We start from the raw sequence: 144,179 nt of genomic DNA on the forward strand, positions 1-144,179 counted from the left end.
TCAGGAATAAATAAGTAAACTTTAAAAAATTATCTCCTCTTAAAAATGCTAATTCCCCAGGAAATGGAATGTTGTTAATTTACTTATTTACAGTTAGTAAGAGTAAGCTTGTCAGGTGCTCTTTCATGAGGAAAGCTTTTGATGAGAAATTCTGAGTTAGAGTCTAGTAACTAGATAGTGAGATCCTTAAATATAGTTGTATCTGGTTGATATTTGAGATGTCCACCTAGTACGAACCTTCCATATAGCAAGTTCTCGCTACAGGTTTTTTCTATGACTAATCTTCAAGTTACCTTCAAATTCCCAGTAAAGCTGGGAATATACACAACTAAAAGTGGTAATATCTTGGGTGGGAGGAAGAACCAAGGAGGGGTAATCATGTCCGATATTTGGGCTGGGCTTAACCTAGGGTTTCAGTGAAGAAGTCTAGGATGGAATAGAAACTCCAAATTCAGGAGATTCTGGAAATTGGAATAGGAGACCACGGGAACAAATTTTATGATCCAAGTTACTAAAAATCCTGATGAGGGCATCAACCTTCCAATAGGTTGGGGCATGGAGTCCTTTGAGCTGGCATTAGCTGACTTTGGGGGGCACGTGACACGGATGGCATCTGGGCTACACCCAGCTGGCATAGAGCTCATTCATTTTCCTTCAATGCCACTCAAATCAGGATAAACCTTTTAATTTTTTTTTAATGTTTATTTATTTTTGAGAGACAGAGAGTGAGCAGGGGAGAAGCAGAGAGAAAGGGAGACATGGACTCCAAAGCAGGCTCCAGGCTCTGATCTGTCAGCACAGGGCCCAATGCAGGGCTCGAACTCACGAACCGTGAGATCATGACCTGAGCCAAATTCAGACGCTCACCCGACTGAGCCACCCAGGCACCCCAACCTTTTAAATTTGTTGAAGTTTATTTATTTTTGAAAGAGAGAGAAAGACAGAGACAGAGTGTGAGCAGGGGAGGGGTAGACACCGAATCTAAAGCAGGCTCCAAGGTCTGAGCTGTCAGCACAGAGCCTGATGCGGCGCTCGAACTCACGAACCGCGAGATCATGACCTGAGCTGAAGTCGGATGCTTAACCGACTGAGACACCCAGGCGCCCCCAGATAAACCCTTAAAATGCATTTCCTGAGAGGCAGTATAATGTGGTGATTAGCAGCCCAAAGCACGGCACCAGACTGCTGAGGTATAAATTCCAGTGTGGCTGTGTATGGCTACATGACCTTGGGCAATGCACTGAACTTCTCTGTGCCTCAGTTTTCTCACCTGAAAAATGGGTGTAATAGCAGTTCTCAATGTGTAGGGTGGTTTTGAGGAATTAAATTAGTTAATATACATAAAAAGTTGAAGATGAGTCTTGACATATGGAAAGTACTACATGTTTAGCTCCTTTTCCTATTTCCCCAAAGTGATTGGGGGAAAAGGACAGTATTATCATAAGCAGAACCCAAGTATCTGCTCCCTTATTTAACAGATCCAGAAGCAGATGATTCCCTCTGCATCAGAGAGGACCCCCCACCCCGAGGAGCATGAACACCCTGGGGGTGCCATGCTGCTAACTGTCCCAGGTCCCATGCCTTTCCTTGCCAGCAGGGCCTCATGTGGACACAGCACCAGACTTGGACCAGCACATTGATGGTGCCGTATTTTCAGGACTTTCCGCTCTCAAATGAAGACATCATGAGCACAGGGTAGACGTGCTTTTCTTTCCTTCCAGAAACTCCCTGACCATGGCTCCTCCTCTTCCCTGATTATCTACTGATACTTTGGGAAAAAATTGAGTGTGACAGGGAGGTGTTTTGGTACTTAATTACAGGTCACCTATTTCAAGAGAAGGGCCTGTCCCAGTGACCAGTGGCCAGGGGCAGGGAGAGTACTGAGGGCTGCAGTTCTCATTGGGTTGGGGCTTGGACAGGAAGAAAGCCTTCACCCCGGAGTCTCTTATTCCCATGGTGGGCTGGGTGAGGAGTAGATGATAGGAGATACTGAGGAAGAAGAGGCCACATGAAGAAGGACCTGTGGTTCACTGTGGTACCACCAGTGCTTAGCTAACCAGCTGGCCACCAATCCAGTGCAGCCCACACTCTGAACCCACATTACTTAAAGTCATCTTGGAGTGTCATCCAATTTCCACAGCTCCCCAAGCACCTCCCAGTTCCCACGTGCCATTATGCCAATAAGGGTAGATGGAGATGGGGCGAGGGGAGGTTTTAGGACCATTGCATCACTGCTATAATAGCATCAGACCCTTAGAGGTAAAAATCACCCTTGATTGCTTCTTACTAGGGAATAGGGTAATTGAGAAAAGGTGACCAGGAATAATGCAAAATGTGTTTCTCCCCTGCCTCCTAGGCTTCTCACATCCACAATATAATGAATTCTGCTTATAAAGCACATCATTACTCTTAGGAATTGGTTATTGTTGTAGGCAAGCCATGCCCCTACCCTCTGCTAGGAGTCCTTGGATCTAGTGGGCAAAACATCAAAATAGCAGCAAATTATCTCCTAGAGGCTAAAAAATTCTGTGATTTTCTGTGCTCTAAGATAGTGACAGATTTGATTTTTGACAGACAGGGACAAGGCCTCATAATTGTGGGGTCCTTCTAAATTTTGTGACTATGATTAGAGCCCCCAATCTGTCACTTTGCACCACTCATTTGAAACCAGAACCAAAAGCCTAGTCCCCAGATAGGATAATTTTTTACTTTTTTTTTTTTTCTTTCCTAGAAAGAGAGTACTCTGTGATCTTTTTTTGGCTCTTTGTCCATAAAATTGTGGTTGAATTATGTCCACTGTCCTTTCAGAATTTCCCAGCATCCAGATATGGCCAACTTTCTATTACGCAGGCTTCCATGCAGCCAGGATATTATCTGGACAACATCAAATATCGATTGTTACTTACACTCAGGTTTATCAGGTTTTGTTTGGTTGGTTGGCTTTTGATAGGGAACAGAAATAGTTTATATTTATTTATGCCCAGTTTCCCCAACCTCCAAATTTTTTTTATATACCTCCACCATGATCACCTCCCTGCACTGGGCTGAACCAGATTTCCCTTAAATTGGTGGCAGCTGTCCTGCAGGAGTAGCATAAAGTGGATTGCCTGGGACTGGATTCTGTCTAATCACGGCCTAGTTACTTAACCTCATTTCCTCAGTGTCCACATCTGTAAAATGAAGAGAATAATGGCATCTACTTTGTCAGTTGCTGGAGTACTAAGTATGTTGATACATACACAGCAGTTAATTTGGTGCCTGTCACATACTGAGAACATTAGGCATTAGCTAGTATCTTGTCCCATGCATGGGGCCATACTTGCAGATGACATGCAAGTGAATTCTCTGAAATCTAGACATTTGTCTGGTGGTATGAAGGATGGTTTGCACATTGGAAAGGGGACAATGGTCACTGGTTATCAGGGTGCACTTCTTCTCACTCCCCAAGGATGCATATGAAAAATAAAAGCCCAATTCGTTCATTTTTGTACCCATAAGTACAGGCACAGGGAATTCCAAGGCACAGGGAATTTACCACCCCATTGGGAAGAGAAGTCAGAAGTTGAGATTTCTTTTCTGCTCTGTGACTGACCTTGCCATGTAAGCTGACGGAGTAGGAGGCTGGTCTCCTGCATGCCGAAGACACTCCCATACTCTTTCAAGAGTGTTTTACTCATTCGGAATATTTATTAAACACCTACTGTGTGCCAGGTACTACTGTAGGTCCTGGATGTGAGGCAGTAAACAAGACAGACAAGGTCTTTGCTCTTTTGAAGCTTGTAGCGTCAAGACCCAACAAACTCCAGAATGCTATTAGAACTCCAGTAATCACCTCTTATTCAGTACAGCAGATTCTGAATGACCCCGAATGACCATAAGATTCTGAAGTGTCCTGTCAATCACCCAAAAAGGATGATATGACAGCCACTATAGTTTTGATGATATGCCTATTTTGTTGCATTCTAGTATTTTTGGGAAATAATCTAACACATCTACATTTTCCATAAATACTGAATTAAACTGAATGGCCCATTCCTAGAACCCATAGAAAAATAGACACCTTTACTTGTACCATTTTGTCAGTTTTCACTTGTTTTCTTTTAAATTTTGTAAATGGTTTTTTTTTTTTATTTTTGAGAGAGAGTGAGACAGAGTGTGAGTGGGGGAGGGGCAGAGAGAGAGGAAGACACAGAATTGGAAGCAGGCTCCAGGCTCCGAGCTGTCAGCCCAGAGCCCGACATGGGGCTCGAACTCACAAACTGTGAGATCATGACCTGAGCCAAAGTCAGACACTTAACTGACTGAGCCACCCAGGCGCCCTGGTTTCACTTGTTTTGTATGTTTTCCTTGTATGTGGGCTTTGGCCTCTCACCAATTATTATTTCCTTTCTGAGCTGCTGGACTGTAAGCTCCACCAGGGGAGGAACCTTCCTAAGCCTGTGCATTTCCCACTGAGGAAGGACATTGCCTGGCCTGTTGCTGACCAGAAGGGCCTGGGAAAATTGAAGGGAGGAAGGGTCTTATCTGCTGCCTGGTGATATATGCAAGCCCTCTCTCAGAGCCCTGCCCCGGGAGCTTTTTTTCTGATGTTCAACAGAAAACTTTCATGGGAATGAGGTCCTAACACATTCCTTGTCCTGTGTTTCTCTCAGCTTCTCTGAAATGACCCGATGGGGTAAAATTTCTCCACATTTCTTCCAGCACTAATGATCTCTGCTTCTAGGAGTCCTGGGCAGAAATTTAAAGAGAGTTTGTGAGTTGTTCCTCTTTTTAATCTTGAAGGAATCCATCTTGTAGGAAGCCAGAAAGAAGACACTAGGGATGGAACAGACAAAAGAGAGAGAGAGAGAGAGAGAGAGAGAGAGAGAAGGGAAGGCAAGATTATGCCACAGAGGGAGAGCTGGGCAGAAGAAGGGAAAACTCACATATAGAAAAGGACACTAATGATAGGGAAAGAAATTTTATTTTCAAGCTTTTAAGAGAATAATACAAACAACAGAGAGTTTTAAAAAACCCTAAAAACTAGTTTAAAAAAGTACTTGACAGTGTCCCTTTAATACCCATGGATGGCGCGGCCATTGTGCATTGACAATGAGAAACTGTGCAGGTGACCACCCCAGTGGCCTTGCTGGCAAGGCCCCAGGAACCAGCAGTCTGGACGGGAGGGACAGTGCTCCCTGACAGGGTCCCCGGGCCCTGCCTCGCTGCATGGGAGGGACCGGGGAGTATGTAGCACTGAGGGATTACACCCTCGGGTGAGGGTCCCAAGTTGCAAGGAATACTTAGATTGGTCTCCACTCCACTCCTTGGGACACACCCAGCCAATTTCTTCCCATCTGCTACAACAGCTATCCTGGGGGGCCCCTGGGTGGGAGGTGCTCTGCCCTAGGGGGCCCTGGGTCTCTGCATGCGCCAAAGCAGGAGAAGGCATGACATTGAGCATGTCCTGGCCATGGGCAGGGTTGGGTAGTTGGGAAAGTCGCTCCTGGATTGACAGCTTTGAAGGCTGAAGCCACAGCAGCAGGACTGTGTTTGAGATACCCACAGGAAATCTGTACTTTTCTCTAGTTGTGTGTGTGTGTGTTTCTTGTAAACATCTTTGAGCCAAACCACCAGAAAATAAAGTAACAAGGGCACAAAAAGACACCCATCTCCAAACCTAAACCCTCTTTGAGCCCATCTGAAACTGGGAGTTCCCAGTTTGGAAGGAAGCCGAAATCTCCCTCCCTCTGGGGGCTCACACCAATATCTCCCTCCCTGCACCTTGCCCCAGAGCCCCTAAAGCCATCTGAGTCAGGAATCCTGCCCACCCAGACGAGCCCAGGAGCCACAAATGCCATCTGTCATCCTTGCCAGCCCACACCCATCCCTCTCCCTCCCCACCACTGCCCCAAAAACAGCCCAGGGAGAAACAAACAAACTCAAGGGGAAAACAAGGCAGGCTACAGTGCTTTTCCTTTGCACACTCTTTGCCCCTTTGCATTTTTTCTCCCACCACTTGTGCACACAGGGACGCCACCGCCGCCACCTCACCGTCGCCCTTCCCAAGCCTCCTTTTCTCCCAGGTGCCCTCACCCGAGGGCAGTAATCCCAGGTGGATGGGCACATCTGGGATTTTTGTCCTTGTGTTTTGTTACGTTCAAGCTGTATTGCGCTTCCTTGTTGAGTTTGTACTGGTTCTTCTTGCTCTTGTTGGAGGATGGGGGTTGACCGATTAGAATCACGAAAAGCGCCCTGGACACCCGACTCACTCACTCCAGCTCTGACCCTGCCTCCAGGGCCCTCACGAGGCCCACCGCCTTCTGCCTGCCCTCTGCTCCGGCCCCTGGGATGCCACTTTGCCTCCCCACACCTGCTCCCCAGACTGTGGCCTGCCAGGCCTTGGCCCCTTCCTGGCCCAGCCTCCCCGTCTCTGTGCATGGTCACGGCCTCCTTTCCAGGTCTCTCCCCTCACACTGTCGTGACCCTCATGACAAGCTCCCGGCTCCCGCCCTGGGGGCCCCGCTGTTCATGAGGTCGTAAGTGACTCAAGATGTGCAGGATGGTGTAAGCACAGTGGTGATCGGACAGAGGGCCTGAGGGGTGGCTGGCCGCCCTGGCAGGGCCTTCCTCAGGGCCGGGGGCACCCACAGCCTCCTCTTCGGAGGAGGGGACATCGGCCTGGGTGGATGAGGAGGTCCGGGGGTTTGTCCTGCCTCCTGACTTTTGATCTTCCAGGTCTTTCGTCCTGTCATAGTTCAGCACTTTCCACTGCTGGTTGACAGCCTGCCACCGTTTAAAGATGCGGTACACAGAGGGTCCCTCGTGCACGATGAGACCTGGAGGGGCAGGGAGGGAGAGAGAAAAGGACAAGAGAGAGACAGGACGTCACTGCTGGAAAAATGGTCTCCCTATGCTTACACACAGATGTACACATTGGGGCAAGCTGGATTTGTATCGGTTTGATTTGTTCTTTTCAAACCTCCCTTTCAGATCTGAGCCCCTGTATGCCTAGGCTTCACGAGTCTTCAGAAATAGAAGGTGGAAGGCTACCACACGAGTTCAGGAAATGGTCCAGTGCCTACATGCAACGCGTTTGCCCACCTCTCCTCCACCCCTCCCACTTCTTGGCTTGACAAAACCCCAAATCATCATCTGTTGAGGCATAATATAAATATATTTTCCTCCCTCTACCATGTAGCCATGGCACCAGGCATTGAGCAGATGTTGAATGAACCGTGTGCTTTCAAAGGCACCATGAAAGATACCAAGGGTCATTCCATACCTGCTAGATGATGTCTGGAATTACATTGGTTAACTCTTCGCTATTTAACAAATAGTCGAATTCTCTTGAAACACACCCCTGGGAAGGAGAGCTTTGATACAGTTCTACTGGCCAGAAGCAGTGTAGAGTCAGAAAGAAGCCATACCAGACAACCGGAAGATAAATATTATGTGCCTACAATGTGCCAAGCACTAGGTGTAGTGCAGTGAGCAGGACAGGCAGAGTCCTGCCCTCCAAGAGCTTATATTCTAGCAGAGAGACAATAGCAGGCACACAACCAAACTGATAAGACTATTTCAGGTGATGGCAAATGCTATGAGGAAGATGAAATAGGGTTAAATAGCCACTGGCTGCAGATACTGAGGGTCCTGCTTTATGGAAAGGATGGTGAATAAGGAGGTGGTGTTTACATTGAGACATAAATGATGAGAAGCGGGGGACCATGCAAAGATCTGGAGAGAGAGCATGTTGGTGGCAGGAAGTGCTAGTGCAAAGGCCAGGAGGTGGGTATGGAATGCACATGCATCAGAAAGAAGGTCAACGTGGCCGGGGTGCAGTGATGAGCGGGAAGTACAAGGAGATAAGGGGGCACAGAGGGGCACAATATGATGAGGCCTTATAAGCCATGGCAAGGGATTTCTGTTTTGTCCTGAGTATAATGGGAAGCCATTGAAGGGTTTTAAGGGAGGGGTGAGGGGTGATGTGATCTAGTTTACCCTGCAGAAAGTTCATTCTGGCTCCTGTGAAACAATAAACTGATAAGGGAGAACAGTAGGAGCAGGCGACCAAGCAGGAAGTGATGTAGTGATTCAAGCAGGAACGGATGGTGGTCTCTACCAGGGTTATAGCAGTGGGTTGCATGAAAAATTGTGTGGTCAGGACGTATGTAGAGGCAGAGCTCACAGGCTTGCTGACAGATAAGTTGTGAGTCACGTGAAAAATCTGGACAGCCCAGGAGCTTTTGGCCAACAATACCCTAGTGGTGTGCCATTTACTGAGATGTGGATAGCATGAGGGCGGGGGGCGGGGGGGGGGGGAGGATTTATGTGGTGGTGGCCATGACTATATTAGTTTCCTACTGTTGTTGTAACAAATGACCACACACTCAGTGGCTTAAAACACACAAGTGTTCTCTTATAGTTCTGGAGACAGAAGTCTATAGTGAAGGTATCAGAGGGCTGGTTCTTTCTGGTGGCTTTGAGAGGAGAATCCATCTTCTTGCCTTTAAGCTTCTAGAAGACACCTGCATTCTCTGTCTCTTTCCTACATCACTCCACCTCTTTGTTCCAATGTCACATCTCCTACCCTCTGTCATTGTCTCTTTCTGCATCTCTCTTATAAGAACCTTGTGATTACAAGTCCACCCAGATGACCCAGAATACCCTCCCCATTTCAAGAGTCTTAAATTAGTCATGTCTGCAAGTCCCTTTGCCATAAAAGGTAACATTAACAGGCTCCAGGGATTAGGACCTGGATCTTTGGGGAGTCATTATTCAGCCTACCACAGTGATTAATAGTTATATTTTGATTATGGTAAATTTAAGATGTCTGTTAGAAATGTCACTGGAAGGGCCAGGTATACAGTTGAACATATGAGTCTGAAGGTTAGAGAGAGGTCTGGCCTGGAGGTAGAAGTCATCAGTGTAGAGGTAGAATCTGAAGTCTCAGGAATAGCCCAGGAAGGCAGACAGATTAGAAAAGAGGGACAATGACAGATTCCTGGGCCTTTTGATATATAGAATTTTGGCGGAGGTAGAGCCAGCAAAGGAGGTCCTGAATGAGCAATAAATGGCATAGAAGCAATACCAGCAAGTGTAAAGACCCAGAAATCTAGAGAAGGACACATTTCAATAAAAAGAGAGTGATAACTCTTAAATTCTGTTGAGAAAACAGCTCATGTGGAATGAGGGGTGACCACTGCCTTGGTGGGCACAGGTGGAAGGAGGTTGGTAGAAAATCAAGTAGTTCTCATCCAAGTGTCTTTTTCTTCTATGATTCATCAGTTAAGATGGAAGGGATACAGGAGGAAGTGTTGAAGATTATTGGAGAGAAGAAAAAGGGGGAAATGATTATCTTGGAAAAGTGGGAGACTGAATTTACAAAGGAGATATGGCAGAATTGTCTGACAGTGCTCAGCAACCATTTGAGGTTTGTGGCCACAAATTTGAAGTGAGTTGTATAGTTTTTCTCCATAACTTCAACTGCTGGCTAGGTGCACCTATGGAGTAAGAAAGTTGGGTTTCATTAGTGTAGACTTTTTCTGTGAAAGAAAGACAAGTAAGAGAAGACATAAGATTTACGGATGTTGGCAAGGGAGGGATTATTAAACTGACCCATGGAGTCTGAGCTGGAGAGGAGGAAAGGGATACACAAAAGTGATAAAGAATAATGAAAAAAGGAAAAATGGAAAGTAATAGGGTCAATGCCAAGAGTTCTCTTTGAAGTTATAGAACTGCTAGAGTCAGTGAGCTACAAGGATAGGGGTGTGGAGTGATGGGCAGAGTGGGATGTTTAAATCCAGATTTTGGAGGTGGTATTGTTCTTGGTGATGATGAGGTCTAGGGAATGTCCACTTGAGCAGAGGCTGAGGTGGGCTAGAGGAAAAGGCTTGTGGAGTAAAGAGATAACCAAAGAGTTGGACAGGTTATCTGTATCAGCCATCCTCAGTGCTATTAGGCCAAATGTCCCCTTTTTATAATAGGTATAGTTTAATATTCCCTTTCCTATCCTGAAGTGAAATTCATAAGGTAATATAAGCTACTATGGTTTCTTTTTTAAAAATAAATTAATATAATGCACTGACAAATAATGTAAAAAAGAACAAAGGAGATGTCATTTAGACCAGACAATATAAGTTTCAGCATAAATTCTAGGGCACAACTACATTAGAAAACAAACAAAAACCTCAAACATTTCTGAAATGCCCCCCCTAGGAGATGGTACCACCTCCGCTGAGAGGCACTGATCATAGAGATGCTGAAGACAAGAATAGTGGGAGGGAGTGCATGAACCAGCTGCACCCAGGAATGGGAGGAGTGAGTAGGCAGCCAACAGCCAACAGCATCAACAAGGGGAAAGGGACAATCAAATATGATGATATGCACTTCAAAGGGGCTGGGGCTTCTGAAGGATAAAGGAAGAGAGGTGGTTTGGAAGGGGTGATGGAGAACAAGAAGGATGCGGACCTCACCTCCACTCCCCGTATAATACAGCATATGGGAAAAAAAGCAGCTACCACTTGAGAAAGCAAGAAACAGTGTCCTCAGAAGAAGCTGTTTCCATGAAAGGAACACTCAGAGAAGTTGCTGGTGACAGGCCATGACATCCAGAGGAAGGGCTGGGAAGATGAAGCCAGCTAAGGGATGGGCAGAATAGGAAAGTGATGATTGTCCATATTGTGAGAGTGGTGCAGGAAGCTGGGCCCTGTGATGGGGAGTGAGATGACTCGGGATTCACCCTGCAGCAACAGTCAGTGTAGGGATGGCTGCTGGCCTGGCCTCTGGAGGGAAGAGCTGACTCACAGGAGCAAACAGTGATGAGTCACTCCAGCATCCTCAATGTCAAGCAAAGAGACCAGATGGAAACCTCTCAGTGCTCCTCCAACCTTGAACACACTGTGATTCTAGGAGACAAGATAGCCACCCACCACCACTCCTTCTGGTATGACAATAGTTCCTGAGATTGCACTCTGGCCACATGTTTTCAAAAGTTTGTTGGAGAGACCATCTCCCTGTGACCCAGTTGTTCCTAATCTTTTGGGTCACATGCCCCTTTGAGGATCTGATGAAGGCTAAGGACCATCTCCCTGGAACACAAACCAGACATAAGAATTTAGGATTCATATATCTTCTGAAGACCATCTATGGATCCCTATTTGTGGCCTGATTCTAGACAAGGAGACCTCCTCTCTGCCCCTTGTCTCATCACTCTCTCCCAGTGTACCGACCCTCATCACTTCCTTCAACCTTGTGAATATGAGTCCTGTGGCACTGCTTCATTCATATGTTGATTAGTTCCACAAGCTCTTTTCCCTGTGCGGTAAGCCCCTCGAGGACTGAGTCCAGGAATGGTTGAGGCCTGGGCAGTCAACACAGTAACAGGAGTTTAATGAAGCCTTGGTGATGATGGAGGAGATAGGGGCCTCAGGGAGAGAGAAGCAGAATCTTTTGAAGCCCCAAACTAACTCTTTCCAATAAGAGCCATACACTTGATTCTTAATTAGCTTCTTGATCACACAATTTTACCCTGATTGAAGAGGGTGGCTTAAATTTTTGGTCTGAATGCTGCCTTCTAATTATCTAACTGTCTAGTGATCAGGAAGTAATTAAACCACTTTAATGGATAGGAGGCTGAAGGGGAGAAAGTGCACCTGTTTTTGTAGATAATGCTTGTTTGGCAAAAGTGGGAAAAGCACAAACTACCTTATTTGCATCCACTCCCCTTAGTTCTTCCTCTGCTTCCCGCTCTACAAATTACTTATTGATTCCTTGGCTTGTGGAATAAAAAAAAAAAAAAAAAAAAAAAAAGGACGAAGATGGGTGGGGCTCATCTAATTGGGACAGGTGAAAATAGGCAAGTTGAAGAGTTGGGAGAGAAGGAAGATGAGTTGGAAATGGCAGTGGATAGAGAGAGAGGATGAAATTAGAATAGGAGGGAAAGAAGTTATTGGTGAAGGGAGGCAGAGAAATAGAAGAGGATGGAACATTATAATGCATGGCAATACCAGCAACTCAGTAAGTTTTGATTCACTGGGTGCTTCTCTCAAATTGTTTTCTTTTTTTTTTTTTTTTAAGTTTATTTATTTATTTAGAGAGAGAGCTTAGGTGGGGCAGAGAGAGAGGGAGAGTGAGAATCCCAAGCAGGCTCCGAGTTGTCAGTGCAGGGTCCGACGTGGGGCTTGATCTCACAAACTGTGAGATCATGACCTGAGCCAAAATCAAGAGTCAGATGCTTAACCAATTGAGCCACTTAGGCGCCCCTCTGGGGTTGTTTTCTATTTAATTTAATAGTTACCTTGTAACCACCCACAAGGTGCCCCACCCTGGGCTGTATTGTTGGGACATCCAGTCCTAGAAGAATTGCCACCTTCATCTCCCTAATGTCTCTCCACCTTTGGGGGCAACTCTTCCTCATAGAGCTGGAGGATCCTTAAGTGTCAGAACCCTTTGCTTGTCATATCTCTCCCCTGAGCCTCCAGCTGAAGCGGCCCTTTGGTTAGCCCATGAGGAGCGAAGGAAGGTGGCCATTGTGAGTGGGTGGTCCTGTCTGCTTGGCTCCCTCTGCCCCTAAGTCGCTGATGACACAGCTTTGTCAGGGAGTACTCAATCCTTGGTTGGGATTGGCCTTCCAATCATGGCCTGCTGAATTTTGGCCATTGGCTCTTGCTGTATCCCAAGCAGTGAGATACAATTTAATTCTATTTAGGTGATATTTCCTGAGTACCTACTATGTGCTTCTTTGAACACCTGTGATAGGACAAAAAAACTTGTTCTTATTATATACGGAGGTAACAGGCCAAGGTTAACTGAGAAGCCTGCAGAGAAGCCTCTGGCCCCTCAGCAATGCCAAAATCCCTTCTTCCCACCCCCTATTTCCTGTTACTATCCTGATCTAAGTGGAAAAAAAGTTGCAGACAATTCTACAACAGTGCTTCTCAAACTTTAGCATGCATCAAAATCAGCCAGGGACCTTGTTAGAACCCAGATTTCTGGGCTCTGGCCCAAGAGTCTGAATCAGTAGGTCTTGGTTGAGGCCTACGAATTTGCATTTCTAAGATGCTCTTGAGTGACACTGATCCTGCCTGTGTGTAGAGCACACTTGAGTAACACTGCCTAGAACATGATCCTTGTCGTGGCTTACTGCCTCATGGAAGGCTCGAGATTTTGATCAAATAAAGAGCTGTGGGTAATTTTTAAAAAATCTCTGGTTCCCGATGCAGTAGACATGAAGATGTGAGGCAACTAAAGAAATGGATGCTTCTTCTTCTGGACCCAAAGAACTTTGGGTCCCATGTTTTAGAGGCAACTTGCCAGTGAACGTGCATCGGACATGCAGAGTATCTACCACTTTCTAGCCTTGTGGATTTAGGTAAGTCACTTCCTCTTCTGAGCCTCAGTATTTCTGTCAGTAAACTGGGACTGATACCACCTTTCTTATAGGGTTGTTATGAGATTAGATGAGGTAATGAGTCGTATGTGCTGATGCCTGGCACTGTGCCTGGCCACATGATATTGAGTATTGGGGGGTGGGGTGGGGATGGAGATGACAAAAGAGGAAAAGCTCACTCATATCTTTTCCTCCTTCGCCAACCCTGTTCCCACGCACAAGCACCTGTTCTTCGTCTCCTAATTGTCCTTCCCAATCCTCAGTCTGAGTCATTGTTTACAGATGAACAAGATGATGGAGCCAAAAGGAGCTCTGGAGGCCAGCTGATTCTGCAGATGTGGTGACAAGCCTCCACTCCTGCCTCCTCTCCCCCTGCCAGGAGCCTTCAGCAGTGCCAGTGGGGGAATGCTCCCCGCCTGCAGGGCTGTCCACTGTCACACAGCTGTGGGGCAGGACTTACACAGAAGGCCACCACTGCCAAACTCCTCTTCTGGACATTACCCCTCAAGAGCCCAGCCCTGTCAGAATCTGCACTAAAGAACCTGTCGGGCAAGTGTGGGAAAGATCAGTCTAACCAGCTAGGGTTTTGTTTTGTTTTGTTTTGGTTTTTTTGCAGGGGAGTGGGGTGGTTAGGAAGTGGCGTTGTGAGGTGACATTGGCAGCGCCTCTATCTCCCCAGTATTCATGGTGACAGCTTTGTGCTTCTCAGGAGTGTAACCAGAATGTTCTTCTGGGAGTCTCCCTATGGATGATGAGATGTGGATCCAGGGGCCTCATTTGGGTAGGCTCCCCTTGACTCAAATGCTTTGGGTCCTGGTTTGGCCTACTCTTTCAGCAATAAAGACCCAAAGGACAGAAGATACTGAAAGCCTTCGATGAGGGTGAAGCAAAATCACCTTCCCCTTCCATTTCCATCCCGTTGATGCCTTGTCAGTGTCCAGGGAGAGGCTGTCCCCTTGGCAGTGACTTCTATTACAATTCCCTTCCTAGCAGGGTCCTTGCTGGACTGGTTGACCTTGGTCACGCCATACAGAATGTGTCTAAACCCATCAGGGCCAGAACCTTGCTGGTCCCTCTGCCCGCCCAGGGCATTGCAGAGACCTGTGAGAAGACCTCAGCTAGAAAATCATGAAGAGCACTGATGCTCCTTGAAAGGAATGTGCTTAACTCGGTAAGACTGGACAGGGAAGAGAGATGTCCTCGGAGCCCCAAATATCCCTGCATTGGTATATGTGAGGGGTCCATGCCTGCAACTGTGTGTGTGAAGCTGATTCCCAAGATACTGTAGCTTTTGCCTATGAGACTTCTCTACAAAGCTCAGGGCTCTCACTATCTGGACTGAAACTGCCAGAATTGCATTGCTCAGTCACTCTAGGTGATGGTGATGAAGGTCACAGTGACGATGCTGATGATGGCAATGGTGACAATAGCAAGTACTTATGGAATGCTTGCTATGTTCTGTCACTCCAGCAGGGCTTTGCAAAAAATACAAATAAATAAATAAATAAATAAATAAATAGGCTTTGCAAATCTAGTGTACCTCTCACAGAAAGCCCATAACGTAGGTGGTATTATCTGCACTTGACAGAAGAGGAAACTGAGCTTGGAGAGGCTTAGCATCCTGCCCACAGACACACAGCTTGTCCATGTTGGGGGAACGTACACTCAGGTTCATCTGAAACAGAACAGTGCGGTGTGCCTGGGCTGCTGCTGCCTCCATGCTGCAAGTCATGTGCTCCCCCAGAGACAGCAGTTATGGAGATCTTTTTTTATAATAATCTGTAGGTATGAGTATACAATTTCTACTTGAATTTCTAATAAGCTGTCTTTTGTACTTTGTGTTTTGATGTATATGTGTTACATTGTTATAATAGAGTAGTTAAGGATATGGGCTTTGAAATCAGATGAAACCAGGTTCTACTTGTATGGCCTTGGGTGATTTACCTCTTAGTCTCAATTTTTCTTATCAGGAAAATGGGCATTTTAATAGTAACTACATCATAAGGCTATAGGGAATAAATAAGATAATGCACGTAAAGTACTTTTTAGTGTTTGGTACATAATGAAGAATAAATTTTGGTTCTTATTTTATAAGCATTATTACGAAGTAAGTTTCACACAGCTTCATCTCAAAGGAGTTATGTTAAAGTTACAAAAGTAGTTTATTTAAGCAAATATGCCCAAATTCTAAAAAGTGTTGTCTTTTAAAATCCTGGGATTTTAGGGGCGCTTGGGTGGCTCAGTCCGTTGAGTGTCTGACTTTGGCTCAGGTCATGATCTCACGGTTCATGAGTTCAAACCTCACATTGGGCTTGCTGCTCACAGCATGGAGCCTGCTCTGTATTCTCTCTCTCTCTCTCTCTCTCTCTCTCTCTCTCTCTCTCTCAAAAATAATAATTAAACATTAAAAAATGTTAAAATAAAATAAAATAAAATAAAATAAAATAAAATAGAATAAAATAAAATAGAATAAAATAGAATCCTGGGATTTTAATTTTTGTTTTACAACTTTTTTTAGTAGAGTCACACCGAATGTGGGGCTTGAACTCATACTCATGACCCTGAGATCAAGAGTCACAGGCTCTACCGACTGAGCCAGCCAGGTGCACCTAAAATCCTGGCATTTTAAAAGATTACCCTGGCAAACTGGGACACTCTCTCTTAGGCTATTCTAGTTCAGAGCATTTCTGGAAATTTCTCAATGACATAGCCTGTGACAAACATGACTAACTGTCCACCAAAAACCCACTCTTCTCTTTCTCAGAGAGCCGCCACTGAGAAGGAATTACATTTTTAGCACTTTGCATCCACGGGGAGCCAGGTGACCAGCATTTCATGTGAACATGAATCAGGCCAAGGTTAAAGAATGGGTATGAGGGGGAAAGTGTGTGTGTGTGTGTGTGTGTGTGCCTTATCTGTGTTCACTTTTATTTTCTATTAGCTGGAGATAAAAGACTCAAGAGCCTAGGGGACTGTGGCCACAAAATGGAAGAAGCCTATGTCCCTGAATCTGTGTGAAGGAGAATCTCCCACTGATCAGGAGCTTCCTACTGCATTAAATCACTGAAATTATATACACTTATTATATGTGTAATTTGCTGGGGTTACACTAACTAAGATACCTTCAGCGCCAGGGTGGGGGCCATAAGAGAAAAGCAGATTTTGGCTCAGTGGCATATTTCATGTCACCCCTAAAATCTATAATTGGCTCAAGCAGCTACCTGATTTACCAGATTGGGGCTTTTTCTAGCCATAGACCCACTGTCAATGGACAGACACGCCATTGCCTGCAGACATGGCTGCAGGCATTTAAGACAGTTCCCAAGAGGTGTTCCTAAAATATTTTGAGCGCTGTCAGCACACTGCAATAAATGAATTGCCTCCCCAGGGGTCTCCTTTGAGGGGGACAGTGCTCACTTAGCGTGTCTGCTTCTAAATTCGTCATCTTCATTTTCGGAGCATCTAACAGCTCAGCGGTGGAGAGAGGTAGCCTTGCATAGGATGCCCTGGGTGGGGGGAGGCAGAGAGTGGGTAGACTAGGAGCTAACAGTTAATCTGGAAAGTTGGAGAAGCCACATGCATTTAATGGAACACGGATTGAAACATCATCTTGCCCATTTATGTGGCTGGCACTTATCAGTCGTTTGGTCTGGCCAAACATTATTGGGAATCCCCCCCCACCAAAGCCACAGTTGTCAACCTCTGAGAATTATGACATCTTCTCACAATGGAAGGGACTTCAGAATCCTAGAATGTCAAATCTAGAAGGACTTGCAAGTTATCCGGCTCAACCCTCTCATTTTATAAATGAGTTAACCGAGCTATAAAAAAAAAAAACATGAAGTAACTTACCCAAGGTCATCAAGGTTGTTAGTGGCTAATCTAGTCTTCAGACCTAAATTTCCTATTTCCCAGTCTCTCTGGGGCACCAGGCTGCCTTCTCCATATTTTCAGTTTCCTAATCAGGGAATTAAAAGGTTTGACAGATGGGGTCATTTCTAGCCTGAGGGAAGGAAGTCAGGAAGGAATTTTTGTGCCATGTATGTGTTTTTAGTTAATGTGAATTAAAATTAAGTTTGAAAAATAATGTTTATCTTCTCCTGCTGCTCCCCACCTTTGCCCACTTCCTATAAATCAGAATTTGAGTTCCTTTATCTCAGAGGGCAGGCACCAGTTATCTCTAAATTATAGGAAAAGACCTCAAGGAACAGCACACAGAGGAAGCTTTAACAAAAGATTTCCTATAATTTTGTTGATTACCATAGTCCACTGTTTTAAAGGTTTGGAACAATCTCAGAAATGTTGTTTTCCTTCCTTTCCTTGACCACATCCTACTCACAAGTAAAAAAAAAAAACAAACAAACATGATAAGCGTGAGGTCCGCATTTTTGCAGATTTGACTTTTGGGTGGTCAATCTCTTGAGTCTGTAGAGTGAAAAACAAATGTTTTTGGTGCCAAAGACCTTAATTAATTTGCTCTTGTTAAATCCTAATAACTTGACCTACTGGAGCAGAGACTGGCCCATTTGTTTGCTGCGAGATTCTGTCAAGCTTCTCTGCTGGGGCAGACAGCGTCATTAGAGATGACGGAAGAGGAGGCAGGTGTCATGAAGACATTCAATGTAATCAGATCTTCTCATTGAGAGGACACGGGTGAGGAAACCAAAACCCTTCCAGAAGAGGCACTGCTCCAAATAACAGCAGACTCTCAATTATATGAGGACATGAGGTCTGGCTCTCTAGGCTGTGACGGGCTTCTGGTTTTAACAGTACCAGCAAACCTTTACAGAGTGAGGAATAAACCTTTATTCCTAGGGGAATCTACCTGACCAAGTTCTACCCAGCCAGGTCACTGATTTTTATGAACTCCTGCTCCTTTATGTATGCCATCTTTTCAACACTCTCAACAACCCTTGGAGGGTGGTATTACTATCCCATTTCTCAGATGAGAAAAGGAAAGCAGAGAGTGGTTATGCAAATCGCTTGAGGTCCCAAGGTTAGTAAGAAACTGAGCGATATGTTGCCTGACCATGGTGCAGCATGCTCCCACTGCTCCTTCCAGAAACTTGCCACTCTGGGTTTTACGACTCATTCCCTCCTGTTTTCCTCATTCTCTGTCTTCATCCATCTTTTAAGTGTTTAATACTCCCCAGGTCTCCATCCTTAGCCACCCACTCTTTGAAAGCTCCTCCTAAGTTATCTTGTCAAAACCCACAGCTTTACCCACCTTCTTGTTGACCCCCAAACCCATGCTCAAGTTTTATTATCCAACTACCTGTAGAAATCTTTCTTTACCTCTGCCCTTCTCTTTAGTCACCAATCCTCATCAGAACTGGTCCAGCGCCCTCAAATCCTTCCTCTATGAACAAGAGGCCATAAAAGGCCCTTTCCTTCTTTCTACCCCTGCAAGGAGACTCTTTCCTGGCATAGCCTTCTCTTTGCAGCCCAAAATGCACTCCATGTGTCTTGCTTCTCTTCTACTGCAAACTCTTCACCTAGGAATTACCTCTTACCGCCTAGGTTTTAGGCTCACAGTGGTCCTTTTGTTTGGTGCTTTTGCCAGAGATACACCTTTCGTTCACCTTGGCTTCACCCAATTGCCAGCCCCACTCTCATGCTCAGCTATGGCATCCAGTCTCCACTCAAACCAGAGCCCTGGGGTTTCTGCTTGCTTCAAAGTTCATACAGCCCTATCTCATCCACATCCTTAGTGCTTCCCAAAGTCATCCCATACACTTCTTCCCCACTGCACTTTTTCACATTTCTTTTCTTTTTGTTCAGACTATGACAAGCATTTTCCAACTGGCCCCTTCCTGCCTCTCTAGTCTGTCCAGCTCTTGGCCATCCTCCCCATAGTTGCCAAAGTTATGTCTTTAAAACACACATACATCTGACCATACTTCTTTCCTATATAAAAGATTGAAAAGAAAGATTTCTTATCAATGCCGTTCTATCACCAACAGGGTAAAGTCTGAACTCCTTAGCACATGATTCCTGACACTGTGGGATTTGGCTCCACCAACCTCCATATCCTTATGGTCCATCATCCACCTTCCTACTCTGGCTCTTGACACTGAGCCATCCATACAAGCATGCTCCAAGTTTCCCAAGTGTACCTGGTTCTCTCAAGTCTCTGTGCTTCTACACATGCTAGTCCCTCTGCCTAGAATGTTCTTTCCCACTCTTCTGGACACACTTCAACCTATCTTTCAAAACTAGCTGAAGGATAAGGTTCCTTCCTTCATAAAGCTTTCCTGGACTCCTCCAAGAGAGAGGTAATTGCTCTCTGTTTTGTTCCCCCTTTCTCTACATCTTATCCCGGCTCCCACTGTGCTATGATTTATTTGTAGAGTATGAGCTCCTTGAGGGCAAAGATTCTTGTCTCATTCATTATTTTATTAAATTTCCCTAGTTTCAGGAACAAAACCAGACAGCCAGGAGATGCTACTGAATGAACAGATATGACCCTTCTGAGCCCCTTCTACTTAGTCATCTTCTGTGTTCACTTATCTCTGTGTCCCAGCTCTTATTATTGACATAAATGATTAACTTGTCTACTACCCCAGTGAAATGTAAGATCCTTGAGAGCAAGTGACTCTCTTATTGGGAGTGCCCTTTCAATAAATATTTTTTCATCAATGAATGGATTCCCTAAGTTCATGTTGACCAGGGGATTTAGCTTCCCCTGCCCAAATTCCCTTCACCAGAGGAGAGATAAACCACCCAAATTTCATCTCAACTTCTTAAGCCACTCTCTCAGTTGGTATCAGAATAGCACTGATCAAAAGGGAAGTGTAACAATGGCTAACTCCCAAGACCCTGAATACAGGACAGGAGCAGCTAGGGCTCACTAAATTTCTTATTGCTCAGCTATTACCCTATGGGTGAAGGTATTACTGGACCAATTTCCCCTCAAGCTGCCTCCCCATCTGAGCTCTGCATTTGCAATTCCACAGAGCAATCAGAGATAAAAAATAGGCAGTAGAAGTCACCCTGGAATTGGAGCCCAAGGTTCTTGGTCCAATTCTCAGCTCTGCTATTTGTTTAGCTCTGTGTCCTGGAGCACAATTACTTTAAAGCTTTTCTCGCTTATTAAATATGGATCATAATACTTACCCTGCTTATCTTTTAGGGTTATTGTGCCCTTTCTCAGTTCTTCTCTGCCTTTTAGGGATTTGGTGCTTTGCTCTGTCCACAGCAACTTAGTTTTGGTTTTTCACAGTGGCATGGATTGGTCTAGGAAGTTAGGACTCTAAGCCAAGAGATGTTTAATCTGTAGGGGTGGTTTGTATCCAAGAATGTACAACCTTTTCATATAACTAAGTCTAGAGCTATTGTCCACAACCCTGGGTCCATGCTGCATCCAACAGAGAATGCAGACCTTCCTGGCACCCATTTCAGGCAAAATCCTTTGGTGAAAACCAAAGACTTTTCCCTGGAGGCCAACCAGGTGGACATAGGCATGGATGGGGCTGATGTGGCTTCGTGGCAACAAGATGACCATGTCCCAGACTCTGCATCTTCTTAGCTTCATGGCAGAGAATATCTGCTGAGCTGGTGTTGGTGACCAATGGGGTGTCTCTTTGTGTCCTTCCCACCCTTAGGAGTTTTACCTCAGAGTGCTGCTCTGATAACAAAAGTAAATCTATTTTTAAGTATTAATTAAAGCTATATATTTTATGTATACTCAGATTCTTTACTATCTGAGGCCATTTAACAGTCTTACAGAATAGAAAATTTTTTCTTGGTGTCTGAAAACTAGCAAAAGTCCAAAGACTCATCTTAACAGATGGTCTTATTCCTTTCTTACTCAGCCTTTTGAGCTAACACATGGATAGACTCATTTTCCTTCTTCTGATGATAGATTTTTATCAGGGACTGGGTTGCTCCATCCATCCAAGGAGCTTGGGTCTATGGATATGGATACTTTTATGTGACATCTTTTTTCAGCCAACATTTCTTGAGAACACTCACATTTCCCATTATCACTTCTACCTACTTTCCAGTAAGGAATCATCTCTTCCTCTGCCCACTCTTTCTGATCATTTTCTTCCACTTTCTTAGGACTTTTGGAAGGGAAACTTCCCCTTTCCCATGGAAATAAGTGACCAAGTTTTGAAACAGATGACCACCTTAATAGTAATATAGGTGTCACCCTGTAGCTCTCTTATCCATGCTGTCCATTTTTGTGCAGTAAGAAGATCACATATGTCTCATTCTGGCTCACCTAGCCAGGTCTCTGTTCCCTTTTCCAGCTCCTCTTCCTCTCATTGGTTCAGTGAAACAGGTTTGTGTGGCCAGGAGTCCAGATTCATGGATAGAGATAGGAGGTGGGAGGACAGAGGTGATGGCATACTTCCTCCTTCTCTCAAAACAAACTAGACCCCGGGTTGGCATTCTGTCTTGATTGCCCTGGAAGTCTGATAAGGTTAGTGTCAGCTGTGTTACAACATTCCTTGGGTTAGAAGTAACCCCTGACTGGTGGGTGCTTCACTGTGAATATCTGGTGGGAGTCTGTAGCTTTAGGCTTCCCAGAGTACAGTGACACTTGTAACTGTGCATGACTTGTGGGGAAACTATGTCAAGGTGGACCCCGCACCCCTCGTTGTGCGTCTCCTCTCCTTCTTTCTAAGCTATTATATTGGGGCTGAGAGACTAGCCCTACACTAGGATATGGAATGCAGCAAGGACCCACCTGCAGAGAGGGTAAGCTGGACCTGCCTTGTGGAGGCTGTGGTTCCTGTCCTAAATTCCTCTAAGTGAGTCTAGTGCTAGCTGTGCTGTCTGGTAGTTCTGTGAGTCTAAATGCCTAGTTGAGGCTAAAAATAAATATACCCCTAGAGACACTGCAGGCTCCACCTGATTGCCTCTTTCAGAAAGTCCCTAAAAGGCTGATACTTTACAACCACTTATGCAGTACTGGGTGCTTTCCCTCAACTGGCCAGAACACTACAGAAGAGAAGTGACCAGTACCTGAACTTCACCCTTAAAACCACCATCATCACCACTGATTATCATCACCATCATCAAAATCACCATCATTTCAACCACCACAAGAATTTGTGCATTTCAACTACTATCCATTACCTTCCACTCTCTTGTTTAGGTCACATATTACTCTCTTTCTGATTTTGTCTCCTAGCATTTTCTTCTATGGACAACCTATCTTAGAAAAAAAAATGCTGAACTGAGAGTCCTCCTCTGCTGCCTGAGTCAGCCTAAGACAAATCCTTCAGTATAAGTTTCACCATCTGAAAAATGGAAAAAAAGTTACTGGCCCTGGGAAAATGCACTCAAATGGAATTAGCTCCTGTTATAATCAACAAAATGATAGAACAGTCTAAACTCTTTAAAGGTGAGCTAGTCTAAATATAAATATATCTGACCACTTTTGGACAGCACCAAAAGCAATTACAGTTCCTATGCATCCCCCTCTTGTCCGATGGCTGTCTCCAAGCAGTCACTGGCTTGTCAGAGCAGAATGGATAGATCATGGTGTGGCTTTGCACTCTGGGAAATTATATTCCTAAAAGCTTAGAACGAATGAAAGCAATATTAAAACTCTCAATATTTAGCTTGTTGTGCTGCTTCCAGAAATTGGGTGACTGATGTATGTATGTACATAAGAGAGAGAATTTCAGAGATAGAAGTGGGCTGGGGGGAGGCAGATGGAGAGGAGCCAAGAAAGAGACAGAGGACATGACGGTTCTGTGGAGGCCTACTCAGTGGGAGACACTATGACAGGAGAAACCAGAGTGCCAGGAGGGCCCAAGCAGGAAGGGGTGCTGGGTGCTGGGTGGCTCAGAGCCACAAGGAGCAGGACTGTTTGTGATGGCTCTTCCTACACCTGAGTCCAGGTGCACTCAAAGTCAGAGGTGGCATCTGCAGATGTCCCATAAGAGATACTGAAGACTCCTGCTGTCTGATGCAAGAGGATAATGGAAAGAGCACTGGACCACTAATCAAGAGATCTTGCTTCAAATCACAGTTCAGCAATCTTGAGCATATCACTTCCCTTCTCTGGGCCCCACTTCTCTCAACTTCAAAGCAGGAGTTGTACAGGTTGATCACATGTTCTCTTCTATGTTCACGTCTCTTGGTCTTCAAGTCTGTGGTCCCCTGAATGGTAGGTGGTATCTATGCTCCTCTTTGACTCCCATGCTCCCTCCGGGGGAGGTGCAGTATGCTTCCATGGCCCACCCCCAACCCCCCACCTCTGATCTTGGGTTCGTTGATGACTTGCATTGGACCATGGGTTGTGGGCAGAAGACACAGTGTGCCAGTCCTCTTGTGCTTCTGCACCTGCCTAGAAGAGCACACTCAGCAGTTCCTACCTCTCCAGCCTGGGCCCCAGCATGAAGAGACACTCAGAGCAGGCTGGAACCCAATGCACAGTCAGAAGCTAAGCCGCGCCAAGCCCAGCTGAGCCACAGGCACCATGCAGACCCATGAATGGGAAATCAATGCTTGTTGTTGTGAGGCACTGCAATTCTGGAGTTGCTTGTTACCATAGCCAAAGCTGACTAATACACCACGTGTTGGGCAAGCATGTCTCACAGAAGCTCACATCAGGGACCAGTCAAAAGCCTGCCTGAAGGAGAATGAAGGGCAGCTGGAGAAGCTCCTACAGGCTCTCCACTGCTGCCCCCCTCATGCCAGAGCCATACACCTCCATATGGAGACACCCCTGGCTTCTGGCAGCAACAACCCACGCCTCAGCAGGGTGGGAAGGGATTTCGGTGGAGGGGGAACTAAATTAAAATGCTCAAAGTCAAATTCCTCCTTATTCACAGTCCTCTTTCTTCCACAGTCCTCCAAAACTGGGCAGTCTGTTTCTTTCACTGTCTAGGTGCCATAAAAGGCCGCCTTAAAAAAGGCTCTGGAACTTAGGGTTGATGTATTGGTTTAGTGAGCAGGGAGAGGCAGCAAAAAGCTTAGACAAGTATCCAAGCACCAGCATCACTAGTCTCTGGCTGCTGTAATCAGCATGCAAGTCTCCAGGCCTCTCTGATTCCTAATTTAAAGAACTCCAAAGAAATCCACATAGCATCCTCCTAGCCAAATCCTAGCTAATAGATGTTTTCTTGCCAAACAGAGCAGTGTAGCATAATTGATATAATATACAAAGTAAAGCACAGAGAAGACCACTGTGGAACTTAAGTGCTGTCAGCATCATGGCCTAGGGGACAACCTGAGAGTTCCAAGTAGGATGTATGACTAGGGCTTAACCATGCTTCATGTCGTTCAGAGAAAACCAGGACCTCAGTCATTTGAATGAAGACTCCATAGTTGAAAACCGTAAGCATTTTGGGGGGAAACAGAAAGACTCAGCCCTCCACCAACCAACCTAACATACTAGAAGAGGAAGGAACATAGATCTGGGGATGGTGTGAAGGAACAGGCAGGAATTAGAGTGGTGGGTTTCCAACTTTTTTCTGAAACATCGAAGACTTTAAAACAAAGTCTTACCTAGAAGGGAAACATATGTAAATGGATAAAAGTGTAAAAACTAAGGGTGAAGCAAGGGTGAAGATTCAGAGCCTCTCTGTGTTGCATTCCACTGCCCACTCCCAAAACTGGTTTCCTTGAAGCTGTGAGTGGAACACCAGGACTACACACAGTTTGAAAAACACTAGACTAGAGAAATCTTGGGTATTGTGATAGGCTCATGGAAAGCTGAGAAGGGGGACAAGGGGCGGGTATCATCATGGCTGTTTCTGGGCATTTTTCTGTGAAGAGGATGGAATTAAATGTATAATCATCCCTTGTTATGGCTTGGCAGCTATGGAGTACGCAACAGAGAAGAGGGCTTGCACATCCTGTCTGAGGCAGATAGTCTGACCAACTGACCTCTCTCAAGTCTTCTTAGAGGCGAGCCTCCTTATCCTTATCTTCAACTAGGCAAGAACAGATTTGCTCAGGAAAGATTTAGACCTTCCTTCTCTGGCCTACTTCCTCCCCCAACCCATCTACCCCTCAAGTCTAAGATGTTGGCTCCTCCTGAGCTTGCAAGTCTCAAGCCTGGTGCTTTGGCCTTTAAGAGGGAGGGATCCTGAGAGATTGGTCTAACTCACCGCCACGTGGCTCTCCACTTCCCATAGAGACAAGCCCCAGACCCACCTATGCACACCACGTCCATGAATCCGTACATCCCATAGCAGATCTGGAAGAGGAGGTCTTGGCGCTGCCATTTTGCCGAGGGACTGAAGGTCGACCAGATGAGCCAAGAGATACTGGCAATGAGGAAGAGGGAACCCAAGATGGCGGCTGCAATCTGCACCTTCTCAATGACTGTCAGAGAGATGGCCTGCCACTGCAAAGAAGAGAAGGGCAGGTTAGCTGTTGCTGGGACACCCTTACTCCATTTCCATTCCATCCCCATGCTTCTTGCTTCTGCTGCCTCGACCTCTCACCTCTGGTTCAGGATTTAATACAGGGCTTTTTAATTTGTAACACAATGGCTATTTTTACAAGTTTCTGAGTTTTATACTGCACTTTTAATATGGAGGAAACCTATAGCACACCAAATGATCAGAAATTATTGTAGGGAGTGAGTTCTGGGCAGCCATCACAGAGAAGGAAGGCCTATATAACTGATTATGATACAGACAGAGAAATGGGAAGCAGAAAGTAAAAATGCAAAGCCAGTGTGGGTGGTATTCTAGGGCCCAGAATATTCTTTCCGGAGCAACATTGTTTATTTTCACACTAATAGGTGCTTTTCACACTAATAGGACACAGGCCTTTCTTTTGCTTATTTTCTACAACAACACCTGGCGTGTCATTTAATATAAGTGCTAGGGATTACCAATTTAACAGACAAGCCGAAGACATGGGATGTGGGGGAGAGATAAGAAAAACAGTATAATTTACTGACTATATATAAACACTGAGATTTCATTTTTTTAACAGAAAAAGCACCATGCTAATAGCAGTATTGATGGATGGATTGAAAACTGGGGTGTGGGTGGGCTTCAACTCTGAAATTCTGTGATTCTATGGCTGGCCTAGGTAGCACAGGCGTAAGTGGACCTGGAGTTGGATTTTAGTTTGGGATTTATTCATGCTGTCACTCAACAAATATGCACTCTGCTAGGTGCTGGAGATAAAGCAGTAAGCAAAAACACGTAAGATTTCCATCCTCGTGGAATTTAAAGTCTAGAGAACACAGATGATCAAATAAATTTATTTACAGCTGCAATTTATCAGGCATAAGAGAAGAAGGTACACGAAACTGTGAGAGCCTTTGATGGGGGATTTGACTTGTCAGAAGAAGCAATGCTTGAGTTGGTGGGAGTTTAGGCAAAGGGAGGAGGGAAGAGTGCTCTAGGCACAGGAGAAGGCATGTGCAAAGGTCCTGTGGCAGAAAAAGCATAGTGAACATGAAAACCTGGAAGAAGGCCAGAGTGGGCGGAACAGAGAAAGCAAAAGGGAGTGTGGGGTGAGACAGCTGGGAAAATAAGAGAAGATCATGTGGAATCTTGAAGAATATGCACAGAATTTTGGCTTTGTCCTAAGAGTAAACATGCTGCTATTGAACACTTTTAACCAGGGAAGTGACAGGATCAGATGTGGGAAGGTAGAGGGCGGGACAGTCTTCTGATTGTAAGGATTTGTGTAAAGCCCTGCAGAGGACACCCCCAGCAGGCTTTTCAGCCTGAACGCCCCAGGAAAAGCAGACAACCTTCCATCAGCCAGTAGTGAGTCCTCGCTATGCATTAAATGGCCTCGATGGAAGCACTGATTCTGGCTCAGGAGGACTGACCAGTGGCCCCGAAGGAATTGTAACCATTGGAATACATTTCACTTGCTAGTCTAGATGTAGGACATCAGCCTTTACATTTAATTGTGCAGATAGCATTCCATTACAGGTAATTGGGCCTTTAAATTTTCCACTGCTTCCCCTAGCCTAGGGTTACACAAAACAAGGGAATTTTCCAGAAGATGGCCTGATCCTACAGACTCCTCTCAAACCCTCTACCACAAATGTTTTTTCCAGTGCCTGCCTCTCTGTGAAGAGGGTCCTTAACTGAGCTTTTTGTTTTGACCACTGGGTCATCATCAACCTTCACTTTCTCCTGCTCCAGACTTTAAACCCCCCCAAATGTAGTGGCGTAGAAAGGTCCCCTTAATCCCAAGAGTCACCCTAACCCCTGATCCCCCAAGCTGGCTATAGAACGTAAGCAGGGCCCCTGACTACTGTTTGAAACATGATGCACAAGGAACAGGGTGGGGTGCTGTGGCTGGGCTCTTCTGTCTGTCCCATGTGAGCCCCCACGAGAGGTGTGGGGAACAGAGCAGCAAAGAGCGAGCAGAGAACAAGAGAGCTCTGAACTCTCAAAGGGAAAATTGGTGAAGGGAGAAGGGTTCCAAACGAGGTTCTGATCATGGGATCAGGAGACCCTCCACGTCCTGGCCTCCTGTGCCACAGCACCAGTGAACGGAAGAGCCTGAGGACTGGATGTTTCCTTTCGCACCAGGAAGGGTCCCTGAGCAAGGAGTCGGGACCCAGTTCTGGCAGAGTTCTGCCCCAGCCTGTGCAGTGTGGCCTCACAGAAGTCAGTAAGTCACGAGGACTGTCAGTTTTCCCTTTCATAAAAAATGGAAATAATTGGTCCTGCCCATGTCCTAGAGTATTGTGAGGGCTGAGTGAAATAGCTCTTCAATCAGAGCTTTGAACGGGACGAGCTGCCATCATCTCCACTCTTCGTTATGTTTCAGCAAAAACACAGTGATGCACGTCAAGGTGGGGGACTCCTAAACGCACCCAGCCAAGTCTTCGCCTGCACACTGGAGGTGAGAGGAGCCAGACCCCTGTATGCAAGCCTGCCCCATCAGGGCAACCCTGGGTAAATTGTGCCTCCACTGTTTCATCTGTAAATTGGGAATAACAATGCCCACTGCACTGGGTTGGTTTCAGTTTTAAATGAGATAATATGTGTGAATACTTAGTGTGACTGCCCCCCCTCCCGCCCCACAAGCACTAACTAAACATTTATTAATGTAACTGCAGTTCAGGTGGCTCCCTCAGTTAAGCACTGACCCTTGATCTTGGCTCAGGTCACGGTCTCATGGTTCATGAGATCAAGCCTCATGTCAGGCTCTATGCTCAGAGTGTGGAGCCTGCTTGGGATTGTCTCTCTCTCTCTCTCTCTCTCTCTCTCTCTCTCTCTCTCTCTCCCTCTCTGCCCCTTCCCTGCTTATGCTCTGTCTCTCTCTCTCTAAATAAATAAATAAACTTTTAAAAAAATGTTTAAAATTTTAAAAATATATAACTGCAGTTCAGTTGTAGCAGAGAGGGCCTGGGGACCACCCTAAAAATCCTTTCTCAGTGCTGCTTCTGCCACAAACAGAATCTTGCAGAGTATCTCTGGGATAATGTGCCGTCACAACCACTGTCTCTCACAACTTTGGATGGGGCATGGACCGTGAGGTGCGTACCCCGAGACCTGGGAGAAATCTCCCCACTCTGACCGCAGAGGTATCCTGCCTGCTCCGTCCTGTCCTGCAGGTGGCTCAGCTGGGCTGTGGGAGCAGAAGTCAGCCCCACTGTGGCTATCTCACTCCTGGCTGGATCCGAGAAGCCCAGGGACACAAGCAGGACAATCTGGGCCACAGCCACACAACACTGCCGCTAGGCCAAACTACTTCCTCTTTCTGGTGCAATCTGGGAAAGTGCAGTGGCATTTACTGAGCACACACCATGTATTTCCAGGAGCAACAGAATCCAAGGGAGTCAGTCCCCAGTGTTCAAAAACTCACAGTTAAAGACATATTAGTAACTTAAATTAATACATCAGTATCGTCAATGCTGCCATTTGCTCACCATACTTAAAAAGATTAGAATAACCTTTTCTTTCTTTCTTTTTTCCTCCCAGGAAAAAATTATCCCTGAATGGTTTTTCATTCTATGAGTCAAGCTCCAGTGCCTGTTTATGAGCCAAGGGGACACTTTGGGGTAGTCCCGTGGATCTGGACTCTGACCCTTTTCTAAGGCTTGAGTGAGCTGAGAAGGAAGAAGAGAGTTAATACACCCCAGAGGGCATGGAATCAGCAGTCTCATGACACTGCTATTTTAAGACACTTCAAGATTTGAAATGAATGATTAAAGATGGAACCAGCACAGCGAGAGGCAGCTCTTATTCTGACCCCTCCATATACCATCAGGATGGCTGAGGTGCCTGGGAGTCTTAGGGCCTCCTTCCAGAAACGGTGCCCCCTGCTGGCCCACATGCATGCAGTAGCTCACACGCAGGCACGCGCACACACGCACGCACGCACACACACTCATTCCTGACAGTGCCTCATGTACGACTACGTTGTGTTTAAAATAAAACGCGCCAGACACTGCAGCTCCAGGTTGCTGGCTCACCCTCCCTGCAAAGACCCCACCCCCACAGTCACCCCGAACCACCGCCCTCCTGGGCTCGCAGAATCGACTCTGCCCCCTCCCCCAGAGAAAGGAGAAAGGAAACAGCTAGGTCGGGCCCCTGGAGCTCCCTTCCTCACTGGCATGCTGGCTGATTGTGTGGCAGCTCCATTGGCTGACCATGCACATGTAGAGGTATTTCCAGAAGCAAAGTGCTCTCTGTGCGTGTGGGTGCGCCTCGCAGGGACCGCTGTTGGGTTTGGAGGATTTTCGCGGCAGGGCAGGGCCCGCCAGCAGCTCCGGACAGGGCAGGAGGATGGGAGACAACAGGGTGCGGGTGCGGCCCTGTCCGAATCCCTGCGGCGGGCCCCACCCGGCTTGGCCCTCTCTGCCCCTCAGGGTCGCCCCTTCCCAGTCCTCCCTTTTCCTTCTTCCTTCCATTCTGTTTCTCGCCACCTCCCTCTCCTGTCTCTTCTCCATTTCCCCCTGTCCCTTGTCACTAGGAGTGTGGTGGTCCGTGGACCAGCGGCATCAGCATCACCCCTGGGTTGTTAGACATGCAGAATCTCGGGCTCCGCCCCAGACTCCTGAGTCACAGTCTGCTTTTTTTTTTTTTTAATTTTTTTTAATATATGAAATTTGTTGTCAACAGTCTGCTTTTTAAACAAGACTCCGGATGAACTGAGTGCACATTAAAGTCTGGGCAGTGGCCCTGAGTCTCCTCCCTCCTCATTTCTTCCCCCCCCCCCCCCCCCTTAGCTTTCCCTCAGTCTTCCTCCTCACACCCCTCACCCTCTGTCCTTTTTCCATTCTGCTATCGCCTGACCTCTGGTCTGTCCCTCCTTCCTTTCTTTTCCTCCCTGCCTCCCCTCCGTCATTTCTTTCTTTCCTTTCCCCTTCCAGCCAGCCAGCCAGCCAGCCAGCCTGCCATCTCTCCCTCCTTCCCTCCCTCCCTTGGCTCACTGATCCTGTGTACCATCTCACGCCCGCACTTCTTTCTTTCTAAATCTTTCCTTTCCCTTTGCCCCATCCCTTTCCCTTCTTACTGAGGCCGAGGAGAAAACACGAGTTTTCTCATCCCCTCTGCCCACAGGCCACTGCCGTCTTGCCCACGCGGCCCGGCTCGTTCCTTTTCTCCAGACTGGCCCGGACTCTAAGGGGAGACCATCCTCGCTCCCGGTCATACCTGCAGAGGATTCTTTGTGCTTATGGCGATGACATGATACTTGTAGTAGCACAGCTCACAGCTCCAGCAGCCCCGCTCGCTGATCCACTTGATGAGGCAGGGCTGGTGCGTGCACTTGACCGAGCCATCACAGCGGCATGGGCTCAGCAGCTCCCCCTGCAGGGAGAGAGGCAGAGGGCGGTGAGGTCCCCGCCTGGCGTGTGGAGCGACGGGTGGGGCCACCCAGGGATGGCAGACCACACCACTGAAGCCAGGTCACGGGCTTTGTCGGGAAGCACCAGAGGTCCATGGGGCACAGGGGAGCCAGGCAGCCTCAGTGAATTCAACTAACAGTTCAGAGCCTCAGCACCCATTGGGTGCCGCCCAAGGCCTAGGGTGCCTGTAAAAATGAGCGGGTTGGTGTCTATGGAAGCCCCTTGCTGTCCAAAGAGGGTGCCAGCCTGGCGGACTTCTCTGTGAAGGGGGTCTCAAGCTCTAATGCCCTCAGAGCCAGGCAGACCATGCAAGTGACACAGGCAGCCAGCTGGTAGGGACACGGGCCAATCTAAGGTCCAGACCCCAAGTTAAAGAAAGGGAAAGCCACTGTCAGCGCCAGCCCATTCTGCACGTGGGAATCTAGGGAGCGATTTTTATGTAAAGTCTCCCAATAGTGAGATGTCCACAACAAAGGCAAGTCTTCTAGACATATCGTGAGCGTCATTTTGCCCGAGTTTGGAGCTCTGGTCTGAAGCCTTTGCACTCCCCCGCAGACCAGCACGTGGAGACTCAGGTCCCTCTGTGAAGCCTCCCTCCCCGGGTCCCTGAGTGACTAAACCTTGGCAGGTGGGGGCAGGCCTGAATCCCAAGGACCTAAGAGGTGTGTATCCATCCCTCCAGGCATGTCCTTTGGGCCTGGCTGGGAGTGGCCACGAAGCCTAGTCTAGGGTAGGCCTGGAAGCAGAGAGGCAGAGGGCCTGGCCCAGCGAGATGGTGGCAGGATCTGAAGACCCTTGTGAGTAGACTGCAGAGATGGGCTTAGCCTCCAGAACACCCTGTGACGACACGTCAGTGACCGTGACTGAAGCTGGCGTGTATCTGCTTCCTGCCAGGCCCGACGTGGTGGCCCCAAAGTGCCTCTGTGAGCCTCCCTGACTCTTTTTCCCTCTCTCTCCCCTCCCCGTTCCCTCCTTCCCCTTCTGGCTTGTCTTTCTCCCTCCCAGCTCAGAGTCCATGGTTTCTACTTGCTAAATCCCACCACCCCCAAGTCCCTCATTTACTTTCTTAAGGACTTGACAGTTGGGCCACCCCCCTTCCCCATCCTGTGCCTTCTTCTGACCTACCCCAGGTACTCTTTCTCCTTACTCCCTATGCCTTCCCTTCCCATTCCAACTCGTTTATTGTGGACCCAGCCCTTCCACCTCACTCCTATCAAAGGACCCAGAAGATGTCCCTGTGCCCCACACTGGTGTGTTTGCGATTTGGCCACGTAAGCCACGTCCCTGCTAACTTGGAGATCCCACCATTCAGGAAACCACATCTTGTTCCCCATTTTGAACAAGCAAGCACAGGAGCACCTGACCTGTAAGACAGACATTTAACCCATGGTCTTTGCTGTTGACTGTAGAACCAGCTGTTCCCTCCAAAGATGCACAGAATCATCTTTCCCTTCCAATTCAACCCCTATCACTCAAAGACCACACCTTGGCCTGGATGAGGTCTACAATGTTCTTTTGTACCTGGTCTACCTGTCACACTGCTTCTCTATCTTCATGATAGTTCCAATACCACCTCCTACAGGGAGTCACCCCTGACTTTTCCAGGTTGAGCTCAGTTCTTTGATCTCTGAGTGCCTTGTGCGAGCACCTTGGGCAGATCCCTGTTAGAGCACTGAGTACCTCCTTATAAGGATCTGTGAGTATGCCTGTCTACTTGTCAGAGAAGCCCTGGAAGGCAGGGATGAGGGGTTGTTCACTCCTTTCTCCCAATGCCTAGCCCTCCTCCCCAAAGGCCCTCAACAACATTTGTGTTTGAGTAAATGAAAAAGTTAATCAAGTGTCTGTTCAGGTTCCCTGCACTGTCCCGAGGAATAGGGATGAGACTGCCCAGTCCAGGAGAATAGGGACCATGTCCACTTGTGGACCTCTGGACCCCAGCACCTTGCCCAGTGCCCAGCACTCATTGTATGTATGCGCCATGAATGAACTTGGTGGTAGAGACTCTCAAAGTGCCTGGTCCCCATACAACCCTTCCTGGTTTCCCACGCTGCTCCTCCAGTATTGACGGGCCCCCTTCACTGTGGCTCCCGCCCTTCCCATCCCCTCTGTTTCAGCACTTCCCCCATTTGTCTCTAGGTTACTACACCGTGATCCCTTACAGGGACAATATCTTTTCCATCTTTGCATCCTTAACACTTAATATAGTGCCTGAAACAGACTCTCCATCCAATATTGGTGGCAAAATGCATTCATATCTGTTTGATGAACAAGTTTTGCTCCCCTCGAACATGGCCAGCTCTAGCTCCAGGTGGGCAGCTGTGGTGCCTGGGAGAGTAGAAAAGGCAGGAGACGGCCACACTGCTGGACGCTCACCACACCCTTCCAGGTCCAAGGGCCCTTGGTAGTGAGTCGTTGCTGTGTGGCTCTCAGAAAGAAGCAGGAGAGAGAGAGTGGGGAGAGGTGTTGGGGGAGGGGCAAAAGCCCTCATCATTCATGGCAGCATTTCCCAGGCTCATTAATTCTAACAGGATGAGCTGGGTTTGATTAATCGGGTTGTTAAGCAGCCACGTCAAATTGCCAGTGGAGTAAGAGACATGACTTCCGGTCCCTGGCAACGTTGCCAAGTGGCAGAGAAGTCTACACTCCTTGCTTCCAAGCAGCAGCCAGGAGACAGGGCAGGAAGAGTTGCTGGCCAGGCACAACTGGTCACAAGACCTGGACTCTCCATCGAGGCTGTAGATGTGCAACCACCAGGGCACAGGAGTCTCAGCGCCTCAATATACTTATCTGGGGAAAGGGAGAGCATGACCTGGCCTGGCTGGCCCCAGCACCTGGTTAATAGGCCAAAGGTGTGCTGTTTGCCCAGGGGCTCCTGGTCCCCCACGCTTTCCCTGGGAACCAGACAACCCCGAAAGGCAGACTACGAACTTGCTTCAGGTGCTACAAAGATTAGAAAGTAAGGACACCAAAACTGTTAGAAAGGTTTAACTTGATAAAGGAAGCAATCTAGGATTTTAGCAAAAATAATGATGATGATGATGATGATGATGATGATAATAACAACAATAATAATAATAAATCTGGAAAGATGTTATTTTAACCTTAGCATTTACATAAATTTTGTATGTGATGATTTAGTATATTTTTATGTACATTTGGGAGAAGGGCCATAATCTTTGTCATGTTTAAGGCTTCTAAGAGGCCGCTTTACCACCTTTGACTGGTCAGGCCTATGCTTCTTCAAGAGCAGAAGAGATGGAAATGAGCCGTAGCCAGACGAACTCAAGTTAGCCTTAAGATGATCTGTGCAGGAAACTCTGTTAAAAGCTGAAGTGTTGGAGCAGGAAGTGGTAAATGCCTCTGAGTGTAAGAACGACCCCTATTGAAGAGAAAGGTTAAATGACCAGCTCAGAGTCACTCAGCCAGCTGGTGGCATGGCCAGAATCTAATGCCAGGTCTTTGTGACACCAGCCTCCAAGCTTCTTAGCACCCCGCTCTGTTCATCCCTCCTGTGGACTCTGTCCCCACTGTCCCTCCCATACCTGTGCCCACAGTCTCTTCTCTGTCTCTCCTCCAGCCTCCTTGCCCAGCTGGCACCCCTCTGCCAAGTCTCTCCAGACTGCTAGCTACAGACCTGTCTCCTCTCCCCATGCTGCCACCCACAGTTGAGTGGTTCTTCTCTGTGTCTTCCAGGATTGGAGCTGTTCCTGTGTGCCCCATAGAACTCAGCACATTACAGGTGCACAGTAAGGGGCATTTGCTGAATGGATGGGCACCAGGTGTAGAAGAGGATGAGCCCCTCTGGTCCAGCTCCTGAGACACCAGCCCTCAGGCTGGGGGGATTATTATGATCTTGTCTGCAGAGCTCAGCAAACTCCACGGATCAAAGGGGCTCATTAAATGCAAAGGGCCCTAAACACTCCTTGATGTTCTACTTGAAGCTTTGGGGCCCAGGGAATGACTAAGGCAAGACAAATCAGGTCTTCTCGAAAATCCTGGCCCCAAGGGACATGGTGTCGGGGAGGCATGAAGAGCATGTTTTTCAGAGATTGGCTCCTTAGGTTTTGAATGCCTCTTCACACTTACCAGCTGTGCATACTTGGGCAGGCTGCTCAACCTCTCTGAGGCTTCTTTATCTTTCTGTTGCAAGCAACTCTTACCTCCTCCAAGGGTGGCATGATGTCATGCCCACAAAGTGCTAGATACAGTGCCTGGCACAAGTAAGTCCTCTTGTGCAAGTATTGCAATTCTAAGTCGTGTTTCCATGAGGACTTTAATTTCATAGTTTTTTTCTACTATAGCTCTAGTCTGTTCTCCTACTAGCAAATAAGGAAGGAGCCATGCCTTAGGTAAAGGGTCCGTCGAGCCCCTGGGGGAGGGTGAGATTAAAGAACTATCTAAGACAGTCTGCCCTTGTGAGATGGATGAGGGATCAGAATATAGATCCTGCCGAATTCCAGCCCAGGACTGTCCTCTGTGTTACCACGGGGATGCTGAGAGCATTTGGGGGGCTCTCCTTCCCTGGGGATGTTGCACAGAAGAGCACGACCCTCCTGGATGGGTTAAGTGGGGTCATGCTAGAGGCAAGAGGCAGGACGGGTTGATCTGCGGCCTTTGGCTGTGGCTGAGCTGGGGGGCGGGGAGGAGAACTGGGTGGGTTCTCCGCACTGCCAATGACAAGGCAAGCTGCAGGTGTGAGACTCCAGTCGTTTTTCCATTCACAGATTTCTTTCTGTTTATTTTCAGCTTTCTTCCATTCTTTCTCCTCTCCATCTGAAAGGACTTGCTTCTGGAGCCCTTAGGTTACCTGGTTGCCATGACAGTGGCAGGTAAGCCAAGACTTCCCATTCCACCCACACAGGCACCAGGCATCCCTGCCACAGAAAGACACAAATACAGTCTAGTGACGCAAAGACAGCCCCAGCCCTGCTGCAATGTGCAGCTCCAGAAGATCAGAAAAAAGGAGACAACAGAAGCCCTAGCCTTGGGGTGCAGTTTAGGTACATCATCCATTACCGACACTAATGTGGTGGTTAAGAGCTCGGACTCTAATCCTAGGAAGTCTCAGGTATATCCAGGCTCTTACAATCTGTGTGACCCTGGGAAAGTTGCTTAACCTCTCTGGGCCTCCTTCAGTCATTCCTGTATTCATCAAGCATTCATCTAGTATGTTCCAGGTTCTGTTCTAGGTGACAAGGATACAATGGCAAGTAGAACTAACCAAATTCTCTAGTAGACAGAGAAAGGCAATAAAAAATATAAACAAATAAACTATAAGTACCTAAGATGCTGTCATGTGCTATGGAGAAAAATGAGCAGGGAAAAGGAAAATAGAAGAGTAGGAGTAGGAAGGTTGGTACTCTAAATAGGGTGGCTGACAGGCTTCACCAAACAGGGACATTTGAGTGAAGACTTGGGGAAGGCCAAGAGGCACACCATGCAGATACCTGGGAGCTGAACATTTCAGGCAGCGGGAACATCATGTGCAAAGGCCCTGAGGCAGAAGCATGCCTGGCATGTTTCGGGGACACCAAAGAGACTGGTGTGTCTGGGGTAGAGTGAATGAGGGGAAGGGGAGTAGGAGATGAGGTCGGAGACATAAGGGGGAGGAAGGATGAGAGACAAATCAGGAGACAGCCACTTTAAAAACTTGGCACGCACTATGAATGAGAAAAGAGAGTTTTGAGGAGAGGAGAGTGATATGATCTGACCATGTTTGCCAGGATCACTCTGGCTGCTGTACTGGAAACAGACCAGACAGAAGTAAGGGCCAAGTAGAAAGACAAGGCTGTTGCAGTAATCCAGGCGGGTGAGGATGCTGTTTTGGACCCGTATGGAAGCCGTGGGAGTTCTGAGAAGCAGTCAGCTTCTAGATCTGTTTTGAAGACACTGATAATAAGATTTGCCGATGGCCTGGATGGGTGGATGAAAGGAGAGAAATCGAGGATGACGCTGATTCTGACCTGAGCCATGAGGTGGATGGGGAGTTGCTTTCATTTGAGATGGGAAAGACTCAGGGAACGACAGGTTTTGGAGGGCAGATTGGGAGCTCAGTTTTGGACGTGTCGATGTTGAGATGCCTATCACATAGGCACCAAACAGAGACCCTTCCCAGCCAGACCGGCCAGCTTCTCGTTTCCCGTCTCAGTGTTGCCAAGGCCAGACCTTGGCTCCTGGAGACTAACAGTGTGTCAACCCTGGCACAAAGAAATAAGGAGTTGTTGCAAGGTAATTTGATTTTAAAAAGAAAGAACTCTATTACTAAGTAGGAAAAAAAAAAAAGATTTAAGGCCTTAATGAGCTATAGTTATCCACAGTAAATCCAATTAGCCACATAATTATTTCTAGTTCTGCTCTCATACCAAGCAGCTTAATTTCACAAACACACACACAAAACACACGCGTAGAATCTCCCTCCCTCTTCATGGAAAAATCTCCAGCCTCGCTGCTCATCAGTTCAGAAAAAAAGAATACAGAAAGACACAAGGAACACCAGCACGCAGACCCAAACCCAACCCTCCAAACCATCGGCTTTCATTTTCATGATAATTATTTTATTCCTGCAATGCTTTTCCCCTTATAATTTAACCGGTATAAGACAAATGTACCTATTTCCTCTAACTGCCTCTAAATTTACTCAACTGGTACTAGAAAGAAGAACTTAACCTCACAATAATTGAATTTAAATAACATCTAATTCCATACAGTCAAACACAGCCTGCATAATAAATAAACGAAGCTATATGAGGGGCTGGAGGAAAGAAAGAAGGTCATGTCTTATGTGTATATTCATAATCATATCTGTATTTCTAATGACCTAAATGGGCAATATCCTGTCCGTTTGTCTTTCTGTGTAACTCATCATGGTCCTTGCCATCGTTACCAAAGAGCTCAAATTAAAGGTTGTTCTGCCCTCAGTCCTTTGCCTGACTCAATAGAAAAATGTAATTTCGACAAACCTCCGCTGGCCAGAATTGGGCGATGTGCGTATGGCAGAGGGCTGGGCTTGTTTCCAGGGCTCCAGGCCGCCAGGGTGAAAGTGCAGAAATTCCAGGTCACAACGTCCTCTTTCTTTCCCTCAAAGGTGGCCAAAGCAGGGGCACAAGTCAATGGCATGTTAATAAGGGGCGAATACTGAACTGCCCCCTGGGGTCGGCCCTCCGCACTCCCTGTACATTGGCAGAGGGATGCCCGGTTCCAGTTGTGCAAAACCTTTGTATTCTTTGAAGGGGTGGTGGTGCAATTCTGCAAAAATTCATTTTCAGCCACTGTAATGAGCACATCACTCGGTGTGTAGAGGGGATACAGCAGATGTTACAAGTGTAAATGAACGATGATGATGTGCCACCCTTGATGAATGTTTCAAACAACACAACCCTAGGCACTCAGAACCTTCTCTGTGGCTGACTCCTACAAAGCAGAACAGCTGGGTCTCTCCTGGGTGCCCACACCAGCGCTGCCAACCTCTGACTGGTGAGCTTGGCTTTACGCCATCTAGGCCTTGAGTCCTTGGTTCTCAGAATTCAGCATACGTAAGAACCACTTCGAAGCTTGTTACGAGGCTACCCAGGCTTTGCTCCAGAGATTCTGATTCCATGTGGACCCACTCTTCCTCTCTTTGAAGCAAGGTTGGCTGAGACTCATTTTGCAAAGCCCTGGACCAGATACTTTTCAGCAAACCTTCTGTCTCCTACATCACTCTAAGACTCTTATGCATGCAAAGATAAAAACAAATACCAATAGCTAACACATATTGAATGCTTACTATGTACTGAGCCCTGTGTGCCAGCTTTGACTGCTGAGTTCAAATCCTGGTTCTTCCACTCAGTGGTGAAGGGCACTGAGCAGATTACTTACCCACACTGAGCCACAGGCCCATCATGCCCATCTGTACGGTTTTAGAAACGCTGCCACTGCTATGGCTGACTCTTACTAGCTCACACTCCCTGAGCATGCGTTGGGGGCGGCTGTTGTTCTAAGCACTTGCCACGCGTGAGCCGGTATAGCATGGCTACTAGGGCCGGTGGATGCAGACTGGCTGGTTTGAATCCTTGCTCTATCATTTATTACCTGTGTGACTGTGGTTAAGTCTGCTCAGAGGTAAAGTGGGGCCAAAGATGCTTCCCCTGCCTCCCCAGGGTCTCCCGGAGATTCAACGAAATAATACACAACGACAAGTACTTAGAACCCAGCTGGCACATAGTGGGTGCTCGTTGTAGATCATTCCTCATTGTCTCTCATGTACCCATCAGGTCTTACGGAGTGTCTCCACATCCTAACGAAAGGAGGCAGGCAGGGGGTATGCTCTCTCGCACTGCGGCCGAGGGGTCTCTGCCGTTGGCTACCTCACCAAGGACTTCACTTGACCACCTTGTAGACGAAGCTCCTCGGTCTGAAACCAGTGACCACCTAAGCTGCCCGGGAGCCTGGATAATGAGTGTCAGGCAATAACAGTGTGTGGAAGGCCAGGGGCCTCCAGGTGCTGCTAACTACCCTGGTATTTCGGGGGAGGGAAGAACAAACCAGATACCCCAGCTCCCGTTCGCCTGCTGGCCTCGGCCTCTCCTGGGAGCCCTCCCTGAGCTTTCTCCCTCACATGCTTGTGCTCCTTCCTCCCATGACGGGGTAAACGACAAGGCATTAAGCTGTGAGTGTTTGCAGCCATCACTCCACTCTCCCCTTGCCCTTTCAGGCAAGGCTGTGAAAATGTGTCCCCAGGGCCGACCGATGACTTGGTGATGCCCTTATGAGGGGCAGTGAAAGCAGAGCAGGGAGGCTAATCTGTGTCACAAGGAGTTTAGCGAGAGAAGAGAAGTACGAGAGGGAAAAGAGATTTTTGCCCTATAATATGCCCTGCCTGCTTTACAAAGAGTAAACACCGACGTGCTTTTCAGTTCTTTCTCGTCATGGGACTTCCATTTCTTCTTCGTGACAAGCTTCGTTCAGATTATCCTCCGTTCAGAGGGCAAAGCCTGAAGCCCAGAGAGGGCGGGGGACTTCCCCAGGGTGGTATGGAGGGGTGCTCTCCCACCGTGGGCTCAGGGCTTCCTCCCCTGCCGGACTGACGCCTCTCACAGGGCCATTCCCATTCCAGACTCTGCCGCAAGCTCAGCCCAGTTCTTTTCACACCTCTCAAGGAAGCATACTATTCCTGAAGTCTTGGCTGTGCTTCCCTGTCAGGAATAAGCTCGCTAAGTAGAATTGGAATTACTATGGCGTGTGAATAGACTCCGGTCTGTTGACTCCAAGCTTCTGTTAAGCTGCTCCGAGCAGCTTCTGTCATGTTGGCAATTTTACTTTTTGTTTGAGAGAATTCTATATTCCTTACTTCTGGGGCTGGGAAGGAGGTGGTCTTCAAAGGCCCTTCTCTTTATCCCCCAAGCCTCTGGTCAGAGGGCCTGCCCCCAACCCTGAAGTACGGAGTGGTCCTGTATAGAGATTATGCCGGGAAAGGGGGTCCCAGAGGTTCCCATGTTCACCAGTGCCCTCCAGTTTTCCCTTTTGGATGCATATACGAGAAACACCATAGAACAAGTCCAAAGTTCATAGAACAGCCCAGGCTTCTGTGCTCAAGGAAGAGGGTGTGGGTATTTATGGACTGGCAGTGTTTGCCTCCAAAAGACTGAGACTATAGCCCACAGTCTCCTTCTTTAAGGAGCCATTCAGGGGCCTTGATTGAGCATTGGCTCTGGGCCCTAGTGCAGAGACCACAAGATGGTGCCTGCCCAGGACACACACACACACTGGGATGTGTTTTCTCAAACCTATCTGGATTCTCAGCTTTTGCCATGGTTTTTAGGCCTGTGCTTCATTTAATCAGTGGCTGGTAAGCATAATATCACTTCCTTTTATTTGCCTTTAACCTTTTTCAGATGGCGAGGTGGTCAGGCAGACAATCAAGACTTTTCTGGGACTTTAGTCATTTTCTGGGATTTGGTGAGCCTCATCCACACTGCTCCTCCCCTTAGATGTCGTGATTGTGTAAAACCACATTCGTCTCCCCCCTAGCAGCCATCCATCAGCAAAAAGTTTTAGCTTTAGATCCCGTTCTCATGTCATGCATCATTTCAGCCACTTTCTTCTGGTTCTTCACCAATTGCTTGGGTTTTTAAGGTAAGTTTTCCTACTACATCTCAGACAGCCAAGGATCCTCATGTCCAAAGGCTGGGACAGACAAAATCACATAAAAACATGGAGAGATTTATTATATATCAAAATTTTCCTTATAACTACGCCCCCCACACAGACACATAATTTCCCCCAAATCAGAAACATAATATTCAGTCTATTTTTAACTTGTATCTTTCCATTCACACTATGTCATGAAAAGCTTCTCATGGTGAGGGCACCTGGATGGTTCAATCAGTTAAGCATCCAACTGTTGATCTCAGCTCAGGTCTTGATCTCAGGGTTGTGAGTTCGAGCCCTGTGTTGGGCTCCACGCTCAGGGTGGAGCCTACTTAAAAAAAAAAAAAAAAGAAAATTTTCTCATGGTGACCCATGATTTCACGGTTCGTATCCATGATTATTTCCTTAAAAGACAGTCCTGGAATGGAATTCCTAATTCAAAGGGCATTAGCATTTGTAAGGCTGTTGGTGCACATTACCAAATTGTCATCTTCTGCAAGATGACCCGTTTTCCATCCCTATCATTACCGTGTGTCATTACCTCCTGTTATTGCCTCATATTCAAGATCTTGTCCTTTCTCCACATTGGCATCTGTCAGTAATACCACAGCTGTGACCCTGAGAAAAAAGGCTCAGAAAACACAGGCGGTCTATTCCTTTCTACCTTTGTTTCCACTGTGGGGGATGAGCAGGAGGTGACCACAGGATTGGGGCAGAATTAAGTCCAGAATTTTCAGCAAGATAACTAAGGCAATCTTGGGGGAGAGTCTCAGCCATAAAGGAGAAACAGGGAGTACGTAGCCCACTGGAAGCTGCAGAATCTTACCCTGGGTGCTGGGGGCAAGGGGGGGATTTTTTTCTCCAAGGACCTGATAAATGATGACAGGAATGACTCAGTGTTTTTATCAAGAGCCAGGACAGCTCAGTCTCTGGGATGGTGACCTACAAAGCTAAGACACCTGGGGCTAACGGGTTCCACATTTAAGACCCCTCACCTGGATAACTGCCCTCTAAGACAGCTGGGTATGGATACGTACACTCACTGCATGCAGCAATACTCATATGTGACTGGGCGACTTTGCTGTTAAAGGTATCATCTAGCCTTATTGTCCCTGCTACAATTTCAGTCTTTTCCTATATTTTCATGATGAATGGACAATGCTTTAAGATCAAACAACTTCTAGCCCTGCTGTTTGCTAACCATGTCAGTTAGTTTTAGCTGCCAACTATGCTCCTGCATATGCACCCCAAAATTAATGGCATAAAATTACGACCACTTATTATTTTTCACAAGTCTACAAGTTGGCTGAGTCGTACTGCTCTGGTTTGGCTGGGCTTGGCTGGGCTTGGCCGGGCTCGTTCATGCATATGTGAGTTGGCTAGAGGCTGCTGATCAGGGATGAGCCCCCCTTTGCTCACATGTCTCTTATCATCCAATAGGACTGCCTGGGCTTGTTCACATAATGCCGGAAGAGTTCCTGCCAGGAAGAGAGGGTAGGCCCAGTTGTGCAAGCTCTTTTCAAGCCTTTGCTTATATCAAGTTTGCTAATGTCCCATTGGCCAAGTCATGTGGCCTACTCCAGACTCAATGTGAGGAGGCATTACCAAAAGGAAGGGACTATAGGGAAGCATAAAGATCTAAGGCCATTAGTACAATCAATCTATCACATTAGCTCTATGACCTTGGACAATTTCCTTAACTTCTCTGAGTCTTGCTTCCGTCATCTGTAAAAATGCAGAGCTTCGTAGGATTCCTTGCTATAATATATGTACAATGTCTGCAAATGCAGTAAACACTCCATATGTGTTAATTTCCTTCTCTTCTCCTTTTCTGTCGTTTGGACTTTTCTCTTTTTTCCCTTAAATGCATTATTTCTATGCATTACCTTCTTCATTTAAAGCTTCCACATAATAACACTAAACATTATGCCTATGGCTTCTGTTGAATCCCCAACTCCTAGCCTGTGGCTAACACAGTGTGTAGGCCCTCAATTCATTCCAATGAGCTGGAATTTGGATAGTAAGGGAATCTGGGGGTTTCTCCTCCCTGTGTTCCGCGACTGCCCAGTTGAGAGATGACATCTTGGCTTTCTGATCCAGCTCCAATATCAAGAATGAAAAAGAAAGGGTTAACACAGTTGCATTAACTGATGACTCAGAATAGAGGCAACAAGATGGGGAACCTCCATTTCCCAATTTATAGGTGGCCTTGGGGTAGGATAAGTATCCTGGCCTCTCCTTAGCTAATCAGGCTCCAGAAGAGACATTAATTGCAGCCAGTCCAACCTGCTGGGGAGACCCAAGGCTGCCAGCTCCCTTGCTGGGAATGGAATAGAATTTTAATTGGCTGTGAAAGCATCATGGCAGGAGGTGCATGAAAGCGTTGATCCACTCCCCCAAAGCAGGTGAAAGAAGCTCTAGGGGAAAGGCCATGAAAAGGTGCATGGCAGCAAAGACCAGCCACATTCAGGGCTCATCCCAGCGGCCACACCACTGGTCCAGTTCCAGGGCTGGATTCCAGCCAGGGTCAAGGACTCACACATTATGCTTGGTGTGTGTGGTCAGCACAGGAGCACTAAACCTGTAAACCTGCTCAGCTCTGTCAGCACCCCACCCTGGACTTTCATGACAGAAGCACTACATACTGTCACTTGCATGGCCAAGAAAGTCAGCATCCTCTGCCTCAGAGAATTCTCCAAATATAAGCTCCATCCCCCAGTGTGTGTGTGTGGGTGTGTGTGTGCGCACACGAGGGTATATCCATTTGTCCATTCGTATAGTTGGAATTGGTGGCACAGCATTCCTGTACTGTTGTTTCACAGCAATGTTAAATTTTTTTCACTCAAGTAAATTAATGTGATAAGGTTTGGGAAAGATGTGTCCTTGTGGCAACATGTGTATTTTCTGCCAACGCATTTCCTGGCACACGTAGAACATGGGATCATGTGTAGGTCAGTGGATGTACCTATGAAAACGAGTGGAAATAAACATGTTCATGTAAGCATACAGTGATGCATGTTGTTGTGGTTTTCAGAGACTCCTGGGCAAGTTATTTAACCTCCTCGTGGCTTAGCTTCATTATCAATAAAATGAGGGCAATAGTAGTACTTATCTAATAAAACTGTTGGAAAGAATAAGATGTGAAGAGCTTAAAATAATGGAGAGACTCAGTGAATGTGTTTTCAGGATTACGTCTAGTGAAGGGGAGAGTCGGGGAGCTCACCGTGCTCTGTTGACCTAGTGGTATAATGAACCTGCAGGCAAAAAAGTAAAGCAGAAAACCAAAAAATATACAAGCAAAATCAGCGCTTTCAGAAAGCCGTTTTGTAAGATGAGAGCTTAATAAAAATTCAGAATTTTCAAGGAAACTACTTCATTAATCTTTAAAACTTAAGGCAATAAAACATCATTTATAACCACTGAACAGTTTTATTTTTATTGTGTATTTAGATTTTTATTATCAAGTTTTTATTAAAGATTTATCAAAAATTCAGTTAAGATAGAAGATATGCATTGAAGGGCACCATTAAAAATGGAATTTTATGGGGCACCTGGGTGGCTCAGTAGGTTAGGCATCCAATTCTTGATTTCAGCTCAGGTCATAATTTCATAGTTCATGAGATCCGTGTTGGGCTCTGCACTGATAGTGTGGAATCTGCTTGAGATTTTCTCTTTCCCTCTCTCTCGGCCCCTCCTTTGCTCATGCTCTCCCTCTCTCAAAATAAATAAATAAACATTTTTTAAATGGAATTTTATAATTTGTAGAGATAGGAAGACAAGCTTCTAAAACCAAAGCCTAAACCAAAACCTCATTTCCGTTTCCACTCTCACTGCACTCCTCACATTCATGCCTCTTGTCTCCTTAATGGGGAACAAGACACCTTTCTGGTTTAAGCTCAGAATATAGAAATGAAAATAGCCAGGATAAAAGAAATGACTGATAGAGAGCATCTTCTTTGAAATGGTGAGGACTTCATCTCCCAAAAAAAGCAGATGGAAGTTCTTGACCTTTGGGACAAAGAACCCAAGGAAGGTCACGTCAATTCATGCCCTTGAAGACAGAATAGCCCTCTCATACTGGAAACAGCTCTTTCCCCTCCAAACCTGGTCCCTAGATCACAGCTGGGTATACAAGCTCCTGTGCCTAACTTATTCCAATTGTACCATCAGTGTTGGGGGAGGACAGCCATGTAAAGAAGTAATTGGTTGCACAAATCAGATCACCCCTTCCGAGGATGATCTTTCTCACATTTCCTGCATCTGTAATAGATTAACAGCGTCAGTGGAGGCAGACCTTGTTGTTTCTCCACTGTTCAAGGGACTGAACAACATGGCTGGGCCACGTGATTAGGGGTGAGGCTGCAGGTGTCAAAGTTCGCCTCAGAGAGTACAGCTGCCCACAGGGGATGCATTCCTGATGGTGTAAGGGATGACTGAGCTCTGGGAGTAGATTAGATGAAAGCTTGGCTTTGAGTCCTGGCCATTCCTCTTGCCCCTTGGGTGTGTCTGTTTCTTTTTTCTTTTTCTAGGCCTCTCTCTTTTCTTTATTGAAATGGGGATGTGGGTTAAACAATCCCTCCCAGTTTCTGATAGTTTCTGACTTTTTAAGATTCTATAATTTATACAAAGGCTCTATAGATGCAAAACATGAGATTCCAGGAGTGCTTGAAGGTGAACTAGGCTGGAGGCAGAGCAGCAGGAGCTCTTTGTGACTGAGGTGAGCACACTGCATGGGCAGAGGAGAAGGTCATTTGGAGTGGCACCATCAACCACTGGAAGCCCCCTCCCAGAGCCCTGGAGCAGGGGATCCAGAGAGAGTGACTTAGGGTTGTGCATCCATGGTACAGCAGAGGGAGAAGCATGTAGCCGTGGGAGTCCTCAGGGTCCTAGAGACAGCTTTCCCTATTGCTTGCCCCAAATTATTTTTATTATTTATTTTGAGAGAAAGAGAACATGAGCAGGGGAGGGGCAGAGAGAGAGGGAGAGAGAGAATCCCAAGCAGACTCCACACCATCAGTGCAGAGTCCTACTTGGGGCTCAAACTCCTGAACTGTGAGATCATGACCAGAGCCAAAACCAAGAATCGGGCGCTCAACTGACAGGTGCCTCACCCCAAATTATTTTTAAAGAGCATATGACTCATTTCCTCATGCCCCCATGTCACCTAACAAGCTTTTTATCTTTTGTTTGGCTGCTCAGCTATATGAGATCCTAGAATGAGCTCCTTGGACATAGGCACATAATCATTCTAGGTATTGAAAAGCAGTGTCTTCCACTATAAACATAAATCAGTTTTCTGGTCTCTATCTTGGTTTCTCACATGTTTTCTTGGCCCAAATAGGTCTTTCCAAAATATGACCAGATACTGACCAAATCTTTTACCCTGACTAGAATAAAAGGTCATTAAACCAAGGTTCCAGACTTCCCTCAGCACAACCTTGCGGGGAAGTTGGGGACAAAACTCCTCTTTAAGTTGTTGTTCATTCCCATCCATTCCTCCTGCTCCCTGCACCCCCATCCAGCAAAGGAGATGAATTACTCCTGATAGGTACATGATGTAAAGTCATACTATCTATTTATGTTTTTATTCTGTTGTCTGGTCTTTGCTCTTTAAATTCCCATAAGTCAAGTCTGTCTTAAACCCTAGGACAGTGTGAAAAACATTCACAGACCCCATGGAAACCAATCAACTCAGCATGCAAGCATCCCTGTGTTATTCTTAATGATTCACCAGCTTCTCAGTGACAGGGAGCTCACTACCTTAAAGGCTACCCATTGTATTTTTAAATACTTCCAACCAGTGAATGTTTGCTGGAGAAATGATAAATACTCAATTGCAAGCTGCAGGAAGACAGGGCTTTGTGCAAGCCATGGTGAAGAGGCATTGCAAAAGATTGGACAATGATCATGATATATGGCATGTGCGTCTGGATTAGTGTGTGGAGAAGAAAAGGAGATAGGCAGGTATAAGTTCAAGGTTGTGTACTATGTGTGTGAACGTTCAGGTGGTCTTGGTACATGGCTTGAATGCCCTTTCCCATCACCTCTGCAACAGTTTCCCCCATCCTGTGTCCTACTTCCCTCATCTGGAATAAATACTTATCTCTACTCACCCAGAGCATCACCTTTTTTGTCTGGGCTCTAATCCTCAGACAAAAATGCCAGAGGCAAGAAGAATGCAAGAGAGGCAGAGAAGAGGAGGGGAACGTGAGTCAAAAGAGCCAATGTGGGGTACTTAGGAGTTGCCAAAAGACTGAAGAAGAAAAGTAGTGGAATGGATGGGCAGGGCGCTCATGGCCCCAGCGAAGCTGGCAGACATCCACGTGTAAATACTCAGACGCTATGGCAAAGAGCTCCAGTTCCATGAATTTTTGGCTTCCCGCCTCTCATCCCAGAGTTATCGTAGGCCCATGAGGGAACTGAATAACCTGTGCCAGGGTCTGTTCTGGGTGGTTTGGTCATGTGGCAGGAATCAAGGGCTGGTCTTCACCAGCCATCTCCCTATATCCATTGTTGTGCTGTTACCCGAGCCCTTCAGAGTAATAACACAGCAGAAACCTAAAGAATAAAGAGGCAAGAGACCACACACGCCCTATCCTAGCATGCCTCCTATCTAAACACTCCTTTTTGGTCAAGACATCCCAACACATCTACCTAACCACCCCACGCCCACTTTCATCTAAACATTTTTCATGATGGTTGTCATCATCATCATCATTAGGGTTGAGATTGCTTCAGTTTCACCATTTGTACTCCAAAGACATTTGATTCTGTGTTTACAAGTGCAAAGTTTTAATAGGGATTATATATGCATCAATACACTCTCCTTGAGAATGTATTTCGCAAAAAGAATCCCATCAAGTCAACTTAATTTTTGATCAACCTTTTTAATATAGAGCAGCTAAACGATTTCTATTTCTCATTTAATGTTATTGAAACTTTCCATTGGGGTAATTCATTTTATATGAAAAAAATGTGTGTTAACCACTTGATCAGTTGATCTGGTTTGGGTCCATGTTAAAATTCACTCATTATAGCTTCCATCATTGAAAGTTTTATTTTGTGGCCTTTAAAATCCTTCCAAATTTAATTTTTTCTGGATCAAAGTTTGCCAGTCTGAATTTTCTCAAGAAGCTGTGATCTTGTGCCAGATTTTAATAAATTATAAATTTCACTGAGGGCAGTTTTGGCCACTGACAGTTTTCTTGTAGTGAGTGTTTCTAAACACCATCAAGATGCCCTCCCACGGAAGAGCAAGGGTGCTTTGTTAACTGCCAAGTACATGTGGGCGTCAAATAAATATGACCTCATTTAAGCCTACAACAGTGGTGAGAGGCAAGTATTATTATCCCCATTTTATAGATCAGCGAAGTCAAAAGAAGTGAGGTCATCTGCGCAATGTTATACAGCAGTTATATGATGAAGCTGGGAATTGAAAACTAAGCTTTTGAGTCTTAAAAGTTTTCATTGTTTCTACTGTATCACACTAGCTTTGTCTTCATTTATAACTGTACTGTGTTCACTGGCTGCACATATTCTCATGGTATCTTCTGCCTTGCTCTTGCTATTTCCTGTTCTCTGTCACACACACACGCTTACACGCACCCCTTGTGCTTCTAACAAAGCACACCAGACTGCCATTGTACTCTAGGCCTCAGCCCCAGGAGCAGAAGAGAAAGACCTCCCTCTCCAGAAAAGAAAGACCTGGGAGGAGCTCCTGGTGACAGCACCTTAGGTGGGTCCTCACATGTTCACATCCATGTATGCCACCAAGTTCAAGGTCCAGCTGGAAACCTGAATGAGGTGGCCAGGTGGTGCTGGTGCTGGTGGTGGTGGTGTGTGTGAGTGTGTGAGTGTATGTGTCAGTAAATGGGCCCCACCCAGGGCAGGGGAGCAAGCTGCTGCACAGAAGCCCGGGCCCCACAGCCCTGCCACTGACAGTGACACACAGAGTCTTGACCACCAGGCTGGGGGGGGTACATCAGCCTGTTGTTTTATTTAGTCAGGAAGAGCATGTCTTTTCAGTGGAGCACATCCAGACAGTTTCCTTTTTTACAACAAATTACAGGGGGATGGGAAGGAAAGGAAATGGAGGGAGGGAGGGAGGGAGGGAGGGAGAGGGGCTTCTATTTTTAAACCCTTGCCAGGCATTAGTTCTATGGAGGTTTCTGTGAGGAAAAGAGAAGGGAAGAAAAGATGGGAAGCAGCAAGGGATAGCTGACTGGAAGGGCAAGGTCTAGGATAGTGGTCTTCAAACATACTTCTTTTCTCAAACATACTTTTTTTTTTTTAAGTAGCCGGAAACTTTTCTTCCAATGTATCCTATGAAGAATGCCAATGTTTAAAATAAATAAAAGGAGCATTGTTTTAATTGAGAGACAGTAGGACATTCCAGATCCCCACCCACTTGGTCTTGCCCCTGAGAACACATGGCTCTTGTGATAGCTCTACTGAAAGCGGGCCTCAAGGAACGTGGTATAAGAAGAGGATCACCTTTCCACGGGTTCACTCACTTGGCCACTCACGAAATTCTTGTTGATGAGTTTTATGTGCCAAGTGCCATGTTAGGTGCTAGGGCATATTGCGGCAAATAAAACACACCTGGCCCCTGCTAATGGTCTAGCACAGGAGACAAACATTTGTGAAATAACCACACAAACGAATGTAAAACTGCTGCTTTGATAAGTGCTGTGTAAAAGGACATGGCGTCACCCAGCAGGAGGCTGCCCTGAGGGAGCCATGTGCAGGCTGAGGGCGAAGACAGGCACTAACTACATGACGAGGGGAGGAAAGGGCCTTCCAGAGAGAGAGGACAGCAAATTCTGAGGTCCTGTGGCAGGAGAGAGCATGGCAAGGGTTCCTATTATGAATTCCTACCTAGGAATCCATCCCAAAACTCAGCGGCTTAGAGCAACCACAGTTTTTCCCCATCTCACAACTTTGTGGGTCAGAAATGTGGACAATGCTTGGCTGGGCACTTCTTCTGCTTCATGTGACATTGACTGAGGCCACTCAGCGATATTCAGTTGGCAAATGGGCTGGTCTGGAGGGCCCAAGATGGCTTCCCTCACACGTCTGGGACTTTGGTGAGGATGACTGGAAGCTACACTCGGTTGAGACCGTTAGCCTACATGTGGTCACTCCCAACGTGGCAGTTTCAGAGTAGTTGCACTACGTACATGGAAATCTCGGGCTCTCAGAAAGAGTATTGCAAGAGGCAGGAAGTGAAAGCCCCTGATTGCTTAAGGTCTAGACCAGACACCAAGCCCCATGTTACTTTTACTGTATTCTATTATCCAAAGCAGTTTCAAAGCCACTTCAAGAAGCGGGAACATGGACCCATCTCTCAATGAGAGACTGTAAAAGAGTTTGTGGCCATCTTTATTCCACCACAGCAAATATATGGGATTGAAAGAGAACCAGTGGAGCTAGTGTGTAGAGTGAAGAACAGTGTAGAAAGGGGGAAAGGGGAGGGGCCAGACCTCACAGGCAGGGTTGAGGCACATATTTGTGTAGGTTGTACACAGCACAATTCTGGAAGGCACCATTCCACAACCTACATGGCCACGCTGACTCCAGGAGCCAAACTGCCCCAGGAACCACTTGAGACTGTTGAAAGTCTTTGCTGATTGACTCTCAGAGCTTTTCTATCCCACAGAGATGATATACAGGCAGCTGCAACTTAAAGAGTAGTTGGCTTAAAATTTAGAGTTTGTGTCATTGCCATTTGGAAGCTGCTATATGCTGAATGTTTGTGTCCCACCCCCAAATTCATGTGTTGCAGCCTAACACCCAATGTGGTGGTATTTAGGAGGTGGCACCATTGGGAGTTGATTAGGTCATGAGAGTGGAGCCCCCAAGAATGGGATTAGTGCTCTTATGGAAAAGATCCCAGAGAGGTCCCTCACCCCTTCCACCATGTGAGGACACATCTATGCACCAGGAGGCAGGGCTTCACCAGACACTGGATCTGCTGGCCCCTTGATCATGGACTTCCCAGGCTCTAGAACCGTGAGCAATAAATGCTTATTGTTTATAGTTCACCCAGTCAATGGTATTCCCTTATAGAATCCTGAACTAAGTCTGGACTAAGACAGAAACCATACCTACATACATTATCAAAGGTTACATTAGCTTTTAAAAGCAGGCATGCCTTCCCCCAAGCTCACCCCAGGTGCTGTGGGCAAAGGGCTTGTCTTTTCTGAACCACCCTTTCAAACCAATGGCAAAGGCATCCTGCCCAGCCTACTCTGCTGTGTCCCTCAGGTGCCAAGCCCTTCCTTATCTGTCCCAATTTGCCTACTGGACTTTCACAAGGACTCTCTGGCCCTCACCAGGCTCTTCCTGGACAGCCTTCCCTTTTGGGCTCAGCAATTACATTAGTTCTTCCTGACACACTGTGGCTCAGCTTCAACCTGGTGCACTCCTGACCAAGCCCCTGAGATTGGCCTGCACCCCAGCACTGGATGGGGACTTAGCAGAACACAGTTACCAATGAGTTCAAGCTGTTACATACAGCAGTAATTTGAACACTTCATTGCAGTAGAATGTTGCACTGTGTGAATACATCATAATGATGATACAGTTTGGGATTGTTTCTAGTTTGGAATTACTGTGAACATTCTTGTACACGTCTCAGTAAGAAGGACAGCCTCATGAGGAAGGGGCACCAAAGGAGGCAAGGTCTCCCTCACTGGCCTAATGAAAGTTCCAGACCCTCCAGCAGCCATACTCTCAGCCCAGCTGACTCTCCTCTGCCAGGAGCACCCCCCACATACAGTGTGCCACATATAGCCCTTCCCATGTGGCTTCAGGCTTGATCAGAGTCAGAAGACTCACTTCCAAATATGGCCCCAACTGTTAATGGTTAACTGCAATTCTGCACCTTGCAAGTCTTGAAAATATTTGACCAGCCAAAAGATGGGATCAGAGGCTCTCCAAAGAGTTCCCACAAGGATTTCAGCCTTGCTCTCTGCCCTCGGAATTAACCTGGAATCAATATGTGTGGCCCTAGTTACTGTGCTTTGTCTTCTTGTCAACTATTCCCAGTCTTGGCTTTAAATTTGTCTCTGGACTACCAGAGCTATTTGGTAGCTATTTTGCTTGTCTAGCCCTGATTCAAACTAGTGGGAAAGAGTCTACTTTTATTTCACAGACAAAGTTTTGGCCTCTTCTCCACATCATCCTGAGACCCCAGCATATCGTCCTATAATGAATGCCATGTGATCCTGGGCAGGTCATCCAACCCCTGTAAACCTCTTAGTTCCCTTGTCTGTGGGCTGGAGGTAGCAATTAGCCCTTGTTCAGCTTTAGCATAATTGTTAAAAACCTAGGTCTTAGAGGTAGGCTCCCCAGGGTTCAAATCTGAGCTCCAGCACTTACTAGCTGCCTTAGTCTGTTCAAGCTGCTATAACAGAATGTCCTAGATTGGGTGGCTTATAAACAACAAACATTTATTTCTTATGGTTCCAGGAAGCTAAGTAGCTCCAGATTAAGGCATCAGCAGATTCAGTGTCTGGTAAGATCCTAGTTCCTGGTTTATAGAAGGGTATGTTCTCACTGTGTCCTCACATAACAGAAGGGATGAGGAAACTCCCTGGGCTCTCTTTTAAGAGCACCAATCCCAGTAATGAGGGCTCCATTCTCATGACCTAATGACCCCCAAAGGCTCCACCTCCTAATACCATCACACTGAGGTTAGGACTTAAACATATGAATTTGGGGCAGGGGGACACAGACATTCAGTTGGTAGCACTAGCAATGTGACATTCCTCTGTACAAGTCACTGAAATTCTCAGTTCCACAGTGTCCTTACCTGCAAAATGAATAGTACCTATCTCATGGGGTTGTGGTGAGGATTGCATGAGTTGATACACAGAAGGCACTAACAGCACTTGGCACACAGCCATTTATAAATAAGCATTCGCTAGTATCATTGATTCTTTGTTGTCCCACACGATGTTGATGGGATAAAAGGAGGTAACAGTTGCAGGGAGCCATCACCCATGCCATGTGGCATAGTGTTTCTATAAGTCCTAAGGAAACAGGCTGGCCCATGACCCTCCGGATGGGAGTGCATAGTCTTCAGAGTCTAAAGGACCTTGGTTTCAATCCCACTCTGCCATGGCTGGGTGCCCTTGAACAAGTTCCTTAAGTGAGAGTTTTGTTGTCTGCCTGGGGGGTTGATGATGAAAATTAAAAGAGTAGTAGGTGACCTGCCTGGCACCAGTTGGAACTGAGTTCAGGTCAGTTTTCTGCCCCACCATGTGGCGCTGCTCCGGCCTAGGCAGTGCCTGGGCATGCTGCCTAATGGAGTTCTACCTGCTCAGAGAGGTTTGCTGGCTTGCAGACAAGGCAGGACTTACAGGAAGGTTCAGCCTCGAGCGTAGATGTGAAGCATGCAGGTGCCAATGACAGTTTGGGAGCTGCTCTGCCCAGAGACATCACGGGTGCCTTGTCATGTGACCTGTCAATGTCTGTCTCCTGAGTGGAAGGCCTTTAATGCTATTTCCAGAAAAAGATGTTTGTAAGCAATTAATAAGGACTAATAATGAACTGAATAAATTGCCATTGGGGTGGAGAGCTAATACCATTCCTGGGCAGAAATGGGCCAGGATTAACAAGGAGGCAACAAAGGATGAAATGACTCTGAGCAACTGCCAACAGGAAGGCTGGGGCCACATGAGAAGGTCCTACCATCGTGGTGCCTGGAGCCCATCTTCACTGTGCCAGCCTCGCTCTTCAGAGCCTGGGGTCTCTGCAGGGGTGACCCAAGGCCCCTGAGTACTCCATCTCCTCCCTAACCTTCACCTGGAGTAGACATACTTTAATCGACTTTATGTATTGTGTTTACATGAATTTAATTTAAAAATTAAGTTTTGCCGGGGCACCTGGGTGTTGAGTGTCTGACTTCAGCTCAGGTGATGATCTTGCAGTTCGTGAGTTCGAGCCCCACATCGGGCTCTGCAATGACAGCTTGGAGCCTGGAGCCTGCTTAGGATTCTGTGTCTCCCTCTCTCTCTGCCCCTCCCCCAACTTGTGCTCTGTCTCTCAAAAATGAATAAACATTTAAAAAAACTAAAAAATAAAAATAAAATAAAAGTAAGTTTTGCTGATTAAAAAAAATCTGAGAACTATTGCATTAGTTAATCACAGAAGCTTGGTTTTTTAAAGATGCTAATTTCGTTTTAGCCCCCACTTTGAGCTTTTCTGTTACAAAAGAGAATGATTTAAAAGTATGTAAATGAAGAAAATAATAGCAATGCTTCCTTACACTTTCATATCATATTCCAGTTTGCACTGTGCAATCATATTTCTTATTGGATTGTCACAGTAGCCCAGTTAGCTATTCACCAGGGCCTCTTCCTCATTTTTAGATGAGGAGAATGGGGCTAGGGACCCTAGAATTTTCCAAGACAGATGAACACCTGTTTGGGAACAAGTCTAACACTCTCTGGATGGTGATGTGAATGATGATGCTAATCATAGAGCAAAGAGTTTTTAGGTGCTTATTTTTGTCAGTTCCTGTGCTAAGAACTTTAGATATTATCTCTCTTGGTTCTCATAACGACCCTATGAAGTATGTAATGTTATCAGTGAATTGAGACTCTGTGTCATTGAGCAACTTGCTAAAGGTCACACTGCTAAGAATTCATGGATTTAACTTGAATCTAATCAGGTGGAAATGATCAAACAAATCCAAAATGAGAAACAGTCTACAAACCAATGGGTCTGGATCCTTCACTCTCCAAAAATGTCAATGTTCTGACCATAGACAAAGTTGGGAGCTAGGTAGAAAAAAGTCAGCTTAAAGGACATTATAAGGACGATCAGGGATATTTGAAGATAAATTTTATATTATCTCTTAGCATTGTATCAATTCTAAATTCTTGGATGTAATGACTATATTGTGTTTTTATAGGAGAGTATGCTCTTAGGAGATTTATGAAGATGTATGTAGGGGTAAAGTATTATGAAGTGTGCAACTTAATCTCACATGGTTTAGGGAAAAGTTTTTGATAGATATACATACATATTCACATATGTATACATGTGCATGCATATATACATACACATACCTTATATAGATATATAGATATATGGATCTCCTACATATATATACCATATCTATCTATATCTCTTTATAGATTATCTATCATCTCTCTATCATCTCAATACCTAAATATCTATCTACCTATCTAGATATCTATATCTACCTATCTATCCACCTAGAGAGAGTGTACAATGTGTCAAAATGAATCTGGATAAAGGCTATATGAGTGTTCATTGGACTATTCTTTCAACTTTTTCTATGTATTTGAATCTTTTTAAAATTAAAATTTGGAGAAGACATTTGGTTTTGAAGAGGTAAAGCCAGACACATGGAGCTCCTATCCTGGACTCCAGACCTACTCCCTTCAACAGCAATGGACACTAGTTTCCTGTGTCAGCCACCCTGCTGGCTGATGATGGGCCCATGCAACCAGGTAAGCAGATTGTATGGGAGAGCCCTACAGTGTGCCCAGGCTTCCCTAAAGTGTGACTTGTGAGCCCAGCCTGCACTTTGCTCCCTGAAGCCTGTGTTATGACCCTCCCACTAAGCAGTGTGCTTCCCAGCATTTGTCCCTGACAGTCCTCAGAAAAAAGTGTTGCAGGTTGACAGTGGAGCCCAGACTGTGACGTCCGCACACTGCCCAGACAGTTATACATCATTCATAGCTCATTAACCTGAGCTAAAAAAGGAAAGCCACTCAACACAGCCAGCTGCTAATCCTTGGGGCATTCATCCTGGTTGGGTTTGGATTATACAACCTGTTTAGCCACTCCTGGGCCCCTGTTCTCACCCTCTATTCCTTTCAGAGAAGGGTAACATTCAAATCTATCATGATTGTTCTTTGTGTTTAACTTCTCATGAATGGCAGAGGCATAGTATTTGAAGAGGAAAAAGAATGGCTATCATGGTCACGATGAAGTCTCAGTGCTATTTGCAAACTTCAATTTCCTTGCCTTTTGATGCAGCCTCACCTCCATCCCTGATAAGCATAAAAAATAAAGAGTTGATTCCAATGGCAACATATCTTTACAAAGCATCTGGTTCTGAAGATCCTATGGCACTTTACAGATGGTTTCTGGAAAACCTAATTAATCCTCACGGTGTGTCTGTGAGGAAAGAGGTTTTGATCTAAATCTACCCTGAAGATGGGACAGAATAAGATGGGTGGAAATTATAGCAGAAGGAATTCAAGCTAGAAGAGAGGTAGAATTACCAGATGGTAAGGACAGGAAATAGATTTCTGTGGCATCTGTTACGTCTCCTTTTCCAAAATAGTTTTAAAATAAGAGAGAACTCCTCATAGTGGACATAGGACACTTGCCTTTCCATTTCCAGCTCAACCCACACGGTCCATGTAAGGCTGATTTGCCCCCACCACACCCAGGTTCCTGGTGTGTGTATGTCACCCAGACTAACCAATCAGTAGACAACTACCCTGGGACACAGCGATTGGTTCAGGAATGATTCACATGGCAAACCATCTAAGGAGGTCTTCCTAAAGAATCTACTTAAGTTTTGGAGAAAGACACTGTCTTGGTCTGAGATCCTGAGCTCTAAGTACATCTTACCTCCACATGAAGAGACCTGTATGGTGGTGATGCAAACAGATTTCACTACATGAACTGAAGAATGGAAATTCAAATTGGATTCCCCTGTCATTTAAATGATTTGCATCGGCCTCTAAATACCATGGAAATTAGAAAAAAATTACTGGTATTAAAATTTTAAAACTAATTGAAAGTGAAATTGCTAGGGATAAAAACCCTTGGCTCCAGGCACGGTTCACTCAGCTCCATTCACTTTGGCTTCCTTGGTTTGTTTGTTTTGTTTTTTTTCCTGGTAATACACTATTTTGCTTAATACAGTTTCAGTTGGTTCTCTGTCACTTACAACAGAGAGCTGATATAGCTCCATTTCCCATCTTCAAACCCCATTCCATCCCATCCCCAAGCATACACCGCTCATCTCAAATGGCTTTGATGCCTTCATACTTGGAACAGAGGAACTAGCAGAGAGAAAGGGGAATGATGTCTTCAGGACTCTCCTCCCCATTTTACAATGGGCAAAGCACAGAATCCTCAGCCTGGATGAGACCCTGAAGGGTAGCTAACCAGTACAACCACTCAAGTGATGCCAGAATTCTCTCAATGTTGCCACCACGTGGTCACCCAGCCTTGCCCCTAGCAGTGAGGCTCCCTCCTCACAAGGCTCCCCCTTTTTTTTTAATTTTTTTTTTCAACGTTTTTTATTTATTTTTGGGACAGAGAGAGACAGAGCATGAACGGGGGAGGGGCAGAGAGAGAGGGAGACACAGAATCGGAAACAGGCTCCAGGGCCCGAGCCATCAGCCCAGAGCCCGACGCGGGGCTCGAACTCACGAACCGCGAGATCGTGACCTGGCTGAAGTCGGACGCTTAACCGACTGCGCCACCCAGGCGCCCCACAAGGCTCCCTTTTTATTTTGGGAGAGTTCCAATCATTACACAGTTCTTATAGTGAACCCAAGTCTAGTTGTTTGCTATTTCCAGCCACGGATCTTGCTTTCTGAGGTGACACAGAGGCATTTACTCTCTTTGATCCATGATAACCTTCAGGTACATTTAGACAGCCAGACTGGCCTCCTGCCCCTGCCCCTGCCCCTATACCTAGCCATTTTTCATGTCACTTGGTTTTAAGACCCTTCATCATTCCGCCCTTTTATTAACCCAGTTCTATAGGTATATGCTCTTAAAGGCTGACAAGAGAGGCATATACGAGAGCTCTTACTTCTCTTTTCTAGATTGGATACGTCAGTGAATGTAGCCCAAGACCACATTGTCATCAGCAAGGAAGGGGAAGGGAGAGGAGGAGGGAAGACTCCTTTTAAATTAAAAAGTGGGACGCCTGGGTGGTTCGGTCAGATAAGCGTTGGACTCTTGATTTCAGCCCAGGTCATGCGTGATCTCACAGTCATGAGATCAAGCTCCACATCGGGTTCATGTTGGGCATGGGGCCTGCTTAAGATTCTCTCTCTCTCTCTCTCTCTCTCTCTCTCATTTACCCCTCCCCCACTCACTTGCATGCTCTCCTTCTCAAAAAAATAAATAAAAATAAAATCAATTTTTAAAAAAAGTAATATAATGGATTATAAAGAATTTGGGAAATAGTAAGAAGGAAACAAAAGATTTCCTTTAATTCTACCACCTAGAGTTAAGCACTGTCACTACTTTATTATTTCTCTTCTAATTGTTTTCCTAAAAAATATAAATTAAAAATAAAATCTGGAATTAAACTCTGGATAATTATTAGATTGAGGAATATATCCAATGTAATTAATTAACATTATTGTTAATGATTCCAGAATAGCCCATACTGTAGCTGAACCATGTTCTCACTGTCAAATATTTTGGTTTTCTCACACTTTCACTTCAATAAGTAAGCACATGATATGAGCATTTTAGTAGAAGATACCATTGTATAAGTAAGATTAGAAGCCAGTAGAGTATGGACGGTTGTAAGGCTCTTGCTTCTTTCTGAAAAATTCCATTCCAGAAACACTGTATCCAGTTATTCTCCACTCACAGTTTATGAAGCATTTGTCTTACCACATTCTGCTCAGCATTATGTATAATTTCCTGTATTGCAATGAATTTATTAGGAGCAAATGGTATCTAGCTGTGGTTCCAAGTTGTATCTTCTGATTATTTGTAAAGTTGAAAATGTCTTAAGTTTAATAAAACAATTGTTAAATGGAGTAAAATTGGTTCCTCTTTTGTGACTTCCATTTTTTCAGAGGTAAATAGTATCTGCTCCCTTGAGTTTCATTTCTTCGATTATTAGTAAAGTTGAACATTCTTAGGTTCATTACGACAGTTTTTAAATAAAGTAAAACCAGTTCTTTTGGCTTCTTCCATTATTTTATGCCTGGTGTATTACTTTCATAAATTAGATAAACTTTACTGATAACAAATTTTAAATACTAAAAGTTATGGCCTCCTTAGGCCAGATCATAGCTACTCCACTGGTCAGTTTTCTTCCTTTCCTTTCCTTTCTTTTCCTTTCCTTTCCTTTCCTTTCCTTTTTTCTTTTTTTTTTCCTTTTCCTCTTTCTTTCTTTCTTTCTTTCCTTCCTTCCTTCTTTCTTTATTTTAATTGCATGCCATTTGCTCCTTGAAAACTGCACAGGTCAGTCTTAAAGGAGCAAATGATATGTGGCATGAGATAACACTTCAAAATTTTAAAAGCACATGTGAAGGGGCACTGTCACCTTCCTCCCACTGGCTGGCTCTGACTACCTCCCTGTCTCTCTCATCTTCATTCAAAATGTTCGATGTGATCCCTAGATTTGGAAAGAATGTAGAGAAGTCTAGTTTCTGAGGGTTATGGAGGGAAAGAGATTTTTCTGGGCTCCCAAAGACTGATGTGGATATTGTGTGAAACACATCAAAGATATCTGATGCCCTGCCATTTACATTATTTGAATCAGTCATTAAGTACCATTATTTAAGGATCCACTCTGGGCTGAGCCCTGAAATAAACACTATGAGAAGCACTTAGGGACTAGGCAATAATGGAGAAATGGAAGTCATTGTAGAGAGAGGAGACAACGGGACTAGAGAGCCATGATAATGAGAGCCATTGATTCTCTCCCCCTCCTGCTTCCTAGGTTTTACTTCTGATTTCCAAGTGAAATGGGGATTATAAGAACCAATCTGCATTATAGTTGTGCGTTGTAATCACAAGATACTATTTAGGGACACTTAAATTAGATCTCTAGTCTAAACATTATACCAAAATAAATTCTAGATGAATTTAACACTCAACAACTTTTAACAAATGTCTTCCGTGTATCTAGGTTAGACACCAGGTTAGGTGCTGGGAATACAAAACAGACATTTCTGCCCTCCATAGAGTCTACAGTCTAGTTGCAAATATTGAGTAAGTAGACAAGTAAAATGTAACTGTGATTCTTGACACAGCTCATGAAAGAAAACAATAGAGTGCTAAGAGAAGGAAAAACAGGAGACCGGAAAATCTTTTTTAGATTCCATAACAAAATAAAGAAAAGCTTCTCTGAGATGGTATTTACTCTGAGTCTTGAGGAATGGGAAGGCGCCACCCAGTTGCAGAGTGGAGAAAGATCACTCCAGGCAGAGGATAGCTGCCAAAATACCGTAAGAGTTGAGAGAGCTAAAACACACAAGAAGAAAATACAGATAAATATTTTTATAACCATGGAATATAGACACCCTTTCTACACGTGGTTCCAAAAAGCTGGAAACACAGAAGTTTAACAACATCAGAATGCTCAACTTCTTCATGGCAGAAAGCACATAAAGACCAATGGTAAGTGAGGCAAAATGGCTGTAACTTATATGACGGTTACTATCTTTACTGTTTAGAAAATCCTTAAATCCAAATATGAGAAAGGTTAATGCTCCCAAGGAGGGGGCAAAGGTCAAGGGAGATCACAAAACAAGAAACACAAATGGCCAATACACAGAGGAAAAACTGTTAAACTCCTCTACTAAATAGAAAAATACACACAAAAACAATAGTCAGGTACCATTTTTTCACTCACGAAATGGGCAAAGACTGAGAGCTGTAATCCCCAGAATTAAGGGGGGTAAAAATAAGCAGTTCTCATATCCCCTGCTGGGGGATGTAAATCGCTCCAACCCTTCTAGAGGACAGGGAGCAGAAGTCTGAAAGACACGCACATGCAATTCTAGCTCTAGGAATTTATCGTAAGGAAATATCCTCAGTTCCTTAGGAAGATTTATCAATGAAGCTGTTCATTGAAACATGCTAGAAGTATGTTCTGCTATCATGTATACATGATAGAAGTATATTCTACCATACTTAAACATCAGAGGCAACCTCCAGAGATTCATTCATACAATGGATACAGTGAAATCATTAAGAATGATTTTATAATGGGGGCGCCTGGGTGGCTCAGTCGGTTGAGCGTCCGACTTCAGCTCAGGTCATGATCTCACGGTCTGTACGTTCGAGCCCCGCGTTGGGCTCTGTGCTGTCAGTTCAGAGCCTGGAGCCTGTTTCGGATTCTGTGTCTCCCTCTCTCTCTGCCCCTCCCCCACTCACACTCTGTGTCTATCAAAAAATGAATAAACGTTAAAAAATTTTTTAAAATAAATTTTAAAAATTAAAAAAAAGAATTATTTTATAATAATTTCAAAATTTATATTTTGGACATGGAACTGTGTTCAAGATGTTAAGTGAAAGATGCAAGGTTTGTGTTAAACAATATATGTGCATCGAAGTGTCCTTAAAATATTAACAATGGTTATCTCTGACTGATGGGATTCCAGCTAGTTTTTACTTTCTTTGTTATACCTTTGTATATTGTATGGTAATTTTAGAACAACCGTGCATTACTATTTGTCACAAGAAAAATAAAATAAAGCTGTTTTTATATTGGGGTGGGTAAGAAGTGAATCATCACAGCCCCTTGAACCAGAAAGGGCTGGAAGACGATCCCATTTCACTTCTTAGGAGCAGGTCTGTTTGATCAGCATTATCCGAGCCTCGGGTACAGGACTAATCCTCCGGGAAAGCAATATCCTCCTCCAATCCCTTTCTATCCCTGGTTTAGACACAGTCATCCCATCCACATAAGCCCCCTGCTCAATGTTTTCTCTTTTCCTGGGAAACAAAGCCCTTTGCGTGCTCTGATTCATTGCCCGGTTGGAAGCTAAGTCACCAGAGCCTCACACGCAGGTGTCTGGGGTGACACAGCGCGACACAACGTCTCTGGAATAAGGGCAGCCCTTCCGCCTTGGAGGCTGTGAAATGTCAGGCATGATTAGAAAGGTCACTTGTCCTGACAGCTCTCTGTGCTTCCCGGAGAGCAGCCTTCCTGCTGGGAATGTTCTTAATTGTACTCCCCGTTGTGGGGTCCCTGCCTGCTAATTCCCTTATAATAAAGGAGGCCCTAATCTCCCCAAGTCCTTTCTGAACATGAAGAAGAAAAAAAAAACGCCAAAGAGTACAAAACCTTGCAAAACAGAGCAGCATTCTGATTCAATATCTGGATGAAAGGTGAATTTCTAGGAAAAAGTGTTGCATGGTTGAAGAAGGAAACCTCATTCTTGAAAAAAGAAATATGCAGTCCTGGAGAGTGTGTAGGGAGGTGGGGGGCAAAGGGGCCAGAGGAACAGAGAAAAGAACAGACACAACCAAAAGCCATGTCTTTAGAGCAAGGAAGGAAGAAAAGTCCATGACACTACAAAGCACAGACTCCAAAGGCTGAGGCGGAAGCCCTGTTACAGCTGTGTGCTCCTGGCCCCAGCCCTGCAAGTCAGGGGTGCCCCTCAGAAATCTGCGTTTTAGAAAAGCAGCCCGTCTGTGCACCCCACTTTAGGAATCCCAGCACAGAGGCTAAGGATGGACATGTTGAGAGACTAGTTGCTCAGCACATCAGAGACATCCAAGGTGGGTAGCGAGTGAAGGATGGGATGAGGTGAGAGGAAGACTGCCTGAAAGGAAGGATAAGAATGATAGCTGCATACCCCTCTAGCAACTGGAGCCCCAACTGACCCAGGAGTGGCTTCTGACCCTGTTAAATACACACCTGATACGAGTATTCCCCGCCAACCCATAGTCTCTAACTGGTGTCCTTCTACAGGACCTGTACTCTGGTAAAGCACTGTCTGGACACTTGTCCTATAGCAGAGTTTCCAATGTATGTACAATTGGCCAGAGGATCCCATTCGAATGCAGATTCTGACTCAGTAGGTCTGGGGTGGGGTTGGCGATTCTGATTTCTAGCAAGGTCCCAGACAGTGGTTCTTGGTTCAGGCTGCCTGGAGCAATCAGCTGAGGAGCTTTGGGAAAGGCAACATCTGAGTCCCACTGCCAGAGATTTGGATGGAATTAGTCTGAGGCATCAGGATATTTAAAGCTCTCCACTAAAGCTGGCCTCCACTGCTCAGAGAACCCCAAGGAGGGTCAGGCAGAGGACTAGAGGGGGCTGTCAGGCTATATTCCTTCTTCTTCAATAAGTACTAATTAGGCAGATGAATGTGGAAACTCTGGATGTACATCCAGATGCAGACTCAGACCCCTGCGCTTAAATATGGCTTCAACCATATTTTAAATTTCAATCACCATTACAATAATTGTTGTAAATATCTTGCAAAGTTCTCTCCCATACATTATATATTAATTAATCTTCATAATACCTCTGTGAGGTAAGACATATTATGCACATTTTATAGGAGGTAAAACAGGATTCACAAGAATACTGAGCATCAGGTATCAGCTTCCACCTCAGACCTGCTGAATCAGATTCTGCATTTTAACCAGATCCATAATTTGTTTACATACACATTAACATTGGAGAAACACTGCATGCCACATGTCTCCAATCTCTGGCTGGCTCCTGAAGGGTTGAAGAAAATGCTCTTAGGTCACCTGATGGTCGTTTCAAAAATGCAGTCTTAGCTCTTTTAATATTGCCTAATTACGGGGCGCCTGGGTGGCTCCGTCGGTTAAGCGTCAGACTTCGGTTCAGGTCATGATCTCACGGTTCGAGAGTTCGAGCTGCTCCTCAGCTCTGTCCTGACAGCTCAGAGCCTGGAGCCTGTTTCAGATTCTGTGCCTTCCTCTCTCTCTGCCCCTCCCCCGCTCGTGCTCTGTCTCTCATAAATAAACATTAAAAAATTTATAAATATTGTCTAATTATCCTTAAAGAATCTTGGGATAATGTCTGAATTAGGAGATATGTTTGAGAGCATTTAGTTCAGTTTTTGGCAAAATGTGGCCTGTAGAAAACCACCTCCACTGAAATCACCTAGACCTGCCCAGACCTCCTGAAACAGTATCTTGGGGGTGGAACCAGGAATCTGCATTTTGACTGGCTCCCCAGATGGTCCTTACACTTAGGCTGAGAACTACTACCCTAGTCGTGTAAAGGGAAAGATATCACCAATATTAAACTGCTATTTTAGGAAGTGGATGACATTTTTATTCCCTGTGTTATTGGCTCTAAATTATCCATGTTAATAGGATGGCCTGGGGGTGGGGTGCAGATATGATGTATGGGGGATATTTTCCTTTCATTTCCATTTCATTTCCACCTTCTGGTTGCTTCCTCCCTACTGTGGTTGCCCCCAGAGTGTGGACAGGGCAGAAGGGACCACGCAGCCCTTGGCTCGTGACTCTGCTGAAAGATGAAAGGGGGGTTGAGACAACTAGAAAGGTGATAACATCAACCAAAATGAAGTTTCAGGGATCATCTATGGGTTTTAATATGTCTGTTTGCCCCATTGGTTGGCGGTGTTATTTTCTCATCTCTTGGGGTTTCCAGGATAATGGGAGTGTTTTGTGTGTATTTAGCTTTTATCATGTCTTGCCAAGGAAATGCAGCTGGGACGTTAGGCTCAAAACATCAAATCCAATTCTCGTGGTCATTCAACACCCCCCACCATGAGGAGCCAGTTTGGGCTCTGATGTACATCAGCTTCCTGTTCCTTTTAAAGCAAACTCTTTTTACACTCCTCCATGGGCAGAGAAAGGAGAGAAAAGATACGACCAGCTCACGTGGTGATGGTGTGGAAGATACAAATGGAAGAGGGAACAATGGACACATTGACTCTCCAGAGAATTCTGCAACTGCAAGGTAGTCAGTGGTGATGGAAGACGTGGGGAAAATCTCAGCCATTGCTCCGGCTGTCTGACACTGAGTAGGTAAAGGAAGCATGTGTTAAAATTGCCAAAAAGAACTAAAACTTACCGATGAAAGAAATTAAAGAAGGCACAAACAAGTGGAAAGCTGTACTATTAATAGATGAGAAGACTGAATAGTGTTACAATGTCCGTACTACTCAAAGCAATCTACAGATTCAGGGCAATCTCTATCCAAATCCCAATGGCATATTTTTACAGAAATAGGAAAGGTTATCTTAAATTTCATACAGAACCACAAAAGATCCTGAAAATCCGAAGAAATCTTGAGAAAGAAGAATAACTCCTTCTGATGGAGGCACCAACTTCCTGATCTCAAGATATTTTGCAAAGCCACAGTAATTAAAACAATATGGCACTGGCATAAACACATATATACAGATCAACAGAGCACAGTAGAGAGCCCAGAAATCAACTTGTGCATATATGGTCATCTTCAACAAGGATGACAAGAATACACAATGAGGAAAGGATAGTGTCTTTAACAAGTAGTGCTGGGCAGGGCGGGGGGATGCCTGGGTGTCTCAGTTGGTTAAGTGTCTGACTCTTAATTTTGGCTCGGGTCATGATCTCACAGTTTGTGAGTTCGAGGTCCATGTCAGGCTCTGCACTGACAGCATGGAGCCTGCTTGAGATTCCCTCTTTGCTCCTCCCCTGCTCATGATCTCTCTCTCTCTCAAAATAAATAAACTTAAAAAAAAAAAAGTAGTGCTGGGAAAACTGGATATCCACAATGCAAAAGAATGAAATTGAACCCTCATCTTAAACCATACACAAAAAAATCAACTTAAAATGGTTTAAAGATTTAAATAAGAACAGAAACTACAAAACATCTAGAAGAAAACATAGGGGTAAATCTTCATGAGATTGGGCTGGCAGTGATTTCTTGGATGTGACACCAAGAGCCCAGGAAAGAGAAACAAAATTAGACAAGTGGGACTACATCAAACTAAAAAGCTCTGCACAGCAAAGAAATAATCGACAGAGTGAAAAGGCAACCTATAGAATGGGAGAAAATATTTGCAAACCATATGTCTTAGAAGGGGTTAATATCCGAAATATATGAGAAACTCCCATGGCTCAACTGGGAAGAAAAACAACAACAACAACAACAACAACAACAACAACAACAACCTGATTGAAAACTGGGCAAAGCACTTGAACAGACATTTTTCCAAACAATACATACAAATGGCCAACTGGTATGTAAAAAGATGCCACACATCATTAATCATCAGGGAAGTGCAAATCAAAACCACAACAAGGGGCACCTGGGTGGCTCAGTCCGTTCAGCATCTGACTTCGGCTTAGGTCATGATCCCTCCGTTCATGAGTTTGAGTCTCACATCAGGCTCTCTGCTCTCAGAATGGAGCCCACCTCAAATACTCTATCTCTCTCTCTCTCTGCCTCACCCCCTGCGTGCTCTCTTTCTCTCAAAAATAAATAAACATTAAAAAAATTACAGAGCCACAGTGAGATACCACCTCATACCTGTTATAATGGCTATTATGAAAAAGACAAATAAGAAAAATTGGAAACTTTGTACATTGTTGGTGGGAATGTAAAATGGTGCTGCTCCTATGGAGAACAGTATGGAGTTTCCTACCATAGATTCAGCAATCCTACTTTTGGGCTTATATCCAAAAGAACTGAAACCAGGAATTCAAAAAGAGATCTGTATTCACATGTTCACTGCAGCATTATTCACAATAGCTGAGATATGGAAACAATCTAAATGGCCACCAGTGGATGATCCTACTGAGAAAGTGTGGTATATACATATGGTGAAATATTATTCAACCTTAAAAAAGAAGGAAATCTTGGCATATTACAACTGGATGAACCACAAGGACATAATTCTAAGTGAAATAAGTCAGACAAATACTGACACTGGGAAAAGAGGGAAATGGGGAGCTGCTGTTTAAATGGATATAGTCTCAGTAATGCAAGACTGTAAGTTCTAGAAGATCTGCTGTACAACATAGAACATATAGTTAAGATACTGTATTGTGCACTTAAAATTTTAAGAGGGTAGATATTATGTCTAGTGCTCTTACTACAATAATAAAGAAAAAAGGTTACCAGGGAGAAGAAGGTTTTGCCAAGCAAATACAACCAGCCCTTGTCAACCGACTTGGATGTGAGCTGCAGAAATGACAGGGTGTGGCTCATTGGATCATCTCCCCTTCTTGCAGCAGGAAGCTCACTACAAGTAGCTATAGGGAGCAGAGTAGTCTCTGTGTTTTTCATCTCCAGACTCTGCAAGTTAATGCTTACATTTGAGCAGTTCATCCCTAAAAGAATGTGACACTGAGGAAGGCGGGTAGTTCCTCCCCACCTGCATTGAACAAAATGTAAGGAGTAGGGAGCCAAAGCAGAAGCATCATTCAGAAGTCAGGTGTGTATCTGTCAGGCCAGCCACAGCTCTAGGTGTCAGGGAGACATCAGTGAAGAAACCAGGCAGTACCCTTGTTGTCTGGTGATTCAGTTCAATGGGAAGGGCGACCACAAATTAGTACTTTAAAATACATATGTCAGGTGTCATAAATGCTGTGAAGATCATTACATCAGGATAAAGGGATGGAGAGTGATAGAAGCTACTAGCAAGTAATCAAGGAAGGCCTCTGGAAGGAGATTAAATTTAAGCAGCGACAGAAACAAGTGAGGGAATGAACTATGTGAATATTGAGGGGAACTGTGCTCCAGACAGAGGAGTGCAAGTTCCCACGTGCTGAGGGAGGAGCAGTCTGGGTTGAGCAAAGAACCCCATGAAGGCCTCCATGAATAGAAGAACAGCACAAAATGACATCAGAGAGGTGGTCAGGGCCTTGTTGGTCATGGGTGGAAATTTGAATTAGCTACTGGGAAGTGCTTACAACTTAAGAGATTTTCTCCCCAAAACTTTAGTGATGTGACTAAGAAAAATCATCAAAACTACTTCTTTAGAGATTGTGAAAAACAAAGGCATTAGAAAATGAAAGTAATCATGTTAGGGCGGTGGGATTATGGAATTTTTTTTGAAATTTGTGATTGCTGCAATGCTTGCAGAATATATCATGTCTTTTCCTGGAGATGAATCAGCCACCTCAGGGGCAGAATGGTGCATCCCTAGTCTTGGAGTTGCGCGCAAATGCATGTCTCTCATAGATGCTCATGGACTCAGTGACCCTCTTGAGATGGGTTACATGTTCTGTCTGGAGCAGGAGAATAAGAAACGCCTCAGGCCTTTCCCAAATAGGTCAATATAATCTGAGCTTCTGTACTTCATCCTCAGGGTCTCAAATAGCCATGCCTGTAGAAAGCTCGATAGCTAGAAAAGTACACTATGATTTTGAGCAAAGAGGCTACAGACCTTCTACTGGCCTTCTGAGAAACACAACAAGTTTGCTGCCTGGTGCCCCCACCATCCTCATCCAGCCTGGAAGCCCCTATGATTGTGAAAGTTCCCAGTACTTTGGTTAAGTTCTTCATCTCCCTAGTGAGCTGGGCTGTGTCAAAGGGAAAGTGAAAAATCTGCTTATACCCTAGGACCATTGTGAGACATAAAGTAGATTCAGAGAACACAAAGGACTCAATGTTAAACAAATCCATGAATTATGCCAGCTATTAAGGTATTCTTCCTGTGATGTTTTCTGGAAAATAAATAATAAAGGTACATGTCACACTTTAGCTTTTTGTGGCCCAGTTCCTATAGGTGCTTAATTCTCTACCTCTCTTATGAGCATCCAATTTAGTTAATAGCAAAAATGTCCACTGATTGATTGCCTACTATGGGTCAGGTTCTCCGAAAAGCATATCACTTAACTCATTTATCCTTGTAATAACTTAACTCATTTATCCTTGTAATCCTACAAGGAAGACAGTATTACCTCATTTTGCAGATCAAAGTAACTGAGACTAAGACACATTAAACCATTTGCTCAAAATCACACAGCCAGCAAGTGTACAACCCAGGTTTAAAACCTAGCTCTACCAGATTTCCAAAGCCCATGATTTTAACCACCACACTGGATAGCCTCTTAGGGCATATAAGGGTGTATAGTGTAGCCTCCTTTCCTTTAAGTCAGGTATTGAAAAATTTGGCTGAAGTTGGGTAAGAGCAAAGAAGAATGATGATGTTAAAATGCCAGAGCTATAATACACAAATAGAAGTTCAAAATAGAAGGATGGGGTGTGACAAGAGGGTCATTTAGTCTAGGAAATAGACTTCCTAGTGTTTATATGAGGACCTTAACACCCAGTCAAAACTCCAAGGCTTCCCACAACCTGGACTAAGTACTTCCCATCCATTCATCCATTCAAACAAACCTTTAACACCTACCATGTGCCAGGCAACAAAGATACAATGGTAAACACAAACAGAATGATTTCCACTCTCATGGAGCATATGTCTATATACAATAATATCCCAAATAATATAAAATTGTAATGGTGGTAAGTCCAATGCAAGAGAGCTATGTGGTGCTAGAAAAACATATATGAGGGGGTTGGTCTGTCCTTGAAAAAGTGATGCTTGAGCCAAGATGTGACTGATGGCTAGGAGTTAAGGGGGTAAAAAAGAAGGAAAAATGCTAATAGAATTATCCAGCCATTCTCAGGCTCTCTTCTTCTCAGTTTGCCATGGCAGAAATCTGAATCCTGTGAAATGGAGATGGTATTCTATAGGAAATGGATCCATCAGGTCTCATTTTTCCAAGCGAATGTAGCCCTGGGAACACTGAAAGTTTTATTCATTAAGGAGAAAGAAAAGATCAGGTGACTTGGTGATACAAAACCAGAATGGGGATGTTGGTATTTTATCCTCTGGTATATCAGTCTTCTGGACTCCTTGGTAACACTGCTAATCAGGCAAGACAGCCATTGTCTCACACACTGCATTTGTCTGAGCTAGAAAAAGACACCCATTCCTCCAAGGAAGACCCAACTCAGGCCAAGACATCTGGCTTGAGGAGTAAAGCATGGTCTAGATTTCTACTCCCATGACCAGTTCCCTCAACCCAAACCAGACATTCTTGTCCAGTGAACAACTGTCACATCTGTAGATGGTGGACCTGTGGGCAGATCTCTGTTACACAAGTCTCTGTAGCTGAGACAGGTATGAAACAAGGACTAGGGGTGCCTAGGTGCCTCAGATGGTTAAGTGTCCAACTCTTGGTCTTGGCTCAGGTCACGATCTCGAGGTTCATGAGTTCAAGACCCATGTCAGGCTCTGCGCTGACAGTGCAGAGCCTGCTTGGGATTCTCTCTCACTCTCTCTCCACTGCCCCCTGTTCATGCTCTCCCTCTCTCCCTCCCTGTCTATCTCTAAATAAATAAGCAAACTTTAAAAAAAGACAAGGACTAGATGATAAAGGGTTGTGTACAATGATGCACACGTGTGTGTGTGTGTGTGTGTGTGTGTGTGTGTGTGTTTCCTGGTGAATAAACACAGGTCATCAAAGATAACTAGAGAAGTCCAAGGGGAGTAACAAGAATGAGAACACGCAAAAACAGCTTGACCTGGAATGTATGTACCAGAACCAGTAATAAGGAGAAATGTATTTACTGTAGACAAGGAAAAAGCAAGAGGTGAACAGGAAGCCATTAGGAGAGAAGAAAACCAACACCAGATGACTGGCGACAGGTGATAAGGTGCCTGTAATAATCAGAGAAGTTGAAGGTTGGTTTGGTCCCTGGAACTTGGCCCCATTTTGATTGAGAGCAAAGGTTTTAAGCTTTGGGTCCATGAATGAGCTTCAGGGGATCTCTGAGCTTCCTGAAATTGTAGTATTATTTTGCACATAAGTGTACATGAACATTTTTTTTTTCTGTGTGTATGGTTCTTAGCATCAGATGCTCACATGAACAACCACTGGTCTCAGGATATACAGATGACCTCCCTGAGTAGGTCAGAGCATTCTCTGTAAAGATAGAAACACCTTAGTCTCTGGGGTACCTGGGTGGCTCAGTTGGTTAAGCAGCCACCTTTGGCTCTCAGCTCATGATCTCTTGGTTTGTGAGTTTGCGCCCTGTGTCGGGCTCTGTGCTGATAGCTCAGAGGAGCTTGGAGCCTGCTTCAGATTCTGTGTCTCCCTTTCTCTCCATCCCTCCTCCACTCACGCTCTGTCTCTCTCTGTCTCTTAAAACTTATGTTAAAAATTTAAAAAAACAACAACAACAAACATCTTGTCATGAGATGTCCTGACAATGCAGTCATAACTGTCCTTGAAAACAGAGCTACCAATGCTTCAAAGTGCCCTTTCCCTCTTGTGTGGAATTTGACTGCCCTGCCCATAAGAACCCAATGGTAATTCCAAGTGGCTTGGGTTTTCTGAATGAGTATTCCAAAAATTGAGTAAGCAAAGTGTGTTCATTAACAGATGTTTACATTGGTACCTCAGTAAGTTACATTCACATCATCTTCTTCCTCAAACTTATAGCAATTAATTTTCTCCTTCTTTGTAATCATCCAAATGATTAGAACACAGAATAGAACAGATGAGGATCTAGGTAGGCACTGGAGTCCTTCAATGTGGAGTAAGACTTGTCTCTTCCACTTACCAGCTGGAGAAATTGGTAGGTTATTTCATCACCCTGAACTTCAATTTCAATACCTGGCAAATTGGGGATAATTGCAGTACCTACCTTGGAAGGTATTGTGAGGATAAAATAATTTAATTTACCCCATGCCTCCTTTTTAAAATTCTGTTTTCACTGTGTGCTTTTTAAAATTGAATATAATTTATATAAAGTGGGAATCTCAGATTCTGAGTGGAAAGTTTAATAAGTTTTGACAAACCCATGCGTCTTTTTGACAATCAGGTGGCATGCTTTTTCTGTTGTCTATTTAGTGAAACTTTTTGCTTCCCAAATGTTGAGTTATATCACAATATATAATTTATCTATAAAAAAATCTCCACCTTCTCTCCCTCCAACATACAGTTTCTAAAATAGCTCCTCCCCACCCCCAGACCAATTTAAAACCTGGAAGGAACTTGGTGCAGTCATTTCGTCCTTCCCCTGCATTCAGGAGAGGCTGTGCATAAATCTGCTTTATTTTTAGATCTCAAGGGAAAGTATTTCTACAACCGCCCTCAGTCACCTGTTTCAGTACAGGGCAACACTTAACACTAGAAAACTCCATCCCTGTGCGTCTCTGAAAATGAGTAGTAACAACTAATATTGAGAATGCCTTAGCAAGGCCCAATGAGCAAAAAACAGGCAGAGATGTGTAAAGTCAGCAACACGAGTGCACATGGGAATGTTTTGAGAATTGAGGGGCAGGGGGTACACTCTCAGTGTACACAGAGAGTGAACACTGCTCAGCTCCAGCCCTCTGGTCACATGTGGGAAGCCAGGTCTACATGTGGGTGCTACATGTTTAGATTTTTTTCCACAAGGAAAGGCAGAAATCCTTATTTTTATGTGAAATATAATTTTTTAGTGTTGCCTTGGTTGAAAAAAACAGAGCACTCTGTAGGCCAAACATTGATCTACCTATCTAATCTATCTAGATATATCTATATCTATATCTATATCTATATCTATATCTATATCTAATCTAGATATACCTATATCTATATCCATCTAATCTATCTAGATATATCTATATCTATATCTATATCTATATCTATATCTATCTAATCTATCTAGATATATCTATATCTATCTATATCTATCTAATATATCTATCTATATCTATATCTATATCTATATATCTGCTACCTGTGTGCAGGGCGTGGGTCAGTTTACAATCTCTGTTTTAGAATTTATACAGTGTTTCACATTTGCTGTCTCATTTAACCTTAAATATACCTGTAAGACAGGTAAGGCCAACAGGTATACAATCTGGTTTTTAAGAGATGAAGAAACTGAGGCTCAAAAATGATAAATGAGTTTTTTAGTCTACGTAGCCAGCAGAGCCCAGGTCTTATGGTTCTGTTTCACGGTTTCTCCTGCTATGTCCCAGCTTTGATTCAGGGGCAGTTAGAGTCCTCGTCCACATCTCAGTGGACAGACTACCACCCACAGCTTATCAGTTGTTTGTGGCAAATGCAGGAAGAAATGAGGAGCAACTCAAAGAGTAAATATGTGCATAAATAAAATGGAATACTGACTGCACAAGACAATAACAATGATATTTTATGGGGTTTTAAATCTTTGTAGGATTTAAATTCATGATAAAAATAAAAATGGCCAGAAACAGTTGCAATAGACTGAATGTTTGTGCCCCTCCCAAACTCATATGTTGAAATTCTAACCCCCCGTATGATGGTATTAGAAGATGGTAATCAGATGATGAGGGTGCAGCCCTTATGACTGGAATTAGTGTCTTAAAAGAGGGACCCCAGAGAACTCTCTGGCCCTCTGTCTGCTGTGTAAGGTACAAGATCACAGCAGTCCGTAACCTGCAAGACAGTTCTCACCAGAAGCCCACCACACTGGTGCCCAATCTCAGACTCTCAGCCTCCAGAAATGTGAGGAATAAGCCATCCAGGTGACAATACTTTGTTCCAGCAGCCCAAACTGACTAAGATTGTCGTTAAGAGGTTTAAATGTTCTAAGGTTTGATAATCCTTAGCAATGTCTGAGAAATGGGTAAAGTACCAATTTATATCAGACTATAGTAAGTAAAGTTGACCACTTGAAAAAGAAAAGAATATATAATTAAAAAGCTAAAAGAGAGGGGAGTTGCTGGATAAATACCAATGAAGACAAGAAAAGAGAGGGGAAAATCATAACTCATGTAGGACAAACAAAGCAATGGACAGATAGTAGGTATAAACCCAACTATATAAGTCATTATATTAAATATAAATTGACTAAATACTTTAGTTAAAATATAAATTTTATCAGGGGTACCAGGCTGGCTGAGTTGTAGAGTATGAGACTCTTGATCTTGGGGCTGCGAGTTCGAGCCCCACGTGGGGTGTAGAGATTACATAGAAAGAAAATATTTAGGGGCACCTGGGTGGCTCAGTTGGTTAAGCATCCGACTTCGGCTCAGTCATGATCTCACAGTTTGTGAGTTTGAGCCCCACATCAGTCTCTGTACTAACAGCTCAGAGCCTGGAGCTTGCTTCGGATTCTATGTCTCCCTCCCTCTCTGACCCTCCCCTGCTCACGTCTGTCTCTCTCTCTCTCAAAAATAAATAAACATTAAAAAAATTGTTTTAAAAGAAAATTTAGGGGTGGCTGGGTGGCTTAGTCAGTTGAACATTGACTCTTGACTTTGGCTCAGGTAATGATCCCAAGGTTGTGGGATGGAGCCTGCTTAAGATTCTCTCTCTCTCTCTCTCTCTCTCTCTCTCTCTCTCTCTCTTTGCCCTTCTCCCACACTCACACTTGCTTTCTTGCTCTGTCTAAAATAAAAAAGAAAAGAAAATCTTTAAAAAAAATATATATATATATATAAATTATCAGGCTGGATTAAAAAATAAAAACCCAATTATATGTTCCTTAAATATAACGACATAAAAGATTGAAAGTAAAGGATGAAAAGTGATAGAATGTAAACACTGACCAAAAGAAAACTGTAGACAAAGTAGATTTTACAGAATGAAGCACTACTGGAGACATTTTATAATGATAATGTGGTCAGTCTATCAGGAATATATAACAATTCTTAATTTATAGATAACTTACATGTAACTCAATATATAAAAGGCAAAAATGGGCAGAACTTTAATAAGGAGAAATAAAGCCACAACCACAAAGGAAACCCTTAACACATCTCCCTTAATAACAGATAGAATAATCAGACCAAAAAAATCAGTAAGGATATGAAAGATCTGAAAAACAAAATTGACAAACAAGTCTGAACTACAGATACAGGTAAAACACTGCTCATCCTGATGACAATATGTGCATTCTTATCAAGTGCACATGAAACATTTTCCAAATTTGAACATATATTGTGCTAAAAGGCAAATTGTAAGAAAACTCTAAGAACTGAAATTACTCAGTTTTCTCTGAGCATCTCCAATAAACAAGAAATCAAGAACAAAAAATGACTAGAATATCACCAAATGTTTAGAGATTGAGTAATAAACTTCTACCTAATTCATGGGTCCAAGAAGAAATCACATGGAAATTTCCATTATTAATAATAGAAATGTAACATATCAAAAAGATGTGATACAACCAAAACTTTACTTGGAGCCTTATACATTTATATTGGAAAACAGAAAGACTAAAAAAAATCAGTAATCTAAGCATTCAACTGAACAATTTAGAAATAGAACAGAAAATTAAACCCAAAGTAAGTAGAAGAAAGGGAATCATAAAAATAAGATCAGAGGTTAATGAAGCAGAAAATAAATGCACATTAGAGAAGTCCAACAAAGCCAAAAATTGGGTCTTTGAGAAGAATAATAAAATGGATGGATCTCTGGCAAGACTCATCAAGACCAAAAAAAAAAAAAAAAAACCAAACCCAAATCATACGTATCAGGAATTAAGTTCACCACAGACCTTTAAGACATTAAAAAGTTAATAATAGAACATTATAAATTTCTATGCTGAAAGTTTTAGAAAATTTAAGTGAAATAAATAACTTTCTAGAAAAGTACAGCTTACAAAACTAATATAAAAGCAATAGGAAATCTAATATTTCTGTATCTACTAAATAAATGTTTAACTAAACATCTTCCCACAGAGAAAACTCTAGGTCCAAATGTCTCCACTGGTGAATTAGCCTAAATATTTAATAATTAAACAATATCAATATTACATAAACTAAAAGGAAGAAAGGAAGGAAGGAAGGAAGGAAGGAAGGAAGGAAGGAAGGAAGAAAGGGTGCCTGGGTGGCTCAGTTGGTTAAAGGTCTGACTTCAGCTCAGGTCATGATCTCACAGCTTGTGGGTTTGAGCCCGGCTTCAGTCTCTTTGCTAACAGCCTAGAGCCTGAAGCCTGCCTCAGATCCTGTGTCTCCCTCTCTCTCTGTCCCTCCCCAACTTGTTCTCTCTCTCTCTCTCTCTCTCTCTCTCTCTCTCTCTTTCAAAAATAAATAAACATTAAAAAAATTTTTTAATTAAAAAAAAAAAGGAAGGAAGGAAAGGCGAGAAGGAGGAAGGAAGGGAGGGAAGAAGAAAGGATAAAGAAAAGAGAATATTACATCCAAAGCCAGTATAAGTTTGATACTAAAATCTGACATTAAAAGAAAAGAAAAGGGGTTCCTGGGTGGTTCAGTCAGTTAAGCATCTGGCTCATGATGTCAGCTTGGGTCATGATCTCATGGCTCATGAGTTCCAGCCTCACAAAATGAGTTCGAGTCCTTTGAGTTTGGCCGTGAATTCAAGCCCCACTGTGCTGACAGTGCAGAACCTGCTTGTGATTCTCTGTCTCTCCCTCTCTCTGCTCCTTCCCTGTGGGCACTCTCTCTCTCTGTGTCTCTCTCTCACAAAATAAACAAATGAACTTTAGAAAGAGAGAGAGAGAGAGGAAAGAAAGGAAAGGAAAGGAAAGGAAAGGAAAGGAAAGGAAAGGAAAGGAAAAACTAAATTTCTGGCCAATCTGTTTCATGAACATGCCACAAAAATCCCCAACAAAATGCATATCAGCAAATTGAACCCAGTGACACATAAAAAGAACAACACACAAGGACCAAGTGGACTTATTCAGAAATGCAGGGACTGTTTAACATAACAAGTGAAAGCCAGTCAATGTAGTTCATTTCATACACATAATAAACATGTTTATTTATTTATAAAGGAAAAAAGTCATATAGCCATCTCACTAGATGAAGAAAAAAATTAATAGAACTTAACACCCATTAATGATTAAAGTTCCTAGTGATTTAGGACTAAAAGAGAATTTCCAAATCTTTTATAGAATATCTGCAAGAATTCTAATGCAAAAATATTACTCAGTGGAGAACTATTAAAAGATTTTCCTCTGAAATCAGAAATGAGACAAAAATGCTCACTACCTTTATTTCTATTCAAACTCTCCTGGAAGTCTTAACCACCTCAGTAAATGAAGAAAAGACATAAACTTATATAAAAATTGGAAAGAAAGAAGTAAAGTTGCCATCATTTGTAGTCAATATGATCGTGCACATAGGAAAAAATAATCTATATGTTATTATAGTTAAAAATGATCTGGCAAAAGTTCTTGATTTTTAGGGCCAATAGAAAAATTGGAAATCAATGCGTGTATCAGTGGTAAACAGAAAGTAAAACGTTTAGAATATTATTTAAAATAGCATCAAGAATATTGAACACTTGAAAATAAATCTTGTGAAAGATACGCATACTTATACTGATAACTACAAAAGTTTGCGGAGAAAAACTTAGTAAAATATAAAGATGTTTATCTCCCTAAGCACATCTGTGGATTCAATGCAATACCAATCAAAATCCCTTCTTTTCTGTGGAAATTGACATGTGGATTCTAAAATGTATGTGGAAATGCAAAGGGCAGAAAATAACCAATACAATCTCAAAGAACAGAGTTGTTTGCAATTACCAGACTTTAAGACTAATGACAGGGCCACAGTAATTAATTCAGCATGGTATTGAACTAATTCAAAGAGACTAGTGGAAAGGTGTCACAAACAGGACAAATCCATGATTACTTGACTTATGGCAAATGGGAAATTGCAGGACCAAGGGGGTCCTCAATAAATGGTGCCATGCCAGTAGCATATCCATATGGGGAAAAAAAGGGAATCTGGAACCCACATCATCTCCTACACAAACATTAGGTCTAGATGGATTGCAGTGCTAAATGTGAAAGTAAAATCTATAAAGCTTCTGGAAGAAAACAAAGAAGAAAATTTTCATGATCTTCGGGATGGGTGAAGTTTTCTTACATTGCACACAAAAAGCATCACCCATGGTGTGGGGAGCATTTGGTCAACTTAAGAACTTTACTTTGTCCAAAGACTTAATTTAGGAAGGAAAGAGGCAACTCCCAGAATAGGAGAAAATTATTTGCAAAACACAGGTATGACAAATGCCTTAAATCCAGAACCTATAAAGAAGTCTGACAAATCAAAAGAAAGAGACAGATAACTCAGGAGAGCAGGAGGCAAAAGGCTAGAACAGGTCCTTCACAAGAAGTTGGCTAACGGGCCAGTAAGTTTATTAAGGAAAAAAAAAAGTGCTCAGCTACAGTAATCATGAAAAGAAATAAGTTTAAAGCCACAATGACATACTACCTACGCAACCCCACTGGTTTGGCTAAAATTAAGACACATGAAAGAGGAGTGTGGACCATTCTCTTTGACGGGGCGGGGCGGGGCGGGGGCTGGGGCGGGGAGGGGGGAGGGGAGTACTAATTGCTACAACAAATATGGACACTGTTTGGCAGTCTCTACTCAAAGGGAACGTGCATACCCCTTGTCGCAGCAAATGCCAGGTACGTGAATCAAATTCAGCCCCTCGGTTGCTCCCGCTTTACACATTCCTCTCTGCTCTAAAATGATTTCTTTGACCCCAGTTTCTCTAAAATCCTCCAGCTTTCTTCTCGCCTGTTTCCCCTCCATTCTGCTATATTTCCCTTGCCCGGCCTCTGGGAGACACCTGTCCCTGGGCCGTCGTTCCTGCTTATTGCCAACAGGGCCCTGGGCACCCTCAGGTACAGACAACACCTGAAGTCACTTCCACCCAGGATTTGGGTGTGTCGTGTTTTTGTAACACAGTGCCAAAGCAACCGTTGGTCCCCTATCCCACGCTCTACATCTAGGCCTGAAATAAGCCTAGCTGAGGTGATTCTCTTTTTTAACCACAATAGCTAATGTGGGCGTGGTAGGCAGCTATGGCCCCCCAAAGACATCCATATCTTAAACTGGGGAGCCTGTGAATATGTTATATTACATCACAAAAGGGAGTTAGGGTTTCTAGTCAGCTGACCTAAAATTAGAGAGATTAGCCTAGATCAGCCAGGTGGACCCGGTCTAATCATACCAGCCTTCCAAGTGGAAAAGAAAGGCCAAGCATAGGTCATACAGGGTCATGGGGAGTACTAACCGTTGTTGCTGGCTTGAAGATGAAGAAAGGGTCCCACGAGCTGAGGAATGTGCTGGCCTGTAATTGCTGGGAGGGTCCTCAGTGTAAGCAAGCAAGAGAGGGTCCTCAGTCTCAGCCAGCAAGAGAGCAGGGCATTCAGTCCTGTCATCACAAGGAATTGACTTCTGCCAACAACCCAAAAGAACAGAAACAAATTGTCTCCAAAGGCCTCCAGAAACAAACGCAACCTGCCAACATCTTCATTTTAGTCTGGTGAGACAGACCCATACTGGACTTGGAAACCACAGGACTGTAAGAGAATAAGTGTGTGCTATTTATAACTACAACGATTGTAGCAATTTGTTACAGCAGCAACAGAAAACTAATATAGTTGGCAAGGATGCAAGGAGATGGGACTTTTGCAAGGAAACAGGCTGTTTTCTCAGAAAAGAATTCACTAAAACACACACTTTGCAAATGGCCAGTTAGCCCAATAAATCGGCAAACTGGATCCTCCCTAAGGTAAGCTGTGGCTTCTGCAGTACTGTGGGGACAGAACCTTCAGAGCTGCTCCCACTATCAAATGGCTATGTGCTATTTCTAGTAATGATGTATGACTTACATGTTGGAAAAAAATAAACGGGAATATCCGCTTGGTAGCAGTTTGCAGAAAATCTATATGGTTCACAATTCAAGACAAAATTGGTTCAAAACACGGAAAAGAAGATACCGATGACAGAGCGGAGTCACTAAATCTGCTATCCGTGCACCATAAATATGAAATTGCTAACAACAGAGCCAAACGTTCATTGGCCCCAAATCTTATAAACACCAGAAGATGGGCTAAGAGAGAAAAAGACAGAAACAATTGCATCCACTAATTTCAGAAATTCAAAATTAAAGCTGATGTCATTTGAGGAGGTGATGAAAGAATGCCCCCAAACGACTAAAAATTGGAAAACCAGAGAATGGCAGGCACAGGTGTCCAAAACAATGTTATCACAGGGGCAATGCTCAGATGTGAAAATTTAACTGCTAGGAATGTGTTAAGGCTGATACACAATTTGGGGAATTAGCTAATGAATGCTAAAAATGCATACAGTTGAAAAACTTTAAAAGATATTCCCCAGATTGCTAAAGAAATCAGAGGGCACAGTCCCATCCAACAGGAAGTCTTGAGACGTGGGTTTCTAACAAGGAGGCATTGGAATGTGATGGCTTGGTAGAAGTCTGTGGAAGGCTAGACGTGAGAGGGCAAGCAGCAGAAAAAAAGAGAACAAGAATCCAGAAGAGAATGGACAGTGTGACCAGTGCCTCAAATATGACAGACATTAGCCATCAATATACAATGACTGAGGAGAGAGAATAAATTGTCCAGAAAAATGCTGGACAATTTTAAGCCAGCAGGAGAACTAAGAAGTGACTAGTACGCATATCATATATTAAATTTTGTTTACTAATTGCTAGAAATCAATCAAAGAACCATTGAGAAATGAGCTGATGTCTCATAAAAATGTCAAAAGTGTAGCAACAGAGAGTGATGTAAAAAGGAATTCAAAAGAAATCAGTAAAAACAGGAAGATTCCTACTTACAGTGCCAGCAACATAGTTTCTAATGGGGAAATATACTTTTTTGATTATTAAAGATACACCTGGGGCACCTGGCTGGCTCAGTTGGCGGAACATATGATGCTTGATCTCCAGGTCATGAGTTCAAACCCCATGTTGGGTATAGAGATTACTCAAAAATAAAATCTTAAGAATAAATAAATAAATAAAAATTTAAAAATACTCTCAAAAAAGCACATCATTTCAACAAACTGAGCAATTTTTTTTGGTGTTTGTTTATTTTGAGATAGAGAGGGAGTGCGCAAGCAGGGAGAGGGGCAGAGAGAGGGGAAAGACAGAATCCTAAGCAGGGCATGGAGCCCGACAGGGGACTTGATCCCACAAACTGTGAGATCATGGCCTGAGCTGAAATCAAGAGTCAGATGCTCAACCCACTGAGCCACCCAGGTGTCCCCAGACCTGCTGCAGTAGGGACAAAATGAGACCAGTCCACTCACACATGATGACAATCTCCATGGCACAGGAAAACCTTCTTGTGCAATAGAAATTGTTTTGCAACAGTGTTGATAAGTGCATTTATTACATTATTTATTCTGTTAATAGATCATTTAATCAGTTGGCTTTGACTTGCCCTGTCTATCTATCTATCTATCTATCTATCTATCTATCTTTCTACCTACGTATCTATCATCTTCTTAACTGGTCATTTTGTAAATGGGTCATTTGATTAATTGATTTTGACAAAATAACATTAGATCAATTCAGTGTTGGTAAGTTTACCTAGAACCATTTCCTCTACAACACATAGGAACGCGAATAATTTAAAAAAGGAAAACAACTTTCTAGAAAGCAATTCGGCAATGCCCGTTAAAAGCTATAAAAATGTGAATGTGCTTTGACCATTATCCTGAAGAAATAATGACAATGTGCAAAAGGATTAGGCTGTATGGACTTGCTCATAGGATTTTCTAGTACAGTAAAATATTAAAGACAAGCAAAAACTTCAATAAGAGAGGGTGGGTTAAATGAATCAAATGAATGTGTACAGCAGACTGTTTGTCATGATGCTTTATAATTTGTGCTGTAAAAGAGTATGTAATATCTTGTAAAGTTGCTCAAGCATTATTGTTAAGTTTTAAAAAGTAGGTTGCAAAACAGATTGATACTACTCTTAGTAGAAAAAAAATGCCATATGTATATGACTGAGTGGATAAACTCCAAAATATTTACTGTGATTATTTTGGGGGCTTAGCATTATGCATAATTTTTATTTTCTTTGTTTTGCTTACCTGACTTTTCTAAATTTTCCACAGTTAACATGTGTTATTTTTTTATAAAGAGAAAAAGGTTTAAAAAAAAATTTTTTTTTTTTTTGAGAGAGAGAGAGAAAGCAAGCGCACCCAAGCAGGGGAGTAGGCAAAGGGAGAGGGAGCATCTTAAGCAGGCTCCACGTTGATCGTGGAGCCTGATGTGGGGCTCAATCTCACAACCCTGAGATCATGACCTGAGCTGAACAATCCAGTGAAGAAATGGGCAAAAGACATGAATAGACACTTCTCCAAAGAAGACATCCAGATGGCTAACAGACACATGAAAAAATGCTCAACGTCACTCGTTATCAGGGAAATACAAATTAAAACCACAATGAGATGCCACCTCACGCCTGTCAGAATGGCTCACATTAACAACTCAGGCCACAACAGATATTGGCGAGGATGCGGAAAGAGAGGATTTCTTTTGCATTGTTGGCGGGAATGCAAGCTGGTGCAGCCACTCTGGAAAACAGTATGGACGTTCCTTAAAAAATTAAAAATAGAGGGGTGCCTGGGTGGCTCAGTCGGTTGGGCATCCGACTTCGGCTCAGGTCATGATCTTGCAATCCGTGAGTTCTAGCCCCGAGTCAGGCTCTGTGCTGACAACTCAGAGCCTGGAGCCTGTTTCAGATTCTGTGTGTGTGTGTCTCTCTCTCTGACCCTCCCCCATTCATGCTCTGTCTCTCTCTGTCTCAAAAATAAATAAACGTTAAAAAAAACTGTTTTTTTTAATTAAAAATAGAACTACCCTACAACCCAGCAATTGCACTACTAGGTATTTATCCAAGGGATACGGTGTGCTGTTTTGAAGGGGCACATGCACCCCAATGTTTATAGCAGCACTATTGACAATAGGCAAAGTATGGAAAGAGTCCAACTGTCCATCAATGGATGAATCGATAAAGAAGATGTGGTATATATATATAATGGAGTATTATTCAGCAATCAAAAAGAATGAAATTTTGCCATTTGCAACAACGTGGATGGAACTAGAGGGTATCATGCTAAGCAAAATTAGTCAGTCAGAGAAAGACAAATAGCATATGACTTCACTCATATGAGGAATTTAAGATACAAAACAGATGAACATAAGGGAAGGGAAGCAAAAAAAATATAAAAACAAGGAGGTGGACAAAACATAAGAGACTCTTAAATACAGAGAACAAACTGAGGGTTGCTGGAGGGGTTGTGGGTGGGGGGATGGGCTAAATGGGGAAGGGGCATTAAGGAAGACACTTGTTGGGATGAGCCCTGGGTGTTATACATAGGGGGTGAATCACTGGAATCTACTCCTGAAATCATCATTGCACTATATGCCAACTAACATGGATGTAAATTGAAAAATAAAAATAAAAGAGTTGGATGCTTAACCAAAGGAGCCACCCAGGCTCCCCAAAAGTTAGATTTTTTTAATCACCTACTAGCTTAAAAGCCAGAAAATCTGGCAGCCCTCGCTACGTGTGTGACCTTGAATAAGCCCGTGTCTTTCTCCAAAATTTCATACCTCCCATCTTCCTTGAACTTCACGCTTCTCTTCTTGTCTTTTCTTTCCCCCCACTAAAATTCCATTAGTGACACACTACTCCTAGAAATCCATATCCCATGAACTCCAGCATTGCTTAGAGAATGTTTTGAACAGTTACGTGTTATGTGTGGACCTGCAAAGCTTCCATCCAATAATTACTGAATGACAGGCCCTTCCGGAGCAACGGCTGCCAAGCAGAGGAAGTCACTCCTCTAGTGGCAGAGACAGATACCTGATCCCACAAGGCACTGCAGTGTGATAGAGGCTCTACTGAAAGTATGAGCAAGGTGGTATAAGGTCATAGAGATCAGCAGTGACTTCCAGAAGACCATAGGAGCTGGTACCAGAAAGGAGGAGTAGATTGAGTGTGCCATCATTGAATACTTGGTAGGACCACTGTGGGCTTTTTCAGCCCCAGCCCATGGGAGCCGCACAACAGCTACACCACATCAGTCATCAGGCATCCTCTCCCTTCCCCCACTTTTTCTTAAGCAGTTTAAGACACTAAGCTACAAGAGGGTAAGTCATGTGTCCCACATCCCCGTGTGGGTCATTCCTTGCCTTGCCCCGTTCTGTTCTATGTCACAGTGCACTAACCCCTGTAAACTGCACTTCTAAGTCTCCATTGCCAAGTGGGAGGTTGGAGGGTGGGAGTTAGGGAGGAGCCAGGGTGGTTCTTTGTTCCCTCCAAGTTTTGGGTACCCCATACAACCGCTCCTCAGTGGTCCTGGATCCCACCAGGAAGCCTCCAGTAACCTGCCTCCTCTCTCTGTCCCTCCAGCTTAGGGACGGTACCACCTTACTACATTGCTTCTCTGCTCTGTCTCAAGGTCTCCTGCTGACTTACAGCTCCACCAACAGCGCTATAACTAGTCCCCTCCTGAACTGACTAACCTGGGCTCTTGTTTCCTAAACAGACGCTGATCTAGCCAGTCGCACAGCTACTCATTGCCTGAGCTAAGACACTCATGGCCCTTGGACTCCAAAGCCTTCAAAGATGGCAGTCCACATCTACTGCACACTTAACTATGTGTCAAGGTCCTTAAATGGATCACCTGTTTACAAGAGCCCTCTGAAGTGAGTGCTATCGTTATCTCCCATTTATAATACAAGAAGCGGAGGCCCAGAAAACAAAGTAACTTTCCCCAAAGACACAGACAGCAAGCGGGGTAAGGAGGAGTTTGAGGACCCAGGCAGTCTGAGTCCAGGGCCTGTGTCTCCAACCACTGCGCAGTCCTCAGATTGGACAGCAGGGAGCGGGGCGATGGGAGAGGGTCTCAAGTCCGGTGAGAGCGAAGCACAAAGAACACAAGAGTGACCTTGGACCAGTCCCTTGACTTTAGAACTGCAGTTCCTGAGCAAGAGTTGAAAGGATAGACCTGGTCACCAGGACCCCTCCTTGGTGCTCCCCAGCTGCAGAGCCATCATACTGGCATCTGTGAGAAGAGAGTGCTTGGAGGGTCACAGGAGATGCCAAGATGTTAAATGACCTTGCCCTTCTGGGCACCTCCTCAGTTCCTCACCCCACCCTCCCCCACCTTCTGCAGTCCTGGATCCTCAATTGGGAAAAGCCCACGATCCACCCTCGGAAAATCTACCCATCCTTCCGGCTCCCCTCCCTTGGCACTTGCACATCACAGGGAATGCAGGTTGCTCTGACTCGAATTAGCAGGTGCTAAGCAGCTTCCACATTTCCTAGTAAATATGTCAAAATACAAAATCCATTCATTTTTTCACCCCCTCTCCCCGCCCTTCCTGCTTTAAGGCATGCTTTACTCTCTTAGCTGCTCAGCAGAGAAGTGTTCTCCTTCAGCAAGAGCGAAAGTGGCATTAACACCGTGAGTCTGGCTGGCAGTTTTACAATCCTTTTCAAATCCTCATCCGCCTTCCTGGTCATTCATCCCTCTGCTCATTCGTCCATTCATTTGCCCACTCTGGGGCAGACAGAGTCTGGCTTTGGCTTTTATTGGGGTCTCTCAAGAATAAAGCTGGCATCACGAGGGAGCCCATGGAGACCCTCCTGGAGGCCCCATTATCGTCCAGGACTCCGCCGGGCCACAGGGTACCAGGGAGCCTGCGTGGGCGGGGGGGGGGGGGGGTGCACTTAATTTCCACCAGCACCCTGGGCCTCCCGCTGGGGTGATTTGAAAACAAGTCGGCACATCCAGCGGCGGCCGTGGCTCCGCCCGCAGCGCCCGCCCCCTCGGAGTCCCGGGTGGAGACGCCCAATTTGCAGCCGCCCTCCCGCGCCCGGCTCCGGACCCCGCGCCCCAGACAAAGGAAACAGGAAGTGGAGCGAGTGGGGCCGGCTGCTCAGCCCGTCCCTCCCGGAGCATCTCCGCAAAGGCGGCTGCCGGATCGGTTTTACAGCCTGGGTTCTGGATGCCAGGCTGAGATTTCATGACCAAAATGAGGGACCTCTGGGTGGTCGGGGGTGGGGGGGCGGGGGGACCTTTCCCATCTGCGTGTTGTTGTTGTTGTTGTTGTTTGAATATAGGGTAGCACGGGAATATAAAACCCAGAATGATTTTGAAGGGCCGGCCGTGCAGTTTCAGCCAGGAGCTCACTCACACGTGATGCCCTCCACTCCCCTTCCCCTGGCAGCTTTCACCCGGACAGCATCTGTGGGGGAGGAAGAGGAAGAGGCAGACGGGGCTTCCCGGTCTGAGCCTCGGTGGGAATGTAATGAATCCCCCACCACCACCCCGGCCGGTCAAAGCCAGCGGTGTCCTAATCTGACCCCACCCTTCCTTTGTAAGTAGCCCGCCGGGCTACTGCCTTCAACAGCCTTAGCCACCCGCAAGGCTGCCCCTGTGTCCTTCATTCCATCACTCCAGCCGACCCCACACCTTCCATGCCCTTAGAGCCTCACGATCAAAAAGAGAAAGGAGATGATTCTTGGCTTTGAGGACAGCTCTCAGCTGTGGAAGACAGATACATCAGCCAAATAATTTCAACAGAGGAAATGGGGGTGGGGAAGTGCATGAAAAAGTATTCCGGGGGCCATAGAATATCGAGGCTGACTGAGACTTGCAAACTCACTAGCAACTCTATATGGTGACATGAAAACCAAGGCCCAGAGAGGTGAGGCAACTTGCCCAAGGTCACCCAGCTGGCCAGGAGCAGCACAGGACTCACATGGAAGCCTCATGGGTTCTCAGATTGCACATGTGCACGTGTCTGTCCAGGCTGTGAAAGGCTCCATGGCTGTCAGTCCCCCTCTCGCCCCCCGCATTCTAATGACACTCCCTTCTGCTACCAAATCCTCAAGTTTTTGGCCTCTCAGAGTGCCTGGCCCCCAAGTGCTCGGGCCCCCGGAAAGCAGTTGCTAGAACCATTCCAAGAAGGCAGGCAGGCAGCGAGAAGCACCAGAAGAATCATTTTCATTAATTTATACTATTTTGCAGTTCCTCCAATCTGCGTGCTCCCTGCTGGTCCTTCTATGTCCTGACTGAGATTGCTGTTCTGTTTGTTTCTATTGTCTGAGAAATAAAATGGTTTTGATTACACCCACGGTCTCTCGTGCATGACTACGTTTTGGCTGCCCAGAAGGCAGAAGGCTCCGTCTGTATTCCTCTGCCACTGGCTTCTAGAAGAGGCCTGCCTGCTGCTCAGGGCTGGTGGGCCCAAGGACACCATCAGACCCAACCCAGCCCATCCCCCCAGAAATTGGGTGTTGGGAGGGAATTCTGGGTAGTAAAAGGGCAAGATCCAGGATGACCCAGTTTCCTATTAGCTTTGAAAGTAGGGAAGGGTAAGGAAAAGAGTGGGCTAAAAAGAAAAGCATAGGCCCAAAATGGCATCACTTAGGCCAAGTGACCAAACTGGAGCTTCATACCTAATCTAACTGCAATTTCAACCTCCCCCGGAATGTAAGTCTTAACCAGTCAGTCAGGAGTTTCCTGATCAGCACCAGTGAGGTTATGTGTCACATGCACCCTCTCAACCACAGCCTCCCCAAACGCGATAACCCACCTGACAAGAACCCCTGCCCTTCCCCAAAGGGAAGGTGACCTTTACTTTTCTTTTGCTAATAACTTCCTTGCCCCGCCCCCCTTCCTATAAACACCTTCCATTTTGTACAGCTCCCTGGAGCTCCCCTCTACCTGCTGGATGGGATGCTGCCTGATTCATGAGCTGCTTAGTAAAGCCAGTTAGATCTTCAAATTTACTCGGCTGAACTTTTGTTCTTTAACAAGGGGAAATAACATTTTTGAGAAGACGAGGCAGAGTCAATCCGTCAGCCAGTCAACAAGCAACACCTACTGTGTGTTGGGTCCTCTTGTCAAGGCTGGGGACTCAGAGGTGAATGTGGGACACAGGTTCTAGTACATCTGGGCGGTGATGTTGTTCAAAATGTTTAAGGACTAGACCTGCACAGCCACCAACCAATCAGCTCTCTGTAGCCCTGCCTGAGGGTCCCAGAGGCACCCTACTATGCTGGGCATTAACCCTTTAGTCGCTGGATCCTGGTGGAGCTCAGGCAGTGCGAATCCCAATCGGGATGGTGGCGCTTCAGACAGTAGTCGTTCCCTAGCTGGTGCTCAAAAATTGCAGTATTTCAACAATATTAACATCAGTCATTGGGGCACCTGGGTGACTCAGCCCGTTAAGGATCTGACTCTTGATTTCGGCTCGGGTCATGATCTCAGTTTCATGAGATTGAGCCTCTCGTTGGGCTCTGGGCTGAGAGTGTGGAGCCTGCTTGGGATTCTCTCTCCCTCTCTCTCTGCCCCTCCCCTGTTCACTCGCTTGTGTGCGTGCTCTCTCTCTCTCTCTCTCTCTCTCTCTCTGTCTTGCTCTTGCTCTCTCTCTCTCCCCCTTTCAAAATAAATAATTAAACTATATATATATGTATATATATATATATGTATATATAGAGAGAAAGATAGATAGGGAGAGAGAAAGAGAGAGATAGAGAGAGAGAGGGTCAGATCAGGGAGGTGTGGAAGGACTATAGCTAACTGTCTGTAGTTAGAGGTAACCACTACTTAGTGATGGCCCATAATTGGGAAGAAAAGACCCAATCTAACAATTTCAAGGGGAGTCACTTCTAGGGTGTATGTGTATGATTTTTATAATAAATAAATTATATACCTAACCCCAGTCAAAGAAAATATACCTTTACCCACACACCTCCAGAGAGCCCCAAGTTTGAGCCCTGTGGCCTTGTGCTACCAGGAACTGGGCTGGGCTTTACAGGCTATAACTACAGTTAATCTTCACAACCACCGTCCAGCTAACAGATGAGAAGAACCAAGGATCAGTTATCTATGGGAGACAGGAGTCACAAGGGCGTCTGTCCGGTACAAAAGAGGGCAGGTAGTTGAACCCAGGGCTGCCCGTCTCTAGGAGGAGAAAGGACCCCCTCTGGTGCACAGATGTTCTGGTGTTCCAGTCGGCACCTGTCTTGTGAATGAGATGGGCTACTGAGGGCAGATGTGCAGAAGGACCAGCAAGGGAGCTGAGGTGGCCGTGACTGGCCTAGGATGCTATACTGTAGGAGCAGCAGGGAAGGGGGGGCACAAATCTCTCTGTAGAAGTGAGAATGGGGAGAAGAAGTTACAAAAACTCTGGAGCTTATTCCAGTCAGAGGAATGAGTGAATTTAGGTCACGGTGGGGGCTGGGAGGTAGGCAGGGAGCCCGCACAGAGGGTTGAGGAGTAGACTGATGTTTTATCTTCCACATCCCTGTGGGAAGATCCACAGGCCACCTTCTTCTCTGCACTGGGCCGTGGGAGCTGGTTCCCATGTGCAGCAGTGCACCTGGCCTCTAAGACACCTGCAGCATCTGGGCTCGAACCCAATCAACTTCCACAGTCTCCAGTGGGACCACCAGTGGGTGGGAAGGCTCTTGTGTTCCCCTTCTGCAAGACTGTACTGGAACGCCAATGACAGGGGACAGGTGGAACTTAGGGGAGGGACCAGATGAACACAAGGAATCGCCAGGAAAAGAGTATGAAGACAGGAACCTGCAGGTCTGTGACAGGAATGGTGGCCAGTCCCACTGTCCAAAAAAACAGGGACTAGTAGAAAACAAAGGTTTAAATGGCAGGCTCTGACCAAGTTGAAGAACTCTCTTAGGGGACTAGGACCAGAATTGAGGTATTTTATTCAGTAGGTGAAAGGGAGCCATAGAAGGTTTGATAGCGGGGTGCCTGGTGAATTAGGAGACTGGCAGCTAACAGCTGAGTTCCTAACTTGTGCCAGACTCTTTATAGTCCTTCATCCAGCTTTATATATATTCTTTATATAGCTTTCAATGAATCCTGAGAACAGTCCTGTGGGAAAAGTATTTGCAGGTAATGATATTGAAACTCAGAAATATCAAACAACATCTCTGAGGTCATACAGCTCACAAATGACAGTTTGGGATTGTAACTGCACTGGGGAGGGGGTGCTTCACAAAACTGGAGGTGGGGAGAGTAGCTAGAAGTCTATTGAAATATCCTAGGTATGAATAGAAAGATCTCAGACTGCAGCGGAAGCAAGGGGAAATGCAGGGGAGGGAGTGGATGCTGAAGTCTTTGGAGTGGGCCCTAGTGACTGATTCGGTGCCACGGAGGTGTGCAGGGAGGGAAAAGAAGAGGGAGAAGTCGTAGGATGCAGGATGCGGGCATGGGAACCCTGGAGAGAACGTCAGCAGCGTACAGGGAATTTGGCAGGAGGGCTCAGTTCTCAGAAGAGAGTCTTCCTGTGATTTCAGAAATGTTGCAGAGGTGTGGGAATGTCGTTTTCATTTCCCAGTTTGGCAGTACAGAAAGACAAAGTAGAACAGAAGCTTCTTAACTTTTTTTTTTTTAACTAATCTGCAGCGAAAATATACATTTAACAATACTTACCCTTCCTACATGTAATGTACTTGAATTTCATCCTATCCTATTCCGGTCTATCTCATGGGAAGGCAGAGGGTAGGGAAAGAGAATGCGGACTACAACACAATCGTACAGTTGACTTCATGACTCATGCGCCGGGACGGCCCGCAGTTGGGATCAGTCTTCACCAGAAGCCGGGTGGGAGGGACGAGGAGCAGTCAGTCCTCATGTGCATGGCACACAAACATTAACAAAGACAGACCCCGGAGAGGGAAGCCTAGAGGCACGGAGGGAAGACTTGAGGGTGTCTAATGGGCAGAGGAACCACTGAGGGACCACTTCTAAGAGGCCGCTGGGTTTTAGAATTAGGTCATCAGGACCTTCCAGGGAACATTTTCAGACAGTGGTGGAGGTAGAAACCAGACTGCACAACAGAAGTGCACATGAGGGGATGAAAGAGTGTTGCACCTTCAAGGGACATTAAAGACCTAAGCACACCTGCTTGCCAGTGAGTGGGGCCAGCATGGACGACATGATTGGAATGTCCGAGAGCATGTGTGCTGGTGAAGGCAGCAATGGATGATTCGAAGTCCCGGTGGAGATAGAAGATGCTGGGGCGAGCCAGCACAAAGGGCGCTGGTACGTCATTTGGGGAAAGAGGCAGACAGCAGCGAGAGGGAGACACTAGGTAATGGCACATTTGCAGAAGTGAAGAGGCAAGTAGAAGTGGGGAGATGATGGAATGTGAATGGCTGACCTCAAACTTCTCAGTGAAGTAGGAGGCGAGTTCGTCTGTCGAGAAGGAGATGGGCAATTTGATGAGCATGAGCAGTGTTTGGAACAGCTGCTAGGAAGCATTAACAAGCAAGGAAACAAGAGAAATTCTGAAGAGTTGGAAGAGCATCGTAGAGGAATTGTCTGTGGAACTTGTTGGTATCGGTTTCAAAAGACCTCTGCCCTCTCCTATCGGCTGCTTTCAGAGCAGGGCACCTTCTCCCCAGGGTTGTGCACTGGGCTCCATCACCCTGGGAGTTCAAAGAATGTTGTTGATTCCCAACTAAACGGCCAAAGAATACAAACCATCATGCCCTGGTTGTTTTTTTTTTTTTTTTTAAAGAATCTTGCCTCTAGGCTTTCCAAAATAAGCTCCCTCTTTTAGATTCCTGACTCTACTTCCAATAAATCACTTGACAGCACAGCCTATAGCCCATCTGGACCAATCAATCAGCCCTTATCATCCGCAGTATTTTTCTCTCTTTCCCCTCTTCGGGATTTGCAACCCTGTCTGCACATTGGAATCACCCGGGAAGAGTTAAAAATACTGATGCCTGTTCCCACCCTACAGACTGACTTAATTAGTCTGGGTTTGTGACTGGGCAGCTATCGAGTCCCCCCAGATAATTCTAATATGCCAGCTAAGAGTGAGAACCACGGAGCCCCTTGCACTCAAAGTGTGCTCTGTGGACCAGAAGTCTCAGCATTGACCTGGGAATCTACAGAAATGCAGGAACTGGGTCTCTACCCTAGGCATGCAGAATCAGATGCTGCAATTCAATTGGGACTCCCTACAGTTCATATGTATTTTAAAGTCTGAGAAGCTCTGTGCTAGAGATCTAACTTATGGTCTCCCCCCTGCACTGTGTAAGATCTAATAGAAGGGTCTCAGAGATCACACCTCCTTGACTCTAAGCAGCCTGGCAGACAGCTGATGGCTGCTTTCTCCTAGAGTGTGAAAACAGGTATCTATCAGCCAAGCAACAAGTGCTTCTGGACATACAGCAAGCAGACACTGAGTATCCGAGGTGTTGTCCCTGGAAGGAGCAGTCTACAGCGCAGTTAGCTGGAGTGTTGTTGTAGGGTGACCAATGGTCCAGGGCCATCTGGGACTATTCCAGGTTTAGCACTGAAATTCTGCATTGTGGGAAATTCATTAGTTCTCCAGGAAGCTGGAATGGTTGATGGTTGGCCACCCTGATAATTCACCCTGATAATGTCGTGTAACATTTGGAACTGATTTTTCCCCACTCTACACACACGCACACACACACACACACACACACACACACACACACACACACAGAGTTGGGGAATGTGATCAAAAAAAGGTAAGCATCGGTTGACCTGTGAGCTGGACCCGGGCACTCAGAGGCCCTCCTTCACCTTCCCTGTCCTTGGAATGTCGTTTCACTTGCTTTCCTCACTCTCAGAGGCTGCTCTGAGGACAGAGCCTTGAGATGGTGATGTGGTGTTGAAAACACTTGCAAGGTATACACGGCTGAGCCCAGTTAGGGCCTCTTCACAAGCTTTTAAGATTTGGACTTGCTGCTGCCCAAGACAAGCCTCCTATGTAAGTTCCCTTTGCTATTGTTAAAATTGCCATCTACGAACATGGAGGGACCTGCCTCTTTCTTTAGTCTCTCCTTGCCGTCTGTGTACAAGGCCAGTTTCAGATGATACCAGGAAAGCTCAGGAGACTATTGTGAGTCTACACACACACACACACACACACACACACACACACGCATGCACATCCTCACACATATGTGTCAAAGGTAAGATCTGTTTCTTTGGTACCCACCACCCCCTCATGAACACACATAACTTGGAGGTATTGTTTAGATGCATAAAGCTAATGCTTAGAAATGAGCTATTGCTCATTCCTTCAGCAATAATTCACTGAGTGTGTTCAGTGTATCGACCTTTGTGCAAGATGCTGGAAAGCAATAAGACCCAAGTAGATACAACACCTGCCCTAACGGGGCTTACAGTCTAAGAAGGAATACAAGAGCAACGACAGTGCAGTGGGGTAGGTGCTGTGATTGGCAGAGTGAGTGCAGGGATCTGCAGAGCTTATAGGAGGAGTGCCCAACCCATATAGAGACTAGGGACTTCCGAAGGATGAGAGATGCCAATCAGGTGAGGGGAGAAATGCATATGTGAGGGGGCAGAGAGCTTCCTTATCAGAGAGAATGGGGGTTTGCATGGGAGCTCCTCTGAATTGGAAAGAAGGATAAGGAATGTGGGAGGGGAGGGGAGGCAACCAAAGAATCTGGACAGGTAGGCAAAGGCTGGCTGCCCTTATAAAGCAGGACAAGGAGCTGGGATATGGTCCAGAGAGAAAGGGATCCATAGACTCATTTTAAGCTAATTTTAAGAACCCTATACGGGTGAAGGGTCACTGCAATTCTGTAGAGAGCAGACATGGAGTAAACAGGAGTGAAAGCAGAGGCTTAGGAATCTGAGAGACAAATGGGTGCAGCTCCGACTGAGAAGTGGCTGTCTAGGTCCAGAGAAGCGGATGGATTGGAGAGGTCTTTTGGAAGTAAAAGCAATGGAAGAATATGTTCATTGAAAAACACCCATGATGGAGAAAGGGTAGAGGGGAACTGAAGCTTATGCTCAGGTTGCTTTTTGTTCCCTTTAAGTTTTTATTTACAATGACTTTTAGACTTACAGAAAAGTTGCAAAAATAGTAGTTTCTGTATATCCCTCTTTGAGTCTCTCCCAATGCTGACATCGTACATATTCACCCTACAAGTATGAGAACGAGAAATTACGGTAAATACCATCACAAATGAAAGAGCCCACTCAAACTTCACTACTTTTCCCAAGAGCATGTCTGGTTTGGGTTCCAGGCTCCCACACAGCATTTCGTGTTTATCTCTGGTCTCCTGCCATCTGGGACAGGCCCTCAGCCTTTTCTGTGTTTCAGGATCTTAAAATCCCTGAAGACTAGTTGTTTTGCTAATTGTCGCTCAATTCCACCTGTGTAGTGTCCTGGGGTTTCTGCCTCTGACAGTGAGAAGACAAGCTCCTTACGGGCAGGGGCATGTCTGATTGCTCGCTGACTGACTCCCAGTCTCAGAAGCAGTACTGAGTGTGTTGAAGGAATGATAGGGAGGGTGATGTGCCAGCCACTGAGATGGTTAAAAACATTCTTCATAGATCTCCCCTCCCCCATGGTATTTGTCTGCTCAGCAGCCATAACGAAATATCACAGATTGGTGACTTAAACAACAGGCATTTATTTCTTACAGTTCTGGAAGATAGAAGTCCAAGATTGGGGTTCCTGCACAGCTGGATTCTGGAGAGAGAGAGCCCTGGCTGGCAGACAGCCACCTTCTTGCCGTGTCCTCACTGTGGTAGAGGCAGAGCCAGAAATTCTCTGGTATCTCTTCTTATAAGGGCACTAATCCCTTCATGATGGCCCCACCCTCATGACCTCACCTAATCCTTTTACACCCCTAAAGCCCCATCTCCACATATCATCACATAGAACCTTGGGGGTTCAACATGTGAATTTGAGAGAGCAATAATTCAGTCCATAGCACCCATATTAGCAGAAAGGGGAAAATGTTGGTTAGGAAAAAAAAATGCTTTTCTTGAGTGGATCCACGAAAGTATTCAAATACCTACTTGGCTTAGATTCTGTACATTAAATTGCCTTTTTGAGCCCCTATGACTGCTAGGCACAGCGAGTGATACAAAGGTGAATTATGCATGTAGAACAAGCTCTCTTGAGCTCACCTTCCACTGGGAAAGGAAATGGAGGTAGCTGGTGCTAACAGGGCAGGCAGCCTGTGGTAAGTGCTATGGGAGCATAGCCAGGGTGAGATAAAATACAGGAGGGAGATCTCCTGGAGAAGGTGACAAGTGAGGTAGGGCTTGGAGGTGGTTAGGGTTTGGTGAAGGAAAAAGGGAAAGATGTCCCTAGTGAAACAAAGCCTTTGGGAATCAAAAGGCAGAGAGCCAAGGGATGTGTTCAGGGAATGGAAAATGGAAGGCAGTAAGGATGGGCTAGAGAGGCTGATGGGATGTAGGGGTGCTGAGGCTGGAGGCTGGAGACTGGAGGCTGGAAGGAAAGATTAGGTCCAAATCCCAACAGTTGTTGTCACCAAACTGAAGGCATTTAGCTTTTTTCCATGTCAGTAAGAAGCAGGAGAGTGAACTGCTCAGAACTCATTCTATGGAGTCAGGGTCTGGTCTGGATGTTTCCTCACCACCTTACTGCAAGGAGTTGCTTTAGTGGAGCTAACACCCTAGACATGCTCAAGGGCCTCTGGTCCTTGCCCTCCTGTCTCCTGATGCTCCTCGTGTGAACCACGACCACCACACCGTGCCACACCACCTCACTTTTCAGGTGCCAGGTTGCCCCTTCCCCTGCAGGTCTCTGGTGAACTCTTGCCCATTCCCCTAGCACCAGCTGGAGGTCCTTGCCTGTGAGGCCACCCACCTGATTCACTCAGGCAGAATTGACCCTTCCCTCTTTTCTTCCTACGTTGTAACTAGAATATCTCTCCATCATTGTTATTGAGACAATTCCCTCACATACTTATCCCTCTGAAAGGCCACTAACAGAAGGAACCATGTTTCTTTCTCTACATTCCTAAGGTTGGCAGGATGTGCCGGGCACATCATAGCTGCTTAACAAATAACTGCTGGATTTAATTATTTTTAATTAAATAGTGGAATGAGCACTGGACTAGGAGCCAGGAGCCCAGAATCTAAACTACAGCCCTACAAACCAACATAGATACAAGACCTTTCTGAGTCTGCCTCCACATCCATAAGGGGAGCAAAGGATGGTAATCTCTATTTCATAGTTTTGTTGTTCCTGGAACAACATAGTATGTTCCTGGAATATAACAACTGAAGTTCCGTCATCACACTTACCTCACCTTTAATTATTTGCTCAGAGTTTGGAGAGTTTACAGAGCAACAATAGGCATAAAACAGAGATTGCTGCTACCCCTGGTAGTTCTGCTTCATGCCAGACATTGCCAAATGCAAAAAAAAAAACAAAAAACAAAAAACAAAAAAACGTGCATATTTGAAGCAGAAATGCAGTGGGGAAGAGACTAGAAAGTTGATCAAGACATTTGCATTATCCAGGAGAGGACGAAGGCCTGTCAGCAGAGGGAAGGCAAGAGCTATAAACAGAACTGTGCCAAAAGAAGCTAGAGCATTTGCCCAGGATGGCCAGGGCCTACCAGGACCACTAGCATGACCAGGGGCCTATAATTCCACCAGACTTCACCTCTAGACTGCAGGTTCTATGAGAGTTGAGGCCTTGTCTGTTTTGTTCGTGGCTATACTACCTACTCCTGGCTCAGTGTGTGTACAGAACAGTAGCAAAGAAACATCTTTGTAACCTCTTTGGACGTTGATTCCTTTCATCTCAAAATTGACAGGACCTCCCTTTCTCCCAACATACTCTTCTACAAGCAACAAAACCTATTCACATTTTGTAGCATGTACATAGGTAGCAATAATGCTGATGACAACTGGGGAATGACAATTTAAAAAGGAAAAAAGAGGGGCACCTGGGTGACTCAGTAAGTTAAGTGTCCAACTCTTGGTTTCAGCTCAGGTCATGATCTCTTGGTTCATGCGATCATGTCCGGAGTCAGGCCCCACACTGGGTGTGGAGCCAGCTTAAGATTCTCTCTCCTTCTGCCTCTCCCCCAGTCATGTGAACACGTGCACTCTCTCTCTCTCTCAAAAAAATAATTACTTACAAAGGAAAAAAGATAGGCAAACATAGTACCCTGGTTCTGTGTCTCCCTGATCTCCACAGATATGAGCAAGCACAGAGAGATGGGAGAGCCAGAGATACTGAAGGTCTGGAAAACTAAGGGGCCGGGCTATATCAATGACATTTTTTTGACTCTCTGGCCAAAAATGGCCTGTAGGTTAGAAGGCTAAGAGGTAAATGTGCCTGGACCTTGAAAGAGACACTGTCTACCAACCACAGTGAAACACAGACCTCCACATGTTTGTAGTTCTTGGGCTCTACACCCCTTTTGTCAACCTGCTGCACTCTCCAGCAACCTGAAGTGGTGGTTGCCATGGTGACCACCCACAAGGGGGGATCCCTGTGTCCTCCTCCTCAAGTGGGCTAAGTGAGGCAGCTTCCTGGTGGGAGCCAGGCTGGACTAGGCCAGGACAGGTACAGATAAGTCAAGCTAAGCAAGATTCACAGTTTCTGCAGTCAATGTCCGTGGAAGGCAGACCCAACCTCACCACCCAGAGGGCGCAAAGAAAGGAAGATGAGTGAATGTTTATGTCTTGAAGAGAACTGGGCTTTTCCATTCCTCCTGGGGGTGGCACTCCTTTCCACCCTCCAAGTTTTTGGAAAACCTCCTACTTCTGCTTGGAATGCCCTATTCTTGCCCATGCTCCCTCCCTAATCTTTTCCATACTCCAAATGTTCTGATAAATTAACACTTTAATGCAATAGAGGAGTGTGTTAGGAAGTGAATGAATAAATACTTTTATGGCTGAAAGAGGCTCTAAGATATTTACTGGTATTTCCCAGTCTGAAAAGAGGAGACTCCAGCTTAAGGATTTGCCTTCCATCTTGAACACAACACCTCACCTCTCTGGATCCTAGTTTCTCAATTCTAAAAATTAGGAAAATATTGTCTGCTTGTCCCTCCTTACCACAGGAATATGAGCTAGTGCCTCTGCATGTGTTATAGGATAAGGAAGCTCCTGGACCCCAAGAGTCCTTCCAGACTCTCCTGAAGCTTCCCAGATAAAAACTGAGTTTAATTAACCATGCAAATTTCTGTGGCATTACTATTCCCAGGCAGGTGGCTCCCAAGCACCGCCAGACCACAAGGCTCTTATTACAGAAAGGTCATTAGAACCAAGCCCAGAGAAGCCAGCATTGAGAGTAATTGCTAGAGAGGAGTAAACTCACCCCTCCCCTCTCTGCACCCTGCCCACACTTTAATCTGCCCAGCTCTCTGAGGAAAGCTATACTGGGTCTTAAAACATAGCAGGGCAATTTGAAAAGCAATGAGAGGGAGAGAGGATGAGGCCAAGTGGAAAGGAATCTGTTTCTAATGAGGAGAATGAGGTAGGTCTTGTATTGCTATACTTTGTCATACACTTTCACTGGGAGAATTCTTCCTTCTCATCCCTATTTGGCCACTTGAAGATTAGCATGTCTGGCAGTGCTTGTCCAGTTTTCTCAGGCATCACTAGTCACCTGTCCTATGCAGTCATTCAGCAAGCACAATGGATGCAACCCTGGGTCGAGGAAATCATCATGTCATCTTGTGACATCTCCTAGACTCTGAGCTCCCCATCTTATCTCCACATTCCAGCACCTGGCTTGTGTTCAGTCATGGTCACAACCCAGCTGTGTTCAGTCACTGTCTGCTGAGTCAATGGTCACACTGATCCTTTTGCTGCCACCAGACAAGGTGGACCAGAAAGGAAATGGACATCAGGACATTTTCATCTTCAAATCATGACCTTTGGGGATGGAAGATCCCTTAAGAGGTCATCAAATTTATTCCCCTCAATGTGAAAGACTGATGAAGTGCCCAGTAGGACACACTCAAGTTCTATCTTTGACTTGGGTCCCCAGCATTATTGTGCCCAAAGCTATCTTGTCCACCCTCAGGTAACTCCATCTCCTCTTTTGTAAAACCTTTTAAAAATTGTCTTTTTAAGGGCACCTGGGTGGTTCAGTTAATTGAGCATCCGACTCTTGATTTTGGCTCAGGTCATGATCCCAAGGGCATGGGATTAAGCCCTGTGTCAGGCTCTGTGCTAATAGCACAGAGCCTGCTTGGAATTCTCTCTCTCCCTCTCTCTCTGCCACTCTCTTTAAAATAAATAAAAATAAAAATAATTGTCTTTTGGGGGTGCCTGGGTAGCTCAACTTGTTAAGCATCTGGCTTTACCTCAGGTCATGATCTCATGGTTCATGGGTTCAAACCCTGCGTTGAGCTCTGTGCTGACACCTCAGAGCCTGCAGCTTATTTCGAATTCTGTGTCTCCCTCTCTCTCTGTCTCTCCCTTGCTTGTGCTCTCTCTCTGTCTCAAAAATAAACATTAAAATTTTTTACATAAAAAATTAAAAAATTGTCTTTTTATAGCAAATAATATGTCAATTTTTTATTATAGAAAGTTTCAATCACACATAAAAGTAGAGAAAATATATAAAATGTACATAATTATAATACATATAAATATAAACAAAATATAATGTAATGAAAAAGCTTTAAGTAGAGAAAATAGTAGAATGAACCCATCACCCAATTTCAGCACTTCCAAACATATGATCAGTCTTGTATCATCTATAGTCACTAGATTTTTTGGAAACAAATTCCAGTTATCATGTCAGATAAACACTTTTTACTTCCTTTACATTCATAGGAAAGACGAAAATTAATTTAAATCATGAAGAACCTCTATGTGGTTTTTTTTTGGGGGGGGGGGTAGAGGAAGAACCTTTGAAGTTGTATTATATACTTGTCCAAAGTCCCAAACTAATTTTTTTTTCTAGGAAGCACTTAATGGGTGTTCAAAGCAATAGACAAGGCAGTGTGTATTATGTAAAACGTTACCACTGACTTTGCAAAGACTAGACACTCTGGGCTCTCTCTGGAACAAAGGTGTGCAAAAGGCTGGAAGAGCCAAAGGATCAACACCTTCAAATGTCTTTTTCTTCTGAATTAGTTGTATTCCACGTGCACACACACCCGCACTCCCTCCCCTCCTTGTTGTTCTCGCTCACTCCCACAAACATGCACCCAACAGGAGTGGACACCTTTGCACTCCCACGCACACCTGCTCTCATTCACCTGCAGCTGCCTGGTTTGGGCAGCTGTTTTCTAAACACATTGAATAACTCAGCGCCCCAGTACTAGAAAGCTTTCTTTTATAAAGTAGCACATTGCTACATGGAGGCTTAATTCTTCAGCTCCTGGAGGGATCGCCACAGGATGTATCAAAATATACAACCCACACTCACTCAATGTGCCAAAGAGCTCCTTTTGGGCTGTTAGGTTAAAAACTGCTAAAGAACACTGCATAATGGCCAACGCTGTTTTTGCTGATGGTTATTAACTCTGTTTATATGCTTAAGATCCCATATTGGGAAAACTTCATTGCCCACTCAACACTTTCACAGCTCAGGCATCACCTTGTCAATCTCAAAGCACTTAGCACACAGTACTTATAACCAGGGAAATGTGCAAGGCATGTTTATCATCCTCCCTGGATAGAGGTGGAAGGAGACACCAGACAGAGAGCACGTGTTTATGGGGAGCCCCTTCATGCACTGCGGTAAGTGTTGTCTACTCAAATTCTTGCAGCAGTGCTATGAAGTATTTCTTTTATTTGCTCCATGGTACAGACAGAAGACACTGAAGTTCAAAGGATCTTAATGATTTGCCTGAAATCCACAGCTAGGAAGTTCTAGAGCCCAAATTCTAAACGAGGTTTTTGTAACCCATGGTCTTTTTTTGGTACTAGTAATTCCCAATTTTTCCACGTATGAGTAACCATCTCCATTTAAATTATTTTTATTTTTTAACTTTTTATTTTTCAATAATTTCAGATTAATCTAAGAACTTGTCAAAACAGCATAAAGAGTTCCCATTGACCCTTCAACCAGCTTCCCGAAAGGTTAATATGTATCATAGTACAATGACCAAAACAAGGAACTTAATGTTGATACAATACTGCTTACTGGTTTACACACTTTATTCAAGTGTCACCACCTGTCCCACTAATGTCCTTTAACTGGTACAGAATCTAATTCGAATCACACATTGTATTTAAATATCATTATCTTCTTAGACTCCTCTAATCTGGGACATTTCCCTCATTGTTCTTCATTCCTCATAACCTTGACACTTTTGGAAATTACTGGCTGGTTGTTTTGTAGAATATCCCTCAATTTAGATCCATTTTAATGCTTAAAGTTTCACAAGCCCTCAAGTGACCAGAATTGTAGTTTGAGTATCTACTGATGGAGAAAATACTTATTGACAAGACACTACACTAAAGTGAAGGATGCTTTTGATTTTGTTCATCACAATGGCTTCCACACATTTGGGGGGAAAGTATGTATATCTGTGAGATAATTTTTACTTAGTCTACCAGCAGTGCTTTGGTATATTTAGCTTCATCTACCCCTATGATGTCTTGGAAGCATCTCCTGAGATCAGCAGCCACAGGCAGACACACACACACACACACACACACACACACACGCCAAGGCAGAAATTCTCAAAGAAAGTTTGAAGAAGACAATAGAGAGTCAGTGAGATCAGATAACAACATCAAGAGCTAATGTTTATTGGACATTTTTAAATTTATCGTATGTTTTCATTCCACACTGTGCCAAGAGTTTCACATGTGTTATATCATTTGAGCCTCACAGCAATCTCTAAACAGATACTGTTATCATCATTCCCATTCTATAGCAGAGGAAATGAAGATTCTGGGCCTGTAAATGATTTGCTCAAGGTCACACAGTGACCGCACAGCAACAGTGAGATTTGAAAAATGTTCTGCTTCGCTATGTAGACGCCATGTTCTTATCCACCCTGCCAATTTTCTGCAAAAGCATCTCTGATTCCTTGCTTCCATTGTTCCTATGCCTGGAACAGTCTTCATTCTCCTATTTTCCAAATTCTTTCCCTGATTGGGTCTTTAAGTTCCAGTTCTAAGTTCATTCTAAGCAGACGGCTATTGGTGGTGGGGAAATTGGTATGCCAGCCCCAGGTACAGCTCCCCGACCTGATATGGCATGAAGAGAACAGCAGAACTAGTAGGGGCTTGGATATTTCTGGGCACAATTTCCTCCTTGTAGAACTGAGAAGATGATAATAAAACTACTAGCATTTCCTGAGTGCTTACTGTGGGTCAAGCCGTGTTCTGCATGCTTTCATTTACCTTTCATATTCTTTCCCGTGTTTATGGGGAGCCCCTTCATGCATTGCGGTGTTGTCTACTCAAATTCTTGCAGCAGAGTGCTATGAAGTATTTCTTTTATTTGCTCCATGGTACAGACAGAAGACTTTCTTTCATTTACCTTTCATTCTTTCATTTACCTTTCTCACAACCCTAAGAGGGAGGTACTAATACTGTTGAGGGGGACTTCTAGAGCTCACTACATCTGAGTTTCCTCTCTTTACAGGCACCCAGGAGGATGACAGTCCCCATCCCTACTGCTATTAGGTAGAGTCATGTGTCTAGACCCAGCCAATGAGCTATAGGCAAAAGTGACGTGTTATTCGTGAACTGACACATGTTGTTGTGGGGCCTCAGTGAGCTATGGGGCGGCAAGCTGTGCACTTTCTATTGCCTTGCTTTGAGACCCTCGGACTTCCCTACGGAGTCCCCTGATTTGACTTGACTCAGGAATACTCTCTGAACATAATTCAGAAGTAGGAATTAATGGTTGTATTAGCCAGGGAATTTAACATTAGCTGGGCAGCAGACAAAGCTCTGAGTCTCAGCATCTTAACACAATCAAAGTTTCCATCTCCCTCGTGTTACAATCCCATGTGGGTTAGTGTTTCCATCTTGTGTCTATCCCGTCTGAAACATATAGCTCTCAGATGAAGGAAGCAGGGAAAGAGAGAGACGCAAGATATATCCCTTCCTGCCTCTGCCCTGAGTGACACATGTCATTTCCTTCTTGGTCACGTGGCCCTGTGCCCTCCCTGCCCCTCCAGTGCCCAGCTCCCTGCTCCTTGTATGTCTTAGAACCTCAGGTCTGCTGGAAGTTATCTCTCCTTCCCATTTTATTGCCCCTCCAAACTGCTGCCTAACACACAGTATTCCTGAATCACCTACTTTAGAATTGTCAAAAACAGCTGTTGAAAATGCAGATTCCAGGATGCCATGGAATGTGCATGACCCAACTCTGCATTTTCCCCCTTCTTGAAGCACTTCTTGGTATCCACAAATGTTTCGGAACTATTATAAAGTGTACATCCCAGAACCGTATCACATAAACTTCAGTTGCATACACTTTTTAACATATGCATGTACCATCTATCCTATTATTTACTTCATACTTAACATTTTTCTCTGTCTTACATTTTTACTTCAATAAATTTATTTCCAAAAAAGACTTTTGTCACTACCATAAATAAAAAACTGATGTCATTTACCCAAGAAGGAATAGACAAGCTGTGTCTCTACGATAGAATATTATTCAGTGCTAAAAAAAAAAAAAACGCACTATCGGGGTACAAAAAGACATGGAGGAACTGTAAATGCATATTACTAAGTGAAAGGAGCCAGTCATAAAAGGCTACACATTGTATAATTCCAACTATATGACATTCTGGAAGAGGCCAGGCTATATTGTCAGGAATCCGAGGGTGGGAGCAAAAAGATGAATGGGTGAAGCACGGGGGATTTTTAAGTCAGTAAAACTATAATGATAGGGTAGATACATGCCACTATCCATTTGTCAAAACCCTTCAAACCTACGACACCAAGAATGAAGCCCGATGTAAACTATGAACCTTGAGTGATAATGATGTGTCAGTGTTAGTTCATCCATTATAACGAATCACCACTCTAATACAAGATGAGGTTGGGTTGGGGGGTTCACAAGGAGGGAGTACATGAGAACTCTGTACTTGCAGCCCAGTTTTGCTTCAAACCTAGAACTGCCTTTCAAAATAGTCGATTAATAAAAAACAGAACAGATGCACACAACTGCAAACAAAACAAGATTAACAAATTCTAGCTAGATATTACTGTATGTCCAAGGACTCTAAGGCTGATGAGTTCTCTTTGTTTGCAAAGAAGACTGACAAGTGTTAAAAAGGTGTTAAAGACATATTATCACTCCAGTGAGATTTTCTCCTAGACATAATCATAAGGCATGAAAACAAACTGAAAAGAGAACAACGTTCTCACTTAACGACCAACATTATTTAACATTGTGTCTGTCGGGGGTACCATCTCATCCCAGGCTTTCAGAAACACTAGTCTAAGGATGACCCTGAAGGCAAACACCATTCTGTCACAAGTTGGGCAAGCATTTCTTCTGCCACTTCCTCTACATGCTCCTCTGCGTGCAGAGTCTGCTCCTGGCCTCTAGGGACTCAGAGTCCAGGAAAGTGTCTTTCTGCACAGTTCCTGCCAAGAAGAGAGTACTGCTTAATAAAGATCTGTCAGGAACATAGTGGTGATGGAGATAGATAAAGACAACTATGTTGGGGATGAGAGACCTGAGCAGGAGAGCAGAGGGGTTGAACTGAGTGAGGCAATACAGAGGCAAAAAGTCAGCTAAACAGACACACTGGATCTGAACACTGATCTGAACTGGATCCCTGATGTCAGGCACAAAAACAGCTGGGGGGTTACTGTGTGGTCAAAGTACAGCTTTACTTACAGCATCTGATTTTTTAAGGCTGTAGTAAGAGAGAGTAGTAGGAAAGGCAACAGTGTGATCTTGGGGCCCCACTCCAGGTCTCTGAGCCACATTGACAGAATGGAGGTATAGATGGCTCCCATTTAATGAACAGCTGCTATGTTCCTAAAACTTTAATATAGCATGGCCACTATTTATGATGAGTATTCAAGTTGAGTATTGTATTCCTGCTTTATAAACGATGAAAGCAAAGTCCAGGGAGGTTAAGTAAGTTGCCCAAGATCACTCAGCTGGGTAGGGTCGAAATTGGTATTTAAATTCATGTCTTTCTGACTTCAAAGCCTGTGTTCCTCTCATCATTCAGCAATAGAATAAGAAAAGGTCTGCTCCTGGCCAAGTGGACTCAAGCCAGGACAGTGATCACTATGATTACTAGAAAAAGAATCATCACTATTTCACTATTTGTCATTATAGAATCTAAAAAGGAGATTGGATGGGGTGGAGGGGGTCTCAAGACAGCATCCATATCCCTTTTGCCTGGCATTTTAACTTGCATACAGTCACATACACATATGTGCACATGTACACACACACACACACAAAGACAAATATACCTTCTACCATGCATGCACTAGGGACCAAAGATAGCACCATGAATCTGGAATGAACATGTGCCAGGAAAGAGACCAAGGGATCAACAAATATTGAGCTCCTACTGCATGCATAGTCATACAGGCCACTATGGGTGGCTATGAGAGGCCACCCAGTTTCTTTTGCAGAAACTGATGTTGATTCACTTCCACCACATCCAAAGTGACCATTCCATAAAGAAGGAAACTAATTTGATCTGTCCACCTCAACATCTCTGAGCAGGAACCTGGGGAAATCCTCATGAGAGCAATGAGCTAGGTCCAAAACTGGGACCTGTGTATCCCCCCTCGAGGGCTTGAATCATGGAGTTAGAGCCTATATTTGTGAATCCTCTTTTTCTCTGACAGTTTGCATCTACCGGAACTCAAATTGTAACTAATTCAATTTTGCCTATTTTGTTATGAGGTAGCCAGTCCCATGTACACCCCATTTTTACTTTTAACATATGCAGAGGGAGGTATCAAATGTGTACTATAGGCAATATGCACACTTAGACTGCATCTCACATTGATACACTCGGTAGGGGGATGGTGTGCAACTCAGGCCACACAGTATTCACTTGCCAGCTCCTTTACATCCGGGCTCACTTCCAACTTGGCTTCCTTCCCAGCAAACAAGAAGAAGCTCGCTCATTCCCACACTCTTTCGAGTAGCCCCTCCCCCTTTGAACCAGCTCCCCCTCCCCCAACTCACAGGCCACAGCTGGGCTTCTCCAACATACCAGCTGGAAAAGAGGATGGCGGTGGTTGGGGGGTGGGGAGGAGAGAGAGAAAGAGAGTTCCAGTATCTGGCCTTTCTCCTCCCAGGCTCTTTAGAAATCCTTATTTTACTCCTGCCCTACCAGCTTTATTAAGTATATTTCTGGTGGGGAGGGGCTCAGCTAGAAGCCCCACCCAATAAATTAACCAACCCATCACAAGCAGAGGCAGGCTGGCAAGTGAGGAAGCATGACTCTAAAGTGAACACCAGGTAAAGGATCTACAGACAATTGAGGTGAGAATCACTCCACACCTGTCAAGACACCAGGTGCCTCCTTTCCTCCAATCCCTAATTCTTCCTGTGAAGGTGAGACAGGTGCATTCAGTGCTTTATTCCCATGCATGTGTGTGCGTGTATGTGCATGTAAAAACAATAGATAGCTAAATTTGGAAAGCAGCCAGGGATGTGATGGTGGAGGTTGAGCATCCTTACATCATCTCCTAGTAAAGAATGAGAGTGCACTGGTGAGAACCCTGGGTGGGTCCTTGGAGCTTTCAGTTTAAACAGGACCAAGACTAGCCGAAGTAGGAATGGAAAAACTACCATGGAAGATCCAAGATGGAAAAATGAAAATAGCCCTCTCATGACTCTGGGAAGGGGTTAACTGGGCTTCCCCTTTTCTGGGATGGTGTTGCATCCTTAGCTCCATGTTGGCATCTGTTGCCTATCATTCATGACATGCTGCTTTCCTACTGTGATATGTGCGAGGTATAAATTCATGATCGCCAACAACTTGGGATTTCCATGAACACAGGACAGAGACTATTCTTTGTGATCTTTGCTGAAGGCACATCTGTACATGCCATGTACACTAGCATTAGATATGGGGACAAGATGACCCCTTGAATTGAAAAAGATGCAAGTTCATCTCTCTCCGCTTAGATTAAAATGTTTCTGGGAGGGGTGCCTGGGTGGCTCAGTCGGTTAAACCTCGACTTTGGCTTAGGTCATGATCTCGAGATTCTTGAGTTAGAGCCCTGTTTGGGGCTCTGAGTTGATAGCTCAGGGCCTGGACCTGCTTCGGATTCTGTGTCTCCCCCTCTCTCTGCCCCTTCCTCACTCACGCTTTGTCTCTCTCTCTAAACAATAAATAAACATTTAAAAAAATTTTTTAAATGTTTCTGGGCCCTCAAGCAATCTCATTGTAATGAACCTCAACTTTCAAGCCCAGGAAGGATCTTGAGGGTCACTAATTCCAGTCCCCCACTTGAGCCCCTTTGTAAGGCAGCCTATACTATCTTGGGACAGCTTTGATAGAAAGTTCTTTCTAATATTAAGCCCAAGTTGGCTTCCCTGAAGATTTCATCACTGGCCAAGGCACTGCCGTTTGTGATTCCACAGAGCAGTTCTGCCCTTTCTGCATAGCACACATTCAGTACCTGATGCCAGCAAATATTTTTCTCCTTGATAGTCTCTTCTCCCCAGTCCCCCTCCCTGTGGAGCTACCCACTGGATGAGCTCTAGAAACTCATTCATTCAACAAAAGTTTACTGAGTGTGAAACAGGTGCCAGGCAGTAATTTGGGAGCTGATGACCCAATGATGTGAAAACACACACAAGTCGCTGCTTCTAGGGGTCTTACAATCCCTTTGCAGTGCTTCTCCTAGACCCAGGCAAGAGGGCCCCTTGCTATAGAAGGCCCCACTCTGGCCCTTTTTCAGCTGCAACCTTTGCATAGGAAGTCTGTGAGGTCAAGGAGCTATACCCGTCTTCTAGAACATGCTCCAATTACCTGGGACCCTGGAATCCCTGTGTATTCAGACATGAGCCTGCTTCCAGAGCATTCAGGTTTCTCTTCCTCAGGTTCAAAAGGAGAGGGGCAAGGGAAAACTGTTTAGGGTTAGGACGGACAGAGCTTGGGTAAGCCAGCTGGAGAGTCCACGCATGTGTGAGAAAAGCAGATCCTGGTGCAAGATGTAGCCAGCAGAGGAAAGAGAATCCAAGTGGCCTGTAGACCAAGGGCCAGGTACCCCCATTTGGCTAGCACAGAATTCTAAGGAATCCAATAATTCTAAATTCAAAGCTGTCTTCCAGGTTGTTTTGACATTTTATTTGCCAAGATAGGAAGATAAAATTCATTTTATTTAACAGTTTGTTAGCTGGACTTATGACTTTTAAATACTTTGGCTTATGGTATGTGAGCCCCCACCTATACTATTGCTCTACAGTCAATAAATGTTAGGGATGGGCCTATTATCTGTGGAGACTGATACTAATTAAATAATCATACACACACACACACACACACACACACACACACACACACACAGTGTAAAATCGAACCAGAACACTAAGAAAAATAATATACTCTATGGGTCTCTCCTAAAATTCTCTCCTTGATCTCCATTCCCAAGGTTCTTAATGCATCTTTGGGTCTCCAGTTTCCCCTGAGCACTGCAAACCTCTTCTCTTACTACCCCAGGACCTAAAACACTGACTGAAATATTTCACACTACTCTTGCCCCTTCTCAATGTGGAGCTCTAGGGAAGCCAACCCCAGGAAGAATAAGGGAGGCAGGCCAAGCAGGTTAATCTCTTCCAGACTCATTTCCATTTTTCCATTAGGTCCAAAGCAGGTGCCCCCCCCCCACCACTGCCATGATGGATTTTATCCTTGTAGCAACCTCTAGGTGTTCCACAGCTGACTCCACCTAGGAGATGGTTTCACCTCTTTGTTGAGGTATCCATGTGTCTCACAGCTTTTCTGCTTCCAGCTGTCTAAACTCATCCTACATCTATTTCTTCTCACTTGGTCTTCAGCAGAAACAGAGAAGCCTTCTCTGACTAATTGGGGGAAAGGTAGCACATTCCTCCACTTGTCTCTCTGAAAAGGCACCCCACACACTAGCCACTTTTAAGCACACATCTCTTTCTTGTATCCAATATTACTATAATTCCCCTGTGACCCACTGTCTGTGTTCTTGATCCCTATCAGCTTCTGTGATGTCTGGGTTAGATTGTGAAACTCCCAGAGGGCAGGGCCACATCTGCCCTGTGTCTCCAGACACTGCTTGCCAGAGCAGCAGGCATAGGTAGGCACTTACTTAACAGAGACTTTTGATGATGGAAATAGAGAAGCAGCACTCTGAACCTAGAGGATTGTGAGTGCACAGGAAGCAATCTACTATCACACCAGACCACAATCACAGCAGTCCTGCTAGGGACTAGACTGGGAAATGGGGCACACTTTTCCTTTTAAATGAGGCAGAAGGAGCACTGTCTTGCCTCTGACATAATAACAACAAAACACTGTGACAGCATGGCTCTGTGTTGACTGATCTGATGCTCAGAATGACCATCAATTGAGGACTATCATTATTATCCCTGTTTTACAGAGGAAGAACCTGAAGCGGAGAGAGGCTGTCCTACTTGTTCATGCCTTGAACTGGGGCCATCTGGCTTCAGAGATCTCAGCTGATCCACCATGGTCCATCGAAGTGAACCAGTGCAGTTTCAGTCAGAAACAGAGAGTAAAGAGCTGCCAGCTGGGCTCTTGTTCCACACTTCCATGTATCTTTGACCCCTGTCCAACCTAAATGAATGGCTGGGAAGAGGAGGGTGGCTACTCAGTCAGCTTGTGAGCATGGAGCCAAGTTGGCTTTCAAAGCATTTGTCCACACACACCCTCCATCTGCCTCCTCCTGTCCTCTCTTCTGGTTCTCAAACATGCTAAGCTTGTTCGCACTCAGGTCTTTGAACTTGCTGTTTCCTCCACCTTGAGTGCTTTTCCCCCAGGCCTATGCATCAGTGCCTCCTTCTCATCATGTAGGGCCAGCTCGGATGGCACATTCTTGGGAAGGCTGTCTCTGATCACTCTTTCTAATGTTGATGCTTCTTTCTCAAACCCTCCCTTTCATTTTTGTCTAAGTCATTCTCCTATTTGACTTTCACCATAGTACTCAACACCATCTGAAATAGCTTTATTTATCTACTAGGTTACTGGTCTATTCCTGCATCTCCACTAGAATGTCACCTTTAGAAGAGAAGAGACCTCACCTATTTTGTTCATGACTGGATACTCAGTGCCTGGAACAGCATCTGGCACACTGTAGGTTCCCAACAAACATTTTTTAGGTAAAAGAATGCATGAACAAATGAGTGTAAAGTCCATTATAGGTATGTGCAAAAGTAGAACTGGCTGGCTCCTCCAGTCGCCCCTTACCCCATACATTACAAACCCTTATCAGGAAGAGACCAAATCTTCATTTAGGCCAGTCTTTTAGCCCTTGGAGTAGTGGCAAATGACCAGGGGGCTCTTTGGTTCCTCTGTTTGGGCAAAGAAAAGACCAAGACATTCAGCCACTGAGATTGCAGACTGCCCTCCCCTTACAGCCACATGTGGACAGTTGCTGGATAGCTTGCTTCCTGAACAGAAAATTAAATACTGACATCTCAGCTCTTTACTTTCTGTCTTTTTCTCTTCCTACTCTAAAGAGTTTTCCCCATCTCCCCTTTGTCACTCTTCCTCACTGATATCCTGTGAAGAAAAATAAGTAAAAGTGGGAAAATGTGTTCATATCTAACACATGCTCCTCTTATTACTATGAGAGCACAATCTCATTAAAATCTCTTGGCCCTTGCACAAATAATGCAAACCCCCAAAATATCATCATCGTGTGCAGGAAGTGCTTGACCGAATCCAGTCTTAATGTGCTAACATGACCCCCCTATTCCTTGCACATAATAATAGAGCTCATTCCTTTATTGTGTTAGTGTTTTAATTCAATGCTTTATTTATGACACACCATAAAAATAATGAAGAAGAAAGGAAACTCCTAACCTCTGCCTAGACCCTGTATCACGTGAGGGTATTTCACAATAGCCCTAATGATCCTTTTCTTCTTCTTTCTTCAACAAAATACTGCTTTCCCATGATCAAAATACCTGCCATTATATTTTAATCCTTCTCAAGATGTTTTCAGGCTCATTATCTTCTGAATCCTCCTAACAGACTTATAAGGAAAAAAGGAGGACAGAGAAAGGTGCCTCTAAATCACAGAAGTTGGAAAAGGGGCCCCAAGGCATAAAGCAATTTGAGGAAGTTCACACAGCAGGTGAAATATCATCCAGAAAAGGCTCCAAGTCCTGCCGGTTTCTAGAGACAAGGTTGTTTTTGCCAGAAGCCACACTTCCAGCAGCCTCGGTGACATGTAGACCTAAGCCAACCCATATGGGAGAAGAAAGAAACAGCTTAAGGAGTTAGGAAGCTAAATAATTCTTCCTTTTGGAAAAGATGAGGCTCCCGATTGGGGCAGAATGCTGAGCAGGAGCATCCCACAGTAAGGCCCATTCTTGCTGCCAGCCAAGCCCCTCCACTCTGTGCCTCTGCTGGAGGCCCACCAATGGAAGTGGAGAGAAGGGCTGGAAGAAAGGCACTGAGCAGGCACCCCGGACCTTCTCACCTAACAGAGTCCTCAGCTCTGGGCAGGACTTCATTGGGGACTCCAGGCAAGCCTCGTCACAAGAAGAAGGAACCCAACCCTTAGCCCCTTAGAAACACTTATTCACTGAGATCCACATCACCTCCTTTCATAATGCTCAAGTAGGGACCCCAGTCATCATCTGTCCCAGAAGTGTGTTGCCCATTCAGAGCAAAGGTGAAATGAATGAAATTGTCAGCTAAGCCTATCTCTCAGAGAACAAGCCTTCAGAAAGAGCCAGGGCCACTCAGGATCACTGGCATGGCATCCTGATCAGGAAACACCCAGAAGTCTTCCCTCCACTTCTGGGAAACTACTGAAAAAGTGGCTGAGCAACCACACAACCCTGACCAAGGTGCGACTGAATGTTCCTTCTCCAGCATCACTAACTAGGTCAAATTTTCAGGTGAGTCTTTTCCATCTGGGATTCTGTGGTAAGTGTTGCCACAATTCATGACTTTGGGAGAATGTCCACCTGCTATCTCCAGCCTCTAGAAAACACTAGATTGGAAGTGGAGCTGGAAGGGCTGGCATGAGTCTGTCTGAAAATTTGAGTGAATGGGGTAGGGAGGACCTTCAGACTTAGCAAGATTGGCTCATGATGATAGTTGGCATCCCCTATCCTGGATGGGGAGAGTTTAAGGGACATTCTAAGTTGATGTGCTTCAGGCCTGAGAAAAGGAGTAGATATGACAAGGTTCCCTTTCTTCCTTCTCCATATCCCTTCAACTCACTCTCAACCTGCTTACCTATTTGCTTTCAAACTAGGAAAACCTTGAGTCTGCCAAGAAGTGTCTTAGCAAATTGTAGAGTCTTCTTGGACCTAGAATCTCTCTCCATTTCCTCCTCAGTGGCTAAAACATACTCCTGAGGGTGTCGATGTAATATGGGAGGGGGGAGTTCAAAGTGAAAGAATAGGGTCAGGCTTGTTGTGTTTCAGTCTGTGAGAATAAGGGAAAGAGGACAAGATGTCTGCACATGTCCCTCCAAAGAGGGAAGAAGTTTAAATCTGGGACTGAAAACGGGCTGGGGGGAATGTCAGCAAACAACAAATCAGATAAAAAGATATCTCGGCTACAAGCATGAATGTACCACCACGTTCCTTCATTTCATCACTTTTGACTTCTGAATCGTCTATTCTGAGGATGGTTATGGAGTTTTGGGATGGAATTGGAGACACTAGCATTGGAAGGAAAATGCAAAAACTGGGGTACAACTCAGCCACCAAACAGGCTCTGCTGGGAACCAGACACCTTTTGGACAAACTTAACCAAAAGAAACATCACTGAGGAGCCCTTAGAGACGGCACAATCGTTTCCGAGGGCAAGCAGGTGAGTACTTATCTGCAAGACCTGAGGACACCATAAGGCAGCAGGAAAAGGGAAAAGGGGTCTCACCTGTTCCGGCCCCTGGAAGCAGATGCGGCAGAGCGGGGTCCTCATGCCACTGTCCAGGCTGCTGCCCAGTGAGTAGCAATCCTCAGCCTTCCCCTTACAGAAGTCATCTGAGGAGGCACTGCTGAGCAGCGAGGCAGGTGGCTCTGTGGCTGGGCCACCCCAGTCATCTTCCACAGAAGAAGGTGGCAAAGGTGGTGGAGGTGGCAGAGGAGTGGTCTCCCTGCCCACCCCTTCTCGAGGGCCCCTCCAGCCTGCCCACCCCCCGGCACCTAGAGCCGGAAGGGTGTTGTTGTTGGCCGCCAAGCTGGGGGGCTGGGGGTCTCCGTGCATGGGCAGGGGCGCTGGAGGGGGGCGCCGCAGTAGGAAAACCTTCAGGTCATTGAAGAGCATGCGGCAGCGGCACTTGAGGAGACCCTGGTGGCGCAACATCTGGGGAGCCGGGGCGCACAATCCACAGCAGGAGCGGGCACAGCAGCAGCACCACCACCAGAAGAGTCCACTCAGGGGCATCAGCATGTGCCCAGTGGAAGCAGAGAGCCCGGGAGGGGCAGCTGGAGTCTTTTCAGAGGAAGATAGTAGAATGGTTTGGGGTGGGGGTGGGGGGTCCACAGCAAAGCTGTGTTATGGGCGGGGGGGGGGGGATCTTTCTCACTGGCTCCTCTTACACTCCCTCCAAGTAGCAAATCAATTGCCCCCAGGACTTAGAACTGTGAGTCACTGATTTTGAACTCTCCCTGGAAAGCCCGACAACAACAAAAAAGGTTTTCTTTCCTCCCTCCCACCAGCCTTAGCTTTGCTCAGGGTGTCTCCTTTTTGCCTGTGACTGGGGCACTGGGAGGGGAAGGGGGGTTTTAAAAAATGTTGAGGAAGGGCTGTTTGGGCCTTGAGATCAAGGTCTAGTTGTTAGAAAGTTTCCCAGGAGAAGATTGTTAGGTTCTTCTCAAATTCCTAGGCAATGGGAAATCTCTTTTCTTTTGTATAAAAGGGTGGGGAAGATTATAAATCAAATTTAGAGTGGACTGAGCTGGGCTTAGGGCAAGCCAGCCCAGTGAAAAATTGAGTACTGCATGTGCAGAGAGAAATAGTTTTCCTCAGGTAGCAGGTGATCGGTTGTGAGGGGTGGGGGGAGTGTAAGGTGGGGAGGGAGAGGAGGTTGGGAGAAGTTTTAATTCTCCTGGGCAGAAAACTGGGGCAATTAATCCCCAGAAGCACCAGAGTTGCTTTTAAGAGAGCAGTTGGATGGGGGGGGGGGGGTGAGGGGGCGGGGAGGAGGGATTGCAGGTGAAATTGGGCAAGGGGCTTGTGCTTTGCCTCCGCAGCCAAAGGGTTGCGCAAAAGAGGGAAAAGCCAATTAGGAGAATAGAAGTGGGAACATAATGGGCTGGGGAGGGGGAAAGAAATGGGGGGGACAGGAAAGATCGTTTAACCCTTGCAGATCCGCTTCCTTCCTGAGCATGAAGATCCTGGCTAGAGGAAGGGTGTGTGTGTAGGGGACGGGAGGCAGTGGAGCAGAGAGAAGGGGTAGAGAAAAGGGGCGTGTGGGAAGAGACAGGAGGAAGGAGTAGTTACATGATCTCAGCCCCCAGCCCACCCCTGCAGTAGTCTGTAAATCCGCGGCCCCTTCCCCTTGGCTCCATCAAAGGTCCCTTCGGGCGAGGGGCAAGGGCCGGGAGAAGGGCAGATCCGGGAGGGTGAGTGGCCTCGCCTTCTCTTCCTCTTCCTCTTCCTCTTCTGGGCCGTTGTCGCCCTCCTCCTCTTGCTCCGAGTCTGCCCGCGGCCGCTGATGCTGCTGTGGCGGCGGCAGTGAACGCTGGTCGGCGTCCCGGTGTCTCCGGGGCGGGGGCTGCTCTGGCTCGTCCTCTGGCTGCTGCTCGCCGTCCGGCGCGGCCGCGACTCCCGGCTTCATGATCCTCCTCCTCCTCCTCCTCCTTCCCTGGGGGCCGGCTCTGAGCCCCCGCGCCCGGGCAGCGCTGCCATGCAACCAGAGGCGAGGCAGGCGTTGGGGTGGGGGCGGCTGGGGGGTGAGGAGGGGGGGCAATAAAAAATGAAATAAAACTAGTGGAAGAATAACAATTCGGTTCTCAATCAGGCAAGAGTGCTTCTGGAGGGGTGGGGGTGGAGGAGGGCGGCTGCCGGGTCTTCACGGCAGCTCTGCCCCCACTACCCCCCCCCAAGGGCGGCCTCGGCCGGCTCTCTGTCCCCCCCCCCCCCACGCCCCTCCCTCCTCTCCGCTGCCTCCGGCTGGTTGGGCTCGCTGTTGCTACCTCCTCGCAGATGCAACGAGGTAAGGCTTGTTTGCGGTGCCAGTTGCAGGTGGGGAGGGGGAAACGAAGCCGTGTGGCCGAGGTGGGAGACAGCCAGCACTTGGCTCCGGCTTGGTCCTCGCGACTCCTCAAAACCGTATATAAATATATCTCTTATAAAAGGCGAGAGGAAGCAAATCAGATTCCAGGCTGCTGCCAGGTGTTGTCTCGTCTTCCGCCGTTGCTCAGCACCCGCCGCCGCGACTGCTGCCCCCCTGGCTCAATTCCCAAAGGGGTGGTGCTGGAAGGGAGGTGGCGGGGCGGTGAGCTGACCGTCCGAGGAATGGAAACAAGATTCCTGGAGCGGAGAAGGCTCTCAGCTGTCTCCGCTGCCGCCGCCGCCGCTGCCGCTGCTGCTGCATTCAGCACCCCAGGCAAGTGGACAGCTCCCACCCAGACCCCGCGCGTCACGCAAGTAGGGGCCTGACGCAGACGCCGCGGAGGGATGGAGGAGGGAAAGGGGCCAAGAGGAAAAGAGGCTAGGGAGAGAGGGGAGGGAGGGAGAAAGAGAGAGAGGGAGAGAGAGAGAAGGAGAGAACTGTTCGAAGGAAGGGGGTGGGGAGGGACCAAGGGAAGGGAAGGAAGGACGCGAGGGAGGGATTTAGGAAGGAAGGGAGGAGGGAGCAAAGTGGAGGAAGAGGGAGAAAGGCAAGTGGAGTGGAAGGGAGCAATTCATGTACATTTTCCCCCAGCTCGAAAGTATCAGTGTGGAGAGTTCGGTTGTAGAATTTCTTCCTAATGGACACTATCACCAGCCCTCTCAACGCGCATACACAGAGCCTTCTATGTCGCAACCAGAGTCCATTTCCCTGCTTATATAAACATTTTAAGCAGATATCAGTCTGCCAGCTTTGGGAAAGATAAAGTTTTGTGATTCTCGCACTAACACCGAGACTTGGTGGAGACTAAGTCCCTCATGACTAGGAACTCATGGGAAGAAAATGCTTCGAAGAAGGAGGAGATACCAGCACCATTTCTGCCAGTTGCTTCTAGAATTTAAGCTACAAAGGGCAGGGTTTGTTTGTCTGTTGCTGTTGTTTTGGTCCATTTTGATCATATGTGCATAGGTCAGTGGTGGCATGCAGTGAGTGCCCAATACATATTTGTTGAATGGACTGTGACCACCATCGCTACCACCAAAGTCATCATTACTCCAAGCCATAGACCTCTTTCAATTGTGGATCATAAGAATCCAGAACAGTATTATGGCTGCATCTTAACCAATATCTCCAACATGCCCTGATCCAAGCTTTTCATTGAGTTGCTGACAAGAGGTAATTTGAAATGGATTTTAATTTCCTCTTTCATTTGTTTCTGACTCATGTCACCCTACCGCATCCTTCTCAAGGAGTTCCTAATGAGTAGAAAGAAAGAGAAAACTTAAGGTGGTCTGTACAAATGTTCAGTACTTACAGGTGTAGATTTCAGTCATTTAAAACTTAGGCTTGCTTTCTTGCCTTTCTTCATAACCTCCCTCCCTCTCCCTCTGAACACTCACACACACCTCCAGGGTCATGGACTTGGACAAGCTATCCCAATGAGTCATCTACACAGCTGTGGTAATGCCTTTAGAAATATTGGAGCCGTAGACAGAGAGCATGCAAAATCTCTGCACCAAAATATCACTGGCATGAAGTTGAGCCCTATGAATCATAAGAAAATACCCCTTTGCTGCCATCTCCTTGAATGTTTTATTCTTACAAGTGCTAAGGAGCAAGGACCTAAGTCTGGGTCTTGATTAAGCCAGGGTGGCTGCTTGTATGAATCATGTCTCAGCACCCACCATGGAGGCTGACACCTGTCCCAAGGTGAATGGTTAGAAGAGGATACTACAAAAATGACTACAAAATCAACTACAAAATAATATGTATGTTATGGATATCAGCACACCCACTCTGCTGCAAAAGAGAATTTCTTTGTTACAAAAATCCATCTGCTCTCAAAGAAAATTCTCTGTGTGCCACATCGCCCTGTGCCTGATTCTGACATTGTGCAAATCACACTCTATAATAATGATCTCATCATATATTCATCTCCTTTTACAAGACACAGAACTCCTTGAAGGCAGGGACCAGTTTTATATTTGTATCATCAGCACATAACATAGTGCCTAAAGCCCAATGTGTGATAGAGAAAACAAACATGAAATGAAAGAAAGACCTTTTTGTTTTAGTGAAGCTTACCCTATTTCTCCCCTTCAACCTAAACACATTCATGTGAGTGCTCTCATACATGGCTGAATATCTGCTTTACCTAAAGTTGGATTTCAGGGTCTTGTAAAATACAAATACTCACAAAATACTGGTTACAAGTACGTCGTGCAAGTGAGTCAGGGCAGGAAATAAAGGAGCCATGTGAAGCCTATATTCAGAGTTACAGAAAGGGGTGTTATCCATAAGACTGTCTTTCCCAACCCTTCCACTGAAAGGAAAAGGATTTCCAGAAACAGAAAACTGCTAAGGATGTGGAGCAAGGACAAGGCTGTCTGCAGAAAGACTGGAAAGCTTGAGAGTTCTGTTTTGAATATAATGTAAATCCTGAAAAGCACCTCACTGAGTTACATTCTCCTTATGCTGATAATGAAACAATGGTTGTGAACCCCAAAAGTAAAAGCCACAGTAAAGAAAATGTCAAATCAATGGGTCTCCATTAAAGTATTCAAAATATTTATCGAACACCAATCATAGCCAAGGCATTGTACTGGAAGATGAAAACACAAAAATGGATTGGTTGGGATTGCTTCCTCAAGGGTCTAGTACTGTAAATATGTACATAATCATAATATAAGATATAAAATGATAAATTCTATAAAGGTATAAAATGTTTGGGGCATGTTTAAAATAAGGAGGTAACTATGTTTATGGCTTGGCAACAATTAGGATAGGTAGGGAGAGGTGGAGACATCAGAGCTCCAAGAAAGTCTTTTTCAAAAAGTGACGCTTGAACTGAGTTAAAATATGTAGAGTTCAGAGGAAGGAAGCATATTTCTGGCAGTGGGGATGTTGAATACTTTAGTTCTTCCATTTGTCTGGAGTAGTTGGTGCTTGAAATTAAGTAGCCGGAAGGAAAGTTTGAAAGGTAGGCTGGAGCCAGATCACAGAAGGCCCTGAACGCCAATCTGAGAGATTTATTCATTGACCAGTTACTTGTTTTAATGGTTTTAAAGATTTGGAGCTGAAGGTGAAGGGCAGAAATAAACTTTATCTCTGAGCAGGTTAATTAACTGGATGGGATTTCATTGCTAACAGGTGAGAAGCAATCAATATTTTTCATTTCATGCCAGAAAGTTCTCAGTTCCCTAATAGATTTATTCTTTTAAGTGAGGTTGTTTTTCAGATATATTTCATTACATACAGAGATACCAGGGTCATATGAATTAAAAGAGTAACAGAGTGAGAGGCTCCAAGGAATAGTCTTCTGGAACAAATGTTAGGAGGTGAAGATTTCAGAAAAGACTATTACAGAAGCTATTGCACTTACTTCTCCAACCAGGGGAGCCCTAAAGTGATCCCATGCTAACTGCTGTTATTTCTTCTTTATCTAGACAGAAAGTACTCAGGCTAGAAGGCATTTTTACAGGGGCTGGGGGGAAAAAAGAAGTCTGGAAGGATTAGGTGGCTCTGTTCCCAAGATCCTGCAGCAAAGTAAGTGTCAGACAAGGACTCAAACTTCCACATCTTCTAATTGTCATTACAGTTGCTTTCTACTATATCATAGTTGGTTCTCTTCAAACTTAGAGTTTCTCAAGAATAATTGCGGAATTACTGTTATACAAACTGTTAATAACTACCATTTACTGAGCCACACACCTTTTTTTGTATGTACTGAGAAATGCCTGTGCATTTATTAAAAATATAAATCCTTAAGTGCCACCCAAGTCTACTAAGAACTTCTTGGAGAGAACCCGGGAATGTGAATCTTAACAAGTGCCTTACCCAAGTGACTTTTTATTTTCAAAACTCCTTAGGTAGTAGGTATTTTCCACATTTTTGGGGTCAGAAAACTGAGGTTCAGAGAAACTAAGTCTAAGATTATAAAGTTGGTGAACACCAAAGCTGAGATTCTAACACCAAAGCTGACAGGCCTCTCTCACCCTAAAGTCTATGCTCTTCTTATGATGCAGCAGTGACTTTTAAATTAAATTTCCTGGTGCCAGTAGAGTCCCCACACAGCTATTATCTGTCTGCCATACTGTGTCCTATTTCAAATGATAACTCAAAACTCAGGCTGAGGAAGCTTCTAAAAGGGCTCCCAATGATCCCCATTTCCTGGTAGTCAAGCTCTTATGTAATCTCCTACTTTTGAGTGTGGGTTGAACCTAGTGACTTGCTTCTGGTAAATAGAATGCAGCAAAAGTGATGGCATATCACTTCAGAGATCAGGTTACAAAAGACTGATTTCCATATTGCTCTCACTCTCTCTTGGCTCTCCTCACTTGCCCATTCTGATAGATACCAGGTGCCATGTTGTGAGCTGCACTATGGAGAGGCCTGTGTGGCAGGTAACTGAGGATAGCCTCAACTATGTAGCCATCCAACAGCCAGTGAGGAACCAAGGCCCTTAGTCCAACAGCCCATGAAGAACCAAATCTTGCCAACAATGATATGAGTGAGCTTGGAAATGAATCCTTCCCGAGTTGAGCCTTGAGATGACTGTAGCCCTGGCCAACATTTTGACTGCAGTCTCATGAAAGAAGCTGAGCCAGAGGACCCAGCTAAGATGTGCCTGAATTCCTGACCTACAGAAACTTCGAGATAAATGTAGTTGTTTTAAGCCCTCTGTACACTGTCAAATCCCCCACCCCAGCACACATACACAGAGACATCCACCTCTCCACCTGAGTCCATTTCCCTGCATATAAGGATATACATGAGTATTTGAGTAGATTTCCATCTGCAAACGCTGGAAGAGATAAAGTTTTGGGAATCCCTCATTGAACCTGGGAACTTTATGGAGACTAAGACCCTCATGACCAAGAACTCATAAGAAAGAAATGCTTCACATAAGAAGAGAGACACTAGCATCATTTCCTCTTCTAGAAGTTAAGGTCTGTGGGGACAGGGATCTTTTTTTTCTTGGTCAATTTGAATCCCATGTGCCTAGGTCATGATGGCATGTAGTAGGCACTCAATACTCACTTGTTAAATGGACTATAACCATCATCACTATCAGCAAAGTCATTGCTCCAAGCCATAGACCTCTTTCAATTGTGGATCACAAGAATCCAGAGCAATATTACAGCCTCATCTTAACCAATAGCCCAGGTTCCTCCTTATCTAAGACTTTCACTGAGCCACTGATAAGGGGCATTTGACATGGATTTTAATTTTCTCTTCTATTTCTGCCCCGACACATATCTCCCTACCCCATCCTTCTCAAGGAGTTTCTAATGAGCAAAAAAGTGTCCCAAATGTGAGAAAAACACAAGTTTTGGGGTCATTTCTTACACAGCAATTGATAACTCATGCATAAGGGCACTGAGAACATTAGTCATTGTGCCCATGCTTTCTGTGCCCCAACACACACTACTCTGATGTCAAACAGAGTCTGATAATTCACAAGATAATCCAAGTATCAATGTGAGAAGTCACCAGGAAAAAAAACAAAAGTATTTTGTATGCTTAATTGATGGACTGAACTTAACACCTAACAGAGCTCCTCTGAAGCCTAGCTGTGCCTCTAAGATGACCTGTGGTACTTCTTAAAAGTGCATGTTGCCCAGTAGACTCTCACCTCCAGAGATTCTGACTTCTTTGTCAAGTATAGACTTGGGATATGTTTTCTACTAGATCCTTTAGAAACTCTGAAACAGGTGGTACTTGAGCTCCACTGTGGAGAACACTGACTTAGAAGAGGAAGCTCAAAGTCAAGCCCTACTCCCTAGTTACCAGCCACCACATGAGCAGGGTGGCCACTCCCCTGCTATAAGTTGATATTCTTCTCCAGATATGAGTGAGGAAAGAGCAAGTTCCAAATCAATATCCAAAAGAGGCAACATAAAGATATGGAAAAGGTGCTGAGCACAGATTTGTGCATTCACCCCTCAAGTCCTGGACCATTCTTAGTGATGGGGATACAGTAGGAAGAAAGATAGATGAAGGCCTTACTCTCACAAAGTTCCATCCTAGTGTGGAAAACAGAGAGCTAGGGAAATAAATTAATTTCATATGGGGGTAAGTGTTAGAAAGAAACTAAACAGGGTAGTGTGATGGAGAGTGACCCACTAGCCTGGGTACTGACTGGTGGGAAATAGATAGCAAGGACAGGGAAGGCTTCCTGAATTTAGACCTAAGACGTGAAGAGGAACTAATGATGTGAAGATCTGAGGCAGTGTTCCTGTTAGAGAAGGGAGCAATCACAGAGTTTGAGGGAGGAATGATGTAGCTTTTCAGGGTGACAATGAGAAGCCCAAAGTAACGGGATACCAAGGAATGAGAAGAGGTGATGGAAGATGAAACTGGAGAGAAGGACAAAATTATATCAAGTAGATACTGTAATAATAGTTAGAGAAATTGCATTTAATTCTAAATGAGCTGGGAAGCCACTAAAGGATTTTAGGTAATAGATTTTTATTTTTAAAAGGTCACTCTGGTTGCTGAGTAGGAAAAGAACAAGAGGTCTACCATTTCTTGAACACTTACAGTATGCCAGACACTATGCCAAGCACTTTTTGTGCTTTATCTCATTTAATTCTGCACCCAAAACCTTATGGATTAAATACTATTGTTTTCCCCATTTTATAGAAGATGGAACAGACTCAGAGAATTAAACAACTTGCCAAAGATCAAACAGCTGATAAGTGACTAGGATCGTTAATACCCATGGTCACCAATAGTTCTGATCTTCTTCCCCTTCCTGGATACATGGAAAACTATATTTCCCACCTCTCCTTGCAATTGGGGAGGGTTTTGTGACTAGTGTTCTCAATGGGTTGTGACTTCAAGTGACAAGGTATTCCTGGGCTGACACATTTCAGAGCTGGCATGTGATCTTCAGTCTTAATTCCTCTGCCTCCAGGAGTCACAGGAGCATGTGTTGAGATGGGATGCCATAGCATCAAAAAAAGCTTGGACTAATGAGCACTACATGAAGGCAAGTTGCCCTGCCGAGTCACTCAGACCTGCCTGCACTGACTTGGGAGAGGCAAAATAAACTTTTGTTATGTTAAAAAACTGGAAACCTGGTATTGTTTGTTACTGCAGCATAACCTAACCATTCCACAGACTCTTGGGTTATAGAAACTGCTTGGCCAATCATCAGCTGGGTGACTTCAGGGATTGGTTGTACTCTGGGTCTCAGTTTTCCAGTCTGTAAAATGCTTGCTTGGGATCAGAAGAGTGATGTGGTTCATTCTACCTTCACCATTCAGTGAAATACGCTGCAGTAGCCTGGATTTGAGCCAAGCTCTTACGCATTACTGGAAAGTCAGTCTCTGGTTTCCCTCTCACCACATACCATGGTCACGTGATACCAGCTCAGCACTTCCTCTTCCTCTCTAAGCCTCCTGACTGGTGCCTGAACCCACCAGCCTGGCCTCCTTTCCCTGCCACATCCTTAGCTCAGAGCCATCTGTTGGGGTTTTCAGTTTGAGGATGCTCAGAGAGAGGAATGCCTGGCCAGCTTGTTCCATGTCATCACTGCCCTAATACTCACCACTTGTACCAATGACTGCTCAGGCTTCTCCAGGCTCTGTTTCTGGAAAGGCAAATTGTATTATTAAATACTCAAGAAAGCCAGTAATGAGACAGTGGACACGAAAGATGGAATCTACTCCTCAGTTATGCTGAGAGGGCAGTTGCCTGCCCAGAGCCATCCTAGGGCAAAGAAAGAGGTGGTCTCAGCTGAAGATTCCCCAGGCTCCTCTGGATATACCTTTGATATGTCCACTGCACACCTGGTCCAGAACGTGAAGGCCTTTTGTCCTTCATGGGGACAAAGCACTTCACCAACCAACCCTTCTGGGGAACGTATTATCTTATTCCAGTGACATGTGACTATGCATGGAATTACAGGTACCTGAGATGTACACAAACATATGTAATCCTAAACAGAAATATAATCTATATTTATACCACAAACTACCCCTAGTTCACACATGTAAAATGATACCCACACCCTGCAAACTTTAACCATGTGCATATAACCCATTTTAACAGAGAACTCACTGAATGCAACGTGGCTTTAAAAAGAGTCTGTTTTAAATGGCTGCCTGAGTTGCACATGTAGATCGATAGCCAGACAGATAGAAACATTGATTTTTAGATATATACATAGCAATAATAAGACCTTGAATTTATATACCCTCCTTCTCCTGGGGAATTCACAGGATATGTCGTCTCCCCTATGTGGAGAGCACAAAAGTTTGTCTGTGCATGAGATGTGAAACAGAGTTAATATAAACCAAAGAAAGCCCCTTAGCATCCTGATTTATGCCACCTTGGACCTCATACATCCCGAATGTCTGGATTCATATACCCTCCAAAACAGGGAAGACTTGAGCTCTATAAATTATACTGAGAAGATGTATGTAATGCCATCCATGTGCATGCTATATCACTATATTCTAAACAATATTACCCAGAAATTTTAAAATTGTGCCTTCACTTCCTACGATATTTATCATCTCTACCTTTCCAGATTAGATATAGCTATGAATATAGAGAGCTGTTACATGAGTATTTAATTGTGTAAAAACCCATTAGGCTAGCCACTTAAGATTTGTGCCCTTTACTGTGTATAAGTAAATACCCCAATATAAAAACATAAGACAACACACATTTGCCTCTTGAAATCCAGGATGCATCTGCATAAACTAGAGTCAGGATAATAAAGGGTACTTAGGATATGGGCGTGTCTTAAAATTCGGTTAGTGCAGATAAGGTGGGCCACGAATCTGAATCTGATAGTTCATGGTTGTGTGACCTTGGCCACCTTACTTAACCTTTCCGTGCCTGATTCTTCATCTGCACACTAAATAGAACCAACATGATATAAAGATTAAATGAGAAAATTAATGTAAAACACTTCACATGGTATCTGGCACAGTGAACTCTCAGTAACAGTTGGCTATTTCTATTATGATTGTAGTGACCCCTAATTCCTTGTGCTGACACAGCCAGAGGCCAATCAATGCATAGCACAGTTTACATGCATGACTTCTGCCTCCACCCTACCAAAAGCATCTGCAAAAGCAAAAAGATTGAATTTAATCAGAAACCTAACTGATGATTTTTAAATGTGCTGGTTGTCCAATCCCATCCATAAGAGCCAAATGAATAAATTTTGGTCTTTCAAATTTCCCGCTGGGCATCATGTTTTCTGAAGACATCAGTGAGCAACACAATCTTTTCCCATTACCAGCTCCCCAACATTAACATACTGTCACACCTTTGCTCTGCTTTTTTAACCTTGAGAATCTACCTCCTGGTCCTGTCTCCCAGCAATTTCCCTTTATATACACCCCTACAGTTATACGCTCCAGAAAAAACAGCCCAGCCAACATTCTCTTCCAATTCACTTATGTAGCGAACATGTGTGTGAGCAGTATGTGTGTAAAGAGTGAACAAAGCACGGGCTTTTTGGTAAGAAAGGCCTCGATGCTGATCCTAGGCATGTCTCTCAGTCCAAGTCACTTGACCTCTCTGAGCCTTAGTCTCCTTATCTAGAAAATGGGACCATTGATCCTTACCTCAGAGGGTGTGATGAGAATGGATAAGAACACACATACCAAGTAAGTGCCGAGCACAGTGCTCAGCACTAACAGCACTGACGAGAAGCAGAGATTACTGCTAAGGAGGAGGGAGCTTGCTGCAAATCCCTTGCTTAGGACACAGTTTGCAGTTTTGTTGGACAGGATAACTGTTTATTAGCTGGAAAAAAAAAATTGTGTGCCTCCTTAAGAATTACCTTCTCTGAGCTTTTTCATTGAGAGCTGTCCTAGCTAAGACTGGCAAGATTTGTGCAATTCACACATACTTGTGAAATTCAAGCACATTATCTCTTACTGACAAACCATAATGGCTGTAATAAACAAGGAATCCTCTGTTCTAATAAACAAGTAATTATAGTTGACAATAAATGTGTAAACATGATGCTAATTAGCACATCTTCTCATAGCTGCTCCCAGTTTGGGGATCCATGCACACATGCTTAGGAATATGGGGAAGTCCCTGTTCTTATCCATAGGTATATGAATATGTGGGCAATTGGTGCCACCTTCTTTGCCAATCCTTGTTTTCCCACAATAGAATTATCTTCTTCAGTGGAAAAAATGAGGTCATTTTAGCCTCTTGGTTTCCAATGTAATCCCTTTAAACTCAGGTTTCCTAGTAACCTTAGGGGACTGTGATTTATTACACAAAGTGCCTTTAGATATGGGGACACTGGCCTCATTACCTGGGTTCTTTCCAAACTTAGATACAAAGACATGGCCTGTCAATCTTGGGATTTGGGAATGGCAGGTAAAAGAAGGCTGAAAGGAGAAGGTGGATGAGTGTTGTAAACAGTCTTAAAACAACAAATTATTTTTATTGAACCAAGAAAAAGAAAAGCCACACAGGGAGGCAGTGACAGGATAGAGGTTCTATCCTGTTTGCAGGCAGAGGGCTATAGCTTTCAGCTTCTCTTCCAAAGCAGAGACCATTCCCATTTATGCTTCCCTAGATATGAGCCACAAAATCATTTTCAATAAGGAGCAGCCACAATTAATTCCCTGACCATATGCAAAAATCCCAGAGTCCCTACTTATAAAAATTTTTCTAAGGAATCCTTTTTTTCTTTATTATTTTTTATTGATATAATGACCAAAGGAAGGACAGGCATGATTTTCTACTAATCTCTTTCCTAACTCTTTTAATCCTCTAGTAAGAGGGCTTCTGAGTATCACATTTCTTTCTTATGTCCGCTTTTTCTTGTCTTTCCAAGGTGACAACTTCCAAGATGTCTTCTTGGGTAAAGATACAGAGAGAAGCAGTATTGCCCAGTAGTTTAGGACACTGAGTTTTGGTTCAAAAAGACTTATATTTGATACCAGCTCCTCCACTCTTTCAGTCAGCATAGGTTAGATTATGCTGCAGTAACAAATAGCACCACACTTCTAGTGTCTTAACACACAATAAAAGTTTATTTTGCCTTTCCACCAAGTCAGTGCAGGCAGGTCTGAGTGACTCTGCAGGACAGCTGCCTTCATGTAATGCTTAGCAGTCCAGGCTACTTTAATGTTATCCCATCTCAACACATGCTATCACGACTGCAGAGGCAGAGGAATCAGGATCGAGTATCACATGCCAGCTCTGAAATACATCATCCCAGAAGTACCTTGTCACTTGAAGTCACAACCCATTCAGAACACTATTCACAAGATCTTCCCCACTTGCAAAGAAGGATGGGAAATATAGTTTCCCATGTATCCAGGAAAGGGAAGATAATCAGAAATATTGGTGACCACTGGTATTAGTGACCATATTTACCAGATGTTTTCTCCTGTTGCTTAACTGTCAGAGCCTCAGTTCTCTCAGCTATAAAACAGGAAAAATAATAGCACCTAACCCAAAAGTTTGTTGGGCAAATTAAATTAGGTAAAGCATATAAATTGTTTGGCAGAGTGTCTGGCACCTTATAAGTGTTCAAGAAATAGTATGTAGCATTTTCAAATATAGCATTATTAGCCCACTTTATACTTGCTTAGACAATAGGGTATAAATGTTCCAGGGACTAGAAGTGGAGAGGGATAATAACTCTCAAATCCATAATTTTAACTATTAGGCTTCCCAAGAAGGCTAGGTCCTAAAGAATATGCGTGAGTTCATATGTGGAATTTAAGAAAAAAAAAAAACAGAATAGGGGCACCTGGGTGGCTCAGTCATTTAAACATCTGACTCTTGATTTTGGCTCAGGTCATGATCTCATGATTCATGAGATAGCACAGAGCCTGCTTGGGATTCTCTCTATCTCTCTTTCTCCCTCTGCCCCTTCCCTGCTCTCTCCCAATCTCTCTCTCCCTCTCTCTCAAAATAAATAAACATTAAAAAAAAAAAGAAAGAAACAAAACAGATGAACATAGATGAAAGAGAGAGAGAGGTAATCCAGGAAACAGACTCTTAACTACACAGAACAGACTGAGGGTTACTGGAGGGGAGGTGGGTAGGGGTGTGGGTTAAATAGGTGATGGGTATTAAGGAGGGCACTTGTTGTGATGAGCACTGGGTATTGTATGTAAGTGATGACTCACTAAATTCTACACCTGAAACTAATATTAAACTATATGTTAACTATCTAGAATTTAAATAAAAATTTGGAGATGGGGCACCTGGGTGGGTCAGTTGGTTGAGCATCTGACTTCGGCTCAGGTCATGATCTCACTGTGAGTTTGAGCCCCATGTCGGGCTCTGTGCTGACAGCTCAGAGCCTGGAGCCTGCTTCAGATTCTGTGTCTCCCTCTCTCTCTCTGCCCCTCCCCCCACTCTCTCTCTCTCTCTCTCTCTCTCTGTTTCTTTTTTTTTTTAATTTTTTTTTCAACGTTTATTTATTTTTGGGACAGAGAGAGACAGAGCATGAACGGGGGAGGGGCAGAGAGAGAGGGAGACACAGAATCGGAAACAGGCTCCAGGCTCTGAGCCATCAGCCCAGAGCCTGACGCGGGGCTCGAACCCATGGACCGCGAGACCGTGACCTGGCTGAAGTCGGACGCTTAACCGACTGCGCCACCCAGGCGCCCCGACTCTCTCTGTTTCAAAAATAAATAAACATTAAAAAAAATTTTTTTAATTGGAGAAAGAAAAAAAAGAACAGGTTATGGGGGACTATTCTTTAGACTTCTAGAATATTAATCAGGTGTGATCAAGGAATTTGATACCTGGTATGACAGTGTGGCTGAGTGGATCCTGTACCTGTCAAATGCCTGTTATATGAGTTAGGATTCTTAGAGGACCAGACAATATACTCAGAGACTTTCCATTGAAAGTATTATATACAGATGTGTAGGTAAGAATAAAGGAACCAATAGGAAGTATTGAGTCACTCAAGAAGGTAACCTCAGGGAGTTAATGCCATCTTTAGACCTGAAGGAGCAAAGGGAGGAAGTGGTATTATGGAGTCTAAATGAAAGAAGCATCATGAAAAGAGTACAACTCGACAGAAGGTGGTAATGGAATGTGGCCACTGTAAGAACCATGACAGCAGGGAAGAATCAGGAGTAATAAATATCCAAATCTCCTCTCCCTCCCTTTCATCTCCTGGTGATGCCAACCATTGACCAAACCCAACCATAAGGCAGAAGACAAATGGTCCTGGGTGATGCAGTCCCATAGCATTCAGTTCCAGGGAAGAGAAGTCATTTGAGATTATGGACACAGCACACCTGTGCCCCAGCTCTCCCTTTCTCTGAACACTTCTTAGCTGCCACCTCCTCCACTCCCTCCCCCTTCTCTGCCTCTCCTGCTCTCACTTTTCCAGGCTGACGGAGCATCTCCTTAGGTGAAAAGTGCTGCCTTCATGGAGGTAATTAAAGCCCCAGGACATCTACCTACCGAGTGCAATGAAAAATTCACTGGCACCAGCCCAGAGTCTTCCTAGACAGTCCCATTGACCTCCCACTGCTGTTGCTGCTATTTTGAGTCCAAATACAAACACAGTTCTTGCCTCTGTAGTCTCTTGATGAGAGGAGTGTGGGTGGTGGGCATCTGTTGTTTTTGCTGCCTAGCATCTATTCACCTCATCTTGATTACCATCCCCAGCTCTCTCTGGGGTATCACGCTTTCTCCCCTTACTCTCAGCTTCAGGTAGGGTTGTCTCATCCCTGCTCAGACACGGAACATGTGACCTAGGGTTAAACCAGTCATAGCTCCTCATTCTGCTGTACACAGTAATTGGTTCAGGGATGGATGTTATAGTTATATTTGCTAGAAATGCTGGGACAAAGACTGTTGTTTTACAGATAGAACGTGTAGAAGTCATTATGATTGACTCTTCACTAACCATTCCATTCTAGGTAATTGTCTAAACCAAGTTTTTTCAGTCTTAGCACTACCGACATATTGAACCATAGTTCTTTGTTGTGAGGGCTGTCCTGTGCAGTGTAGGATGCTTAGCATCATCCCTGTTCTTTACCCACTAGATTTCTACTACATTTATGACAACCAAAAGTGTTTTTGGATATTGTCAAATGGCCCCTGTGGAACATCTTCCTTGGTTGAAAACCATTGGTATAAGCTAACATGATAATTGTATTCCACTTGTCCATGGTTGGTTGAAAAATGAGCAAGGGGGCAATTCTACCCCATAAGACATGAGAAGTCCTCTAGGACATTCTGGGGACCATTTATTTTTCCTGAAGAAAAAGCTGGAGGAAGAGGTAGTTATCCTTCTTTTCCCGTGCATTGCAATGTCTGGGTACGACACTTGGAATTCCAACAGCCATTTATGTGACCACAAAGGGGAGCCATTCTGAGAGAAAAAATTGATACTGAAAATAACAGAGGAGAAAAACTTGGCTCCTTGATGACATTGTTGAGGCACTTAATTAACCCATCTGGATCTCACAACATCTTTGGATTTCTTGTTGTGTAAGGTGAAAATTTTCCTTATTGATTAAGCTAATTTGAGCCAGGTTTTCTGTGGTTTGCAGCTCAAATTATCCCAGTCAACAAAAACTTTAATATGGATGTACACGACCCTGGGGATTTCTAAATGTTCTCTTGTGATCACAAAGAGATCCTACATACAACTTGAGAAGATACAGAGGATGTAGAGCTGAGAGGAGAAAAGAAACGTATTTTACTGAGAATGGTTCAGACATGAGACAATACATTTTCCTTGCTTGGTTTAGTCCATTAGAGTTGGGTTTTCTGTCCCTTACAGTAAAACATGATCTAACTGATGGAGAAGCAAGTAGAGCCTCCAGCATCAGAAAGTCATCTCAGAGAAATAAAGAGATGTGAGTACTTAGGATATCAGTCCACCCAAATTAATCTGGATCTTTTGGCTGTGTATATACAAGCAAGTTAAGTAGAATAAGGTACTTCCCAACCTCCCCAGCCCACTTTTCTGAAGTATAACAAAATACTCCTACCTAAAATATTAATAAAACTAAGGAAAGTTTGGCCCCAAATGTGGACAACTTCTCACAATTTCAAATTCCACTGACTTACTGTAGATTTTGCCTGGAGGCTCCATGTAGATATTTGATCAAAGTGAATGATATTGGATCCATAGAAGGAAAAAGTTGACAGTAAACTTAGATACATCCTATCTGACTTTTTCATTTTTGTTCAGGAGGAAACTGAGGCTCTGAGAGGGGAAATGATTACCAAGGTCACACTGTTCCTGAGCGGCAGAGCCAGGACCAGAAGCCATGTCTCTTGACCCCTCTATCCCTATGCATTCTCCCTCACTTCACCTACCAGATACTCTCATTGTCTGAAACGCTCCCTGCAGAGCCTCAGAGCTTGGCTGGGCTTTCCTGAGTGCTAGAAACCATTCTCCCAACATCCAAATATTCCGTCGGTGGAACCCTGAGAATACACGCTTTAGTATCTTTTTCCTGGAGCAGCTGTGTCAGCAGCCCTGGGAAGCCCTAGGACCAGCGGGGCCCTCACCCTCAGCTAGGACAGAAGGCCCGTCTGGTGAAGCTGGTCCAACTGCCTGCTCTCCTTCAGGCTGAATCGGAGCCAGCTGGATGCTAGAGGGTTGGATAACTGGAGACAGCAGAGTGGGAGAATGAGCCCTCCCTGTGGCAGGAGGCACAGAATCTTTTGTGCCACCAAAAATTCAATCCAAGTTTAAAGCTGACACAGGTGGAGTGGGCGGGCCTCTGTGATTTGATGGGTTCTCTGAGGTTCTGGCTGCCTAAAAATATCTCCTCTACCCACCTGCCTATGACACCCTCCCTTCTTATCGGGCCTGCAATTCCTGCCATTAGAGTCTCCAAGGTTTAGATGACAAAGGATGGAGGATGTTTCCCAGCAGGTCACCGTTAAAGCGGGTTTCCTGGGAGTGGAAGGGAGGCCCTTGTGTCTGCTCCTTTTAGCACAAAGAGCTAACATTGCCAGGAGCTCAGAGAAGACGAGACTGGCCTACTTTACAATTTTGGCTCCTACTGAGACACCAGTCACTCAATTCATTCATGCCCATATGACCAGGGCTTTGAAGAAATTAGGAAGCAGGCTTTAATAAAAATAAGGTGAAGAAACTGACAAGCAAAGTATCATATTCTGCCTCTTCTTTGGGTTCCTACTTAGGTTTTTTCCTCTGTGGGAATCTGGGTCCAAGTTGGAGAACTTTTCCATGTGCCTGTGGCAGCCAGATATCAGAATGCTTCCAGAGTTATGCAGGGCTCTCCAATTACTGCTGTTCTTGTTTTCCCCTAAATCCTTTCCCATTTCCTCTTGTCATCACTTCCTTTTGGCCAATCCCAGAAGGAAATTTAAGATCCTGGCATGCTCCTGAGAAGCAGAGGGATGAAATGGTGGAGGGCAGGGAGGGGCAGTGGAGGAGATTCATAATCCTGCTGATTGATTTTGCCCACCCCATTTCGACAGGTGTGAGCTTCCACTCTGCTCTGTCAGAAGCTGGGGCGAGGGAGAAAGATCGACAGGAAGGATCAGAGGGAATGGTTGCTGACAGAAAGGGCCTGGCAGGTAGCAAAGTGATTAATGGTCTTGGGCTTGGGGAATAGACAGTGGCCACAGGAGGGGAGGACAGTGTTGACGGGGTTGGGGGTTATGCTAAGAATTTATAAGCTCTGGTGTGAAGGGGAAACTCTCTGAATACTTAAGAAGATGCTTGGTATAGGGCTGATTGGTGGGGCTCAAGGTGGGTACCTTGATTTGGATCAGATAATTCGTGCATTCATTTATAAGGTGCACGTGGGTAAGACTGGAGAACCCAATTGAAGGAATGGATTAATGCCAGACAATTTTTCTGTCTTATCTGGGCTGGACACACTCTGGTGGCAGGGTGGGGGAGGTGGGGGATGGCTTGCCCTTGAAGCAGATGGATACTCCCATTGTCAATCATCCTGGCAAGAACTTGATCAGTTGTTAGCTATAAGAATATAAGGGGGAAGGACCTACATTGGGAAGAAAAATAGCGTATTTGTTCTCCCCAAAGTAAGATATCTCTTCAGCTGCTGCCTCAAGGCCAAGAACAGCCCCAGGATATTTCTGGTGTGAGTACATTTTGGGGCAGGTTGTCAGTGGAGGCCAACCAGGAGCCAAGCAAAGAAACTGATTTAAAGGATGAGCCTGATATGGGAGCCAGAGTTTTTGATAATTCTCAGTTTTCATAATTTCCTTTCATTAACCCTGGACTTGAAGAAAATCTCCTTAAGATATATTACCTGGTATCAGTGATGTTGTCATAGCTGAAGGGAGCAGCTGACACCTGCTTAGGACGCAGCAGCAGAGCAGTGAGCAGCATCCCCTTCCTTGAGGCCAGAGAAGTAGCAACAGTGGCAGTCACGGGCAGTTGTACCCAATAGGAATGTCATGAAAGTCACTGGCTGAGGCAGTGGCTTGCAGATAAGGCAGAATGAAAGAATATTATGGACTTATGTTCCTGAACAATGGGTAAGGCAGCACTCTGGGAAGTCCTCAGAATGGTCTGATAGGACTAGGTCTCAGCTCAGGACACTGTAATTTTCTGCACTTTCTTTTATAGTATCAGACATTTCCTGAGGGGCCTGGCATTGTATCAGGCTCTAGGGATACAGGGATGAAATGGACATGATCCCTCCCTGAGGGCCCTTCCTGACTTAGTGACTTTACTGCATCCCTGCAGGTGTCTGGAAACAGAGGGCATTGGATAGAAAAGGCACTCTAAATCCTGGGCTCAGAGGGACCACACCACTTGTTTTCCTTTGCCTTGTCCATGTTTCCAGGCCGGTGGCTTAATTTAGGAACCACAGGTTTATAAGATCTGGAAAAAAGGTTGGAGGATATCTGGCTCATCTCTCTGATTTTACAGACTTAGGAACATCTATATGGTAGGATATAGGGGGTAGAGAATCTGATAGGATCTGATGTCCAGAACTGTCCCTTTGCAAAGCGTCTCTCTCTGCAAGTTGATATCAGAGCATCACCCTGGAAATGATTCAGCCCTGTGGCCAAGCGTCCTGACTCAGACACAGGATTTAAATCCTAGTTCCAGCTCTGTGACCATAGGTATATTACTGAACCTCTAGAAGCCTCATTTCCTTGTCTATAAAATGGGGACAATAACTGGCCGCTACTCACAGGGAGTCCATTGGGGATTAAATGAAAAAAAAATCTGTGTCAAGAACTTAGTGCTGTGTATAGTACATTAAGAATGTTCCACAGATTTTAATTATTTAAGGAAAGCTTTTTCTCAAAATATGCTCAAGTTGGGATTGATTTGCCTTTTTTTCTGCCTCAAAGTACGTGGCATCTGTAAACCTTGCTACTTTTAAGATCATCAGTCATTACCAATTGATGAAAATAACCCTTGTTGAAGCTCTTGACTCTCATTTCCCTGCAGCTCTTTCCCTAATGCTTCTTCTTACATTTCACACATTCTGTAATAATACTCTAGGTAAGAGGTAATGTTCCAGCTATCTACTTTTGCATAACAAACTGCCCTACAACATACTAGGTTAAAAAACAACTGTATATGTTATATCTCATGAGTTTATAGGTCAAGAACGTGGGCAGGGCTTGGCTGGGTGGTTCCTTTGCTTCATTTAGTGTTGAAAGAGGTTATTCGGTGATATTGAGTTTGCCCTGGTGCAAATGGCTAGAATTCTTGGCTCAGCTGGGATGGTCAAGTGCTTACGCATCACGTCTCCAGCAAGGTGGCTTTTAAGGTAGTCAGACTTCTTACTCGGAGACTCGGGATTTTATGAGCCTGTGCAGCAAGGGGATAACCTTGCTTCCAAAATCCCAGGGCATCAGTTCTACCATATTCTGTGGTCAATCAAGTCACTAAAGCCTGATTCAAGAGGAAAAAAATTAGACTCCAATTCCTAGAGGTAAGAGCAAAGGACATGCAGCCATATTCAGTCTACCAGAAGTACTGAGAGCATACAGATCAACTTTCTTTCTTTCTTTCTTTTAGAGAGAGAGAGCAGGGGAGAGGAATAGAGGGAAAGAGAGAGAATCTCGAGCAGGCTCTACATTCAGTGCAGAGCCTGACATGGGGCTCAATCCCATGGCCCTAGGATCATGACCTGAGCTGAATTCAAGAGTCAGATGTTCAACCAACTTAGCCACCCTGTTGTCCCAGATAAACATTTTTAATGTAAACATAGAAACCATTGGGGGAACAAGATAAAAGGAAATATACATGATTGTTTGTCCCCTCTATGGATAGGAAAACCCTAAGCATAAGAGGATAAGAAACCAGAGACACAAATTTTGATAGAGTTCAAACTTTTGTATTTCAGAAGCACTATAAACAAAACAGAAAATAAAACTCAAGCTGTAAAACAATAGCTACAACATAAAATAGGTTAATGTTTCTAAGGTAGAAAACTAATACAAATAAATAAGAACAAATAAATCTAATAGAAAATTAGGTAAAGTAAATTCATAGACAATTCCCCAAAACAAGAAATGCATATGACCAATAAACATGTAGAAACACTTCAATCTCAGTCAAAAAATAGAAATTAAACCAATTATAAGATATTTTATAATCTCCTTGACTTTGGCTGACCAAAAATATTTGACTGGATAGTGGTAAAGATGGTGGGGCAACAGAAATTCTTAACAAACTTCCTGAAAATCAACTTGATAAAATATATCAAAAGCTTTTAAAATGTCATATTCTTTGAACCACTAATTCTGCTTCCAGGAATTTACCCTAAGGAAATAATTATCAGTGTGCACAAAGATTTAGCAATAAAGATATTCATTGCAGTATTGTACAAAACAACAAAAAAATTGGAAGAAATCTAACAATAAGAGATCACTTAAATAAATTATGATGTGTTTGCACGGTGTAATTCTGTGCTGCCATTGAAAACAAGGTAAAATATGCTATTGATATGAGAACATTTTCACAATATATTGTTGAAGGGAAAATGTGCAGTATGATTCCGTTTTTGCAATAAAAAAATATATTTACATAGAAAACAACATTGGCACCAGACAAATGTTATTGCTTCCACCACAGCTGTTTGAAGGTGCAAATATGCGTTCTCAATATGACTATCATGGGTTGAATTGTGTTTTCTCCAAAGATATCGAAGTCCTAAGCTCCAGTATCTGTGAATATGACCTTATTTGGAAATAGACTCTTTGGAGATGACCAAATTCAGATGAGGTCATTAAGGTGGACCCTAATCCAATAGGACTGTGTTCTCATGGAAGGGGAAATTTGGATACAAACATAAACCCACAAGGAGAGTGCTGTGAGAAAATGAAGGCTGAGATGGGGGTGATACAGCAGAAGTCAAGGAATGCCAAAGATCCCAGCAAACCATGAGAAGTTAGGGAAGAGGCATGGTACAAATCATCCATCAAAGCCCTCAGAAGGAACCAACTTTACTAATATCTTGACCTTGGACTTCTGGCCTGCAGAACCATGAGACAAGGAATTTCTGTTGGTTAGGCCACCCAGTGTATGGTACTTTGTTATGGCAGCCCTAGGAAACTAATAGAGATTTGCGACCCTGTCTACCAGATGAAGCTTCCTGACCTAAGCTGGGAGAGTTTTCTTGGCACGTGGAATTGGGACAATGAAAGATTGAGCCCGTGAGACGGAAAAAATCATAGAAGCCCCAGAACAGACAGAGGACCCCATGTGAACTAATGAGTGGGTGAAGGAGAATGGTCTTTGGAGACAGAAGATTGAAGCAGGGGGACAGATGAAGCAGAGATGCCCTGGGAAGGAGGTCATAAGGCCCCTCGGAGCCAGAGAGAGCAGCTTTGGTGTCTGTTGGAGTTTAGTTCCCTTGAGGTCCAGAGATGCTTTGTGCCCTGTGGGTATCTCTGGAGTCCACTGCAGACTTTGATAAATACTCCTGTGTTTGGGCCAACCAGAGTGGATTTAACTGCTTACAGCTTGGAAGGCATTGAAGAGAACAATCAGGACGGATCCACAGTGAATGCCAGCACTAGATATTTCCAGATGGTAGTCCTTATTCATTCTTAAGGCTTATCATAGTTTCTAATTTTTCTACAAGGAACCCATATAATGTGTTTCATTTTAAATTAACTAGATTAATCCATTTATTCGTTCACTTAACACATAGTTATTGAAAACTCCTTGTGGGCTAGGCACTGCTCTAGACCCTAAGGATGCAAGCACACAAGAATCCTTATCCTTGTGGAGCTAAAGATAAGGAAGATGGGTCAGTAAAACATAAGTGGTGATGAGGGTTATGGAAAAAAATAAAGGGGAGGGAGAAGGTATTGCCAGAGGGAAAGAGTTTTAATTTTAAATACAGTGTCCGGGCTAGGTTTCACTGAGAAGGTAAGTTTTGAACCAAGACTTGAAGGAGGTGGGAGAGCAAGTCACTGAATGGAAGAAAAGTGACTCCAGCAGAGAAACCCACAAATGCAGAGTGTCTGAGGCTGCAGCCGGCCTGGGGACTGCTCAGCATAGGCACATCTTCATGTGGGGCTGCCTGGGTGTCCTCATGACACAGAGACTGGTCATCCCTCCCCACAACCCCAGGGAGTGAGCCCATTCAGAGCAGGTGACAGCCGCAAGGTCTTCTATGACCTGGCCTTGGGAGGTACATTCCATACCCAATATTTTGCAACATTTTACTGGTTACAAAGACCAGACCCATTCAATATGAGAATGTGAATACCAAGCAGCTTTTTTGGAGGCTGGCTACCACAGCTATTCTATTTAAATGATCATTTCTAAGGGCACCTGGGTGGCTCAGTTGGTTAAGCTTCTGACTTCGGCTCAGGTCTGATCTCAGGGTTTGTGAGTTTCAGCCCTGCATGGGGCTCTTCACCCTCAGTGCAGAGCCTGCTTCGGATCCTCTGTCTCCTTCTCTCTGCCCCTTCCCTGCCTGTGTGCATGCTCTCTTTCTCTTTCTCTGTCAAATATAAATAAACATTTAAAATATAAATAAATAAATTGTAATTTCCAATATTTGCAATATTTGTCAAGTTCCACCTAACACCCCCTGTTGGGTTTATCTAAATAAAACTAAGTTGTAGAACTTGGTAACTGTCTGGTTCTGACTTCCAAGGGACCTGATCTATGGAAGGAGATCTTCAATCTGTTAATCTCCTGATATGTCATTTGTCCCCAGAAAGAAAGAATCTTTAACAGACATCAACTTAAAAAATTTTTTTAATGTTTATTTATGTTTGAGAGAGAGAGAGAGACAGAGACAGAGTGCAAGCAGGGGAGGTGCAGAGAGAGAGACACACACACACACACACACATACACACACACAGAATCTGAGCTGTCAGCACAGAGCCTGATGTGGGGCTCAAACTCGTGAACCAGGAGATCATGACCTGAACTGAAGTTGGACACTTAACCGACTGAGCCACCCAGGTGCCCCTAGAGCAGGAAACTGATCTTAAAATGCAATGTTGTTTTCCATGTAAACAAAAGGACTTTTTAAAATGGGTTTTCATGTATGCTAAGTATACACTAAGAATGGAACTGGCAGGAAAAGCACAGGAAGATGACACTTTATTTTGCTCAGCGCTTCACCAGTAATTGTCCACTGTTTTTGGAAAGTCTCATCACTGGTGGCAATGCTGTCTGTGGGAACTGAGTCTCCAACATACCTACCTGTACTAGCCTCCATTCGGATCTGTCCCATATGTCTGTTTCATTGTCTTCTGGGGCTGGGCTCTCTGTAAGTGTTTGTCAGCCCCTTCTGTTATGCCCAAACCAGAAACACAGTCTCCAGCTGCATTTCCCTGAGGGTGATGTCCTGACATCGAGGGTGGAGGGGGTTGGGACAAGAGTTGAGCAGGGATCTCCTGAGCTTCCTGACATTCAGGGGCCAAGGAATGCCTCTGTGGGTCACAACAGGAGGAGAGCCAGTTGGGGCTCACTGAGGAAGAAACATTTTGTTGCCTCACTCCTGTCCCCATTGCCACCACCACAGCTGCCCCCATAATTACCACCCACCTACCTTTATAACAAAACCCTAAGGCACGGGCTCCAGGGTCAACTTCTACTTCCCAGGTGCCTCCATTGTGCCTCCATTGTGCCAGGCATCTCCTAAGCATTGACACAGGCATTATTGTCCTCAGTTTACAGGTGGGGAAACTGAGACCCAGTTTCCACAGTATGACAAAGACCCTGAGAAGTTCTCCTAGAACCCTCACTGCTTTCAGGAAGGGCTGAGCAGTCCTTTCCAAGTTCAGGCAGAGACAGGCCTTCTCTCTCTCATCATTCTCTCTCTCTCTCTCTCTTTTTTAAATGTTTATTTATTTTTGAGAAAGAGAGAGAAGGAGGGTTAGTGAGGGAGGGGCAGAGAGAGGGGGAGACACGGAATCCGAAGCAGGCTCCAGGCTCTGTGCTGTCAGCAGAGAGCCCCAGGTAGGGCTCAAACACCTGGACTGTGAGATCATGACCTGAGCCTAAGTTGGATGCTTAATGGGACTGAGCCACCCAGGCGCCTGTCTGTTCTTTCTCTTTATCCCTTTTCATTCCTGTGCAGGCTTAGAGGAAAAGAGGGGCTGGGAGTTCTGGCCAGATGGCAGGGTAATAAATGACTCTGATTTAATAATCTGTTGCTCTCCTCTTAATTAAGAGGCTTTTCCCTAAATGCACTGCTGATCACACTAGAGGGCACACTGCTTGGGTGAGGTTTGGGGGGCCAAGGGAAAGCTAGATGTGGAAGAGAAGGAGCTGGATAAAGAGGTGCCAGATGGACAAGAGAAACCCACCCTAAACATGCTGGTGGGCCAGCTTCAAGGGATCCTCTTTAGGTCTCAAATATAGTTGATCTAATCACAGGGCAGTGAGGAACTGCTTCGTCTTGGCTGTGTTGGGCTGGAAGCTGAGGTGAACTTCTGGAATAGAGTGTTTTATCTAACACATACCTTGGCACTCAAGTCCCCAAACCCCTATCAGGCCTTGGGGAGTGGTTAGATGGCCTATGGATCATTCTGCATATGTAGTGTTACTTATACCCTTGATACACAGGGGCAGTGGTGGGAAGAGGGCTACGGGTGCCCATTGTTCTGGGCATTGTTGAGATGGGTAGTTGCAATCAGATGATACTATTTAATAAACCCCCTATTTCATCCATGCAGTGACACTGTGTAAGTCCTTGTGACTAAAAAAATCATGGCAATTAGCATGCAGCAGCATATTTTCAAAGCCTCGTCTGTAATTAGAACATGGTATTGATAAAGTGTTAGCTAAAAATTTAGACTTTTGAGTTTGTTCGTGAGGGACTGGTGTAGTTAATATTGGTACTACCCCCCTCCCCTCATCACCACTTAAATTGTAGTTGGGAGTTAGATTGAGATGTCAAATGCAATCAAAGCCTACATTAACACCCCCACTGAGGGACTCCTGTCCCTCCCTTACTGGCTCGGACTTGTTCAAAGGACCCCAAAGGTCATGTCATTCCAGAAAACAACCCGTCACTCAGTAACTCTCTCTTTTAAACGTATTTCATTTAATCAACCAAACTTTCCTCAGCCCTTGTGATTTTGTAGGATTGGGTCTTGTAACTACTTGTAACTACTATTTTTCCCCTTATTTCTGGATGTCAAATCCCTACTTATTCTTCAAAGGCCAGTTGAGACAACACTGCTTCCTTAGCCTTCTTGGCTCTGCACTAAGGGCCCACCAGGTAAATGATCTCCTCACCGGTCCCTGCAGCAGTTTGTTCTTTTTGTATTGCATTTTTTGACACCCAGCTTCTCCCTTCCTCTAGACTTTAAGCTCCTTGGGACAAACTTTCCTTTCAGTGCTTGTATTCCACCCACAGACAACAGGCGTCTTGCACACAAATAATACGAAGTCGCAGATCATCTGCCTGTTACTATGTTATCAGTACCACACTGTTTCCATTATTGTAGCTTTATAGTGTATTTTAAATAGTAACAATAGATTCATAACTTGCTCCCATTGACCATTTACTGTGTCCCAGGAAATGGGCTAAGTGCTTTACATTCTCATTTAATCCTGGCTGGAAGTCTCTGGGATGGCTACAATTATTTCCATTTTATAGAGGAGGAAACCAAAATGCAAAGAAATTAACTGACTTCAAAACAAATGCAATAAGCAAAGTGTAGAACAGTGTATATAGCATGTTACCATGTATATGAAAGGAAGGGGGGATAAATATGTTTTTACTTAAATGTGCATAAAGTATAACCAGAAAAATATGCAAGAAACTGCTGATGCCATTAGGAAGGGAATGAGATGGCTAAGAGACAGGAAGGGGGGCAAGTTTTGGAGGCACTGAAGCTCATACACTTTTGGGGACAGGGAAACCTTTAAAGAAAAAATAATACAGGATCATGAATACAGAATTAGCTACAGGACCTTAGAAGAGGCCTATGCAGATGAGGGTCCCTGAAGCTGAAGCTTACATAGCTTCACATTAAATCTGCCTCCCTCCAGAAGAAAAACATTTCTCCATGGGTACTCTTGCATGCGTATTGAGTTTGAATCATGCAATTGTATTGGCTATTCAAAAAGTATATAGTTATTTTAATTAACATTTTAAAATGCCATCTCTCCAACTGGCAGCGTGAAACAGGCCTTTTAATTTTTTTGAAGAGCAAATAACTAAGTTTCATTTATTTACAAGCAGAGAAGGATGTGCTCCTAACAAGCTGGAGGGGGCACAGAGAAGGAATTCTGGAGCTGCCTGTAGAATGGAAGGGGGGTTTACTTTCATCATTTAGAAGTAGAGGTTTGTGCCCAAGGTCTAAACGCTTTGAGCGTGGAATGCATACTAGACGACACATCATTTGCTATACAAGGAGGGTTAAGAAGAGAGTCCCTGATCTTTCAGAAGCTTACAAGAGAGAAAAAAAAACAACCTAGAATAATATTGAACTGATTGCCAAGAGAGAGCTGATTTCCTGGAAACAAGTGCTGGAGGACCAAGGAGGTGAGTGGACTGGATGCTAATGCTCTTTCCCAAATGGATCTGATGGCCAGTGGTTTTCTCTTATTGCATCCAGGAGTAGGAGGTCCTTACTGTAAACTACCTAGAAAGCATTCATTCTCTTAACCACTCAATTAGGGTAATTCACCCCTATGATGAATGGGACTGTTCCTTCTCTTGGATTTGGTCTGTGCGGTGGGGGGAGGGGGGTCATTGATGCAGATGTAGATGGTTCTGTTTGCAGCAGATGGCCAACCCCTCCCCCACCCCCACCCCCCACACCGCCCCTTCCCCCCACCCTGTCCTCACTACCCTGATGCCTGAACTTGCAGCTTGCAGCTTGGAAGGGAATGGTCACAAGCCCCTCAGGCCCAAACAGAACATAAGATAGCTAGCAGCTCCCTCCATTTGTCTTTCTCCTGCTGACAGAACAAATCTGAACTTGCGGAGAATTTGGAGAGGATGCTTGAGAGAATCTTCTGACTGTAAAAACTGAAATACTGGAGTAAGGGAAGGAAGCCTTCTTGGTTACAACGGAGACAGGATGCAGCCCCCAAGGCCACTTAAATTTTCCCCTCCTCTTGAACTTCCTTAACAGTTGAATGACCTTTTATTTGTGTGACGTTTTATTTGGGCCATGATGTGTCCCTTCCTTTTTCCATTGAAGGAGAGGAGGCAATTGATGACCACAAAAGTAAAACTGAAACAAATGAGAGTGGGGGAAGGCTAGGGGAGAGAAGTAGAAAGTGCTTCACTTACATCTTTGAGAGCTGAAAGCCAGGAAGCAATCCAACACATACAACAAATAAAAATAAGCTTTTGTTCCGTGATGTGGGCAGGCTGGATAAGGGGTCAGAGAAGCAGAAATAAAAAAGAGAAGAATTAAAAGTAAATAAGTATAATATAAAACGAAAAGGAAAGACATAAGAAGACACATATAAACACGGAGAACTAAGAGGTAGAAAGAGGGACCCAGACAGAGGGGACAGGTCATAGTGACATGGCCGGCCAGCTTTCAGGCACTATTATTCGCCCCCCTGTGGCCCTCATGGATATTGCACCAAGCCAATGACAATCCGTCGTGAAATTTGCACATCTGTAGAAACAAATGGGGCGTCACCACGTGAGCAATTTCCCACGGGAGAGATGACATTATATCAAGAGTAGAATATCGAACAAAGTCAGGTGGCTGTGCTCTCATTGTAGGGTCCATGGAGGAGCATAGTAAAGGGGGAGTAAGAAGTAGGCCATCTGAGATGGAGCTTGGGCTCCGGTGTTACTTCCATCCTTGAGGAAACTACTTAGCTCCTCTTTGCCCCCATTTTCCACGAACAATCATGAAAAAACGTAATTGTTCCAGTTCATACTTCGGCAAGGAAGCTGCAGAAAAAAATAACAGTCCATTGGAGAGTTCCACATAGGACCCTGACTTTCTACGCCAATTTCACGTCTATTACTGCCAAGGGAAGATGAGCCATGGAGCTAGGAGGGTGGGTGTGTGCCGGCCTCAGACATTCAGGCTCCTTGAGAAGGAGCAATGGTGCTGGAGTCTCCCTCCAGGCAGCTTTCCAAAATGAGCATCCAGCCAGGCCTGCATCATCTCTTCTCTGGCCCCCTGCCATGGCTTGCAAAAAGCCCTTCTCGATGGCTCTCTTGCCTTCCTCCAGGGCACGCTCCACTCTCCTGCAGGGAGCAAGCTTCTTAAGACACACGTCAGATCACACCATTCCAGAGTGAATCCTTCAGTGGCTTCCTACCGGTATCAGAACAAAATCCGAACTCCTCATCGTGGCCTGCAGGACCCTGAGGCTCTCTCTCCCACTTGCCTCTCTGGCCCTCTACTCCTCTAACACTGCCCTGCAGCCGCACAGGCATTCACACAGCTCTGCAAACACACCCAGCCCTTCCTCGTCTGCCTGCAGTGGCGCTGGCCTTTTCCTCTGCTTCAGAACCCTCCTTGCTCTGACGTCTCAGAGCTGCTCCCCTCCACCTTCAGGTCTCAAGGTTAATGCCTGGCCCCCAACCCTTGGGAGGCCTTCCCTGATCACTCTGAAATAGCTGCTTCTTCAGTCTCTACGTGAACCTTCTGCGTGGGTCCTTCAGGCACTTGTTTTATTTTTTTGTTTCCTTTTCTTTTTTTTCCCTGCTGCCCCAAATAGACCGTAAGCTTTATGGAAAAAGGGTAACATTTTCGGGTTCTTATTCACTATTGCAATCCCAGTCCCTTTGCACTGTATGTGGCCCACAGGAGGTCCTCGAATGGTTGTTATATGAATATATGAATGGATGGATGGATAATAAAGTGAAATTTGTGATTTTAGAGGAACACAAAAAGTGAAATTTTACAGGTCTAAAAAAACTGGATGAGCGTGTTGGGGAGGATGCTTTTGGCAAAGGATACACAAAGCTATGCTGGGCAGAGTATGTGCCAGATTTGAGAGAGAAGCTTGGGAAGTAATCACAGGCACTAAGACCAAACAGAGAAATGAAGATGCTTGGAGAATACTCACCAAGGTATGGAACACACCGTGTGAAAAAAATCCTGGAGTTTCTCTGTCTTTATGATACATTTAGAGCTTGGGGGGAGAGGAGAGCTAGGGAAAGGCAGACCCAGGAGGGAGAAAAACTGAACTGTCAGACTCAGAGCAATTAAGTCCATCAGAACGGAACAACCGCTAAGGAAGGTGAATTTCTTGGCTTATAAACCTTCACACAGCTCCTCCGTGCTTTGGATATGTAAATGCCTTTGCCGACTGGCAGCACCGGAGGAGGGAACAGCCTCCTTTTCCATCCAAAGTTTTGCATCTGCTCCAGAATCTTATCACAGCGCTCTAGGTGTAATTAACTTGAGCAATGACATGCCCTTGAGGAGGCTGTCAAAAGCTCTCTTCCCAAAGAACTGTCAAGCCCTCTCTGGGGGATCAGAAACAGAGAGAAGTGGGAAGCCCACCACCTACATCACTAGCATGTAAGCTCCAGGGGGAGGGATCTTAATCTGTTGTAGTTTTCCAGACATACTATCAGGCAAGGGCAAGCATGCAACAACCATTTAATTAGTGTCTAGAAAGAGCCCCACACTGGGACTGAGATTCCCTGTTCCAGCCTGGTCTCTGCCTGGTCTGTGACATCAGGCAAGCTGACTTCCCCGGGTGCATTTTTACAACACACCCAGGCTGATCTGGCCTCTATTTCCTCACCTAGGAAACTATATAGGCTCTGAAGTCCCTTCTAGCTTTAAAATCCAACATATCAATATATCTGTAAATCTCGTATATATCAATGTATATTTGCTCGCAGCTCAGCTAAGCCTACCTAATAACATGAGTGAACTGTCGTTATGGTTGTC

At 44.8% G+C, this 144,179-nt stretch overlaps 1 protein-coding gene across 1 annotated transcript; it reads right to left on the reverse strand.

Annotated features, from left to right (window-relative positions):
• Positions 1-4,946: 4,946 nt before the first annotated feature.
• On the reverse strand, positions 4,947-113,044 carry MARCHF4 (membrane associated ring-CH-type finger 4). Its single transcript, XM_015066607.3, has 4 exons — positions 112,513-113,044; positions 30,925-31,080; positions 25,490-25,682; positions 4,947-6,818 (listed from the first exon to the last, which is right to left on the reverse strand). Exons 1-4 carry the CDS (start codon positions 113,026-113,028, stop codon positions 6,451-6,453), a joined length of 1,233 nt encoding a protein of 410 aa, XP_014922093.2. The 5' UTR covers positions 113,029-113,044; the 3' UTR covers positions 4,947-6,450.
• Between the last annotated feature and the right edge of the window lie 31,135 nt (positions 113,045-144,179).

Source organism: Acinonyx jubatus, chromosome C1 (assembly GCF_027475565.1).
Source record: "Acinonyx jubatus isolate Ajub_Pintada_27869175 chromosome C1, VMU_Ajub_asm_v1.0, whole genome shotgun sequence".
Taxonomy (NCBI): Eukaryota; Metazoa; Chordata; class Mammalia; order Carnivora; family Felidae; genus Acinonyx; species Acinonyx jubatus.

Bases quoted from the DNA above. Each gene is read 5' to 3' on its own strand.
- MARCHF4 (XM_015066607.3), bottom strand. From the start codon at position 113,028: ATGCTGATGCCCCTGAGTGGACTCTTCTGGTGGTGGTGCTGCTGCTGT. The intron at 25,683-30,924 runs GTATGACCGGGA...TCTTCTTTGCAG, and splicing joins GCACAAAGAATCCTCTGCAG to TGGCAGGCCATCTCTCTGAC. The intron at 6,819-25,489 runs GTGGGTCTGGGG...CTGCCCCTCCAG, and splicing joins CATGGACGTGGTGTGCATAG to GTCTCATCGTGCACGAGGGA.